General features: G+C 38.5%; 7 protein-coding genes and 1 long non-coding RNA gene across 16 annotated transcripts in view; 2 read left to right on the top strand and 6 right to left on the bottom strand.

Moving 5' to 3' along the window:
* Positions 1-40,778: 40,778 nt before the first annotated feature.
* Positions 40,779-49,703, bottom strand: LOC113040021 (C2 calcium-dependent domain-containing protein 4C). 2 transcript variants are annotated; one of them, XM_026198216.1, is made up of 3 exons: positions 47,951-49,703; positions 45,399-45,607; positions 40,779-43,758 (listed from the first exon to the last, which is right to left on the bottom strand). In XM_026198216.1, exon 3 carries the CDS (start codon positions 43,724-43,726, stop codon positions 42,461-42,463), a length of 1,266 nt encoding a protein of 421 aa, XP_026054001.1. In that variant the 5' UTR covers positions 43,727-43,758; positions 45,399-45,607; positions 47,951-49,703; the 3' UTR covers positions 40,779-42,460. The 2 variants fall into 2 exon arrangements, with proteins under 2 accessions (XP_026054001.1, XP_026054002.1); XM_026198217.1 differs by lacking the exon at positions 47,951-49,703 and having other exon boundaries at positions 45,399-45,644.
* Positions 49,704-49,958: 255 nt separating this feature from the next.
* Positions 49,959-58,560, bottom strand: LOC113040022 (ubiquitin-conjugating enzyme E2 R2). Its single transcript, XM_026198218.1, has 5 exons — positions 58,068-58,560; positions 51,924-52,010; positions 51,473-51,570; positions 50,956-51,090; positions 49,959-50,573 (listed from the first exon to the last, which is right to left on the bottom strand). The coding sequence occupies exons 1-5, from the start codon at positions 58,251-58,253 to the stop codon at positions 50,357-50,359; spliced, it is 723 nt and encodes a 240-aa protein (XP_026054003.1). The 5' UTR covers positions 58,254-58,560; the 3' UTR covers positions 49,959-50,356.
* Positions 58,561-59,575: 1,015 nt separating this feature from the next.
* On the bottom strand, positions 59,576-85,310 carry LOC113040020 (AP-3 complex subunit delta-1-like). Of its 6 annotated transcripts, XM_026198209.1 has the most exons (35): positions 85,092-85,310; positions 80,095-80,190; positions 79,920-80,000; positions 78,856-78,936; positions 78,414-78,521; positions 78,201-78,330; positions 77,863-78,002; positions 77,711-77,784; positions 77,553-77,602; positions 77,411-77,460; positions 76,501-76,549; positions 75,105-75,250; positions 74,858-75,006; positions 74,195-74,425; positions 73,891-74,122; positions 72,869-73,014; positions 72,655-72,796; positions 72,504-72,575; positions 71,962-72,034; positions 71,647-71,843; positions 71,490-71,563; positions 70,653-70,676; positions 69,084-69,246; positions 68,861-68,998; positions 67,895-67,948; positions 67,161-67,256; positions 65,836-65,991; positions 65,696-65,743; positions 65,570-65,590; positions 63,687-63,876; positions 63,519-63,607; positions 63,351-63,436; positions 62,367-62,488; positions 62,199-62,278; positions 59,576-62,111 (listed from the first exon to the last, which is right to left on the bottom strand). In XM_026198209.1, exons 1-35 carry the CDS (start codon positions 85,185-85,187, stop codon positions 62,016-62,018), a joined length of 3,780 nt encoding a protein of 1,259 aa, XP_026053994.1. In that variant the 5' UTR covers positions 85,188-85,310; the 3' UTR covers positions 59,576-62,015. The 6 variants fall into 6 exon arrangements, with proteins under 6 accessions (XP_026053994.1, XP_026053995.1, XP_026053998.1 ...); XM_026198210.1 differs by lacking the exon at positions 65,570-65,590; XM_026198213.1 differs by lacking the exon at positions 67,895-67,948.
* A 1,323-nt stretch (positions 85,311-86,633) lies between these two features.
* Positions 86,634-96,287, bottom strand: LOC113040019 (hepatoma-derived growth factor-related protein 2-like). The gene is made up of 16 exons (XM_026198208.1): positions 96,058-96,287; positions 95,476-95,552; positions 94,825-94,963; positions 94,568-94,738; positions 93,765-93,887; positions 93,591-93,656; positions 93,309-93,498; positions 93,032-93,116; positions 90,640-90,937; positions 90,421-90,551; positions 88,639-88,706; positions 88,467-88,537; positions 88,019-88,120; positions 87,222-87,375; positions 87,018-87,141; positions 86,634-86,932 (listed from the first exon to the last, which is right to left on the bottom strand). Exons 1-16 carry the CDS (start codon positions 96,127-96,129, stop codon positions 86,803-86,805), a joined length of 2,001 nt encoding a protein of 666 aa, XP_026053993.1. The 5' UTR covers positions 96,130-96,287; the 3' UTR covers positions 86,634-86,802.
* A 1,368-nt stretch (positions 96,288-97,655) lies between these two features.
* LOC113040017 (UBX domain-containing protein 6-like) lies at positions 97,656-104,297 on the top strand. Its single transcript, XM_026198205.1, has 11 exons — positions 97,656-97,902; positions 98,691-98,848; positions 98,928-98,992; positions 100,756-100,884; positions 100,955-101,052; positions 101,659-101,734; positions 101,809-101,893; positions 101,982-102,201; positions 102,286-102,416; positions 103,106-103,254; positions 103,345-104,297. The coding sequence occupies exons 1-11, from the start codon at positions 97,820-97,822 to the stop codon at positions 103,468-103,470; spliced, it is 1,320 nt and encodes a 439-aa protein (XP_026053990.1). The 5' UTR covers positions 97,656-97,819; the 3' UTR covers positions 103,471-104,297.
* Positions 104,298-105,084: 787 nt separating this feature from the next.
* Positions 105,085-118,736, bottom strand: LOC113040016 (chromatin assembly factor 1 subunit A-like). The gene is made up of 16 exons (XM_026198204.1): positions 118,397-118,736; positions 117,506-117,553; positions 115,468-116,030; positions 115,333-115,371; positions 114,855-115,099; positions 114,715-114,775; positions 114,556-114,624; positions 114,061-114,275; positions 113,788-113,959; positions 110,076-110,156; positions 109,875-109,976; positions 109,556-109,802; positions 109,029-109,161; positions 106,162-106,459; positions 105,983-106,067; positions 105,085-105,903 (listed from the first exon to the last, which is right to left on the bottom strand). Exons 1-16 carry the CDS (start codon positions 118,449-118,451, stop codon positions 105,779-105,781), a joined length of 2,538 nt encoding a protein of 845 aa, XP_026053989.1. The 5' UTR covers positions 118,452-118,736; the 3' UTR covers positions 105,085-105,778.
* Positions 117,760-125,854, top strand: LOC113040018 (secretory carrier-associated membrane protein 4-like). 2 transcript variants are annotated; one of them, XM_026198207.1, is made up of 7 exons: positions 117,760-117,778; positions 119,795-119,881; positions 120,688-120,816; positions 120,918-121,074; positions 121,151-121,252; positions 124,179-124,296; positions 124,390-125,854. In XM_026198207.1, exons 2-7 carry the CDS (start codon positions 119,875-119,877, stop codon positions 124,570-124,572), a joined length of 696 nt encoding a protein of 231 aa, XP_026053992.1. In that variant the 5' UTR covers positions 117,760-117,778; positions 119,795-119,874; the 3' UTR covers positions 124,573-125,854. The 2 variants fall into 2 exon arrangements, with proteins under 2 accessions (XP_026053992.1, XP_026053991.1); XM_026198206.1 differs by lacking the exon at positions 117,760-117,778 and adding an exon at positions 119,300-119,443.
* An 11,680-nt stretch (positions 125,855-137,534) lies between these two features.
* The window catches only part of LOC113040015 (uncharacterized), a 9,336-nt gene continuing 2,691 nt past the window's right edge, over positions 137,535-144,179 (bottom strand). For both annotated transcript variants that reach the window (XR_003275139.1, XR_003275138.1), the window contains 6 exons: positions 143,791-143,868; positions 142,603-143,561; positions 140,892-141,037; positions 140,714-140,776; positions 140,460-140,603; positions 137,535-140,385 (listed from right to left, as the gene is read on the bottom strand). This is a non-coding gene — a long non-coding RNA (uncharacterized LOC113040015). The remainder of the gene's footprint in view (positions 140,386-140,459; positions 140,604-140,713; positions 140,777-140,891; positions 141,038-142,602; positions 143,562-143,790; positions 143,869-144,179) is intronic.

Here is a 144,179-nt window from a genome sequence, read left to right as displayed (position 1 = left end):
AACGTGAGCTTTTATTGGCTCATTGAAGACAACCCTCGCTGCTGCATTCTGGATCATTTGCAGAGGCTTGGCAGTACATGCAGGAAGGCCCGCCAAGAGAGCATTACAATAGTCCAGTCTAGAGAGAACAAGAGCTTGGACAAGAAGTTGGGTTGCTTGCTCTGACAGGAAGGGTCTAATCTTCCTAATGTTGTATAAGGCAAACCTGCAGGACCGGGTCGTTGTAGCAATGTGGTCAGTGAAGCTTAATTGATGATCCATCACAATTCCTAGGTTTCTGGCTGTCCTCGAAGGAGTTATGGTTGACGAGCCCAGCTGTATAGAGAAGTTGTGATGAATCAATTGGTTAGCTGGAATCACCAGTAGTTCAGTCTTTGTAAGGTTAAGCTGAAGGTGATGGTCATTCATCCAGCTAGAAATGTCACTCAGACAGGCTGAAATGCGAGCAGCTACCGTCGGGTCATCAGGCTGGAATGAGAAGTAGAGTTGGGTGTCATCAGCGTAGCAGTGATAAGAAAAGCCATGCTTCTGAATGACAGATCCTAAAGATGTCATGTAGATGGAGAAGAGAAGTGGTCCAAGTACTGAGCCTTGAGGAACCCCAGTAGCAAGGTGGTGTGACTTTGAAACATCACCCCTCCAAGACACACTGAATGATCTGTCAGAGAGGTAGGACTTAACCCACAGGAGAGCAGTTCCAGAGATGCCCATCTTTCTGAGGGTGGACAGGAGAATCTTGTGATTAACAGTGTCAAAAGCAGCAGACAGGTCCAGTAAGATGAGTACCGAGGATTTTGAAGCTGCTCTTGCTAGTCGCAGAGCTTCAGTAACCGAGAGCAGAGCAGTCTCAGTTGAGTGGCCACTATTGAAGCCAGATTGGTTGCTGTCCAGGAGGTTGTTCTGTACAAGGGACATAGAAAGCTGGTTGAACACAGCTCGCTGAAGTGTCTTTGCAATGAATGGAAGCAGGGATACCGGTCTGTAGTTTTCAAGAAGCGCTGGATTTAGAGATGGTTTCTTGAGCAGTGGGCTTACCCGAGCCTGCTTGAATGCTAAGGGAAATGTTTACACTCGTCGGTCTTCACACGAGGAGGGATCACACGAGGGTTGCCGCGACCGCTGCCGCGGTGAAACCTAGTGCTTAGTATTAGCCTGATTACCTGTGATTGAAGTCAGCTGGACCCGCCTCGCTATTTAGCAGATCGAAACCAGGCAGTCCCGCGATAGGCAAATGCAAAACCAAGCGCCACTTTCAGCACGTATTAACCAGGGTAAGACACACAATTTAAACCCTAAAACTTTCCAAACAGCTAATTAAGTACTTTCACTGGCTTTGGTGCATGACGAAGATCTGTAAAGTTGCAAAGAATAAAGTCTCAAATCCAAAGAGATATTCTTTGTCAAAGTTAAGACTCTGCCACGCCCCCCTAAAACGCCTCGTTTAAACACGCCCCCACATGTCTCTGTCACTATGTGGAAATATTTGCTTATTGCTGCCCAAATGCCACACAAAGAAAGAAGGTATGGTTTCAGTAACCGCACGCAGTTAGAGTTGAAGCAGCCATATCAGGGAGATGCTGTGTATATCTTGGTGAAAGCATGAGCATTTTATTTGGTCTTCTGAAAGTAGATGCATTTAGGAATCTTTAAAATTACTTACAACAGAACAGCAACGCATTTTATGGACGACCATTTCGTGAACCTGAGAGAGGAGGTAATTTTGACTTTGCTGCGACAGTCTGGTGCTTCTGAATCAGCTACTGTCAGTATGTTTTGTTATTAGTTTAAGTATTTGCTGTTGAATGTTCAAATGCAGAGTTTTGCACATCGCAAAAGTGAGTGAGAGAGAGAGAGAGAGAGGGTCACATCACAGTGGAGTCAGCTGTCTTAATCGTCCGTGGCTTGTGTACTGCAAACACATACGAGCTTCATCACTGTCTGTCACGCATCTCTGTTCCACTTTCGGGCTTGAACTGATCATAAAACTAAGGACATTATTAACTGTCTTTACATTTATTTTGAAAGAAGAAGCTCACAATTATGGTAAGGGGCGTTACATTTATGATGAGTGCTTGCAGTGTTCGGCCAATCACAATGCACTGGGTCAGTTGGCCAATCAGAGCAGACTGCTCTTGTCAGAAGGAAGGGCTTTATAGAAAACGACGAGTTTGAGACGCGCGGGGCATAGAGGACCTACAATAATGTACAATATTTCAAAGATAATGTGTATTTTGAACATTAAAGCTGCAGTTGGTAACTTTTGACGCTCTAGCGGTTAATAAACAGAACTGCTTGCGTCTTGCGGAAGAACATCGTAGCCGGAACTACTTCTCTCTGTTTATGTCTATAAAGAATCACAAAGGTACTGGGTTACTCTGCCGTGGTACCCCCGAAGCAATCTAAAATAGTCCGAATATAAACACTTATTATAGGTGCACCCTAGTGATTCAGGACAAGCCAAAAACACGGTTTGGAAAATGGATTCATGGTGTACTCGCTTATTATATACATTTTTCTAAATTTTGAACACAAACAAAGTTACGGACCGCAGCTCTGATTGGTTGTTTATTACCGGGAGCGATGTATTTTCTGCAAATGGCAATAGGACCACTGGAAGGAGCCAGAGGAGCTTGATTTTTTCACAGATTATCTGTCTCATATTCTACTGTCAGGACATAATGACAGTTTTAACAATATGTAAAAAATATATTTTTACAAAAGTTACCTACTGCAGCTTTGAAGCATGTCAACATATTCGATAAAACCTAATACACAAAATAATGATATTTTAAAAACCATCATATGACCCCTTTAATAACAGGGCATGTGGACTCTTTTACTGCAACTGAAAAATTACATCATGCCAAATTTCACCTGTTTTCTCCCTACGCTCTTCTCCCATTCATTTAATGAATGGGTGAAAGTACTTGAACGCACAGACCGGTTTTATGCTCATCACTTTAGAGACCACTTGTCACACTTGTACCAGCTCTTTGTGACCCAAGTGAGAAAAGATCTTCTAATTGCTTATAATTTTAGCATGATGCGGGGCACAACCACTTGCAGACCTTTGAGGAGGTGTTTGAAAACAGCCACTCTCGCTTGAGGTCTACGATAAATGCGCTGTGATTCAGTGTACAATTCTCTGTTCATCCACTGTGAATGTGTAACACACGTCACAGAATAATTTTGTCAATTTCCTAGCGTAATTTCCCGCACATCCCAAATTACATGTTTATAGCACTGTATAGTGGAAATGACGCTGATGGAAATTATGTTTCAAACACTAAAATGGCCGTCTACTTTGTCTACTTTTTGAAAATTTGTCACCCATTGATTGTTGATTTGATCCCAGGTGTGTCTTCTTAATTCCCTAGTTATCCTGAGTTTAAAAGCCCCAGTCTATTGAGTTCATGTTTTTCAGGTCTACTCGTTGTCTACATGTGTCTTCCAAGCGCCTTGTGTGGATGTTTCTCCTGTGATTCTTGGATTAAAACTGTAAATGTAGCCATCGCTAGAGAGAGCGACAGAGCTTAGGATTGCCGCGGAGCAAGAGGCCCCCTCTCCTCTCTCCATTGTCTCTGCTGGTCCTGTCCAGCCCTCCTTCATCCATAGTTCCCTTGCCTGAGGGGGCTTCTGATCCTCCAGTGCTTGCTCTTAGACTGTGCCCTCCAGTGCCTGCTCCTCAGAAATGCCCACCCTTCCACCTGCTCCAGCCTCCTCCACCACTGTCATCTGGCAGCCCCTCTACTTGCCCTCTGCCAATCATCTACGCGGTCGAGCTCCGCAGGACTGCCATCCACTCCCTTGACTCCGCCTCCAGTCTCCGAGGCCTGGAATCCATCTCAGCCCATTGACCCATCGGCTCCACCATGGCTCTTAGCTCGACCTGACTCCCTCATCCCTCCAGCTCCACCTTGGTCTGACGTCAACCATCCTGTGTCTTGGGACTCCAGTCCTCATCCCTCCGGCTCCATCAGGCTCCTTCATCCCCTCGGCTCTACCTCAGTCCTCTGTCACTCCGGTCTACCGCGGCCTCCCAGATCCACATCTCCACGTCTGTCACCGGGGCCATCTGCTCCACCTAGGACCTTCGGATCCTTCCCGTCACCCCTCCATCTCCTCCCTCCTTCGTCACCCTTCTGGCTTCCTCCTGGATATCCATCCTCCTCCGGAACCTCCTCCCAAGTTCCCATCCATGTCTCCCTCTGTTGTTATTATGGTGCGAGGACGCACCTTTTGGGAGGAGGCATTATGTCAGGACTATGGACTTATCTGTGTGTATTTCTGCCCCTGTTACCCAGTTCTGTCTCCCTTTGATTGTTGATTTGATCCCAGGTGTTTCTTCTTAATTCCCTTGTTAGCCTGAATTTAAAAGCCCCAGTCTATTGAGCTCATGTTTGTGGGGTCTACTCGTTGTCTACATGTATCTTCCAAGCTTCTTGTGTGGATTATTCTCCTGTGATCCCTTGATTAAAGACTGTACATGTTTCCATCGTGCTCCTTACTACAGCATAGTGTGACACAAATACTCAGAATTAAAGCATTTTCCCCCTAATTAAAAAAATTAAGCTGCATTCACATTTTCTGTTTCTTTTGCTGACAAATTCAGTCCAGTCATTTTAACAGGAATCACTACTGACAATTATAACGATGGACAATGTACATTTTTGCCCATGGAAATGGGATTTTGGATGAGTTTTAAAAAATTTTTTATAAAAAGTTAATAAAAATGAACCCTCTTGAAATATTAAAGAGCTAGAAGTGTAAGAAACCCCATTATACTACAAGATATGAATAACTGAGCATTGATGGATAAACCTCTATTTAACAAAATTCAACCATATTGACATAAAATAAAAGCAAATTAAATTCAGTATAAAATGAAATAACAATGAGCAATAAAATAAAGAGTGAAAACTGTGAAGATTCCAAACTCCTGCAAGAACTTTTGCTTGGCTTATTTAAAATGGCAAATACAAATCTTGAACCTCAGGTCAATTTAAATTTGTAATTGGTTTGGTCTACTCAGTTTCATCTCCCTGTGGGTTACAATCCCTTTGAGGCCTCAAAAGAAAAAGCTACGGATTCAGATCTCTCAGAGTGTCATTTTTGTAATGAGCCGCCCCATACATTGATTAGCTCATCTGGCTGAAAGCTCAGCCAGGAAAATGCATTCCGTGGCCTGCTGACAATCACCCCGGGCAAGCTGTTCAAGCTCACATCTAGAAACCAGATCTTTCTTAAATCCCCAGACCCATTAAAGATGAAATTAGGTGAGGGAGAGAAGACTGGAGCTGAAAGAAACACGGATGATGTTCATACTGTGAACTCAGATGGGCAGTTTACAGTGGACACAGATGTCCTGGCTGCACTCTTGGGTTTGGCAAAGACCACAGATTGTTTAAAGGGACAGTTCACCCAGAAATGAAAATTCTGTCATTAATTACTCACCCTCATGTCGTTCAAAAACCGTAAGGCCTTCGTTCATCTTCAGAACATGTGTTTAAGGCCGAGAAAGATAGTAAGGACATTGTTAAAACACTAAATGTGACATCAGTGGTTCAACCTTAATGTTATGAAGCTACGAGAATACTTTTTGTTCACAAAGAAAACAAAGAGGGGGAGTTGCTCAGGTACATATCCAGGTGCAACATTACAGTCCATGAAGTCCTAGGTGTAGACAAGACCAGACAATGACTACGTTTACGTCTACGATTATTTACCTTATTCTGAATAAGACAATATTATGATTAAAGTGCATGAGTTACATGAGTTGCTTTTAGAATATTCCTTTCATGTTCCCGTTTTACATGTTATATATTATAGTCACATAGTTGCACGCACCCTGTTACTGTAAACTGGCCTGTCACTCATCTTGTCACAGTAAACACTCCACATTTCATTTAATTTAACTTTCTACCATCCTGGAGAGAAAAGAAGTAACCAGTTGATCTGCCAGTCCCGGGTCTTTCATGCAGAGAACACTGCTCACATTTTGTGCAATTAAAAGTTAACGGCCAAACGGACGTTTATAAAATTTCACATTACTGTTGCAAATGGAATACAACACAGATAGCTTTGAATACATTTTTTTACCATGTTAAATGTTAATAGACCCCTTTTCACATGACGTCATGCAACTTCGCCGTGTTTGAAGTTAATTAATGCATTTTATGTGTGTTTGATGTTCTGAACCGAATCCTTCACCAAAACTCAATGGATTGTTGTTAGAGTGTGCATGGATCCACACTTCAAAAATTGACCTGAAATAGTAGACCATCCTGGGATTTTTAGCATACTTATTTCAACATACTATGCTTAAGGACACACTTACTCTAATCTCACATACTAATATATATATATATTTCATTTTTAATTGGCTTTGGATAAAAGTGTCCGCTAGAAGACTAAATGTAAAAGTATTTAGGATGGATAGTATGAACAGTGGGACACAGAGAAAGACTGGTGATCTTGACAGAATGTTTGTTTACCAACATTCTTCGAAATATTCTCTTGTCCATGGAACATGAAAGATGTTATATTGAAGAATGTTTGGAAACAAATGGTTTTGGAAGCTGTTTGGTTACCAGCATAAATATTCTCCTTTTCCTCTGGAACATGAAAGAAGATATTTTGAAGAAATATCTTTTTATCTTTTCTTTCACAGAAGAAAGAAAGTCATACAGGTTTAAAATTACACAAGACTTAGTAAGCGATTACATAATTTTCATTTCCATGTGCAGGACTATCCATTTATATAGCCTATGTTTGGAGGCTACATGAATTAGTCGACATTAAGTATCTACAAAGAAAAATGTGAAAAACTGTCAAGTAAATGCAAAAAAAAGTCTATACACTGGAAACCTAATTTCTGTTTGTTTCTTGCTCTATTTGTAAGAATTATCTAAAGACTGAGCAACCATAATGATCACATAACAGTGGAGTCCTTGACCCAGTGATTCACAGGGGTATCTGCTATTGCTCAGTGTCATGAAAGATTGCTCTGCCAATTACTCTGCTAATGTACACAAGGAGCAAGTTGGACCAGCCTGAAAATACTTTTTGTTTTTTTGTTTATGAACAATTAAAATTTAATCCGAAGCATTTGTAAAGCCCTCCTGAAATCAGGCTTGACGTCACGCAAGTCAACGCTATAATATTTAAAAGGATTGTTGTAAATTCTAATAATAGGGTTTAAAGTTGACCTGCTGCATAGGCAGACACAGAATTGCAGTCATGACACTAGTTTATCTACCCACGCGCACTAATAGACAGTGAGTCGGAAACGCGCACTGAAGTGCGTCTTGATGTGTGATCCGGCAGCACTGGTGACTGTCATTCTCCATTAGTTGAGCTGACACTCTTCCCACTGGGCACCTCGTGTGTGTGTGTGTGTGTCAACTTCCTACAAGTGACAGCCACGGAGCAGCCAGTCTCACTGCCCTTGTCAGAGAGACAACTGGTTAGATGTGCTTGCCATTCTCTCCAACAAACTCTGCTGCCCTTCTCTATTTGCTGCACTCAGGGTAGATGTGAAACCAGTCTACATTCATCAAGTTCAAGTTTTGTACTTTCAACCTGTACTTTCTTCTATTTTTTTCCATAAAGCATTAAAGATGATGTTTGGCAGAACGTTCAAGCTGTTCTTTTTTTTTTATACAACGAAGATGACAAATATAATAATTACCATAAAATACACCGTGTACAAATGTCTTTCAGAGGCTTAATTTGAGGAACAGATTAAAAAGGGGCAATTTTGTGCTTAACGATTGCTTAAATTGCAATTGTTTTTCCCTCACATATATTAACGATCATTTATTGTGACGATTCGTGTACCAGAGAGACACAGGTAGAGCGAGAGATCCAATTGCGGGTATTTATTAATGAGGGATAATCCGAATCGTAGTCAACAAGCCAGCAAAGGTCAAAACCAAAACACAGTCCAAACAAAACAAACAAATAAACAAAGGAGGGAACAGGAAAGGGAACTCGGAAGACAAGAAGTTAGGGTGAATCTCGGGAGACGCGAAGACGAAGGGGAATCTCGGATGACGAGAATGCTGCATACACGAAGGGTAAGGACTCCATACAAACAACTGGAAAAGACTGGAATGTATAGGGAGGCTAATGACAATAGAGTTCCTGCACCTGGTGCAATTAACAGGAGTGCAATTACTGTGAAGACAGGACCAGACTAGAGGAATTCTAATGCCTACGGTGAAGTGCCTAAGGGGAAGTGAGCCCACTAGTGGACACCCAGAGAAACAGAGACTAGACAGCGTGACATTACCCCCTCCTCCACGGAGCAGCTGCCAGATGCCAAGGGAAAACCAAAGACACAAAGAGACCAGGAGGGAGGTGGAGCAGCGGAGGATCAGGGGGAGGGACGGAGGGCCAGATAAAATGGTAAAACAGAGACAAGAGGACCAGGTAGAATGGGGAAACAGAGACAAGATGACCAGGTAAAATGGGGAAACAGATACAAGAGAAGTGCAACACAAAACAAGGAGTCCAGGAGGGTGGTTGACTGGCGGAGGATCAGGGGGAGGGACGGAGGGCCAGGTTCTTAGAGGGAAACAGAATGAAAGACACAGACAAGAAACCCAGGAGGGAGGTGGACCGGCGGAGCATCAGGGGGAGGGACGGAGGGCCAGGTCCATTGGAGGAAACAGAAAGAAAGACACAGAGAGAAGAATAACAAAAAATAAACACAAAAACAAGTCCAAGAAGGACATCACGTGACGCCCCCAGGGCGGAGCAGAAGACCACCACTACCGTGTGGTCGGAACGGGTGCCCCCCAGTGCGGAGCAGATCACCACTACATCCGTGTGGTCGAGATTGGAGTGGTCACAACAGGAACAGTCGGGTGCTCAGAGAGATCGACTGAGACATGACGAGTCTCTGGAAGTTCTGCAGCGGCGAGGAGAGACTCTGGTAGTTCAGCAGAAACGTGGAATGGTTCTGGTAGTTCATCAGAGACGTGGAGAGTCTCTGGTAGTTCCACAGAGGAGTAACGAGACTCTGGTAATCCCATGGTGTTTATACTGGATTCCAGAAGATCGTTGCTGACTTGACTCTGTTCATGAAGATTATTGGTGACTTGCATTTGTTCATGAAGATCATTGGTGACTTGTATTTGTTCATGAAGAACAATGGTGACTTGCCTTTGTTCATGACGATCACTGGTGACTTGAATTCTCCCATGAAGAACCCCGGTAACTTGACTCTGTCCTTGAAGATCACCAGTGACTTGACTCGGTCCTTGAAGATCACCAGTGACTTGACTCGGTCCTTGAAGATCACCAGTGACTTGACTCGGTCCTTGAAGATCACCAGTGACTTGACTTGACTCTTAAAGGTCTTGGGCGTTGGCGCTGAGCTGGCGGCCATTTTGCACCGTAGCGCTGGGCTGGTGACCACTTTGTGCTGTGGCACTGTGCTAGTGTCCATCTTGCCTCGTGGCGCTGGGCTGACGGCCATCTTGTGCAGTGGTGCTGAGCTGTCGGCCATCTTGTGCTGTGGTGTTGGGCTGGCTTCCATCTTGCCTCGTGGTGCTGGGTTGGCAGCCATCCTGTGCAATGGTGCTGGGTCGGCGGCCATTCTGCATAGCGGCGCTGGGCTGGCGGCCATCTTGTGCAGCGGCGCTGGCTCTGCAGACTGGGGAGGAAATATGAATAGACATAACGCTGGATCTCTTTGGATGGAGTCCTTCTGTGACGATTCGTGTAGCAGAGAGACACAGGGAGAGCGAGAGATCCAATTGCAGGTATTTATTAATGAGGGATAATCTGCATCGTAGTCAACAAGCCAGCAAAGGTCAAAACCAAAAGACAGTCCAAACAAAACAAACAAATACACAAAGGAGGGAACAGGAAAGGGAACTCGGAAGACGAGAAGAAGAAGGGGAATCTCGGATGACGAGAAGAAGGGGAATCTTGGATGACGAGAATGCTGCATACACGAAGGGTAAGTTCTTCATACAAACAACAGGAAAAGACTGGAATATATAGGGAGGCTAATGACAATAGAGTTCCTGCACCTGGTGTAATTAACAGGAGTGCAATTACTGTGAAGACAGGACCAGACTAGAGGAATTCTAGTGCCTACGGTGAAGTGCCTAAGGGGAAGTGAGCCCACTAGTGGACACCCAGGGAAACAGAGACTAGACAGCGTGACATTTATTCTACATAAGAAAAACAAATTATGCTTTGGTAAATCATAATTATGATGTAAAACAATATGATTAAGATTATGAGATACAGTAAATTATTACAAAAGGCCATCATTTTGACCAACATATTATATTTTTGTCAAAAATATTTTTATTATAACATAGTTACGACTTTTTGTCATGATTATGACCTTTTATCTTATAATTTTGACTTATGTCGTCATTTTGAGATATTTAGAATGTTCAACTTTCCATCACATAATTTAGACTTAGTATCCCATAATTTTGATTTGTCATATTTTCGACACAATTGTGACTTTTTATCTCATAATTATGACTTGATATCTCTAAGAATATTCAAACCTGACTTCGGTCATATTTATGATTCACCATAATTTTTATGTATGTATTTATTTATTTATTTATTTATGTGGGACAAATGGGCATCCACAAGCTATAAAATGACTTGGGATGCATATTTTACTGTATTTTTCTAATGCTTTTGTGAAACTTAAATCACCATTTGCTGTCATTGTATGGAAAATAGCAGCTTGGACAGCTTGGACATTCTGCAAAACATCTTTGTTTTAAGAAACAGAGAAAATGTTCGAAACAGAGAAAGTGATGAGAGATGAGTAACAGAATTGAAAAGCTGGGGTAGATTATCCCTTTAAAATTTTGACATTTTTTTTTTCTTAATTACTATTTCAGTTAAATTGTGAATATCTCTGTTGCTTTTTGAATATTTGTGCTGAAAAAATTATATTCCCATGCCAAGTCATTTTGAGATTGCGCTTGTATCAGGTTTTTATTAATCTCAGGGTTACTTCTGTGCCTATTTAAGAATGTCAGACAGTTATTATGTGACATTTAGAAAGATTTATTCATCTTCTCTGTGTGAGCTTGATTATTATGGAAGGTTTGTGTGAACGTGGGTTAGACCGAAGGTATCCGATCGCATGAAAAATTGGTTTAAGCAAAACTTAATTTACTGAGTCAAATATAACATTATAAACTCGGTATGATAGCTCACCGAAAATTGATGTCCACTTCCAGGTTAATAAAATATGTAGCATACTGTGGCCGAGCTGCTGGAGTTCAGGTAGCTTTAGACTCAGACTTTGGAGAGATGCTGGTGGCATTAGCTGCATGGGCAGCCATGATGTCACTGTGGCGCAGACTTCGTTTGCTGATAAGACGCTGCCAAATCCATCCTGCCTCACACAAACACACACACACACACAGGAAGGAACAAGCAATTTAGAAAAGAAATACACTGGCTAAATCCAGTTTTGAAGTTCCTCTATGTATTAACATCTCCTGTGCTTATGTTTGGAAAATGTTCTTTACGTAGCCAAATAGCAACCACCCTGATCACCCTGCAACCGCATAGCAAAGTCCTGCAATTGTGCCAGCGAGTTTTGCATGCAACAAAATTGTAAAAATCTAGTTTCCACCCTTGTTTTTATGAATTTGTCTTCATTTAGGACCCAACTGTCTGTTTCGCTCTTGCTGGAACACATGCATACGCACCTGTTTTGAGGCCATTAATTAGATTTAACCAAAACAGCTCAGGGCTTTTGGTTTATTAATGCTGAGAAACACCAAACACAAAATGTTCCCAATTAAAATGAAGATGAATGGCAGGGCACGTCCCCCCGTTGAGCCGCCGCGTCTAAATTATCACCATGCAGACAAACCATTAAACACGCATCCCTCACCCCGTCCCGACAGACTGCGCCCGAACCACCCACTGCGATCTGTCTTTCTCAGTCTTGTTTTCTATTTATGTCTCTCTCAGTCCCTGTTCTGTCACTGTAGGTGACGAGCCAGGGGACGGCGCATTCAAAACAGCTTAAACAAAATACTCATGTTTTTTTAAATGAGATGCATATGAAAGGACTCCACAGCTAACAAGAGATAAACAGTGTAAATAAATGCCTGTGATCGATAATAAAGTAAAATATCAAAGACTTTGTACACTATTTATCTCAAGATTAAAAGGATATAAGATGAAGGCGCACCTGAAAGTCTTTCGACAAAGAAAAGAAACTTCAAGTCAGTGTTTTAACAACATTACAAGGAATCCAGTCAAAACATAGGCTTTAATTTCCTTGATCTTTTCAGAGCAGCCTATGTTGCTAAACATCCTGTTTGACTCCTTGTGCCACATCCTGAAAGGTGCATGAATAAACTACCAATCCGCAGCTAGTTGTGAAATGGTTGCGGAGAGACTGTTATGACTGTTGACACAAGTGTTGTTGGAAAAGCAAACATGCACAAGAACAAAATGGTGCCACCCGTGACATCCAAACACTCGCTCTGGCACCAGATAGAGCTGGGAGTTTTTTTTTTTTTTTTTTTAGCTTTTTCTCTCGTCTGCCTTGGGGCACAGGTTTTTTTTCTTTTTTCTTTTTGCTACTGTAACTTCTGATGAGAGCAAAGGATAAGACTAATATTGTAAATCTAGGCTTGTGACATAAAACAAAAACAAGTAATCAGGTTATTTAATGCATTGCATACATCTGAAAAAAAACAAAACAGCTTAACAAAGCTTAACAGCTTAACAAAATTTTCCATATCCATTTTCATGTCCACCAGTGCATTGCAAAATAACTAGATAACAATTTCAGGTGTGATGCAAGAATTTATATATTGAAGCAATAAAATGATCATGTCTTTTCCTTGCATCACCATTACTTAAGAAACATTTTGGGAAATGCAGATATGGCTAAATGTTTCAGAGAACACTGATTTTAATTTTTTATCAGAAATTACCAGAACAATTCAGTATAAAATCTTCACTTTCATGTTTTTAGAAAAAAAGTTATATTTATAAATAATTATAATAAAAAATAATAATTGCAATCAGAAATAAATCGGGGTACAGGTACAGTATTTATATATATATATATATATATATATATAATGGTCATAGTTTCATGCATATAATATATATATTAATATAATGGTCATATTTTCATGCATTTTCATAGTGCATGAAATTTGTTTCAAAACAATTTAAATTACACAAGATTTTATTAATAGAATTTATCAAAATTAAAGTTTGGTCTTTACTTTGATTTGTATTTGTTTTCTTTACACATCTCAAGCTCTTTACACACATTATTGTCTCCTTGGCAATTCAAGTGCACTTAAAAAATTATTTGTTGTGATGTAAATAACACAACTGAAGGACTGTGTTAATTTGTGTAAATTGTATATTAGCTAAATCATTAGCAAACAATAAATCTTAAAATAAATGTGAAATTGCATTTACACTTGACTAGTTACCACAGTGTCTGAACAAATCGTTCAGTGACAAAAATCGCACTCTGGAAATCAGTCCTGGTGCATGGACAAACCCGAGACAGTTATGTCTTTGGTTGGAAAGAGCAAGCTCTTGTATCTCCATATTGAATAATAATGAGTGTTTGATTTGAGGGGGTGAACGAGACTGACCTTTCCTGCCACACTACACCAGTGATGGATCCCACACACACACACACACACACACACAGACTAATTGTAATGGATAGACACCCAGCAGAGACACACAAACTAAATCTTGCAATCGATTCCTGCCATGCAAGTTTCAAAATAAACTCAAACACAAACACATGACACTCACAGATCAGCCTCTGCGTCTCAATATTTGAGGACATGAACACATGAACTTCATCTCTAGAGCTGCTCTGAGAGTCACTTCACCAGCTTTACACCATTTCAAGAATTACTGTCAAATACAACAAAACTCAAAGATCTTCACCACAAACCACCAAAATAAGAGTTCAGCTTGACTTGAAGAAATGATGAAAGAAATATATTAATGTGTACTAAAATATAATTCTCAATCTAATCATATTGTTCATATTTTTAAGGAATTTAATACAACCAAGGTGTTTTAAATTATTGTATACAGTTCTGTTGTGCAGCTTGCTTGACAAAAAAAAGCAATGTTTTGTTGTAAATTAATTTCACATGACCATGTTTTGAAAAGATGATCAACCTGGTACAGATTTACTAATAAATTTCATTGGACATTAAACAACACACTTGAATCATAAAAAAAAAAAAAAAAAAAAACATAAAACGTAAAAAAAAGAAATTAGGAATTACAGTGTAATTTTGAATAAACTAATTTATGTTTACTCTTATTCTCAAGGCCCAATTTATTCTCAATTTAATATTATATGAATATCGCTCTAAATATTGATATCGTATTATATGGAAAAAATATTGTGATAATATTTTTGGCCATATCGCCCAGCCTTACTCTCATTTTATTTTAAGTTTTGGCAAACTGGCGGCTATTTTTATAGAAGTTCATACAGTCTACACCTGACTGTCAGATTTAAAGGTGGACCTTCAAACTTAGATTTTTTTTAGTTGAATATATTTTAATACAAATCATAGTACAAATTCACACAAAAATGTAAAATAATACTTAAAAAGAATACATAAAATAGCTGTTTTCTCTTGATATCAGATTTGACTGTGCAGCTGTTGGGGCTGCCAGCTTATAAACCAACTACCATGTTCAAAAAACCAGCCTGACCACTTTAAACTGGTATGACCGAGTTTTCCCATTATGGCTCTGCAAACTAACAATGCAACAGCACAAAATTAGCAAGCTCCTGTCATAATCAACACACTCATTTTCAGTGTAGACCACTTTGTTGATTGCAACAGAAGCATTATAATTCTGTTGCTCGTTTGCTCACTTAGACCCACCACACAAAGAGCGCAAGGGCGCACACCATCACACCTACAGAAATAGAGCAATACGGACAAAAACCACATAAATATGTATTTATACACAGAAATATGAACCCACACAGACTTCAAAGCAGACATTCAACCAAAGAGAGCGTTTGCTAATCTGTACATCGCAAGTAATTTTCTCCTTGATGGAGTTCGGAGGTGAGGTCAATCTGCTATAATGTATTCTGTAATTTCAAGGCTGGTTCAGTTAGCAGATCTATGGGGAGGCTTAAAAGCCTAGTTGACCTTTCCGAAGAGACATTAGCAGCACTTACAGTGATGGGCCGCAAAACCTGAATAGTTTATAGACAGGAAAAGTAGATCTTTGTCAGCCTTGGGGCAGTGAGGATAGCATGAGGCTAATGCTAAATGGCCAGTTCACTGCAGTCAGTGCCATTACTGGAGTTTTTGGGACTCAATATCGCTGTGCAATAAGATTAAGACAAGAGAGTTTGTACCTGTCTGAGTTCACAGAAGTTTCAACCATTTTGTCATTTACAGAAATACACCAAATGCTAATGTTGTGCTATTAATGTTGTTATTCAAGCAGCTAGCTATAAAACTCTGAAAAGTTTAAGTAACTTTGCGTAAACATGACAGCCCTTATATAAAAAGAGGCAAGCTTAACTGTATTAAATGTGCACTTGTAGTGTACAATTTTCAGTTCAATTCAGGTTTATTTGTATAGCGTTTTTTACAATACAAATCATTACAAAGCGGCTTTATAGTAAATTAAGTTTCTACAATATTTAGTAGTAGCTTATATACATATGACAGGGATGTGGAAAATCAATTAAAAATGTAATCAAACAGATGATGAAAACCATTAACAGCAATTACTACATGATGCATTATAGCAAAAATTTGGTAGTTCTGTATGATGTTTCAGGGTTGACATCATCTGAGGTCTTCTGAGGGGTCAGCATCATCTCTTCTCAGGTGTTCTGGATCCAGACTGGAGCTTGTGGAGAAATAATTGGCGTAACTGCTGTTCCAGCCAAGTAAAATTAATTTGTTTAAGCCAAGCTAAAGAATAATAATGCACATTTGATCAGATACAACTGGCGTCCAAAAAGTATGAGTTGCATTATTTAAATGCTTGGTGAAAGATGTGTTTTTAATCTAGATTTAAACAGAGTAAACTGTGACAAACTTATTTACATTATGTGATAGATTTTTTTTTAATGTTGTATACATTATGAGATTAATAAAAACAAAAAAACAATAAGGTTCTATCTACACAGTCGAATGGAATGCAAAAACTTTGAAGCTCAATATCTCAAAACCACTCGGAATGCAGAGAGAACCGTATAATTCCAAGGGGACGAATTTGTAACTATTGTAACTTAATAGTTAGCCAGTGCAGAGACTGTAAAATTGAAATTGAAAGTTACATGACATTCAGTCAAGTAGGGTGACCCATACTCAGAATTCATGCTCTGCATTTAACCCTTCCAAAGTGCACACACACAGAGCAGTGAACACACACACACACACTGTGAACACACACCCGGAGCAGTGGGCAGCCATTTATGCTGCGGCACCCGGGAGCAGTTGGGGGTTCAGTGCCTTGCTCAAGGGCACCAATGTCATGGTACCCACAACCCTAGGGTTAGGAGTCAAACTCTCTAACCACTAGGCCACGACTTCCCTTTATTGGGGTAATATGATCATGTTTTCTTGACTCTAGCCACTGCATTTTGGACTACCTTTAGCTTGTTTATTGACGAAGCAGGACAACCACCTAGAAGTGCATTACAATAGTCCAGTCTAGAGGTCATGAATGCATGAAATAGATTTTCTGCATCAGAAACAGATAACATGTTTCGTAGCTTGGCAATGTTTCTAAGATGGAAGAATCCAGTTTTTGAAACATGGGAAATATGGTTTTCAAAAGACAAGTTGCTGTCTAATATAACACCCAGATTTTTGACTGTAGAGGAAGTAACAGTACATCCGTCTATTTGAAAATTGTAATCTACAAGGTTTTGGGTCAAATAAGTAATATCTCTATCCTATCTGAATTTAATAGGAAAAAATGCTTAAATGATTAGCTTAAATGATTCTGAAGCTTCATATGCTCTCGTTGAGATATATAGTTGAGTATCATCAACATAACAGTGGACACTAACTAACTAACAGTGGAAACAGAATTTCATAATAAAATGCGCTCTAAAGTATGCATTTAAAAATACACTTTTAACAAAAAAGTTGCTAGACACATTGAATCTACTCTTTTGAAACAGTTTGCTACAAGGAGTGGCTAAAAAATGATGCATGTCGAAAGTGCATAGATATTGCATTCAACTCCAACTCCACTCAAATGCTTTGGTGTGGAATTATGCAAGCAAAGACAAAGTTGAGTGATATAAACAATAAAATGTGGTGCCATGTGGTGTAACTAAATTGATCATATATTCTATGAAAATAAAGGTATTTCCATCTGGATTGATTATAGATTGCAAATAGAAGATGATCATCAAATTAAAAGTATATATGTGCATCTAATTAATCCTCAAAATTGATAATGTGATATAATTAGAATGTCCATGAAAATACTGAAACTATAATTTTCCACTCCTGTGGCTGATATTCCCCAGTAGATTTTCCTTTTTTCCTTTCCAGAATGAGGATGCCATATGATAGTGAGATAATGAGCCAAACACACACACACACACACACACAGACACAAAACAGCACTTTCATCTCAAGAAATCTAATTAGTCAAACGCCATTTGAGAGGAGAATTGTGGCAACTTCATCTTCCCCATCCTCACCAACACTCCCACACTGATTTACTCGGGGTGAAGGTTAGCATGGAAAAATGTGAGCAATTACAGCGCGACGCATCTGAAAGATGAACATTTGCGTTTTTAGAAACCAAAACGGTGTAAACAAGGCCATCTAAAGAGCAAACGGAGAAGGAAAACAAGGAGAAAAACACAAAAAGAGCATCCACAAAGGCTCAGACTGCAGGCTGCTACAGAGATAAATAACTACGTGCCTGCTTGGTGTCTGCATCCATCCATCTCTCTCTGATCTTCTCAGCCTGTATGGACACTGTTATGAAGCAGACAGGACCATTTGTACTTCTGACGTCCTTTACTGGTGAACTGCATGAGATGAGACAGAAACATAGAGTGATGATGGGCACAAATAGAATTACAACCCCCACAAAATGTATGTAGGTTCTCGCACATATAGTAACTGCAGTTAATAATATAAATATAAAAACAAACCACCTTAAACCATATAAGACAACATATTATGTTTTAGAGCATGTCAATTGCTTAAAATAAATATATAATAATAATAAATTGAGACATTTACTATTTTTGGTCACAGAAATAAAATGACAAGTTAAAAAAATCTATGTTTTAATAATTAATACATAAAATTGTTGATACAAATAATGTTATATTCATATAATTAATCTAAAATTAATAATAATGTTTTATATTAACCAATTGTAAACAAGTTATCAAACAGGCGTGGTCAACAATAGCAACAATGATGGCAGTGGCGAGGCAAAAGAGTGATCCAAAAAATCATGCTAAGATCTCAACTGTTATCGAAAGCGTCTAAAATTCAAAGTATTGTACAGAGTCCAAGAAGCAGAGGGCAGAATCGAAGTGACTGAAAATACATGCACTGCCAATGAAACCAAGATTCAACACTTGGAAAAACAAATATGTGTTTTGACGCAGCAAGTAGATGACTTGGAAAACCGTGGAAGGAGATGCAATGTACACATTGTCGGCTTACCAGAGGACACGGAGGGATCAAACCCGCTCAGGTTCTTCGAAAAATGGATCACAGACTTCCTTTTTAAAGAGGAAACAAGAAAAAAAGAGAACATTGGTATAGCTCTATTAAAATAAACACATTTAGACATACAGGAACATTCAAAGTTAAAACAAGGGGGATATAATCAAGTATACACCTCATCCTTTACATCAAAGAGTAGAGAGGTATCAGAAAATACATCCCATTGAATGTTGTTAAATTGACAGAAGATTACAGAGGCCATTTTGTTGTTATAAATGGCACCTTATACAGCAAGTCTATTTCTTTGTTTAATATATATTATCCTCTAAGTCATTCCTCTGATTTTCTTATTAAAGCATTTGCTGACTTTCATTGCTGCAGGGGATTTTAACTGTATGTTAAATCCTCTCATTGATCGATTTCCCCATAAAATATTGGCTCCATCTAAGCTAGCTAAACAAATTAAAGTCATTTTTGAGCACCTAGAATGTATAGATGTTTGGAGAGCTCTTGCACCCATCTGGTAAAGAATACAGTTTTTTCTCCTCACCACATCAATGTTATAAAAGGATTGATTTATTTTGAAGTGTTCAGTGCATTTAACCGTCTCATATTGTATTAACAATATTGTAATCACAGATCATGCTATGGTCGCGCTAGATTTAAAGGCGTCAAACGGAGATCATTTTCGACAATGGAGATTAAACACTAATATATTCAAAGATCAGTTATTTAAACCTTTTTTTGGTCACACTTTATTTTAGGGTCCAATTCTCACTATTAACTAACCATTAACTAGGACTTTTGCCTCAATTAACTTCTTATTTGCTGCTTATTAATAGTTTATAAGGTAGTTGTTAAGTTTAGGGTATTGGGTAGGATTATAGATGTTGAATGTACTTTATAAGCACTAATAAACAGCCAATATGTTAATAATAGACATGCTAATAAGCAACTAGTTATTAGTGTGAATTGGACCCTATACTAAAGTGTTACTTTTTTTCTCTATAGAATCTACATCTTTCTATGATATTAATGCTCAAGCCACACAAGACTCTTGTCTTTTATGAGAAACTAGTGAAGCTTATATAAGGGGATTAATTTTGTCCTTTTCTAGTTCTAAGAAACGTAAACATAAAGGTTATTAGAGGAGGCCTTGAAGAGGAAAATTATATTAAGACTGCAGATGTGGCATTACTTAAAGAAATAGCAGCATTGAGGCGCTCTACAGACTCACTGCTGACCCAGGATGTAGAATATAAATTAAAATTTGTGAAACTGAAATTCAATGAGCACGGAGATAAACCAGGTACATTTTTGGCATACCTTCCTAAAAAGAAAAGTGATTCACGTTCAATCATACCAATACCAGACAAAAAGGATAAGTTACATTATAATCGTGTGTCAATTGATAACACATTCAGAGTTTACTATATGAATCTATACAGTACTGAAGTGTCTAGTAGTACATTATTAGAAGCTTTTTTTCTATACAAAATTAGGTTAACAACCATCTCAGTAGAGCAGAAAGCAAAATGAAGTGCTCCTATCTCTAAGGAAGAGTTAATGGAGGCAATTTCAGAGGCAGAATGGAAAAGTGTCAGGCATACGTTGTGAATTCTATAAGGAATGACACAATTTGTTACTTGAACCCATGCTTAATATGTTTAACCATTCATTTAACATTGGGCAGCTCCCTGAATCTCTGAGAGAAGCTAATATTTTTCGGTCACACTTTATTTTAGGGTCCAATTCACACTATTAACTAACCATTAACTATGACTTTTGCCTCGATTAACTCCTTATTTGCTGCTTATTAATGGTTTATAAGGTAGTTGTTAAGTTTAGGGTATTGGGTAGGATTATGGATGTCATGCATTATATGTACTTTATAAGCACTAATAAACAGCCAATATGTTAATAATAGACATGCTAATAAGCAAGTAGTTATTAGTGTGAATTGGACCCTATATACTATAATGAAAAAAGGTAAATCTCCTGAAGCCTGCTCTTCATATAGACCCATATCTTTATTAAATATAGATAGGAAGTTGTTAGCCAAAATCCTGGCTTCTCGTTTGGAGAATATAATAACAGATGTTATTAAAGTAGTGACCAAGTAGGTTTTATAAGAGGCCGCTCATCTTGCAATAATATAGACGTCTTCTTAATGTTATACAAGACTTTAAGCAGCATGTGACTGATGGGTTAGTTCTTTCTCTCTATGCAGAGAAAGCATTTGACCGCATTGAGTGGTCATATTTATTTTTTGTTTTGGAAATTTATTATTTTGATGATACTTTCATCAGATGGGTTAGAGTGTTATATGAAGAACCTAAAGCTTTTGTTCTTAATAACGGTTCTAGTTCAGCAAGTTTTTCATTACATAGAGGGACTAGGCAGGGGTGCCCAATGTCACCCTTGCTTTTTGTGCTTGCTATTGAACCCCTAGCTGAAGCGATCAGATCAGAGCCTTCAATTGAAGGTCTACAGACTGATGAAAAACATCATTAATTGGCCCTTTATGCAGATGATGAGCTCATTTTCATTTCAAATCCCGATTCTTCAGTACCATCTCTTCTTAATATTATTAATACTTTCTCAGGATACAAAATCAATTTAAGTCAGTCAGGGGCTATGCCTGTTGGTTCTATGGAATCAGTTCCAGATATTAGCCCCCTATTTCCATTTAAGTTGTCCCCTGGAGGATTTATATATTTGGGTATTTTTGGGAGCCGTTTTTAAAAATGTATTCAAAGACCCAGTTTACCCAGTTGCTTAGTAAAATTAGAGAAACCTTATACCAATGGGACAACCTATTTCATGGCTGGGTAGAGTGCCTCTTGTAAAATTGACTGTCCTTCCCAAGCTTCTGTACCCAATTCAAATGATCCCTATTCTGTTCCCTAAAAAAGGTTTTTTAAAGGACATGAGTTGCTGGCTTAGCTCCTTTATTTGGAGCAAGCACAAACCAAGGTTGAAGTTTTCTGCACTACAATTACCAGGTTCGAATGGAGGTCTGGACTTACCTAATATTAAGCTATATCAATGCTCTGCTCATTTAAGATACATTTCTGATTGGGTTGTTCTCGATAACTCCTCTACTTGGTGGTACGATTAAATTTGAGTTGAATCAAGGTATTAACCGGCTATGGATGTGTTTGATGAAGAACGCCTAATGTCCATTGGGGATCTGAGATAGAAATATAAATTATTAAAACAAGACTTCTTTTGTTCTTACAGATTAGAAAATATATATTTAAGGATATCTAATTATGTACTAATAGAAATCTGTGTCATATAGAAAAACTACTTTTTCAGACACCTGGATAGAGGTCAGTGAGTTTGTTATATAGGGTTCTTAGTGTTACATTTGAGGGAAAAGTAGTTTTGAAAACTACACTTGCTTGGGAAAGGGAACTTTCTATCTCTATAAGTGAGGAAGAATGGGATAATATTTGGAATTATGCCAAATCCATTTCAGTATGTACTGTAACTAAGGCGATACAATTTAAAATTCTACATAGAATGCATATTTCATCAAACCGTATACATGCATTTAACAATACCCTTTCACCTCTATGCCTCAAGTGCAAAACACAAGTTGGCACTCTCACTCACTGTCTTTAGTCATGTAATCGGTTGCAAATAGTGGACCAAGATTGTACCTGAAATGAGTAATATCTTTGAGAAGGATATGGTTTTGGATCATCTATTGTTGATCCTTGGTTTGCCAGACAAAGCTTTGATTTTATCAAATAAAAAGAGACTTTACACATCTTCTCACATTTGCAACCAGGAAAAACATATTAATGAGATGGATAAGTGATAAGTCTCTGACTATATCTGGATGGCACAAGATTTTAATGGAACTAATCCCACTGGAATATTTAACATGTTTAGTTAATGGTCAGCCAGGTCAGTTTTATAATGTCTGGAAGCCTTATATCAGTAATCTAGGGATTGATTTCTCATTTATCCTGTTGATGAGTATTCCTATTCATGTACCCCAAATGAGTGCATAAGAAGTTGAACTTGTATTGTATTACCACTATATATTTAGCATGGTTATCCACTTAATTTTTGAGTATCTTATATATGACAATCTATATATATATTTTAATGGCCTAGGCTATTCTGATTATGGTCTATATTAATGTGTGTTTTGATTAAATTACTACCATTAACATCCCATCTGGGTAAGAATGATTTTTTTGAGGCTCATTGAGTCCAAAATGGAACAAGTCCTTAAAGTCTTATCATGGAGTGCTCAAAGAAAAGCTGCTGAATCCGGGTATGGCTGGTGATTATGTAATGAGGGAGGCATGACAATGAAGTGTGGATCCAAATGCATGGCTGTAATAAGAGCGTAGTCAAACAGGTGTGGTCAACAATAGCAAACAATGATGGCAGCGGCGAGGCAAAAGAGTAATCCAGAAAATCAGGCAAGGGTCAGGGCAGGCAGCATATTTGGTCAGATGTAACAAAAAAATAAATATTTTAGCAGCAAACGCTCAATATGTGTTTGGTGAATACGGGGATTAAAAAGTACCCCATGTCTACAATTAAATATTTTGCTGTATCTTTAATGTTGTGGGCCTATATTTCAGCTGGAGGTCCTGGATGTCTTGTTTAGATACATGACAGCATTAATTCTATCAAATACCAACAGATAAAAAATCAGGAAGTGACTGACTCTGTTAGAAATCTTATAATGGATCATGTTTGGATCTTCCAACCATACAATAATCCAAACACATACCTCAAAAACAACACTGAAATGGGTCACTGGGCACAAAATCATGGCCATTCCAGTCCTCTGACCTGAACCCTGTAGAAAATGAGAGGAGTGAACTGAAGAGGAGAAGCACCGTCATGGAGCTGGGCATCTGAAGCATCTGGAGAGCTTCTGGATGAAGGAATTGTCTCTGATCTCTTGTCAGGTGTTCTCTAACCATTATAGGAGAAAACTCAGGGCTGTTATTTTGGCAAATGGAGGTTTCAGAGAGTATTGATCAAAATTCTTATTCTCCAATGAAAGGTTCGATTTTTGTGAAGTTTTTGCTGAAATATACATTTTAAACTATACCTTTTGGATCATATTTATATAATTGGATTTTAAATAATATAGAAAAAGGGGAAAGGAATATTCTAGGAAAAATTTTAATGTAAATCTATCTAAGATATCATGAAAAAGAAAAAAGGCTGTATCCAAAATATATTTGCAACACTGTGTCCTCCTTTGACCTGAGCTAGTTTCTCTTTTCTTTGCACATTCTGCCTTCACTGCCGCGCACTAGAGCTGAGGAAAGCATGAAATAGAGCTTCATTAGCCATATTAGATTATAATAAACATATAAAATCACTTCTTGAGCTTATTCAATCACTCATGCAATCCTGCAAGCGTTCAGCATCTAATGCCTCTTGCTTATGTTTCAGAACTTTGTTAAGTCCCAGAAATCCAGCGGGTAGAGTCTGGGAACGGGGGACCGTGGATGGGAGAGAAATAGAGTGGATGGGGAGAAAAGAGAAAGATCGAGAATGTGTTCGAGAGATACCTCATTGAGATTTGCTCTCTTCGCTTTCGAGAAAAGCTGGATTGTGAGATGGGTGAAGCAAATCAGGAATGAAATTAAAGTTGGAGCCGCAGGAGGATGAGTTGAAATGACTGGGAGAGAGAAAGAGGGATGGAGAGAGGACCCCAGGGAATTGAAGAACAACCTGCTGCTTATCAGGGCCAAAGACATGGGCTTTTACAGATATTCCCTTTCTGGTACAACAAGGTGGAACTAAAACTGACCGTTAAAAATCAACATTACGCAAAAAATCCTGCGAATGATCTCTAAATGTATTCTGGAGAGAGTGACAAACTGTAATATAAAATGTGAACTCTCTCTCTCTCTATGTCTTTCTATATATATATATATATATATATATATATATATTACAATTAAAATGAATTGAATATAAAGCATTAATCAATTATTTGTAATGATGAATATATATACAATTTTTATAAGAAAATAAAGTTACATTCATATAATTAATATAAGCTTTATAATAAAAATTAAACATATTGATTTATATTCAGAATTAATACTATTATATTCAAAGGCAATTAAATGTAAACCAATTTAAATCAATGATATGACATGCTGATCTTTATTAATTATCTCGTTAAATAATCTCAAATTATTTAACCAACTGCAAATACAACATTTCCGGGCAAAAAATGAAGGATATAAACACTATGTTCTATTTTTCAATTTATTTTAAACTATACATTTTGGATTATATTTATATAAATGGATTTTAAAATCTACAAAAATGGGTGAAAAAAGAAGTAAAATACACTGAAATATATTTCTATAAATAAAAAAAAGTGATATTATAAACATACTGTTGCTGTTTATCTTAAGAAAATTATTAACAACAAAATAACATTGTTTCACATGTTTTGTTTTGTTTAATTTAATTACTAATTGTATGTAAGTTAATAACAGGTGTCATGATAATATTTGAAATACATATTCATATTAAACATATGATAATAAATAACAATAATGCTGTTTACAGTACGTATCATGTACTGTATGCAATGGACAGTCAGTCATGGATGTTCAAATGAACCTACTATCATCAGGTCATCTATTGTACATAGAATGTCATATGGAATTTTTTATTGATACTTTTTTGGTGTTTTGTGCTTCTTTTTGAAGAAATGAGGATGATAGTTCAACCAAAAATCACAGAACTGTTAACAGTTCCAGGGTGTTTTTAAGGCTTTGTTCCATTTTGTCCCAAAGGAGGCAGAGAAGAAAGGAAGCAAAGATGAAGGAAAATCAAAGAGCACAAGAATGTCAGAGAAGCGCCGAGGGCAGGTGAGAGAAGAGGAAACATCTTCTCAGCACTTACCTTAAAAGCCCAGCTGGGAGAGCTCAAACACACGACGTCATCAGATTTACCCCCCGAGGAATCACTACAAGAAGCAAAGCAAACAGATATTTTCTTTGTGTCGCGCCTGATGCAGAGCCGAGCTGTTATTGGTCACTGGCAGGAAATCACAGAGAGTTTTCCTTTAATGGAACAGAAATCAATACAGCTGCCAGCGGGGATTTCAGTCCGCCAACAGAGGCAATCTGAAATAAAGCTAATCCTCTCGCAGCCATCCTAAAGTTGCTAAAACGGGACGTGAGATTTCAAAGCCAGATTACCATCAACACAAGAGGGGAGCTATGATAAGAGAGAGAGCCAAAAACTGACCGAAAAGTTCACCTTGACTGGTAAAAAAAAAACTCAAATGTGAGGTCAAGAGATAAATGACCAGATCCACACGAGAATAAATGAAGCTAAAAGGCTAAATCATAAGTAGCTGAATATATTAGCTGAATTAGCTAAAATACACCAAAATAAAGCGACACATACAAACATACATACAAAACTATATTCATGATAATAAACGTGATGTGCACAATAGATAAAAAAACATGAATTTAATTAATTATATATATAAATAATTAGGGCCGGGACTCGATTAAAAAAATTAATCTAATTAATTAGAGGCTTTGTAATTAATTAATCGAAATTAATCGCATTTTTATCGCACATAAATATTTGACCTGAGAACAGTGAGAAGTAATTTTTTTTCACATGGATTTATAGTATACCATTGAATAATGACTGAATACATAAGCTTAAGCAACAAAATATTGTTTATTTTTGTTCAACCAAGTCTAGCAGACCAGTGCAATTTTTGCCATGAAGTGTAGCAATGGCATATTTAGAAACAATTTAGAAATAGTACATTTCAGAAATTCAGGAAGCTTATAGGTGCTGGAACCTGGAAGTCTTTTTTAAGTAAAACACAAAACTGTCAAGTTCATTCAGAACATTGGAAACACTGACTATTAGAAAAACATCTCTGTGTTGCTGCAGAGGCCATAACATACTAAGTCCAACTCTCAATAACCTTGGCCAAAACAATAAAGAGTTCAACATAAACTGTTGCACCAACAAAATAATACATAGTTCAACATAAAGTGTAAAGTCCACGCTAGCTGCTATATGTTTTGCGTTGAGGTGATACTTGAGACTCGATGTGCTGCTGCCAAAAGAAATGGACACAGCGACCCCACTGGAACTCAACTGAGACAAGTGAAGCCCATTTTTAGCGTTTTTTAGCACTTCTGTTTCTGACGCGCAGACTCAAACTAAGCTTGATGACGTCAGCAACCTGTCTGACAGATGTACATGTACTAGTATCTGTGCGTGCAAACTGCCATCGTTAATCTTGCAGAGACGGCGAGCTTGAGCGGGGAGTTCTTTGTCGTGAGTGAGCAGGAGTAAGTATTCTGATTAATTATTTTGTATAGTATTTTAAAATGTAATGCCAGTACGCCATATTAAGTTAATTGCCTGCGAGCTTCTCCTCCTGTCTGTACGGTAATGCGACAGAGAGCCGAGTGGTTATGACGCATTCGTTAGCCTATTTTTTACAAAAACTGTTTCTAAGGGGCCATAATGTAACATAGAAGGTAATGGAGCCCTTTATACATTGTCGTGTTTCTTTAGAAATAAATAATGGACAAACGGAGTCTTTAAACGCCTCAGATGTAAAGTTATTCGCTGTCAAAGTGACGCCAAAATGAATGGGAGTCAATGGGAATGCTAACGCAAGTGAAGTTCTGCTACAAGATGGCAGCACGTGGCCGACTTCAACTTCCGGTCGACATCCTTGCCGCCTATGCGAACGCTAGTTGGTGCTCCAGTATAATCGGTCCCGCCGAAACTCATCCAGTGAGAAACGTTCCACGGTGCAAAAATAAGTTATTAAAAATGCGGGAAATTTTTTCTGTAACTAATTCATCTTAATTAACGCGTTATTTTTTGTGTAATTAATTAATCTCAATTAACGCGTTAAAGTCCCGGCCCTATAAATAATTAATAATATATAAATGACACATTAACGTCACAAATAAGGTCTATTGATTTAAACATCTATATTGCAAACACTTAAAAAGATACATTTCATTTGTAAATGGTAAATGGACAATTTGAATATATGTACTGTATATAATTTGAACAGTTAAAAACACATTGATACAATTTTATATATATATATATATATATATATATATATATATATATATATATATATATATATATAAAATAACGATAAAAAAAATAGAAAAAAAAATAGCCCTAATTTTAATATAATATATAAATAAATCTGTAATGACTATCATCAACACAAATAACAATATTAATTATTTAAAAAAAATATATAAATTCTTCAAATTATTAATCAATTTGAAAAATGTTGTTTACAACAGTTATTTTATGTTGTTGACACCTTAACATACACATGGTTAAAAAATGTCTAGAAACTGGAAGGGATCGAATGTAAAATTTTACAAAATGGTCATTGGAAAAAAAAATGAATGACTGGCCATTAAATACTTTTAAAAAAAAATAAAAAACTTATGCTGATTTTGGTGTCAATACACATGAAAGTTATGATTTCTAATGAGTCATGTGACACTGAAGACTGGAGGAATAATGCTGACAATTCAGCTTTGCATCACAAGTTAAATTACATTTTAAAATATATTCAAACAGAACACTTTGGTAAAATAACTTTTTTTTATTTAAAATGATGATTACTTTACAATATTACTGTTTTACTGTATTTATTTTTGATCAAATAAATGCAGCTTTGGTAAACATAGGATTTATTTTATATATATTTATATATATATATAAACTCTATATATATATGAAGATATACACTAAAAACCTCAGTAGAAAACAGCAGAAGAGGAGCACTGACCTCATCTGTGACAGGCACAGTGCTTCAGAATGATCCGGGCCTGTTGCATGCAGGACCATCTGGGAGGCCAGCTTGAGTGACAGTGGGAAATCGAGTGAGCAAATAGTCGGACTGCAGGGATTTAGAGAGAAAGGAAACAGACAGGAAAGCAGAGGTTGATGAGAGGATCTCAGCAGAGAGCTTGAAGCCGACATGTTCCTCTCCCATGAGCGCTTTGAGGTGAAGCCCTCGTGTGGTGTGTGTTGTGATGTTATTACGTGCTATATGAGGCGAGCGCAGATTCCTCTTGTTAGTGAGATGAAAGATGCACCTGTGGCTTCAAGCATTACTCAAACTTTTTTTTTTCCACTGATGTTCTTGGGAAAACCCTGCTCAAGGGAGCGAGCTGACGTTCTAGCAGGATCCGGTTTATTCACCAGCCAAACTCCTGCTAGAGAAAACAAAAGTCTACAAGGAATACATTATACATAAATGTAGTTTAAACACCCACATATCATGAAATGCATGACCTGTTTATGTTGACCTTTCCAAGATTGCCACATTCGGATTAGGCAAATGCAAACAGTCATTCATTTCCATCTGAAGTAAGATGCGGACTAGCTCACCCACAAATGTACTGTAAATTCTGTCATAATTTACTCACTCTCAGGTTGTTTCAAACCAGTGTGATCATCAGTCTTCTGATGAATAAAAAAGAAGATATTTTGAAAAATGTTGGTAACCCAACAATAGCATTTGTAGCCATTGACTTCTATTGGAATAAACATACTATGGAGGTCAATGGCTACCATCAACTGCTCGATTACACATGTTCTTCAGAATATCTTCTTCCATGGTCAACAGAAGAAAGACACACGTACAGGTTTGGAACAACTTGAGAGTGATCAAATAATGAGACATTTTTCATTTTTAGGTGAATTATCTATGGTAAGTCACCACATGTATGATTGCTCACCTGAGAGCATCTCATGCTAACGCCGTCTTTGTTGTGTTAATCACACTCTCGGCATCGAGAACGACCACACTCTTCAGCAAAACACACACACACACACACACACACAGACAACACACACACACACACATTCTTGTATCACAGACAGGCAGAGCAAAAATTAGCCTCAGTACAACAGCAGAATATTGACGTAGGGAAGCAAACATCTCCCATCCTTTCAGCAAATAATGAGCATTTCCCCTCACAGCCACCTTTTCATTTGAATGGACTATTTTTATTCAGATACAGCAGCAATTTAGGCTAAATTATTTTTTCTCTCTCTCTTCTCTTTGCTAAATAACTTGTAGTATTAGCCACTTCACATCAAATCCTCAACCCCATTTGCATTTGCACATCACGATAAGCCGTTTTTGTCAATAGCTAATATGAACTTGTTGAAAGCAGCTTGTTTTCTTTCTATCTTTGGATCGGAGTTATTATATTATTATTGAATGGCTATCGACAGACAGCATGTCGGTGGTTGAGTCATCGCTGACGCTATATAGCATATGCTATTGTTTTCGCGCTATTGAACCTAACAGCTGCAGCGCCTCCAATAAAAACAATTTTCCTGGAACACGGCTGTCGTTGAGGTTGTGGTGCTCAATGTGCACAGCTGTGAGCTACGAGCTGCCCCAGTGTTTTCCGTAGAAGAGGAGACATCAGGGCTTCCTGCTGCTGATGATCATAGCAGTAATAATCAGCGCTCCGTGCTGATTCATTGTATTGCCCCTTCCTGGTGAGTTTCGCAATGTTGTGTGATGGAAAAGAAGACACTTTGCACAAGTATGGTGCAGATTGTTGTCCCATTCGTTTTTAGAGAGTATTAGAAACAACAATTTCCACGTTATTGTTCATCTGACATAAAATGAACCCAACAAAATTACTGTCCAACATTGGAAAGTATTAATGTGTATCTATAGTGATATTCAATTGATTGTAAAACTTAATTATGCATGGTGCAACACTTATGCAACACTTTCTAGCATGGAAGATTAATAAAATAAAATAAAAGTATTAAAATAAATCATCCCTATTTTTTATTACTTTTTTACTTATGTTTTATGATTTATTTAAATATCTAAAAATAATGTAATTATTTACTTTTGAGTAATTTGCTCTTTCATACAAATGACCATAAAGTCATGCTAAAATTAATAACAACAGACATTAATTAATTAATTAAATATTTTAGTTGTTTTAATTAATTTAATGATTTGTATGTTTTATAGCATTAACATACAGTACAACTCTTTTAACTTTTCTATTTAAGAATTTAATTATGTACATGTATATGCACACACACACACTATATAAAATTTATGCATTTAGCAGACACTTTGCACGACTAACAGTGCATTCAGGCTAAAAAATTTTTACCTAATGTGTTTTCCCTGGGAATCAATCCCACAACCTTTTGCGCTGCTAACGCAATGCTCACTGAGCCACAGGAACACTATACATACATATATATATATATATTACATATACATATATATATTAGTATATAACATACAGAGAGAGAGATAGATTGATTGTTTCTTTGTTTTATTATTTAATGTTTACTGCTAAAAACACACACACAAAAATAATAATTAAATAAAAATAATAATAATACTTTGTTTGGTCTCCTATTCATACTAAAACTTTCTAAAGATTAAGCACCACACTCTAGTTTTATATTTTTACATGTGCCAGAAACTTATATTCTTATGTGTAATCCCCAAAAGTGCCAACTAGATAAAGAAAAAAAAAGGATTCAGTTTTAGCCGCATTCATAAAGGGCAAAACTATTTCTCCAATGTTCTCTCAAATGATCTGGCTCAGGGCAGCAGGCAAGTCAAATCAAATGATAGAGCAAAGAAAGGCACCTCAAGATTTCATGTATGAGATAAAAGAAAGTAAAATGCATCGAAGAATAGCTCACTCATGATAAGAGCTCAGAGAAACACCTGTCGCTCTCCCTGGCTGATGCAGTGGAAGTTTTCATCTATATCGTGTGCATGACGTCAAAGCAGCCTGTCGCCCGAGCTACAAATAAATCCCATTCACTGGCTTCCCTTCAACAAACCCTCAGAATCCCAGATGCATTATGGACTGATTCACACAACTGCAGTTCTGTGCTAATTTAGCACATTATGATGGGAATTCTACATATTTCGGTGTTGATTATGTATGTGATATCGGCAATAGACAATCTTGCTACATCCAACCCACCTAGGCAGCTACGTCCTACAGGTGTTGTCACATTAGCAAAGTTTTAGTGTAATTTCAGAGACAAAAAGGTCCATTGTTTATTGTCCATTGTGTAGCGGTGCTTGAAGCACAACTCATATTGAAGTTGCTTTCAAACCAGGTGTGCATAGAGTTGCCAGAGTTAAACTGTTGGCAAATGTATGCACACTTGGTTTGAAAACTGCTTGGTTTAATTTTTACACATTTTTACGACTTCACTCGTATGATTCTGTACAATTTGTCTAGACCCAAGTGACAGGTAGGTTTAGGGGCAGCGTTAGGGGTAGCTCATTCATACAAATTCATATAAAATGAGAAACTAATAAAACATGTACGATTTAGCAAAAATCGTACAAATTAACCACCTCATAAAATATAAACAATTTACCATGAAATCGGGTTGGATTTGCGCTAACGGCAATTCCCTTCACCGTCTGCGTTTTGATTTTGGCAAATCAGTTTGTGACCTGAATGTGACCTCACCTTCTAACCGGAAAGAAATCACAAAAATGATCCATTTCGAACACTACATTGGCAGCAAAATCTAAATAATCCCACTCACATGGCAGACGCTGAACGTGCATTTCAACAGATTTTGGTGTAGCATGTTGCTAATAACGGCGCAATACTCTAATAAACATAAGCATGCACACCACACACAAATATTGAGTAAATTAATTCATTTGAAAACTAATCAACATTTTCTATAAAACTTCTCCGAATTGAATTATTATAATATTTCTCTCACTTCGTCCACCATCTTTGATTATTTTACTGATTTCCTCTCATTGTATTCTGGGATTGCCTTCTCCGAGAAGAATATATGAGTATATAATATATGCTGCTAAGCTAATGTAAATGTCTTGATACTCTACTAAGCATAAAATATATAGCACACGTGCAAATATTAAGTAGTCAATTTTAAATGAAAAGAAATGTGATTAAGAGTTTTTATAATAGACAAACTTTCATCATATTGGAATAAATTTTTGATTGACGCAATGCATTCTGGGACTGTCTTCTTCCCAAAAGACACATGAGATAACAATTCACTCCAATATGACATTTCTGTCACTATTTACTCACATTCGTGTCGAAAACAGGTATTTTTTCAAGCTTTTTGGACCCCAATGTTCTTCCATTCTTTGCATGTTCAACAAAAGAAAGAAACTTATATATGATGGTGAATAAATGATAACACTATTTTCTTATTTAGAAGATTTACTCCTTTAATATATCCCCTTCATATCAGACAGCTGTAGCTCGCTAGATTGGAGCACAGCCATCAGCTTCACACAGACAGGAGTGAAAGAAGAAACAAGATAAGAAATCACCACATCTCAACTCGCTCTTAATAAATCGACTGCAAACAGACACCTGGAATTTAACAGAGATGTTATAACAGTATATTGTGTGAGTATTTAATAACACGAAAGATTAAAAGGATATAGCCTTGGCACTTTGAGGCCATGGACACCTGTTCAATTGTGAGATAATTCTCTTTGATTTTATGGAAGCAGTGCGTTAAAAGGGATGCCAAAATACGTTTTGCCGTTCATTATGCCCCCCTCCCCATACTCTAATTAAAGCTTGGGCTGTTGTTGCTCGCCGGCAGGAGGTTATTAATTCACAGGTGTCCGCGTCGACTGTGTCTCCATGGCAATGCCGAGGTGTCCCATTAATCCCTCCACATTTTATCGATGCTGATTAATCCAGAATCCAAACAATGACTGCAGCCTCACCTCACCCAAAAAAAAAAAATGGGGAAGAGTTAATTGCAATATGAGCGCTTTCATGTGGAAACAGTGGAGGGTTTGAATACAGTTTTGGGCTGGATTTTGATTTGCACCGTTCTCGTTATGACGTGTCAAATGGAAATGCCTTGCAAAGTGTATTTCAGCCAAACCTGATTTGGATACGTGACAGTTCGTTGAGCTCAACAACGCGCCCCATTGAACCTTGTCAAATCAAGTCCAAACATCTCTTTCTTAAAAGGATAGTTACCCAAACATTCTAAATCTGTCATCATTTTCTCACCCTCATGACATTTTTAAAACCGTAAGACCTGTAAATCAATAGGGCATATCTTATAAAAATATCTTAATTTGTGTTCAGAAGTTGAACAAAGGTCTTGCAGGTTTGGAACGACAAGAGGGTGAGTAATTAAAGACAGAATTTTTGTTCACATTTTTGGGTGAACGCTCCCTTTAAATGCCAAATATACATATAGTCTGTCTTAAACTCTCTATATTAGTATTGTTCTTCCACTGGTGGAAAAAAAAGTAACTGTTTTAATGATGCCCTCAGACTGACTGAAAAATGAAGTATTCGGAGACCTTTAAAAAATCCAAAGCAGTCAAGATTCACAAAAAGTTTATAATAGCAGCTTTTACTTTAAGTGATCAGTCAATGAATTTGCCAGGCAAAAGAAAATCCCAGCCATATCTGAGCATGGAAACTTGAGAGTGGACTCTTTTGCCTAGTCAAGACCCTAGCAACCACATAAATAAATATTCACTCGTTTCTCAGCATCATTCTCTCTGGCTGTGCATATGGTGCAATCTTCATTAACCTGAGTGGAGTATTTCACAGAAAGTCCACTCCAGGAATTGCCAATCAGAAAGATGTGCTTTGTTTGCCCCCACAGGCTGTGCAGCTCTGAGTAATTCCTCCGAGAATCTCTTTTATCATGACAGACAATGTTTCCTTTTACTTTTTATACATCTCTGCAGCAAGTGTAAGGTTCCTATGATCTGTACTCTTTAAGTGGTAAATATATAATTCATGACAAAACTGTTAACATACTTCTCAACCCCTCTACTTACAATGATTTTTCATAAACGAAAAAGAAAAAGAAAACACTTTGAACACATAAAAATATGACCGTTGAACATGTATTTGAGTTTGCTGCCACAATGGCTGGTTGCTAAGGTTAAGGTAATGTATTGAGTGATTGCTAGGGCATTCTGGATTGTTGCTAGGCTTGTCTTAATGTTTAGACATTCTGCCTGGTAAATGATAAAAAGCCTGTTAAAAAATTATTGTATCTTACAATTCAGACTTTTTCCTCGCAATTATGAGCTTTTCTTTTTCTCAGAATTCCAAGATGTAAACCCAGAGTTCTGAAAAAACGTCAGAATTGTGATATCTACTCAGAATCATGAGATGTAAAAAAAAAATAAGATTGAAAAAAAAAATAAGAATTCTGGGTTTAGACTTGTTTTTTCACTTGTTGTTTTAATCCTGTTCCAGAAACCCAAGTCATAGCTAAAGACCCTAATATTATAGCAACACCTCCTCCAACCCATACGACCTTATAGTTCCTTTATCATGTAAAAAATGTAAAAAAGGTCCATGTAAAAAAGTCCACTGATGTGGACTTGTGTTTAAATATATCTACATTTTGATCAGTACAGAGTGCACCTGACCTGGGGCAAAAAAACGAAATTGTGCACACAATTTACTAATTCGTTCCCTCATATTACTAAATAATGCGCAGGATTTAGTCATTTGTTTCCTAATTTTACTAAACCATGCGCAAGATTTACTAATTCGTTCCCTTGTTTTACTAAACCGTGCGCACGATTTAATAAATCGTTCCCTTGTTTTACTAATCCGTGCGCACGATTTACTAAATCGTTCCCTTGTTTTACTAAACCGTGCGCACGATTTACTAAATCGTTCCCTTGTTTTACTAAACCGTGCGCACGATTTACTAATTCGTTCCCTTGTTTTACTAATCCGTGCACACGATTAACTAATTTGTTCCCTCGTTTTACTAATCCGTGCGCACGATTTACTAAATCGTTCCCTTGTTTTACTAAACCGTGCGCACGATTTACTAAATCGTTCCCTTGTTTTACTAAACCGTGCGCACGATTTACTAATTCGTTCACTTGTTTTACTAATCCGTGCGCACGATTAACTAATTTGTTCCCTCGTTTTACTAAACCGTGCACACGATTTACTAATTCGTTCACTTGTTTTACTAATCCGTGCGCACGATTAACTAATTTGTTCCCTTGTTTTACTAAACCGTGCGCACGATTTACTAAATCGTTCCCTTGTTTTACTAATCCGTGCGCACGATTAACTAATTTGTTCCCTCATTTTACTAAACCGTGCGCACGATTTACTAATTCGTTCACTTGTTTTACTAATCCGTGCGCACGATTAACTAATTTGTTCCCTCGTTTTACTAAATCATGCGCAGGATTTAGTCATTTTTTTTCCTTAATTTTTACTAAACCGTGCACACGATTTACTAATTCGTTCCCTCGTTTTACTAAATCATGCACAGGATTTAGTAATTTTTTTTTCCTAATTTTTACTAAACCATGCGCACGATTTACTAATTCATACCCTCGTTTTACTAAATCATGCGCAGGATTTAGTAATTTATTTTTCCTAATTTTTACTAAACCGTGTGCACGATTTACTAATTCGTTCCCTTGTTTTACTAAATCATGCACAGGATTTAGTCATTTGTTTCCTAATTTTACTAAATTGTGCGCACAATTTACTAATTTGTTCTCTCATTTTAAGTAAACTGTGTGCTTGAAATAACAATTTGTTCCCTTGTTTTAAGTAAATTGTGCACTCGACAGTCTTTGTTAAATTTTAGGTACAGTCACGTTTAACGTTGTTCAAGCGGTATCCAGTTATTTTAAAAGAATTTGCACAATCAAGAATTTTGCATGATGTCAAACAATTTCCCAATGCAGAGTTCGCAACGCTCTGACCAACAGAAAGCTGGTTGGTTTTAAAGTGGATTCTGCTAAATGTTAGAAAAAATGTTGACTAAGTTATCACCACCTCTTTGGGGTTGGGCTCAGTATGAGAAAAACATTTTGAATGTAAAAACTTTATTTCAACAAGCCAACATGTTTGGATTCAGAAGCCCAGTGTGGAGAAGAGAGACCCAGCATAATCTCCACTGCTGTTAAGATCACATATTCATGTGCTTCCCTTTTCAGGGAGCAAAAGGTAAGGGCTCTTATTGGCTGGGGGATTGCTATGGCAACAACAGAGTCGGGGAACAAGTAAAGGGGCTTCTGCCTGTCCATTATGCATGTGCTGGAATGAAATCAGAGAGAGACGGCCATACAAGACGACGGTCTGACATATCATCCAGGATGAACTGCAACTGGAACAGTTTGTTACATCGTGGAGAAATGTGTAGCTTTTCTTTGATTGTTAACAATGAGTGTGAATCAAGCATCCAAAATCTCACTGTCTCACCACCACTGCCTCTTACCTCTGTTCATACATTCATCTGTAGTTTATAGAAAATTGCAATAAATAATTAATTCCCAAAAAGTACCATGACCTTTTCTTTTCTCTTTTTTACCATCATGATACACAATGATATTCTTAGAAAAACCCTGAGGTATAATTTCCATACAGTGGTTTATGCATATTATAAATGTACAGAATGATAGATAAGTTCATTAAAAGATACTAAAATAGTTTTTCATATATATATATATATATATATATATATATATATATTACATAAAATATATGTTCAATTAAATATTTATTCAATTTAATAATAATATATACATATAAAATATTTATTTTAATAATTTTTACGACATTTTCAGTGTCTAGGTTGTTAAAAGAGATCAATGTTAATCATGAATACTCTTGCAGACGGATCACTCACATAGACAACTGTGATATTTTCACTTTTCTCTCGACAGTTTTGACCTTTTACGATGACCTGTACTGTCTTAGATTGTCTTCTGTCTTTCCATCCAGCGTGAGCAATGAAGCTCACTCCAGCGATCACAGGCCTCCTCTCAGTTCAGCTTTATTGCACCTACAGGCAACAACCGGCCAATCTAAATCAGAATGACATGCGCTCCCATGGAAACCCCAGGAACATCTGCCCCTGATGATAACAGAGGGGAAAAAAACATATGGCAGAGGTTTGATGATCTGATATAAAAATCCAGATTTCTTGTGGACACTTAACCAAAAACATCCTCACTAGCAAGTAAACAGAATAAAGACGAATTCAGAAAAGCACTGATTTCCATTCCCTTTCTATCAGTCTGTTATGAGCAACGTGAAAAACTCATTCCAGCAGATGTCAAAGAGTTCATGCCGCAACATATATTACCCCAGCTTCCAAAATAATACACAAAAAAAATCAATTTCTGAACTGTGTGAGAGGGCATTTTCAAAGAACATCATGTCAGAGGTGGAGAAAGGCTGTGGCGAGTGTAATTCGACACAAAGGCGACTTTAATGTCACGAACAAATCACCGTGCTGATAGGGACTGAAGGGCTTTTAATCACAGCAAATTGTGAGGAAGTAGTTGTTGTTTGGCCCTGAATAATGTGCCATTTCTTGTGATAAATGAAACATTGTCTTCTGAGACGTTTTATCAAGATGTAGATGTAAATAAAGTATCAGTTAGATAAAAAAAAAAACCACATTATTCCACAAAATGCATTTTTGCTACTCTTATCTATCAGATATATTAAAAACAGAAAAAAAGACACTTTACTATGCATGGGGTTTATTGAGCGTTAGGACTAATTGTAGCTACATTATTCGGGTACATAGCTAACTAAACATTAAATTCTGATTTGAGTCGAAATGGTTTTATAGCCTTATCTGTGAAGTATTTTAAAGCGTATTCCACAAAAGGTCCACTACAACGTACAAAATCAACTAGAAAAACAATGCAACAGTATTAGTAATATTTATTTTCTTACTAGCCCTTACGAAAATTAACCACATGGTTTTACTACAAATAATAATAATATTAAAAAAACAACCTGGTTAAGATCTTTCCGCGGTTGAAACAAAATACCTTCTGATGTTCATTCATGTACATCTTACACTTTAAAGGGTTAGTTCAGCTGAGAATGAAAATTCGTCCATCTTCTACTCACCCTCGAAGCATCCTAGATGTATGTGACTTTCCTCTTTCAGAATAATCCAATCGAAGTTATAATAAAAATTGTCCTTGCTCTTCCAAGCCTTTCAATAGGGGCAAGTGGGTCTTTGTTGTCAACAGTTCAGAAGACATGAAATAAAGTGCACGCATCTGTAATAAAACGTACCTCACATGGCTCTGGTGGTTTAATAAATGCCCCCTGTAGTGAATCCATGCATTTTTGTAAGATAAATAACCTGATTTCAAACATAATAAACACTTCACCTCACTTCTGCTGACTGTTGGGAACCAGAAGACGTGCCGGCGGATAATGCAGTTAGTCTGTGCTGCGTGGTTAGTGACGAACGTGGAAGGAGAATTAAACAAAATTAGGATTTGTAAAGAAAAACATTGGGGGATTTCCAAATAAGCAAAGAGGAAACTTGGTTTCCTTTGCTCTTATATTTACACCTGCATGTCTTCCGGTTCCCAACAGTCAGCAGAAGGGAGAAAAAAAGTGTTTATTACGTTTGAAATCTGGAAATTTATCTAAAAAAAAAAAACGGATTTGCTACAGGGGGCCTTTATTCACCCCCCGGAGCCGTGTGAGGTACGTTTTATTACAGATTCGAGCACTTTATTTCACATCTTCTGAACTGTTGACAACAAACACCCACTTACACCATTGAAAGGCTTGGAAGAGCAAGTACAATTTGTATTATAACTTCGATTGGATTATTCTGAAAGAAGGAAGTCATATACATCTAGGATGCTTCGAGGGTGAGTAGAAGATGGATGAATTTTCAAACTTGGGTGAACTAACCCTTTAAGTGAATATGAAAAGATGATAGGTACATGTGGGCCTCTTTAACTGAGGCATTACAGTGATCTGCCACGAGTCATGAGTCACATAAAAAAGCAAAAAATAATAATAATAAAAAGAAAAAAAAAGGTATTATTGTTTGAATTTCTTGAAGAAAAAAAAATTTGGAAGCTGAGACCTTGTCTCAAACCAATACCTGCTCTGTCTTGTCTGTCTGCATGTTGTCAGTTTCCTCTTTGCTCTGTGATGTATTTTTTACTGCATGAGAACATGATGTGTAGTGTGTGAGCGCAGGGACATGCAGTGTTCCTCAGTGCAATGTAAAAAAAACAATAACTATTGATCAAAAGTTTGGAAACATTACTATTTTATATTTTTATAAGAAGTCACTTATGGTCATCAAGCCTGCATTTATTCGATCAAAGTATTAATATACTTTTCAATACATATTTTATGCCATGCTGATTTATTATCAATTTTGGAAACCTGCGATTTTTTTTTTCCAGGATTCTTTGATGGATAAAAAGTTTAAAAAGAACATCATTTATTTAAAATCTAACTTTTGTAACAATATACACTATGGTTTTTTGTTTTTTTTTTGGAAATATATATATTTTTATTTAGGAAGGATTTGCTAAATTGATAGAAACCGTGATAGTATTGATATTGTTAGAAAACATCTCTATTTTGAATAAGTGCTGTTCTCTTTTTACCTTTTTATTTATCTATGAACCCCCCAAAATATGTGTTATTAAATGAATTTTGTCTGGTATCACCAGGTGATTCTCGTCGCATCAAATTTTATTTTGTACAACGTTTTGATCATAAACTTTATTTACATTTCAGAATAAGCCAATTTGCATGTCTCCATTTAACACAACAATTAAATGGGTTATATTTCATACAGAATATTTCTGTTCTGTCTCCTAAAATGTTAATGAAAAATAAGGAAAGTACGGAAAATGCACAATTATATGGGGTGTGGTACAATTATATATATTTTTATTAGTTAAGACCATTAACCATTTTTCACCGACATTCATCTTTAAAACATTTTGAGTTAACATGGAGACACAAAACATTTTAAAGAGAAATCTCACGTTTTTCTTTTTTATATATTTCTATCTTAATATATCAGTTATCTTGATTATTAACATCTGGATTTGAGTTTAACGATAAATTGCTGAAAAGTTATGAAAATCCTATTTTCCTTCCTTCATTATAATAAATTAATTATTCACACATGAAACACTACATCAGATCATGCGTGGTGAATAATAATGAGTCATCAATGCCACTTTCACCCTCACGAGTGATGTAAAAATGCACCACAGTGGAGTTAAAATGAAGTAGGCTATAAAACACAAAAATGGCCACAAATGTGTTTTTATTATTTTACACCAGTTGAACATCCATGCAGAGGTGCAGAAAATTACACTCCATCAAACAGCTCACACATCCAAAAAAAAAATATTACAGGTTGATTACCACAGTGAAAATATTATCCATGCACACAAGTTACAAACACCAGAGCTGACGGGATCCACTATGAACAAATGACGGTAAACGCCAGGTGAACTTCTACATCAAGTACATAGGATTGGCACTTTTTTCATTTCGCAAAATACACCTGTCAAAACAGGAAGACTCCAGCATTCGAGTGGTTTAGGAAATTAGGAAATTATAGACTTAATGAAACACTTGAATATAAACGAAAAGCTTCATATGCTTTTTGCACTCAAATAATTACTGCACAATCCACAGATCATAAATATAAAAATTGTCTTGTCCATTCCCTGCATCGCCTTTGAAACCAACAAGCTATTAGTTAGTTTCAATGGGGCCATTTCTGATGCTTTTTTTTAGCATTTTAATGAGCACTTGCTGCCTCATTACCTCAAAAATGCCTTTTCTGCTCTTTATCTATAAAGCGGAGCCAGAAAGGAAATAAACGTTTACTAAATTTATTTAATTTAGTATGTATCAAAGGAGGGTAGATACTCTTTCCAATAATTTAATAGCTATTTGGTCTTGTGTTATCAGAAAATTACCAATATCTCAAGCCAGAAAGGAAGGATCCATGCATCCATCCATTCATGATCATGTCTGTGTCCAATTGTAACCACTTTTCTATTCATATGGTTTCTGTCTGTTGAAAAAGCAAACTACACATCAGATTAACCATTTGCATAATGACACATGCAGCATATACAGTTTCCTTTCCATATGATTTTACTGAATTTAACCAAATCATTTTTGGCTAGAGGATTGGAATTTAGATCTGGGAAGGTGAGTAGATAGTTTACTTGGTACTTTCCTCTGGATAAATTGAGTGCATGGAAAGACTTTCAAAGAAAGTATTTCTTATGGACCCTGTTTCATAAAAGGCTTTTGACAAAGAGTCCAAGCCAGATGATGTCCAGCAAATAGATATTGATAACGAGGCTCAGTCCAAAAATGTTCCAATCTGAGCAAAACGAAACATACAAAAATCGCTCTTTAGTAAGGCTTCCGGGTTTCACCAAATGACATTCTGCACATTTGCCAGAATACGTCATCGCATTTACAAGTTTACGCCAAAGTCTGACGCCGACACATGCAGTGTGACGCAACATTGTTCAGTCTGGTTATTTGTCCTCCAATTAGCCAGCAGATGCATCCAAGATCAAAGCTAACATTAGCACAGAGGGCCATTGTGAAGGTTCAAAGGACTGCGATCAAAAAGGTAAACGCGAAGGCTAAATGCGTAGACCAATCAAAATACAGAAGGCAACATACGAAAAGAGTTTGTCATAGACTCTTCTATATTTACAGGCAACAGATTTAAAGCTATGCTAATGCCTTGGTCTGAAGCAGGTGGTGGTTGTTGCTTCTGAATCTGTAAATACCAAATTAACCACCGCTACATGAAAGACAACAAAGCAAATATATAGCACAGAAGAACTTATTCCACCTTTGGAGACACGGTCCCATTCTGTAGGCCTAAAATCCAGACAAGAGCTTGCACAAAGGGACCTCCCGTTCACCTAACAGCATGTCTCTTTTCAGGCTAGTGCCTTTATTCACAACCTTGATCTTCAAAGCTAGGCTCTTAACCTGAGCCGAAGCCACCGAATCGAAAAAGAAGTCCTCGTTGAAGACGGGATTGCGGCTGTTCTTGATTATCGTGCTCCTCTGCTTCTGCACCTTGCCCGGATTGAGGTAGAGCGAGACACAACAGTTGATGCTCTTAATATCAAACACGGGATCATACAGGTCCTCGGCCGCCATAATGCGGATTCGCAGACGGGCCGTACCCGCGTCGTAGTCTGCGCAGAGTCGGATGGTGCCTCCTTTGTGCATGTTGATGGTGTGCTCCTTGTATTGACGGTCCGCGCCATGAAGATGGTCCAGAGCTCCACCAGCTTGCAAGGAGGAACAGTGACTCCTTCTAGGAACGTTAGGGCTGGGCTCCGCCGAGCTGCACTCGTCCGTGGATAAGGAACTATGCCTGGCAAATGTCCGCTTGCCTTTGGCCACCCTGGCCTGTGTCTCATGGGTGAAGATCTTCAGTAAAGAGGCGGAACGAGAGAGCAGTGGTGAACTGAAGGGGGACGACTCTGCCGAAGAGCAAGTGTCGCTCTCGCCACCGCTGAAGTATCGGTAGGGGTTTATGTGAGACGTGCTGAAATCCGGAGGGTTGAGGTGGTTTCCCTCATTGCTGCTCTTGCCTTGGGACTTGCGTTGGGTATTCGGGGAGGTAACTGGACTGGTGTGGTCGCAGTGGAACAGGGACTCTTTTCGCCGGGTGTGAGGACTCTCCATCAACGTGGCAAATCCGTAAGAAGTCTGAGTCTTTGGAATGTAAGGAAGGGACATGGCAGTCTGGGATTGAGGGTCGGCGTTGGTGTCGCCCGCTACGACGTCGTCCGCACTCTCGATCTGAATGATGTGCCGGTTAGCCGCCCTGAGCAGGTTCTTGGTGTCTCCTGCTAACTTGCTGACCAGTCGTGGGCTACGAGGGCAGCTGATCTTCTTGTTGCTGATGGTTTGCTCTGAGGTCGAGGGTCTCAGGCTATCTTTGGACTTGACGTCAGAAGCTTCAGTCTCTGGTGGACAGCTTACCAGCTTTGGGGGGATGAAGAAATCTGGAATCTTATCGGGTGTGAGGACGTTGCTATAGACCGGTGCCTTCCCCTTGTCACCCACCTCTCCTTGTCGGAGCACATTTGTTTCGACGGAGTCCCGGATCTTCTCCAGAACCCACATGATCCCTCTGGGCTAAACCCGCTGGGTGATGCCTGTAATCACAAGCAACAGAACGTTCAACAATGAGCAGCAAGCTATTAATAACTTACGATTGACCATTGCAACAACAGTGTACCATTGTCACACATATGTGAAGTTGTAGGGTGAATTGTGCAGTAACCTTCAGGGGTGGACTTTGAGGATTGCAAATTAATGTTACGTAATCCGAATTGTATTTAAACATTTTACTAACAATACACTAACCTTTAGATGCTATATAAGTGGCAAGCAAATTAATAATCAAATGTTTTGTCAAAAAGTTGTCAGTTTTCTTTCGGTCTTATAATGATACTAACGAAAAGTGCTTCAGAAATGCACTGTTGCTATGGTTATCTCTTCAGGCAAATACAAACATTCCGTTTCCGAGCATCTATTTTCCGCTAGGTGAAAACAGATTGAGACTCCTTAACCTTTCTTTTTTTTGAGGTAGGAGGAGGTTTAAGTCTTAAAACTAAGGACAAATCCCCTTGATTTGCATGTGTGCAAATTATTCTAGACTTCAATAAAACTACATACTAGCACATGAAGTTCATGTACAGTTTACAGACTTTGTATGAAATGGCATTTCTTTTAGAATGTTAGAAATATATATATATATATATATTATATATATATATATATATATATATATATATATATAATTGTTTATGGATTAGGAAACTTTGGACTAAATTGCATTTAAAGCTTATTATGCAAAAATAATGCAACACAACTATAAAAAGTGTACATCAACAAATCATATGATATTTAAAACACTTTATGACTGCAAAGAAGGACAAATGCTTTCTCGTTCTGGTCCTAGATTACCCAATCACTGGACATTTTGACCTCATGTAACACACCTGATTAATATCATCAGCTTATTAATATAGGCTCTGAAAAGATCTTTGCTGGGTACTTCAGATAAGGGAGACATCCAAAATATGCAGTTTGGGGTACTCCGGACCGGAACTGAAAACAACTAAATTAGTCTCGCCAAAAATGCTTGATTAAGAAACTGTTCAGATTAACACATAAGTGACTAAATTATTATTATTAATTATTATTATTTATTGTATATCCAAACTGAGACTAAATTCACAGGAATGGCAACAGCTTGCATAGAACTTCTCTGACAACTGACAATAATTAAAATTAAACCTGCCATTTCTTAACAGAATTCATTAGAATTTACACTGTTCTCAGTGGGGTTTTTTTGCAAAAAAAAAAAAAAAAAAAGACACAATCTGAATCAGATTTTTTTTTACATTTAATATGTAACATCCACATCAGCCTTTCATTTACAAAAAATAAAAATAAAAGAAAAAAAGGGTAACCATATAAAGTTGTAACAGTTTCAAATGTGCTTGTAATAAGCCCACACACACACACACACACACACACACACACACACACAAAACGAACAGGGAATGCATGTTAAATGTGTAGACTATTTGAACTTGTTGTCTTTGTCTTGTTTTCCAGTAAACCTAATGTAGTTACAAACATCTTCTTTAAAATATAAAATAATCAGTCATTTCTCATTAATATTCACCGTCAACTATAGCTTACAAAATCTCAATAAATCTCCATCACAAAGAAGTTTAAGGAAAGTAAACTTTTAAACCTGTCGCTTTGAGAGTCATTTACTCACTAGATTCCCAAATGATGTTCCTCTTCTCAGTGAATCCTCCTCACACAGGCACTTCAGTGTTCATTAGGGTGAGCTGTGCTTCTTGTCCCCAGGCTGCGGTGAGAGAGGTTCAGATCTGCAGGTCGCCTGTTGCGCTTATATAGTCCTCCTCAGACGCGCGCGCCTGAACGAGCCAATCAGAGGAAACGAGGCTCGAGATGTATCGACTCCTGGAAACCGAGCACTTTCAACAATCAACATGGGTTTAAAACACACACACACACATAAAGAGTGCCTGTTTGATATAACTACTGTCGTTTCAGGTGTTTTAAACGAGGATATGTCTGTTGCAATACCTAAAAATAAAGTCAAGTCACGGTTTACGAAAGCTAGAAACGGAGAACCGTCTCTTTATTCAAAATCTGCTCTAATTTTCCTAATGTGCACACGTTTCCAAAGTGTTTAAAGTTAATATTCGGTGGGTCTTCAGTGACACAGCTAATAAATTTTCGTCTCTATAACTACAAGTATGTTCAAGTTTGATTCTTTATGGTGAATCAAAAACATTTACAGCGCGACAGGTCCGAACGAATGACTCTTTTGACTCGGTTAGTTTTAGTGAATCAAAAACATAAATTGGAGCTTTTGAAGAATGATCTGACTCTACTCAGTGTTTCTGGTTGCTCCTATGATAACATGAAGTTAAAGATGTACTTAGTGATTTGAAGTCATTGATATTTAACAGTTAATAAAACAATTATAAAATATTCCCTTTCCATACTTTACGTATGTTTTGCATGTTCTATTTTAATGAATAGTCGTTGCCGATTAAAAAAAAAAAAAAAAAAGAATTCCAGATAATACATTTTGAAATGTATTCTATTTATTATTTTCTGAACCTGAAAAGTTCTCATAATTTATAGAAGAAACGAAAACAGATCGTTCAGTTGCCTGATTAATTAATGTATTATTATTGGCCATTGCTGTAATTGTCTTATATAATTAGCTTTAGCTTCAATCAGACAGTAAAGGCTGCAGTTGATTAAATCTGTACTCACAGAAGAGGATGCACGAAATGAGTACTCCATCATCGCTTGTTAGTTGCTCAGTCATTGCTAAAATTGACTGTTCCGAAAAAGTGAAGTCAGTAGAGCACAAAAGCACTCGACTTAATTTATTTTAAATCACTTGCCCATCTTCTGCTGCGATCTGACCATTGGTTTCCCTGGAGACCTTGCCATATCTATGGCAACAAATAGATTTTTACAGGAGTAGAAATAGAACAGGTTCCAAATAGTGACCCGAGAAACCCCGGGGCGATGCCGGGTCTCCAGGAATAGAAGACATTGAATTATAGACATGTGCTCTCAAACTAAAATAAAAATTGTCATTACTTACTCACGTCATTCCAAACCGGTATGACATTTGTTCCATAATATATATATATACATAGGAGCTTTAAGCTTAAAAAAGGATGAAGAACTAAAAATAGAACTCAGTCAATTCATATGGGATGCCATACAATATTTGTGTGAGAAACTAAAAAAAAAAAAAAAGTTTTGTTGTATAAAAATATTGAAATGAGCAGAGCTCTCCTTGGCAAGTTGAGAAAAGTAACGATTTCCGATTCATTCCATGAATCTGAATGATTCATTCAGGAATCAGAGGGATCCGATTCTTCGCTCAACTCACTGATTCAGTCGCAACAGTTAACGGCTTAATTTTGGGTGTCTCTCAGAAAAATATACTTTTACTTCCAAAGACTTGGAGTTATTGCCACATGGATGACATTTGTGACATTTTATGGTGTTTTGTGTCATTTTTTAAGCTTAAATACCAACCGCATCAAGGAAAAAACGATCACCTATACATTCTTCGATAGGAGTAAGTTAGTAGGTCTACGCGTTTAGAACAACATAATGGTGAGTAAACTTGACTGATGTTTTTTGAGTGCTAATTGTGGTATATATATATATATATATATATATATATATATATATATATATATATATATATATATATATATATATATATATGAATAATTATGTCCAGAAAATTTTAACCAGGCACAGAGCTGTGTCGCTGTATTGAAACCCTGCTGAAAAAGACAATAGAAACCATCACAGAAATTCTAATGGTTTCCATTACAAACCATCAACTTTTAACCATTGCAAATGGTTTCCTATCGTGAGTTTTGGGACATATTCTATTAAGATGTAGCACTTATCAAACCACCAATAGGAGGATACTAATTACCCACAGAGCGCAACAGGCACCATTACAATTCCCATTAAAACCAATACAATTCCCATTATAACCAGTAAAACCATTCCAAATTATGTGATGGTGTCTGTTGTTGTATTTTTCCACAAGGAAGCATTTGGTTGGATGGCTCTGACCTTTGGACATATATAAGAATCAGGAATATCTGTTTTTAAAAACATCCTGACCTTGCAAATAAATAAAAAGGTCAAAAGTGAGCAGCCAAAAGGCCCAGGGTACTCCATGTTCCAACAAGTTATGTAGCGCTCACATGGATTCACAAGGTGTGGAAGAGAATAAACACCACTCACTTATTTCACAGTAGGGCTTTTTGGTTACGCTCCATTCCCCGTCATCGGTTTCCTTGGAGACAACACCACATTCATACCCTCCTGGGAGACTTCAAGTTTTTCCTATCACCCTCTTGTCTGAATGGCTCGACCCAGCAATCTGCAACAGTGGAGGAGTGGTTGAGAACAACACTCCTGTCTAGAGGGCAAGGCCTTGTTATAATGGGTTAAGGACGCTTCAGATGCAGTAGTTCTACCTGTAAAGAAGCACAAAGTCTCGGCACAACACAGAATGTGGTTATACCTTGAGTTTATTCACCCTGCAACTGTTTGACCAATGCAGTGATATGGGAATTTTGGCAACGGATCTGGGACGGACCAATCAGAGACTGTAGATCATCAGTGCTTTACGCTGTGGTGCCTCCAATCAAAGAGCTTTCAGTTTAGCTGACCTTCAAGCCAGGTGTGTCGACAACATAATGGAGCAGCAGAACGCCAGACTGCAATGACATCCTTCAAGGACTTTCATGATAGATCCTGGCACACGAGTGCTGTGGCAAACTCCATTCACTCTTCATTCAAATGAAAGGTCAACCACCTATGATCAATGCCCTTTAAATGCAAATTATTCCTTCACATCCATTTTTCCGAGCGGGAGCCTTTTTCTCACTTACACGGTACGATGAAGTAACTTCACGTATACAAGGGAAGTACATCATAGACATGTTGTGATTTTGAAAGTATAACGATCACACTTTATTTTAAGGTCCAGTTCTCACCAATAACAAACCTTTAACTACAACTTTTGGCTCAAACTCCTGATTGGCTGCTTATTAATAGTTAGTAAGGTAGTTGTTAAGTTTAGGTATTGGTAGGGATGTAGAGTATGCTCATGCTGAATATGTGCTTTATAAGCACTAATAAACAGCCAATAAGTTAATTATAGGCACACTAATAAGAAACTTGTTTATAGTGAGAATTGGTCCCTTTACTTAATGTTTCCATTTGGACTGTAGGCCTGTCATGATCCTTTTGGCACACTTTAATATACAAAAGCAAGGAAGGACAATGGCATCACTTGATTTCATGCTTCTTTACTTTGAATAAAATGTGGCAACTTTACTCTAATGTTTATAAAAATAAAGGAGTATAATCTATATGGTTAGCTTAGATTTATCAGCTAACAAAACCATAACACTAAGGAGGAAGTCCACTGCTGCCCTCTTGTGGCAAAATTTGTATTTTGGGAACAGTTGGCACTTAGCAGTCTTAGCTAAATATACAGGAGCTCAATTCATATTATGAATATATACACACACACACTTTGTTATGTCATTGTTTAAAATATTATACTCCGCTACCTTACCGTTTTATTATTCATTATATCGCTGAATTTTATTATTCATCAACAATTGCATTACAGTTATAAAGATCTTTATTCAGACTTTAAATAGATTTACAAAGCATAGCAAAAAGAAGAATAGCAAAAAAAAAAAAAAAAAAAAACAAAAAAAAAAAACACAAGTACAAACAATGAGGGGAAAGTGTCCCAAAATACCCTGTGTGCATGAATTTGCTGAGAGGGTTTAAAAAGTCTGTTCGGGGTCAAGATGTTGGCCACAAACACACCAAAGTCTTGTGTCCATTTTCCTGAGGAGGGTTTTAGGTTAGAGTCACCTCAGAGGCTTAAAATGAAAAAAAAGGATATAACTAAACTAAAATACCAGCAAAATGTCAAAGAGTAGCTAAATATGGTGAAGATTCAAACGCACTACCTCGCAACCCCATAAAATCAAAAACAAGACAAAGAATACCGGTTTGTTGATGGATAAAATGAAATATTAAAGTCCAAAAAGTAGATGAAGCTTAGAATGGTGTGAACTGTGTGTGATGCATCCATTTATTAAACCTCTTGCCCCCTTGCCTTTTATCTGAGAAGCATGTTCAGTCCTTGGCTACAGAAGCAGAATATGATGCATTGTGGTGTAAGAAACAAACAGCCCTGAGAACGTGTATTAGCTACTTTCCCCCCCCCACCAAAGACGCTGACACTGTTGAATCACAGACACTGAAACCTGAGATCAGGTGCCTCTGAAAGGCGAGTTATGGAGAATCAAATAAACATGAGCTGGGCTGTTTCGCACTGATTGGGCGAACCCAACCTGCCCCCCAAAACAACAAGAAACAAAACAAAAAACAAACCCCCCCAAAGCGTCTCGGCTTGGAGTTGACTCCAGCATTTGGTTGCTACTTGAACAGACTTTCAATTAATTCATGGGGATCCATAACCTCTACGTAAATCACCTCTCGCCCTTGGTGATGTCTGGGATCTCAGATCTACAAAAACTGAAAAAGTCCTTTTCGACTTGATTTAAAAGCTACAAAACCAAACTGAAAACCGGAAGCGGAGAGCCCGGCTGCTCCTCATCAAGAGTCCTCAGTCCCAGAGTCGTCTTCATCATAGCAACAGTCCTCATCTTCCTCTTCATCATCCTCTAACTCATCATCATAGTAGTCATCATAGAATAAGGTGGAGCCCTCGTCGGCAGGTGGGGCGCGGGTACGGATGCAGTATTCGGCTAGTGTGGTGGGCACTTTCACCCCGTCCCGCTCTGAGTCGGCTTTGGTGGCTAGAACCTGTTTCCTGTGAAAATGACCAAACCAAGCGGTTGAGTGCAACGCGCAAAATACAACTCAAATGATATTCATGCATACGTCTAGATGCATTTTATAGATGCATCATATTCGCAAAATTAAATCCAATACTTGTTGCGCACAAATTTTTGTGTGCCGATTACAAAAAGAGTTCCCATTTTGCTCTTCAACACAATCACAAAATATGATGCACATTTTTTAGCCTTTTTGCTTTGGAGAACCATTTGTAAGGCGAAGTAGTCTTGTATTATGACTTAATCATCAGCACACAAAAATTAAAAGAAAATTAAAAACGCTTTTTTTTTGGGCAAATCAAATGCAGGGTTGTGTAACAGACGTGAACAAATGGATGAAAAGGTTTTCCCTCACACCTGATGATCTCTGCGTATTCGCGGTCCTTCCCCTTACTGTCCCTCCATTTGCGGTACATGACGGAGGCGTCCACGTTGGCAGGCGAGGAGGTGTTGGGCTCATTCAGCAGCGAGATCACACTCAGTAAGATTGTCCTGAAAGGGAAGCAGATATCAGCTGATTAAATTAAACTAATTGCAACCGTTTGGCTTAATTATTGATCTCAAACTGTCGAGGCGTAACAGAGGAGAAAGGTATCGCGCAAAGGGTAACTGCTATTAGCATTGGGATTAAGAATATGTAGATGATGGCTTAGGCCAAAACGTGTCTTGTGTAAAACATGGTACGAAAAATGTCTAAAGAGATATCTTGAGAGTGCGTTTTTTTTCCTCTTATCTCTAGATAACTTTATTACTCGACATGATTAAACGACTTGGGAGTTGAGCGCGCCCTTTCCACTATAATTACAAATATGTAGAACATTGCAGTCTAAATTTATGAGAGAATGTGTTTTAGTTTTTTTAAATTCTGTTGTACCTCACATTCTGTGTTGGGTTCCACCTCTCCGACGGCAGTTCCCCGCTCTGGGGATCGTCCACTGGGGGGTGCAGTATGGAAATACATACGTCGCCATTCTGAAATAAATGTTAACTTGTTAAACATCCGTCATGATCATCGCCTAAAATAGTTCATACTGTTAGATTTAAATTGCCTGATTTTCAACATGGAAATCTGCATATAAGCATATACATATCCAAAATATAATGCATTCAATTTACTACATTCAGTTCCTCATTTAAGGTAACAATTATGATGGTCGTCAAATTATTATTATTATTTTTTTTTTTTTTAAAGGTAACACTGATAATGAAAACATTGTTATAATATATTTTCATAATTCAATTAATTCTAGTTTAATTCAGTTATTTAAATGTAAGTGTGTTATTTTAAGCCACACAAATGTTGCTCCGGCTTTGTGTAGACCAACCTCATAGATGTTGGGATGCCACATCTTGGTGAGGAATCTGAACGCAGGGGGAGAGTACGGGTAGTCGATGGGGAATTTGATCCGTGCCTGGAAGAAAAAAAACATACATTAGGGAATGGATGCAATATGGATGCAATGGCTCATTGTCTTCCAGTGATACGTGATCAAGCACTGAGCCACTCAATGAAGCAATATAATGCCAATATCCACGATCTCTACCGGTACTGTATAGCTTTGTCAGTCAACTACTGAATACACCTCCATGACACATTTTAATGACATATCCATTGTTTAAGTGGTTAAAACGTGGGTTTATTAAAACAATACCTCATGCACCAACAGACAAGATGAAAAGTCAAGCGGTACATTAGGTATGTTTTTCATTTGAGAATCTGATTGAGCTGAAAGCTACCATCTGCAACACATCCAAACAGCATATAGACTGATTTGTGGCACAGGCCGTTATTTGGACAGAAGACTCTACGCATGTAGAAAAACACATCCTCAACATGTAGAAATACTACTAGTTGAAAGCATGAACTCTACTAGGCTTCATTTGGGTGTTAACGGACAGAATTGGCAACACAAGTATCCAGGTTGTATGCACCATCTACTTTTTCCAGTTCAATATTCACAGGTCCCCTACAGAGCAGGGGTTCCCCAAACTTGTTCCAACTTATTCGTAGTGCTCAAATTTTAAGAAAATGTAAGCAGTGCTTGCCATGCAAAACTTGCTGCCACGATGCCGAAGTGTTTGACTGTTCGGCTGATCAGGTGTTTTTGGTGGTTAAAACAAAAAGAGGGCCAACATTTAAGTCTCTGTAGTATTTTAGTCCCTAGATAAGACTAGACATGGATTAGCATTACCTATTAAGAATGTTTTAATAATTGATTTTTTGAAATAATATATTTGCATTATCTTGAATAATATATGTAATCTAAATTTAAAGGTTTATTATTCTTAATGCAGAATCTCAACAACCCTCTTTTAAACCTTAGAGTAGGCAGCACCAAATTCGAGGTCTGAACCCAAACAATCACACACTGAATCTGTGACATGCACATCCATATACATGTGAGCATAAACAAACCTTTTACACATACATCCACTCAAACCCTTCACAATCTGTAGCAAGCTGAGCCTGGTGCCTTTCAGTACAGTGGGTGGTGGGCACACATGCATACGGACCACTTCACAACCCCCACAGCACACACATTTGCTGATTTGGCACGGTCAGCTGGTGTGTGCTTCAAAGGCCCAGCTCTCGGGAGGGGTACTGGGGGGTTGGGTCAACCAGCAACCAAACAAGCACACAAACACAGGGGCACCTGTACGTATCAAGTGCTACTCAATTCCTGAAACCCAAGTAGTGTAGGGCAACTTTCAAGCAAGCAAGCCTATTAAACCACAAGTAGGGATCCGTGTGAGAAGGTAACGGTGTTAAGTTTCGCCGGGGGCAGCTTACAGGACCCGACACACAAGAGCTCTTGTGACAGCCTGTCTGCATAGCGTCTCGCTTTAGCTACGTTACCCAATAACTAGATGAGCCTCAAACTTTAAGGACAGGGATGTGCAAAGCTACAGATTTTCTTTATGTCCATTTATATAGACTGGTTGAAAACCCATCTAGCTATGTACATTCTAAGTCATATTTTTACATTTAGTGCTTGCACAGCATCAACAGTATATAAAATGGTACGATATACATAACAGCTAAGACTTTGGCACCAACCGACCTGTTAACTGCGGTCATATTCTTACAATCAAATACAACATCAGTCTATCAGACTGTACGATATACAGCATAGCCCAGACATTGGTACCAATCAGTCTGCTGAATGCTGAAATGGCAGTTTACAATTTTTACAACACGTTTGAGCAAGAATCGTCTACCAGAATGTACAATAAGCAACATAGATAAGAATATTGCACCAGTCAAACGTATTGCTCCTAGAACACAACTGTAAGAATTTCTGACGCTGAAAAAACTTCGTTAGAGGCAAAAATTTTGCGAACTGATACTATGAACAACAGATCAAGTTGAACACTTTCAAAGTTGAGAGACAGGGACAGCCAAGCCCACAAGGTTATCATGCCAACAACTACAAAAATTTTTCTCAAATTCTCTCAAACTACTCGCAACTCTTCAAAACACCAAAGTCAATTATTTCAATGTAATTTTTCCCAACCATGACAATACAGAAAAGAAAAACTCAACGTGGCTTCGCATCTGAGAGGTTACATCTCTAATCTAAAATACTTTACATTCAGCGAAAAGGAAGTGGACAGTTAAATATACGATTCATCAGGATTAGTGCTGTATGAAGCATTACTGCTCAATGTTTCTGTACCAGTCGATTCAGCAGATGTCAAACTTCACGAATGAGCCGAGCACAGCATTTGGTTTACATGAGCAACTCGTTCTTGAATACACTCATATCCGCGTTACGTAATGTATTGGTTTAATGTAAAATGCTAATGACAATGTGGGCCACATGGAAAAAGTCGTTTTGGCTTGAAAATCCCCATCTCGGAGTGAAACCTTAAAATAAATCGCTCTCCTACGATCCCATTTGAGAGGAAGAGAATCCCATGGACATTAGGTTGGAAGAAATATACCAGGTCACTGCTGCTCTCCTTGAACAAACGGTCCTGTTCTCCTACACCACCTTTATTCTCCTCATCTTCAAGTGATCTCACTTCCTCCATCCCAGCTGAAACAGAGAGAACTGGGAAATGGTGTCCTTCAGTGTAAACTACATGAGGGAGAGACAGTCCCTGAGGGCCAGAGGTAGTAACTTCTTTTTATTCACACCATTGCTTCATCGGACACCAAAAACTAGTTAAAAATAAACTGGGATCCACCAGACGCAGGAAATTTGCCTAATTAGTGTGCCATAAAGTTCTGTGTGAAGAACTAGAGCACCTGTCGACCGATCCATCAGATACATTTGTTCAGACTGTGTAGTCTTGTATTTTGGTGTAGTGGTGTTTACATCGGTTGCGAACACCTTGCTGATACCAGTGACAGCTGCTGTAACACTGGAGTGATGACTGACAATAGATTGGGAGCCTCCTTCTGGCTCAGTGGGAAAATCAATGAGCCAATAGATCACAGGAAACAGAGACAAATTAAACATGCACTTCTCAATCATAATCTATAACCACCATGCATTTGTCAATTTTTTCAAAGTTATATTTATGGGCTTTTATGCCTTCAATGGACAGGACAGTAGAGAGCAGACAAGGCGGCACTGGGTTGAGCGAGGCGAGCGAGATCAGCAAAGGACCTCGAAACGGGAATCGAACTCTGGTCGCCACAGTAGTTCATTCCATTATTTCCTGAATTCTTAGACAAATCGATTATCAAATTGTGACTTGCACCAATGGACTTCACAGATAAATTCACAATCTGATATTTAAAAAAAGTTGAATAATGAAAAAAAAAAAATCAAGACGATCTGATGGTCAAAAGTTGATTTATAATTTGATGGATGGTTTGATTTAACAGTTAACAGTCTAATTTTGTTTATCAAATTGTGAATTTACCAGCGTTTATAATTGACTTCAATTTGTCTATCCGAGTGTCACATTCAGGGCTACACAATTTCAAACTAAATGGTCGTAAACATAACTTCTAGCTTTGAATTGGACATTTTCCCTATTTTATTCCCCAGGTATTGAACAGGGAGGCTTGATATTTGCTTATAAATAGGAATACAAGACCAACAACAACTACATTTCTTTAACACGCTTGATTCTCACAAAAGTTAATTACCGGTTCTTAGTCATATCAGACATCTTGAAAGAGTTAAACAGAGTTATTATGGGCTGACTCACTCCAAACCCCTTCCAGATACTAAAGGAAGCTAGAACAGGCCTAGTTAGTGTGTCAGTCTGTGGTTTGTGTGACACTTTGGGGTGGGGGGTAACATGACTCAAGCTGCCAGGCTGAATCAAGAACGGCCCAGCCCAGCTCACCTCACCTGCCACAGGGCCTGGGTGTGTGCACGCTTCACCGGAGCGACCTGCTAGCTGTCAGCCCAGCGCCACGTGTAAGAACTTGAAGCCTGCTTACAGAGATCCTACTCATGAGAACTTAACGACTGCACCAAATCTCTCTTAGCTGGAAAATGGAAGCTAGATAAAGAGTGACGCTAGGGGTGGGTGATATGACCAAAATCTGACAAATCACCAGATGAGTAATTTTGTATTACAGGAACATAGTCAAATTTAAATTAAAAAGCCTTATTAAAAAAAAATTTTTATACAATGTAAATATTTAAATTCTTATTAAAATTTAGACACCACAACATAATTATGTAGGCTACGACATGAGAAATTAGAAAAAAATAAAATAAATTAAGATTAAAAAAAAAATATATATATATATTAATATTACCTTTCGATGACAGCAAAGGTAAAATTAAGTCAAATTTTGTGCGCGCGCAAATTGTATAATACCCAAGGTAAACATTTCTACTAATTGTGCAATTAAATCTTCATATTGTATCTTCAGGAAGTTTGGTAATATTTGTCACTACCGAAACTCAGTAATATATACAATTTATTAAAGGCGGCTTATATTGAACTATTAATATATATTGCTGACATCTTCCTTGTGAATATATTTTTCTATTTTATTAAAACATTTTCAGATGTAAATAAATGGCAACTACAATTTGAACAATATTTCAAGTGATTTAAAAGATTTGTTGTTGGTTCCAAATTTTCTTTGTAAAAACGCAAAAAAAAAAAAAGACCACACTGATTTCCAACTTAAAGACTCTTTTGTTTGAATATACATTGAACAAATCACAACATAAAAAAAATAATAAAATAAAAATAAAAATAAATAAAGATACCGGAAAAAGAATGCAGAAGGGAAACCTGTCTGTTTTGGTGAAGTTCAGTAGTGTGCAGGAAGTCATGGTTACTCATCTCTTCCTGTTGGATGAGATGTTGAGAAGTTCCCAGACTGACCTACTTCCTTCCTCACCACTAACAAACAGACACGGTTTTCCACTTCAGTGCAGGAAAACAGCAGCTATGCATTGTTTCTGAAGTTTAAACAATAAGAGAGACTCTACTGGGCCAACAGATCTGTTTTCAACCCAGGCTGTGACTCCGTAGCCAATGTTCCCAGCAAGTCGTGGCCACTTGCTCAAGTCATGATGTGTGGAGGTTGGCTGGCCAGCATGCAAGCCCGTGACACACAGGCAGAGCGAAGAAGCCAGGCTAAATATAACTGCCATTGTTGTGGTCTGACAGGTTGGACACAACAGAAGTTATTTAGCAGCAATAGGTTCAAATAAATTATATGTACGTGTTTGTCTTCAGAAAAGGTGCCACTTGAAGGTCAAACGGGGTTCAAAAGCAAAAATCATTGCTAACTTGATCAAATTTAGACTCCGATGAGACACTGACAGATGGAGCAATACATATGACTGAGGTTTTCCTGTTGACAAGACACGTTTCAACATGTAGAACACCAAGTGATGCAGCTCCAAATATGAAGACATGGCTATTATAATTTAGATTAGTGATAAATAAGGGAGTTAAAAAAAAAACTTGGGTTTATTGTATGGAAAATAAACTCATATTTTGAGTTTGATGTCCAACTTTACAACATTTAGACCCTGTTCCAGTGAGCGGTGTAAAAAGCAACTGATGGTAATTCTAGAGAACAACGAGGAACAATGGAGCAACGCTTTCTCTGAACACAGACCAAATTATGGACTATTGGAACGTTGGCGTTTAAAAATTAGAACGCCGAACGTTCCATTTAAAGAAACAGTACCATGAAAACAAAAATTCTACACGTGTCGCTTTTACATCCAAACCTTTCTTCCGTGGAACACAAAGGGAAATATTTTGTGGCAGCCTAGGTCACATCTTTTCCTCATATTACTAATTTTGTGTTCCACAGAAGATAGACAGTCAAACAGGTTTGGATTGGAACAATATGAATTGCATTCCTTTAAAAGAGAATGACAAATAAACATTCACGACGTTTACAGAGATCATAAAGCATTATAATAAAACCGAGTCACTCGTTTTCGAATGTTGAATTTTACGTTTTTAATTAGTTTGCGCTTAAAACCTCGTCAAATTACATTTAAAGATAAGATTACAGCACTTACCTTAAAATAACCCCCCTCATAGTGCGTATTAGGGGGTCCGAAAATCGCGACTTCCCAGTTGTACAAGTCCGACTCGTCGACTAAAGTTATTTTGAAGCCTTCAACTGGCTCGTCCTGGAGACCTTTCAGCTCCAACATTAAAGCTTTTTGGGAACTCGCGACACGACGGTGTCCATGCTGAGCCATATTCCGAAAACAGACGATCTGGCATCCAAAATAACCCCGTAAACAACTTTAGTTCGGCCGTTTCACGGACGCCGCTCACGCGCAAGCGAACAAACCCGAGATAAGTCACTCGATGACAAATTACGCCCAGCGAGTAACAGCTCCGGCCGAGTTACTGTTCGCGTCGGGCATTTGAAGTCCCACGTTAAGCACCTGCCGTCGATATTAAACGTGTTAGATTAATCAAGCGATCCGAAAGCAGATAAACACGCTAGCAGGGCAGCTTGTTTCAGTCTCTCTCCCTCCCCCAGCGTCACTCTATAGGACACTGTGCCAGCAGCTCAGTGATCACGGCCCGCCCCTTCACCTCCTGCAACCAATGAAGCTCGAGCAGATCAACCCAACCAGGAAAAACAGCATATATTGCCAAGAGTATTGCTGCACAGTTTATATTGCTACGTAGTTTATTTCAGTCTTGTATGGGGTACTATCTATCTATCTATCTATCTATCTGACTATCTATCTATCTATCTATCTATCTATCTATCTATCTATCTATCTATCTATCTGTCTGTCTATCTATCTGTCTGTCTTTTTTATCTATCTATCTCTGTCTTTCTATCTATCTATTTATTTATCTATCTGTCTGTTTTCTGTCTTTCTATCTATCTCTGTCTTTCTATCTATCTATCTACCAGTCTATCTAACTATCTCTGTCTTTCTATCTATCTATCTATCTGTCTGTTTTTCTGTCTTTTTCTGTCTATCTGTCTTTCTATCTATCTATCTATCTATCTACCAGTCTATCTGTCTGTTTTTCTGTCTTTCTATCTATCAGTCTATCTATCTGTCTCTTTTTTATCTATCTCTGTCTTTCTATCTATCTATTTATTTATCTATCTATCTGTCTGTTTTTCTGTCTTTCTATCTATCTGTCAAACTGTCCATCTATCTCTGTCTGTCCGTCTCTATCTATCTGTTCATCTGTCTATGTCTGTCAGTCTATCTGTCCATCTATCTCTATCGGTGTCTGTCTGTCTCTATCTATCTATCTATTACAATTTAAAAGGTTTTTAAGTAGGTCTTTGAAACCAAAACCACTATTTGTTACACTATCCATACACAAGTTTAAAATGATTTATAATTAACAAATACACAAGTATTTTTAACTTTGTTTCAGCTTGTTCACACACGATTGCTAACAGTGAACAGTCGATCAAACAGAGGCAAACATCGGGTCTACATATAGACGTATGAATTTATTTATTGGTGCACACAGAACTATAGCAGTCTTCTCAAACTATTTTGCGTGGACCTCTCAAAAAAGTTGCTTACACATTATCGGTCATTCTTGTAGTTCATTTATTCATCTTAAAACATTATATTACATCATACAGTCAGAAAATACATATGAAGGAGTTGGACAGTACCTATAATGAAGAGCAATGGGTTTATATTTAATGATAAGCCAAATCCAGCAATATCTGCACTACAACTTGCCAGAGGGAAAACCTTATTAGATTAGCTGGGCCACTTCACTTGAATCACATTTAACGGTTAAAGTATTCATAACTAGAGTAGACGGACCCCCTAAATCCCCCCAAACCCCCTCTACTGATATTTATATGTATAATAATTTAATGCAAAATGCTATTTTTTTTTAAAACATTCCAAGACATTTTCTGAAGTTTATGTACTTATAACAAATATAAATACATTATACAATAAAAAAAAAAGTGTAATATTGGTGATGCCAACTTTTATGTAAAAAAAGAAACTAGAAAACAATTGCGACAATCAAGGAATGATAGGAAAGTTTTCTATGCAAGTGTTCATGTATTAGTCAAAAATAAACAAAAAGTAGTTTACATTGCTACCCATGCAAGTTATACATTTCAATGTGACTTGTAGCAGAAAATTCAGACTTGTTAATAATTACAGTCGCTTTTCTCCACATCAGATGACTGGATCCTCACAGGACCTGTAAACCTCTAGAGATGTTGTTTTTCCAGAAACGTTCTTTTAACCTGCTTTTCAAGTCACTTCTTGTTGATGAACTCACTCGTACGATGGAAAACACTTGCTAGGTACGCTCAGGACAACGTCAGGTTTCATGAGCAGAACTCCACTATTTTGGTTGCGTCTTTACAACCGAGCGCTACAGCGTGCTGGATATGACAGTTAAACACAGGAATTACTTACAGCATGTGCCTGAATTAGTCAGTACAAGTTCATTAGTGTGAAAAAGGCATTTAACAGCATAAAAAACAAAAAACAAGATTCGTTGCAATCTGCAAATGTAGAAGACGGCAGTTCTAAGAGCTGAAGAACACATGAAGCATGTCACGGTGGCGTTTGACAGACGTCATATAGACAGAGGAAGTGCACATTTAACTTGTTAGGCTCCCTTTCATAGCAATATATTCTTAAGACAGGTATTAGAAACATACAAGGAGTCATTTTACTATAATACTGTCCAGAAATATGAGATACTGACAGTGTGTTAAATGGCATGTTTAAGCAATTTTCAAGGTTAAAATGTTTACTGATGAATGCAATCAGAAAAGAATTTCGAATAGTACTTTAGTTTGTAAAATAGAATATATAAACCAAATTAATAGCATTAAATCGATTAATCGCATCCAAAATAAGTGTTTACATAATATGTGTGTATGCATTTAGTCATTCAGATATAAATATGAATATATACGCAAGTGTACATTTATATATACACATAAATATACACAGTTAACACACATGTAAATACTTATTTTGGATGTGATTAATCGCGACTAATCGCTTTGACGCGATTAATCTATTTGAGTATCCTCCCCCAACAAACTACAGTACAAATCGAAATTTTTCTGATTGCATCCTCATGGTGTCCATTAGGGTTGTGGAAATTTTAGTAAATATCTGGAAACACCTCTTTGCAACCCTAGCATCCATTTACTCGAACATAAAGTACAAGAATTACTATAGCGGATTTGTGAGATGTAAGATAATCCGATGTTGTTCATTTTGCCACCTTCACTAACCGTCATTATCCTGAGCAAGGTTTGTTAGTGTGCGGTTTAGTTAACTATATGCAACTGTAGTTTCATCTCAGAACATTATGAGGTCGCTAATATCACGCGGGATTGCAAGTATAAACGTAGACTAGAATGCAACCCTGTGTTACCTATACGTCCTACATCCGTGCGACTATTTGTGCAACTGTACTTTATGAGTGAAATTAGTGCTCAGAGGCAGTTAATAGTTTGAGGAGGGGTTGAGCTGTTTCGGGTCCGAAACCAGTCCTGCAAGGACTTGCCTCCGAAAAGAGCAACACATACAAAACTGGTAAGGAACAGACACGCTGATGTTTAATGCAGAGAAAGGCGATGGTGGAGTTCAGGACAGATTAAAAAAAAAAAACGCAACAAACACCACAACGCAAAACATAACAAAAAAAGCAAACAACAAGCATCGACAAGGAAAAACAATCCAGTTCTCAAGATGGAAGTCATGGACCGTTAAGACAATGGAAAGACCGTCAGAGACGAAGAAGCATAGTAAGAAACAAAATGCACGTCGGAGGTCGAGAAGGGGAAACAAAGGCTTGAAATTTGTGATCTTAAAAGAAGAACAGCAGAACGACTGATCCAATAAATAGAAAGGAAGAGGAGGGACCCGAGTCTCAGAGAGCCATATATGATTCTGAGCGTGTGGTTCAGCCGGACAGGCTGCGCTGGGATGGGGGTTCAGGGGGTTTCAGAGTGGTGAGGGGTCTCTCAGACACAATCAACATTTCGAGAAGGTCTGCTTGAGCTCATCCAGCACATTCCCCAGCAGCGATGGCTCGTCGCACTTGGCATCGATGGAGACCGTCTGATCAGACTGGATGAGAGAGAAACGTAGGGTTTTAACGAATCATCTTCCTAATCTGAATCATTTACGATTCAGTTTCGTGTTCCAGATACTCACGGTTTTGACCAGCAAACAGACGTGGTGACCCTGGATCGACCTGCTGTACATGGAGGCGCAGGAGTCAATCCTCTCCACAACTGCAAACACAGATAACAAGAGAAGAACTGATTTAAGGGTGTCCATATTTTGAAAGGCATCACAGGCGTCTTTGTGAAGTGGGCGCACCGGAGAAGTGATGGTGGAAGCAGATCCTGGCCAGCAGGTGGTGGAAGGGCATGTTGATCCCCTCTAGCCGTAGAGAGCTGCCCTTCAGGTCGCCCGACTCCAGCAGCTTTGCGTATGCGTCACTGACAACACAAGATATGAACGTTCAGCTACATCAACAAGCTTTGCCTTAGTTGTAAACAATTAACAACGGCCTTAAAATAAATAAAAACATTTTCATCATCCACAACCAATAAAAAAAAAATAATAATAATATTTAACAGTTAATAACACTTTGTTTTGGGAAATATGGGGTGGAGAAAAATAAATAAATCAGAAACGCATACAATTTTTTATTTATTTATTAAAGAAAAGCTCCAGGTTTGCCCAAAGTTTGAGAATATGTTTTAAAATTCCTATAATAATAATAATAATTAATTATATTAGAATTATTATATAATGTATTATATTATTATTTATATTACTACTAAATAAAAAACTGATTACAAATGCTATTAAATATTATTAGCATTAAAAAATATTTATGTATTTTACAGTACAACTAAATTGCAACACTAATATTTACGGCTGTCTTTACTGATTCATTAAATACTCTATTTGATTTGAGGAAAATGTGGGAAAGGGGAAATTATAATAATAAGATATCTGGGCTGTTACCAAGCAAATTAAATCAGTACTGACAAAATTCATCTTTGCAATGCAGAGGAAACACAGAAGCTGCATCTAAAATGGTATTTAGATGGGTTTACGCAGAATGATGCAGCACAGGAATGCATTTAACCTGCAGTTACAAATGCATTATGTTCTCATATATTAAACATTAAAACATTGAATATATTTGAAATGATTTAACTAATAAAAAGATACTTTCAATGTTTTTTTTTTTTAGTACTGACTGGAACCGAAGTGGCTACTTTAAGTATTTTAATACATAAGCACACTACATCGTTCGATGGGAGAGAGGTCTGGTAATGTGTTGCTCACCTGTAGCAGGGAGTGGTGATCAGGTATGACGTGCATGTAAAGTGCAGTTTGAAGTCCAGTTTCTCATGAGTAGAGGATTCATCTGACTGCATCAGAAAACAATCAATCAATACACAAGACAACACTGGAACCCTACAGAAAAGCATGTGCTGCATGAGAGGTTCTCACCTTAACTATGAAGGTGAGGGTTCCCTTTAGTTTCTGAGGCATGACGATACTCTGCACTGAGAACACGAAGCGGGCCTCGTTCGAAACGCCTGGAAAAAGATGTGAAGACATGAGTGAAATCTGCCTAAGTGGAGTGGATGGCGCTCTCAGGAGCGTGGCGGTCCTGACCTGGTGGCAGTTGGAAGGGGACGGTCAGGCCGTCGTGAGGTCCGGCTCCCTCGGGCCGCTGAAGTTTGGAGTTGAGGGAATCCAGCACATTGAACTCCATCGACTTCAGGAAGCTGTCGCTCTTGTTCTCGAAGATGATCGACACCACAACTTTGCTCTCATCCTGATGGTTGCCCTGGATGTCGTACACCTAGAGAAAAGAACAGAGGTTTTGAATGGAGTAGGAAAGCGTTAGGAGACCAAAACATGCAGATCAGACAACACTTGCATTAAAGCAGGCCTGGAGAAATGGGAATATTACTAGCCCAGGTCAAAACCAGCATCCCAAATGAGGAAAAGATCAGATCAGCTTTAACGACACCAAACAGGTGTATTTAATAACTAATGTTTAGAGTCAGAGCTTGAAGATGATTGGACAGTCTCGCACTCAAAAGACTTTAGTCACAGCAAACACCAGATTTCATTTTACTGAAGTGCATTTCTGTTTATGGTTTATGTTACAAGTTGAATATGTACTGTTTTTGTGTGTATGTACTGTTTTTGTGTCGTTGTGTGTGTGTGGGTGTGTGTGTGTACACACACACACACACACACACACACAAAACACAGAGATACATACATAATGGGTCTCATTCATGAAACATTCGTAAATATACGAGTAAATATGTGAGTGATTTTCGCGTAAAGAGACCTTCCCGAAAACTCTTCTCCTGATTCACAAAAACTTCGTGAACGTCAGATGTGATAGTGAAATGTGTGTGTGTGTTAATGAATTCCAATCAGTCGTAAATGGGACGCGCGTGCACGCTCACTCTCAATTACCATAAATCCCGCATATTAAATCCGACTGACAACTATATATGAGCATCATATTATGACACCAAACGAAGGATTTCAACATGTCTTCTCAAAAGCGACTGAAAAATAAAAAAAATCTCAGCTGCAGAAATTGAAGTTTTATTATCAGAAATTCATTCAAAACGCCACATTTTATTTTCAAGCGTACATAGTGGCGTATCAGGTCCTACAAAAAAGGAAGCTTGGCAGCATATGACAGATGCTGTTAATGGAGTTTCATCTGTTAATCGAACAGTCCCAGAAGTGAAAAGAAAAACCGTATGTAATTACTATATATAATATTTTTTTTTCAAAATGCTGTGTAAATATGTACCCGATTAAGGTGAATTAAAATGCAGCCGTATTAATGAGCAAAACGTTCAGACGTTAAACGCACTATTTACGCGTGGCTGGGAGCAGGTGTAAATTTATTTCGTACTAACTAACATTTGGAAAATACGAACATTTTAATGAATCCGAACATTTACGCCAGAAGCACTTTACACACGATTTACACAAAAATTCGTTCTGCTCGTGTTTTATGAATGAGACCCAATGTGTGTATACACAACACACAAAACCTATAAATTATAAAACTATTATATATACACATTTAATATTAATATTGACAATTATTACACATTTTTATTGTATAGTTTTAGATATTTACTAGCCATTTTAGCTTTTTTTTTTTTTATAAATTAAACATTTTATAAATTGTATATTTAATTTCTAGGAATTTTATGTACTAAAACAACAACATAAAAGATACATAATACTACATTATTAAAACACATATAATTTTATAAATTAAATATTTTTTTATTATATTGACATCACACGCATATAATTGTATATGCATTTATTAGAATGTCTATTGTATCATTTGTATACATTAAAACATTTAATAAATTTTATATTTATGAATGTTATATTTAATACACGTATTATGGGTCTATTTTTGTTCATATTTGGAGTCTGTTGTGACTAAAGTTTGAATCACAGCAAATTAGTAGCAGCAACGGTGGTTGTGATGTCACAGTTACCTGCTCAGCATCTTCTCTCATCTTCAAACATGCACACAGAGACACATGAACAGTTGATCATTCATGAACTACAGAGCAGAGTCACTCAAAGTGTGTGAGGATCCTGAGACCACACGTCACACTCACCATCTTGATGAAGGAGTTCTCCGCCAGCACAGAGTAGTTGGACATGGGCTGAAACGAGACGAGACGGAGGCTGGATTAGTACAAGTGCTTCTACTTCCTGTTTTAGTGACACACAGTGTCCTTCTGTGACAGGGACTGACCGGCAGGGGCTCCTCTTCCTCCACGGTGCCGTTCTGCACCGAATCCTCTCCCCCGGCCTCACCGTGATGGTGATGATGGTGGTGTCGCTTCTTCTTTTTCTTCTCCTTCTCCTCCTTTTCCTTCTTCTGCTTTTTCTTCTTGTGTTTAGAGGATTTCTGAACAGGAAAACAATAGACAGTTGCTGTAATCTGGTTTCAACTGAGCACAACCATTATTTTATATTCTTCTGCTGTCTTTTCAACAAAAATCAGTTCCCAGATGAATAAAAACACCACTATCGTTCCTTGCCTAAACACGCATAAGATCAGGAACAGGTCAAGTGACCTGCTCCTCCCATAAAGCACTCAATCAACTCAAATACATTCAATCAGCAAACCCAGTACTATATAAAACTCACTGAGAGTAAGACGAAATTTATTGCAATACATTTTGATATTTTTGTGTTAAATTAAAAACAAAGGTCTATTTTTGTGCTTTATTTCTAATGTGCATGTACACAAACATACATGCATACACACACACACACACACACACACACACAATATATAATTGTAAAAAAAAGATATCTTTTGTTACTTCGTTAAATACAAATAATTTTAGTTGTTTTGTTTAAATATGTATTTATTTTTACGTTTAATAATGTTAATGTAAACTGAAAAATTTATATATTGTTAATTACTGTTTAATTTAAATTTATATCATGTTTATTAAAATATAAATACATATATAATATTGTTTGTTATTAAACATAAAAAAATATTTAAAATGAATAATTTGTTATTTATGTTTAAAAGATTAAACATTTTGTTAAATTTTTATGAAAATTAAAAAAAAATGTTTTTTAGACAGCATATATTTACAGATGATTAATGTTTAATTTAAAACTACGTCTATTAAACAAAGTATAGCTTTTAAAAAAATATTTATTTATTTTAATACAAATAATGTATTGTTATTCAATGTTTAATGTAATTAAACAGTATAACTGCTTAATGTTTAATTAAATTGTGCTATTTATGTTTCCTTAAAATTCAAATATTTATTGTTGATTAATGTTTAATTTAATTATAAATAAACACAGCGTTTTATCACATATATTTACAAACGTGTTCATTTTAATATATTTATTTATTTAATGTTTAATTTAAATCAGTTTGTTTATTTTAAAAGCAATGTTTTTTAATACAAATATTATTAAATGATCATTGTGTTTATTTTTTAAATATCTGAAGATGAACACAGCACTACCAGTGAAACAAACAGAAAAACGGTTTAAAAACAAAACAAAAAAAGCAAAACTCAAAAGCAGTTGTGTAAGCCTCACCGTGTCCTCTGGCTCGGTGTCTTTAGGCTCATCAGGTTCAGATTCTGGGACGGCCGCAGAGCTCGTTTCCACAGCAGACGAGGGCACCGTCACCTCCTGCAAACAAACACACATTAAAACACAAACTTCTCCCTGCTTTCAAAACCGTCCAGAGACCGAAGAATGACCAGCTACACTATGAAGCATGCAGAATTGAACAACATCATGATCAAGAAGAAGAAAAGCTGATTTGATTTGGGTGAATTGTCACATTGGGAGAAAAGGGTGAAGTAGTGCTGAACCTGCAGTGAGAAAGTGACATTTTGGCTTTTTCGCTTTTGAAGCCTGTGTTCATATTAAGAGGAACCGAGCTAAGATATTCGAGCAGATAAAAAATTAATAAATACATCAAGTCCTTTCGGTCTCAGGTGACCTACATTCGGTTCATGAGGCAAAACCTGAGCTGTTTGACTGGAACCGCAAGAACTGTCCAGAGTCCTGGCTGTTTATGATAAGCATCCCACATCACTGATCGAGACACATTTACACCTCCGCACGTGCACACATGCATCCTGAGCTAAAACAAGGAAACACTAAACACACACAAATGTGCCAGACCTGTGAAAAACAGCCGAAAATAAGACAGGTGCGACAAAGAGATTGGCACGTCAAGAACAGCGAGAGCCCGGAGGAGGGAAAACATGAAACAAAGGCTCAGACCAGAGGGGGAGGAGAGGGAGAGAGAGGGACCGGACCTGTGCGGCGGGGGGGACAGGAGCGCTAGAGAGCCAGAAATCCAGATCCGAGGCCTAGAAGAGAAAAGGCAAGGTGGATGGAAAATGAGTCCAATCCTGTTCGACTTGAACAGAACCAAAAATAACAAAAACAAATGCCCGGACAACCTCAGAGAATCAAAACCAGCACATATTCCATAAACATGTCTGTTACTGCCACTTAAACGTCTTTTCGTTATAACAGAACGCAATTTTTTTCTGATATATTTCAGTTAAATTAATTTATGCATGCATGTACGCGATTGTAAATGTTGATGTCATTTGCGTTTTATTTAAGCAAATATAAATAGCTAGGTTGCTGCGCCCCCTGGTGGTACAGATTTTAAGAAACGGGAATTTTCATTGTCAAATATTAAACACATTGTCACATTAAAATTAAATAATTTATCGTTAAGGTTAAAAATGCAAGACGTAGATGGAAGAAAGCTATTCATATAATTTTTTCATACAACGATTTCAGTTAGTGCGCAAAACCTTAATAATTATATATGCAAGCATACGAGTCCCTCAAAGTCTAATTTCGTCGTACTCGCGTTACACAGCAAAATAATAGCAGCCTACTGAATGCAGTGCGTCACAGTAAAAGTCACCAAGCCACTACAAGATTCCTGACCCTCATTTTGAAATTTGAATATTTTAATATATACAAATATACAGGAAAAAGTACCGTATAAATTTAGGCTGAAAATTACTTTTTATAAAAATTATAAAATAATTTTTTTTTTTTTTTTTTTTTTTCAGTATTTCCCACTTTGTACTACTGTCAAATAATAGCACACATTAGAGCATAACCTATTTATAGTATAACATAATTAATGTAATATTCAAAGTATAAATAAAGCAAATGGCTAGTGTTTGTGAGGGAGAGGCTGTAAGAAGAGCGTTTTTAACGAGAATACTTTAATATCGGTCCAAAACCAATCATACCTCAGCAGATGTGGATGTGGGCGGGGCTGCCGCCTCTTTGGTCTCCTCTGATTGGACAGGCTCTTCTGGCTGGGACTCCAGAAGCTCCTCCTCCACTTCTTTGTGTTTCTTCTTTTTCTTCTTTTCCTCTTTGCTCCTCTGCAAAACACCCAAACCACCTTTTGAATACTAACGAAGCAGAATTACATTAAACACCAATATTCGCTCACGACTGCCTTCTCACCTTCCTGTCCTTCTCCTTGTCTTTCTTCTTCTCTTTCTTCTCTTTACTGCTCTTCTTCTTGGTCTCCGGTGGGACGCTCTCGCTGACTCTGTCCTCAGCAGGGCTCTTCAGCACCTCTGGACGGTGGGTCCTCACCGGAAGCTTCTCGCTGTCTGCAAGCGGCCTGGAAAGAATAAGAGAAACAGAGATTAGATGGACTGAAAGAGGAGGAGAGAGTGAATAGGAGAGAGAACCAGTCACATGGATGCTAAGAAAAGGGGCAAAAGTCTAAAGGCCTGTTCGCAACAAGTTTAACATTTCATCAACAAAAATTTTTTGCTGCACCAAAACTATTCATACCTTTGGTCTTATAACAACCAATCAGTGTTGAGAAATGATAGGTTTGAAGAAGTTTGCTTTGTTCTACTTGAAATCTTGTGGTAGATTTGTTTTGTGTCAGAAACTGAGATTTGGTGTGAAGAGGCCTTCAAAGCAGTACAATATTAACCTGTCCAACAACAAGCAGAGGGGTTTAAAATCTCTGATCAGGAGTATCAAGGGAAAAGTCAAAGCCAGGCAAGGCTGTCAATGCGGACATATACACACACTAACATTAAACATTTTATTACTGGGGTCAGTAAGATTTTTTTATTTACCTTATTTTCTGGACTATAAGTTGCACTTTTTTTCATAGTTTGGCTGGTCCTGCGACTTATAGTCAGGGGCGACTTATCAAAATTAATTTGACATGAACCAAGAGAAATGAACCATGAGAAAACATTACCATCTCCAGCCACGAGAGGGCGCTCTATGATGCTCAGTGCTCCTGTATCTACACTGAAGACATAGTGCGCTCTCTCGTGGCTGGAGACCGTAATGTTTTCTCATGGTTCTTGGTTATAAATAAAATGCGACTTATAGTCCAGTGCGACTTATACATGTTTTTTTTCCTCATGACGTATTTTTGGACTGATGCGACTTATACTCAGGTGCGACTTATAGTCCGAAAAATACGGTATTTATTTTTTCCGGAAAGATTGTGAAACCCTTTTATTTAGCGAGGATGCATTAAATGGATTCAAACTGACAGTAAAGACATTTAAATGTTACAAAATAATTAGATTTCAAACGAATCTTGTTCTTTTGGGGGTAAAAACAAGACTTCAATAAAAGTATTAAGTCGTACAGCGGTTTTCAACATCGTTAATAATAAGAAATGTTTCTTGAGCGGCAAATCAGCATATTAGATTGATTTCTGAAGAATCATGTGACGCTGAAGACTGGAGTAATGATGCTGAAGATTCATCTGTAATAATATTTCACAGTTTTTTCTGTATTTCTTTATCAAATAAATGCAGCCTTGGTAAATAAAGTCTTACCAACCCCAAACTTTATAACCAAAGTGTTCAAGTTGTAGCAATGTGACCACAGCCAAAACCCAACTAGCAGGTGAGCTGATCAGTCATGCACAATGTGTTTTTGACAAATATTATTCGGTCCAACAGTGACATACTGCAACTGCCAGGAAAAACAGGCGTGGTAATTGGGCAGTTGATTCCACCGGGTCACGTGATCGCAGGAAGTACTTACCTTGAGCTAAAACCAGATAGCAGACTGTCAGGAGGGCAGATGCGTGCGTGCGTGAGGGAGAGAGAGACAGAGAGACAGATGGAGAGAGACAGAAGCAGACAGCACCGTGTGTGAGAGAGAGTGGAAAAGATACAGGAGAACTGGAGATAACAGAACATGGAAAACCCAACAGATGCAAAAGACAACTGGATTTATTTTGCATCTGTAACGAACAGAAACTCTAGACTCATAAACCAGCTAAAAGGCGGTTTTAACGAATGACCGTGGCAAGAAGCATGAAACTGAAAACAATATCTGGAGGGAAAACAAGTGGTGATACTGAAAATAAAGTGGTAATTGATGTCCTCAGATCAACAGAGAGTGTCTCAGACCAAACATCAGACACAAAACAACAAGAACGTGGAGAATTTCCTAAACTGGATATCAAGGAATGAGAGTTAACACGTACAGCTAGTGATGCACTGAAATATCAAAAATTGAGAAAAAGAATTTCGGACAAATTTGTTTTGTAAAGCCAAAATCGTTAATTGAAACAGTGCCGTTTTATTTTTACTTCTCTGATTTGACCATATCAACGTCAATTTCAAACACACAACACTTCATGAGCATAAGAGAGTTACATTTCCAGATATTTAAATACTGAAACTAAATACCAGATTCAGTCATTGGCTAATTGGAAAAACATTGTGGATTATTGCTGCAGAACTTCAACTGGTTTAAACTTGTTAGAATAAAGAGACTTAAACATAAATTTCAGTTTTGCTAAAAAATTCATTTCTGCACATCACTATATGTAGCACATGAATGAACTGTAGGTGGTGACAATGTGGCACATACTTGTCCAGATCGATGTCTAGAGCTCTATGAGGGTCGTTAGGATCCTTATCGTCATCGTCACTTGGTAAGGCATTCTGGGAACCAAGACACACCAACATTATTCTTTATGGTTTTATGGAGAACAATTTTAAGTACTTCTGAAATAACAGCTTCCCACCTCTGGCATCTCCTCTGTGACTATGTCCACATGTTGAGCGGGCGTTATGTCTTCCTCACTCTCGGGACCCGAATCCGCCTTCCTCCCTTTTCCTCGCTTCTCACGCTTTTTCTTCTTTTCCTTCTTCTTCCTCTCCGCCTTCTCCTTCTGCTGGCGCTCTTCCTCCAGCTTCAGGTATTGGTCGGACATGGGCATCCCTGGACCAAGCAAAAGACAGTAAGTTCTAATAGTACTGAGTGTGTTTTATTCTATATGAAGATGAAGCAGTTTTTATTCGATGTGGATAAGATGTTAGGGATGGGTAGATTTGCTCACCTGGGACTTTGAGAGGCACACTAAGGTCGATCTGCACCACTGGAATGTGTTCTACACCTGGCGCGTCATACACCTGCAATTGCAGACATGTTCAAGTGAACTGATCTGAATCATTAGAAGCATTTGTTTTATAAAATGGTTCACGGTTTTGAATTGATTATTTTGATGTTTTATCAGCTGTTTGGACTCTCATTCTGACAGCACTGGAACAGAAAACATTTGTATCAACAAATAAAAATAAATGTTGGTATATCTTATACTCTACACATGCCATTAACATTGATACAGATTATAAACAATTTGGGACCTAAGACCGATCCCTGTGGTACACCACAAGTTATGTTTATGTAGATTTCTGTTCATTAATTTCTATAAATTGTAGCCAATTTCTTAAATAACTACGCAAAACCAAGGTTGCTGAACTGAATAACATATGATACAAGTTTAGAACTTCTAATCAAACAAGAGATTAGTAAATGCTGTTTCGAAAGCAGTCATCACTAATTTCGGCTTTAGGATTATGTGATCATTCGACTGAGTACCTTCTGAGATGATGGTGATGCCTTGATGTAGAACGGGTTGTTGGCCTGTTCCTGCTTCCTGACTTCCCTCCTCTGTGTAAAATCGGACAAGTGCATTAAGATGACTGTATTTTCACATTTTCTGAAGGTCTGAAGGACAGCACGGACTTACCCTGGCCAACTCTTTCTCATCAACCTCAGTGTTTCTTGATCTGTAATGCTTGGGTTCTTCTTTAGCGAACACAGCTTTGGGCTTCTCATCCTCAGACTCGCTCTCTGACGGAGGCTCATTGATCCAGGCGTCGAGATCCAGACTAGAGGGGGAAAACAACAGCTAAAACATATATTTCTATTGATACTCTTGAGATAGTCAATAAATGACTCACCCTTCTGGTATAGGCACTTTCTTCTGGGCCTTGGGGGCCACAGGATTGAGTTCGCCGGCGAAGAGAGCTGTTACTTCCTCGGCCACCTCCACGTTCTTCTGCTGCAGCTTCTGGATGTACTTTACCAGCTGGAGGATGCAGGACGCCTGAGGGGAACATCATGGTTAACACTGTCTGATTGAGTGTGTGTGTCTGTTTCAAAGCCTAATAAATCATATTATTCAAATCGCAACTTATGGAAAAAGATTGACATTAGCATACTGCTAAGTTAATGAAGTCAGTTGGCTGGTTTTAGCTGGTTCTTTAGCCTTGTCATAGCTGGTCAGTGGTCAACAGTCTGGTTTTTAGGGCTTTTGACCACTTCTTTAGCTGGTCTCAAAGACTCAACAGACCATATCAGACCCCATTGTAAGGTTTGCTGGTCTTAGTGAGTTTAAGATGGAATTAGTTGGTCTTTTGATCAGCTAAAACCAGTCAACTAGCATTTTAGCACATCGCTAGCTTGCAGCGCATTTTTGATTGTCACAAAACACTAGAAGGATACTTGTGTGACGCCATCGTAGATTTGGCCAAAAATGGGACATTCAAAGTCGCAATGAAACAGAAGTATCAGGAGAGTTTTTCTTTCATGTCGTGAAGGATTTTGAGATTTTGGAATTTAGAATTTAATTTCCATTTCATTTCAAATAATTTTGTGGCCTAGTGTCTGGAATAGCCTTCATTCTAGGAGTCTTCCTATGATGCCAAAAACACTGCCAGCTCACCCCTTACAAAAAAAATTAACCATGGTTTTTCTATAGTAAAAGTGTTGTAACTATGCTTTTTTGGCCTTTTTTATTAACATTTGTACAACCACAGTTTTACCACAAATAGCATGGTTAAAATATGGTCAGTGTAGCCGTGGTTAATATGAGGTTCTGGTAAACCATGTTTTCACTATAGTAACAATGTTTTTTTTTTTGTACTAAAACCATGGTTAATTTTCGTAAGGGACGAGATGTCAGAATAAAGCTTCTCCTCACCCTCTCCTGCACTTCCAGGTTGGCACTCTGGACGAACAGCGGCAGTCTGTCTATGAGCAGCTGGCTGGTCTCTTGCGCAGCCTGGCTGTCTGTCTCGCCTTCGTGCTTCTGCAGCACCGTCGCAAACAGCTTAGCCGCATTTTGTACATACACCGCCTGGATGTGACCGGGCAGGGTGGCCACTTTGGGTCTCAGCATGGCCTCGAGTGTCTGCATTGGGTCTTCCAGATGCCTGTGAGGAATAGGCTGTTAGCACGCGGTTATATGGTTGAACCTTGAAACTTTCCAGATCCTCATCACGTACTCTGAGAACTCGCCGCAGATCCACGCGGCGGCGTAGAGAACCTCGCAGATCCCGTTGCGCTGCGTGTTGCCAGTCAGCAGGTGTGCATTGTCCAGCAAAGTGGCCATCTGAGCCACGGCGAAGCCTCGGATGGCTTTGACTCGGATGGCGACGTCCAGCATCTGAGAGGCGATTAGGTGGCCGTGCCTTGTGCCCTCCAGACGAGTCAGTTCGACCAGGATACTGATGTACCTGGAAGAAAGAGGAGGCTTCTTTCTGACTTCTGTAGCCAATAACGATTAAAATTGTAAAAGTAACTGCTATAACTATGTTTAAGGTCTATTCAAACAGTATGTGTTTCTGCATTAAAAAAGGAGGACAGTAGAACAGGGAAATAAGGTTTGTGAAACTACGTATAAGCGGTGGTTTACACAAAACGTGTTTTTTTACATTTTAAAAATGCAATGGGGTGCAATGGGGGAAAAAAACGAAAGTTCCTAAGACTACGTTTTTTTTCTTTTCAAGCTGAGCTTATTTTAACTTGCGCTGTGTCATGCATGAAAATGCTCAAGATGCACCAGATGGATTTCATTTGACAGTTGCACTCGCATGTTTTACATAGGGGCTATTCACATAGAATCTGTCAATTTTCTAAGTGCGTATTTGGTGGATGTTGAGTCTTACCACTCAAAGTTGGTGATATACTGGTAGTTGCTCTGGCTGCAGATGTCGATGATCTTGGTGAGCAGCTCATCTCGGTAAGTGGTGCCTTCCGCTTTGTCCACATGGAGCATGAGCTTCTTCACGATCTCCATCAGGTTCTTCTTCGAAACCTAGTTGAGCGCATTTTCCACCACGTTTTAGTAACCTCATATATTTGAGCTCCTCACAACTTCAAGACTTCAGAGGAATGTTTAAATGTTGTACACACCATGCCATAGAGCAGATCCAGAGCTCTCAGTCGGATCGACTCATCTTTGTCGTCCAAACACTGCAGGATCAGGTCCTTGTGCGACTGCACAGACTTGGGGTGCGTCTTTAAGATCTTGGACATGGCCAGAAGACCCAAGTACTTCACTGGAAGAAAATCACAGCATCTAAGCGACTCTTGCATTGAAGCGTAGTCTCTCTGTTTGCTAACTTTAGCTATATTGTATTAATGCTAAATTACGTTTTAGTTCAGTTCTTCTATTTAGACAAGTCGGCATGCAACGGAAGTAGCAACATATATTTCTGTCCATATTGCGAAGTACATTATGATTATGAAAAAGAAAATAAATATTGGTTTTCCCCCCAAAAAATTGGGACTTGGTTCTATCCATTGGTAGTTGATTGGATGGAGGCAAATCTGAACGTGAGCTTGCAGACAATTCGGAGTCTGAATGGACAAAATTATTGGAGAAATCATGCATACATCAGCCAAGAGACGCCTAGCATTTTACAAGAGACATTGTTTTACAATTATTAGGTCAAAACAAGTGATATACTGTATAAACAATGTCAACTTCCATTTCGTGCCGACTTTAAAATCTGCTGAATTTAAAGCCTTTAAAATCTAAAATGACTAATTTCTTATTACTGAAAAATCTGCATACATAAATATACATGGAGAAAAAACACACACACACACACACACACACACAAAGACAATGGGAAAACACAAAGACAAAGACAACAAACACACACCCCCACATGAAAACAATTGGACTTTTTGCTTTGTTTTACTCTGCCAGATTTGTAAAAATTAAACGCATATTTGATTTAATGCAGCTGATGGTTTAAATGAACACAAAATTTGATAGACTAAATATAGATGCATGACAATTGGAGACACATTTCTGTGGTCTTGGGCAATTAGGACAGCGCAGGGTCTAGCTTTGTTGATGCAAAAACAAAATGTACAAATACACTGATCTATTTAAGGAACACATGGGGCTTCAGGATTGACAGAATGCCAAAACATTCAGCTGGAAGTAAATATCAAACGGTCCTATGAGGGAACTTTGAGGAACAAAACAAGGCAGTCCAGGATTCACAGAGCTAGTCTACAGCCAGCTTGACTGGGACTCTGATAACTCGAACTCCTGCAAGATAATTCAGATTACTTGATGCATATGTCTTGAAATGCGTTTGATTTTTGGAGGAACCTTTTCCAGTTCCTCAGGCTATAAAGATAGGATTGACTCTCGCCAACTCCCTATTGTAGTACGGAGGTGTCTTCGAGTTATCCGGGATGGAGATCTATCATCTACAGGGCCAGAGGTGGGGCTCAGAAACACACAGACAATGAGAGAATGACACACTGCAGGCATTGACAGAAGGCTCACAGTTCTGGTCCGAGTCTTCAATCAGGATTCGCAGTTTCTGCACACAGAGCTGCGGAAGGGAGATAGAAATGGAAAACAGAAGAGACAAAAGCCATTATAACCCTGTTTAAAACCTTTCCACACCATCTTACATCAATGATCAAAGAGGAAGCCAACTTAAGATGGGTCAAGTGCTTGTTTCAGAACCACGGATTCAGTATTAAAACATTAGGTAAGAGACATAAACAGTGGTTGACTGATGGCTAAATGCTGATCTCTAGAGAATTTATATAATATAAGTCAGACCTATTAACTTATTCATTAATTTAGCAGATGGTTTTACCGTAAGTGACTTTTAGTTATGATAATTGCTCAAATTAAATATTAGAATATTACTGGCTCAACATGTCCAATATTTACTAAATAAAATAACAACAACAATTATATTTCTGCATGTTAGACTAATAAATGAAGTGTAGGAAAATATAGGAAAAAAGACAATAAATAATAAACAATATTAAATAACTTGCATTTAAAATTTATTAAATTGTATACATTTATATGTATTCTTTTAAGCATTTTATAAACTATATTAAAAAACTTCAGGCATTGGCCCAACATATCTAATATTTACCAAGTTCACATAACTACAATTTCAATATTTTATATGTTTGTGCTTTAGATAACCTGCTTCTTTATTTCATTTAATTGAAATCATATGAATGGACGGACACAAAGATAAAACAAAACTATTTTCATCCAAGGACCTGAAGTATCAATGTTACGTAAAGAAACCACTCTAGAAATGTATCAACAAAGCTTAATTATGAATTAACAGACTAAAAATGCAAATATAACGTTTAAATCAAACTGGCATGGAAAGGGTCCACTTTAATATTGAATATAAATCAGTGATTCGATAATGGCCCACCTGTATGCTAGCACTGTGATTGGGCATCCCAGAGGACAGCGAGATCAACACTGAGGTGAAACGGGAGAGAGAACCGACATCAATAACTATTTTAAGAAGTGGGTGCTCTAGTACAACACCGGGTCACGGCACCAATACTGACCTGCTATGACCGTGTTGACACATTCATAGAGAAGCGACATGGCCGAGGTACTGAAAGAGCAAATAAGAGGAAGGACAAGAACATAAAGAAATATTATATTTAATTGTAGTATTTTTGGCCAACTTGAGCGCTGTGGAGCGTTTTAGTATCACTGTTACCTGTGGATGAGATTTGTAAGGGGCTCAATCAACTTCTTTCCCAAACGAGGCTCCAACGGTGTGAGAGCACCAAACTAAAACAGGGAAAGTTCATTAAAGAAACCGACAAAAGAGGAGAATCACTTCCTTTTCCAACCCAACACATATCTCACCAGTTTAATGATCTTGATGAGAACCCAGTTGTTGGTGGAGGAGGTCATGAGTTTGAAGAACAGGGGTGCCAAGGAAAGGTAGTTCTTGGGATTTCTTCTGGCCAGTTCACAGATGACATTCACAGCTGCTGACTGGACACCTGGGAAACACACAATTTAAACTGTTCAAGTGGAAGCCTGAAATATTAGAGTTTAGTAGGGCTGGGCACAAAACAAAAACCTATTTTTCGATTAATCTTTTTTTTTTTTTTTTTTTTTTTTTTTATGACGTTGATTCTATATTTCTTAAAAGCCGCAAATTGATCTTTTCAGGCATTTATTTCAGCAAACATCCATACCAGGATCTGGGTCCTCCAGCTTCTCTTTGAGGCGTGGGAAGGCAGGACGAAGGGACTCAGGGTACTTCAGGAACACTTTGTACATGATCAGCACTGCCTTCTTGCGAATGTACGGCTTAGTGTGGGACATCTGAGATGGATGAAGGTTGAGACTGAATGAATGTCTGCTCAACGTCAATATTTGCCTGAAGTAAACACTGTAAATGGATTTACCAGAGTCATGATGTCATTGGCCAGGTCACGAGCAAGGTCAGGGGTCACGAAGCAGGAAAGGCCAGTCAGAGCCACGCCAGTGTCATACTGGTTGGGACTACTGAGATCCTGTTGAGAGATGACAAAGCATCCCACAGCAATCAGCAGGGTTTTTATAGTTAACTACAACTAAAACTAAAAATAAAACCGTTAAAAACATTTTCATTACAATAAATATTTACTGAAAAAAAAATAATAATAATAATTATATATATATATATATATATATATATATATATATATATATATATATATATATATATATTTCAGCTAGTTGTTAAGTTTCTCATCTTAATTTCGTTTACCTGATGTACTAAATTAACTAAAAACAATAATGGTATCTAACTGATGGCAACCAGCATAATCACAACAAACAGAGGTTAACGGGAAGCTCAAAATGCACCTTGCGGATCTGATTGGTCGTCAGCATGATGACATCAGTGCCCTCGTGAAAGCATTGCGATGCTGCAAGGTAGCCAATTCGCTGAAAACAAGAGACGAAAGAGACATTTATGAACCCCAATAAAAGAAATATCTTTATATAAACAAAAAAAAAGGCTTTGTCTGTTCTCTTTCCATTTAAAATTAGAGGCAACCACTACATTTTAATCATGACCCAAACAAAGATGCTGCATACATGCAACATGAGCAGTTTGTAATCTAAATTAGATGACATTTGAAGCAAAAACAGAATGGTTTGACTTCAGTTTTGTGAAATTATACATAAAAATATCTGCATGAAACAAACAGCAGACGAGCTGAATGAGAGACAGATTCACTCTCTGCCAGCAGGTGGCGCTTAAAGTATTTCCTTGGTTTGCACTGTAAACAAAGCAGCGCTGCACTTATGAACTTTAATATGCATTATACAGAAACAAGATGACAAGAAAAAAATACCATCTAAACTTTTCTAAAGAGAGCAAGTTGCCCTCAGACATGCATTCATATAAACTTATACTTCTAATTGAATCGTTTGGCATCTCAACCGAATCGTCACATATTTCGATTGATTTTCAACCGGCTCACGATTAATCATTAGATGCCTAATTAAGTCTTAGCAGAAATATGTAAAAAAAAAAAAAAAAAAAAAATACATTTCTATGACTTAAATTAAAATGCAATGAGTCATGTGGACCAGTGTTGCAGTAGAAAGAAGTAAAGCTAAAATTTAGTTAAATATTAAAAGTAAAAAAAAAATAATAATAATAAAAATGTGTATATATATATATATATATATATATATATATATATATATATATATATATATAATAAATGAAAGCGGTTCTCAGTCAGTGTAATAATTGGAAATAAAAAATACAATACTAATATTACAGACTTAAAATATAAACATAACTTTGCTATCAGGTCCTAAATAATACTAAAATAGCATATAAATAATACAAATGTTGTGAACCTCTGGATCTGGTCTGACTGTGCACTAATATTATTTTCCACGTCACCTCTCACCTTGAATGTGAATTTGGAGGAGCTCATCACCTCCACGATATTGAACGCAGCCCAACTGACATCATAGCCAAGCATCTGCAACTGTTAGGAGGAGAACACAAAAGAATCAGTGACGGCTTGAGCTCAAAGCATTATGAAGCAGATCAGAAAGGACACAAGCGACAGACGCTCTTACGTAGGTGAGCTTGCAGACTGCATTGGCTTTAACAGCGATGTTGTCCTGTTTGAGTTCTTGTTTGATCTCATCGATGCACGTCGAGATGTACTTGGCCTGTAGAAGGAACAAGAAGTATTGTTAGAAAGAGTGAGACAAAAATACAAAAAGATGGTTTAGCTTCCTGTTGCCAGCAGCATCTACCTGAACTTAACTGAACTTTAACAGAGTGTGCTTTACCATATTTCTAACAGAAAGTATATCTACTTCATCGGATAATTATAGTTCACCAAAATGACATCATCCTTGCATTGTTACAAACCCGTTTTTTTTTTTTTACTCGTAAAAAAAAAGAAAAGAATAGCACAATTGTCCAAGCTGCTCTTTTCCATATAACTAAAGTGAATGGAGGCCAGCAGCACAAAGGACTGAAATCACAGTAAAATAAAATAAAACAAAATTATTTTATATTATATTCTAAAACTCATTTTTAGTTTATCATGTTCATTTAGTGTAACTATGTACTAAAATAACAAACTATAGACATATTTATAAAAATGTAAAAAAAAAAAATAAATACCCATAAGAAAATCACTAAAACTTTTAATAAAATGAAACGAAAACAGAAAAAAATAAACGGCTGATAAACGACAATTTTATAATTCTTGCATTTTTTAAATTACACAGTAGTTTTGTCAAAATATTATTACAGAAATCTGAGGGGGCACTTTGAAAAGGCATGACGCGTCTCTAAATAAAAGTGCTGATAAACCACAATCGCTCAAGGCCAGAGTCATCATTACATTGTGATTTAAAAATAAATTCATTAAAAACACCCAGCATACACACACACACTCTCTTTCTGCATCTCAGAGACACACAGAGTGCTGTTGTACGGGCGAGTGTGCTGGTCATGTGTCTTTAGTCATGAGACAACCAGAGCAATGCCACAACATGTGAACGGGTTAGAGAAGCGTTACATGGGCACAGAGCAAGACGTCTTTACTGGGGTAAAAAGTGTAAATATGTGGTTAACTATTGTTCTAAGAAGATTTTTCAGGAACATCTTTACAAACTCCTTGTGACCCATTATAGGTAATTTAAGCCCAGAGAGACTGAGAACACAAGCTGAACAAAAGTTCTTCAGAAGGTTTTTGATGTATTGTGGGTCATTTCCACCCAGTGAGATTGAGCATTATGGGTGATTTCAACCTAGTAGATACAAAAATATAGGTTCTCCAGAAGATTTTTCAGCCCACATCCCTGGAAAACCCTTGTGAATGAAGCATTATGGGCAAGTTTAACCCCATTTTTCTATAGGGTTTCTATAAGGTTCTTTTCACAGCTTTACAAAATTATCTTAAATGGTGTATCAGGCCTATAACTTCTACCCAGTGAGATTGAAAACATGGGATAAACAAAGATTCTCCAGAAGGTTTTCTTCATGTAGTTCTTACGATTGATGCATTATGGGTAACTCCCACCCAAAGAGACCGAATCAAAAAATGGGTCTTCAGGTTTGATGCATTAATGTTAAAAATGAAACTCCAGAGGTAAACCAGTTGTCAAATCGTCACGAATGATGCATTGTGGGTAATTTCATCGCTGTAAGAACGAAACATGTGGGAATAGATTGTTCTCCAAAAGATGTTCTTGTCCAGTCCTCATTCAGCTCCAATGAATGGTGCATTATGGGTCATTTCAGCCCATTGCTGTGACTGAAATATTTGTCAGTTAGCCAAGAGTTGGATTTGACCAGCTCAGCAAACCGTCACTGAAGTATGAAGATGAACTCAATGTCCTTCCCAAGCAAACAAGAGAGCACAGTCTGGAGAACAAGCTTCATTCCCTCCTTCTTAACAAAAACGAACCAGAAAACAATTGACAACTGAAAAATTAAGCATCTACAATGCACCAAAATGCTTCAACTCCAAAATTGTAGGTTTTAAATTCAACTACGATGTCCAGAAATAGCGTTTAGGTAGGAAGCTCACTAGTTTTGAGCCCCAGCCAGTGCTTTGGAGAAGTACACCCACCTCTTGTGGAAACAAATATAGAGGTCTAACACGAAACCACTGGCAGAGAGCGAACAGAGCACGGTCTGACGGTTCATTCAGGAGGCCATGAATATTTCACAGAACTGTGCGCTGTTGGCCAGGTGACAGACACCATATCTAGGTCCACCGGCACAGGTTACATTGACCAAGCCTGGCTGATACCTGACTCCAGATGTTTGCAGATTAAACCGGCCAGGAGACCAGAACCACGGGAACGTTAAAGCAGAGAATAAAGGAAGTATGAGTTTGTGCGACTTAAACTCAGTTTGATTTTTAACTATAAAGAAAGACGGCGACCAAGCAGAGCAAAACCAGACAAGACCTGAATCAAGATTGTAGTGTGAAGTCACTGTAATGAGAAGCCAAGTACTTCTGCAAAACCAAACACCTGGATTCAACTTTGCGTTTACAAAGTAGAGCTGCCAACTAGTACTCGATTATAAAAGTAGTGCAGAAAATGTCGTTATTGATATGTAGATTTTAGTAATATTTAAATACTATTTAAGTTTTTTTAGATATACTTTCAGATTTTTTGTAATTGTTTGCTTTTCAAAAATAAAACAATTTCTTTTTCTTTATCAGTTCTAGTGTTCTGTTACACTAGTTCCAAAGCCAACATTTCTATATCTTTTGCAACTAATACTTACATTTCAGGTTTATTGGAATTAACACTGTTTTAATAATTCATATTTTAGTTAATAATGTCCAAACCGGCACAGTTATTTACATTGTCCAACACCGATAAACCGATAATGCTTTTCATATTATCTCTGATGTATAAATGGCAAATAGAAAAATTCTATACCAATTCAAAAATAAATAAAGATAAATACATTAATCATTTTAAATGTTCAAAGTGAATTTGGCCACCAAAACTTTTTAAAATGATTCATTTTAGGATTTGTTAATAAATTATTAGTATTTTTAAAGATGAACTTAAAGTAAGCTAAATGTAAAAATAGTGGAAATGAGCTTGAATAGTTCAACAGCCAATATAAAGAGTGATTTTTTTGTAGATGGGATCATGGTGCTGTTTTTTTTTGCCACAGACTCAAGGCCACATCGGACAATGCGGGTCATCCAGGAAGGTCCACCCTGCGTCAAACTGACACGTTCACTGGCTATGGCACATCACAAACACCTGACATCAGTGTTCGGAAGGTTTATTGCATTTCATAACATGTAAATTACTGACCTGCTGTCTGCTAGAAAGGCAAACCGGTGACGAAAACCAATATGAATCTCCTAAAAAGGGAACAGTATTGTGATGCCATAAAAGTGGGGAAACCCTATTTGTGATTGTAAATGCTAATCTTGTATGCTTTTTCAAAGGGAGGGGCGAGGACGGGGCACATTGGAAGAGAAAATTCAGCTTTGTCATTATAGGTAACCAGGCAGCCTGAGGCCTACAATTGATTCCACATTTCATTCATCAAAACGTACATCACAAGAAACCAGCGATTCTCATCCCTGATGCGGTGTTCGAGCTGACAGTTGTGATTTTACTGTGTCCGTAACTTCTTAGCTTTCTACCTAGGCAACATTTCTGTCCATCACAAAAATGTCTATATTTATTTAATGCCATATCAGCATCCAAGGCTATTTTTTAATGGCCAAATGCAAGTATATAAAATACAATGAAAACTAGCAAACAAACAAACGCAAGCTATATTACACAAGATTTTTAACATTAACATCTGATAAAAAACAATTCTACAACTTCTTCTGCCAAAATTTTACTAAATAACTCTTTAAGTGAGTCTCACAGAGATGTCTAAATTCAGCGTTATAAACCAGTTCGAACCACTGAAACAAATGTTTTTTGGGCATCATATGTGCGCTCACATTTTGAGTTAAACGTTTCTGGGAATCATATAGGCCTATGCATTTGAACACTTGAATCAAACATTTTTGGGCATCATAAGTACACCAAAACATCAAATGTTTAGAATTGAACATTTATTGGCATCACAGATGCATTCGAACACTCAAATCTGTTGGCATCATGACTGCATTCAAGCATTCGAATTGAACATTTCTGAAAATTTTTAATGCCTCTTCATAAATTTTTAATAACGTTTTTGGGATTTATATGAATGTTCGAACCTTTTAGACATCACTGATTCATCTAAACATATTTGAATACCCGAACTGAGCATCATAAGCACATCAGAATGTTTCAAACTAATGCAAGTTAAATGTTCGCTTGAGTATTTTGTGTTTTATATAAATAATCGGTTATTTTACCATTGCAGGAGCACTGGAACATTTGAAATACATATTTATTGGGGTTACCGGTGCGGTCGAACAGTCGAATCGAACATCTGTCAACATCGCAGTATTCGAACGTTCGAAAAAAACATTTCCGAGCGTCGCTTGCGTCATCATGCGCGTTCGAATCTTCGAATCGAACATCACACGAGCGTTCGGACATGCCCAGAAAATGCTGTCTAGACAGGCAGCTCACTAGTTGTTAAGACACGGCCAAATCTCATGACACACATAAGTGAGCCCAGTAATTATGAATTGACATCTGTTCTTTAGCAAACCCAGTATGTTTATTACATTTATAATTACACGGTTGATTTGTAGCAAAAACAGGACGGGATCAAATCTTTGCAGAGAGCATTTATATAACGTTAAGTGTCTTAACCGTTAGCGATGCTAACTGTCCTCATGATAAACAAAACGATGACCGACTGTTCTTACAACACAAACAGCTGTCACCTGCCACACAAACACTTAAAAACACTGAAATTATATGTTATTGTATAAAAACCAATTAGTTGTTATCTAGGCAGGTTATATCGGGTTAGCTCACCTGAAATCAGGTGATTTGAGACCACTGACACGAGATCAGCTTGATTCATTTATGCCAGCTGCGTTTAATGTACAAAAACATCCGACTCTGAGGCAGAGTCAAGTAACGTTAAATGGAAATAAAGGGATAGAGTGCCTCACCTCATCTTCCTTATGGTTCCTGATGCCACGTACTAAATCCTGCAGGTTTTTATCGAACATCCGATCGATGCTTCCCTTCACGATCTTCAGAGCCATGATGATCTCCCTCCTGTCCTACCGGACCGAACCGAAACACGGGCTTTCTGTGAGTACTGGCCGGCCCGCTGGAGCGCTAGTCTCTCATTCAGTCCCGAACAGCGGCCTGCACAGGACGGCTCTCGCTCCTTCAGTAAGCGCTGATCTGCAGCGGACCAGTGCAGGAAATGGCTGACAAAAATGGCGAACCGATCACCTGACTGACAAACCCAGCCACACTGCGACGCGACGCACGCGACGCATCCCTGCGTGACGCTTCACAGATTCGTTTCACATTGCATAAATAAAAACTTCTAATAAACTAAACCTTACTTTCTTTAGATATTATGTTGAATCATGGAGTGTTTTCTAACTAAATATTTTCTGAATAAAAAAATAAAAACTTCGTATTTGCTCATTTAATGTACTTATGGATGCACTTGTCACGGAGATTCCCTCTTACTGTCTTTTATTATAATTTATTCTTTTAATAAAATGCATTGGTTAATAAAGCGGTCTACATCGCAACACTAGATGATTGTTTACGCGTCGCTCATTTATGCGTTTATCGTATAATATCAGTATTTTATATATAAGAATAACTAGAAAAGCCAATAATCCTGATCTGATAATTTGCTTAACTCACGCTATTGAAATGCCAATTATTCCTATATACATTATATATATATATATATATATATATATATATATATATATATATATATATATATAGTGTGTGTGTGTGTACCGTAAAAAGCAGTCTATACTATGAAATATGTACTAGGCAGTACGTTATTATCATATTCTGAACAATATAAAACACGGTCCTTCTATGAAAACATTCAAAGTTGTGGCCATCATGCGGAATTTTTTATTTATTCCTTCACGGATACTAAAAAAAAAAAAAAAATCTCAGACCAAGTTACACAGCACTAGAAACAGGTTTATAATAAGAAAGAGAAGCGTGTTTTATGACATACAAATAAAGAATAGCATTATTATGGGTCAACCTATGCAGATGTAAGCTGTTATAATCAGAATACCAAAACAACGGACAACAAACGGTCTACGGTTTGTTAGTTTAGTGAAAGTCCAAAGACACTGAAGGTTATGAAATCCATACCAGACAGATCAGATGTAGATTGTAGATGTAGTAATAATAATAATGATGATGTTGAAGCCTCATGATCTCTTGCTGTATGGCGTAGTGGGTCAAAGAACACAAAACCAGACTGCTCTGCTTTTTTTTTTTTTTTTAAAAGCATTTTCCTTAATTTTTCATTAAAAAGACCCCCCCCCCCCCAAAAAAAAGGTTTTACTCATAAAAAGCAGCTACATAGTACAAGCAAAGTCTTCAAATACAATAGGGCTTGGGTGTTCTTCCTCCAAGACGTCAGCGTGGTTCTGAAATAAAACGCTCGCCCTCGATGGACCAAACGTGGGGAGTGCAGAATCATCCACATCCAACATTTAGATGAAGGCGCTTGTTTCGCCTCATGACGTCCCGGTTCAAAAGTGCTAACGATGTTCATATCACGTTTTATGTACAACACGAAAAACTCATGTAAGTCACAAAGGTGGGCAGACACAAGTAACACGAATGAACGGAGGAAGTTAAAGTGTGTCTGTGAAGCGTTCAGCTCTCAGAAGACATCTGCTCGTCCTGCGCTCTGCTGTCCTCTTTTACATCTGTGTCTTCTGCCGGATCGGCCGCTGGGGAGTCAGCTGGGAGCGTCTGCTGATCTGCTGGCTCATCTGGATTGGGCCTGGAAGACGAATACTAAATTAATTGGCAAGTGGTGTGATTATTTTGCTTAAGGACCAAGAAGGCGAAAGGTGGCCGCTCTTCACCTGATGCCGTTCGGGGATTGGTGCTCATCGCGTTTCTCTTGGTCTGTGGGTTGGGGGTTGTTTTCCGATTCAGAAACGTCTTTTTTCTCATTTTCTGATTCACCGTTCACTGGTTTGGAGTCGTCTGGAAGGAACAAGCATGGTTTAAAACAAAATTTGAATACTGCATGTGAAAACGTATTTTTTTAAAAATGACCCGTTTACCTGTGTTTTGCGCGTCTTGTTCGTTGGCTTCTTGGTTCTTTTCATCTGGTTTTGGTTTAGTGGTCTCAATCTTGCCAATGAACTGGAGCTTTAGTTTATTGTAGACCGCAGTGGCCTTCTCCATAACAGCACTGCTAGCTTTGTATCGCCGAATCTAAAAGACAGAAGACAGTCAGAAGCATCGAGGAACGATGGCTTCGTCTATCGGCCCAACCCTAGTTCAGATCCAAGCGTAAACGACGCATCTGCGTACATAACGTTACGTTGTATACATGCGCTATAGGGTGACTCACAGAAAACATAACTGTTGAATAAAGTCGTTGTTTTTGTTTTCTTTGAGCAACCCATCCGAAATACACACACACAGAGCAGTGAACACACACACACACTGTGAGCACACACTCGGAGCAGTGGGCAGCCATTTATGCTGCGGCGCCCGGGGAGCAGTTGGGGGTTCGATGCCTTGCTCAAGGGCACCTAAGTCGTGGTATTGAAGGTGGAGAGAGAACTGTACATGTACTCCCCCCACCCACAATTCTGTCCGGCCCGAGACTAGAACTCAGAACCTTTCGATTGGGAGTCCAACCCTCTAACCATTAGGCCACGACTTCCCCTAACAATGTCCTTGCTATGTTTCTGCTCTTGTAACTCATTAGAAATATCTAAATTTGTGTTCTGAAGACGAACAAAGGACTTACGGGTTTGGACCGACATGCGGGTGAGTTATTAAATGACAGAATTTTCATTTTTGGGTGAACTATCCCTTTAAACGGATTCTAAATGGCAAATGTTTGTACCTTTTTGAGTGTAGCTATAACATCTGCATTCTTCTGCAAGATTTGAGTGGTTACTTGTACTGAGCTGATGTCGTCCAGGGCCTGCAGACACTTCTCAATGTCCTACAGATCGAAAGGAAGCAGAAGACAAGATGCAGAATGATACCAGGGAATTCACACATCATCTCATTTTCACACGTACAGCCTCTGATATATATATATATATATGACTAAATTCAACAGCATTTTGAAAGTTTAGAGGGTCATGAGTGGTTCATTAAATACCACTGAACCATATGAACAGGTTTGAATCAACTGATTCAATGAATCAACATCCTAGGAGAGTATGACCAAACTCGTTGCTTGTTTGTACACTAGACTTTGCAGTAAAATTGGTAGAATAATGTTTCCAGTCATTTTAATTTTGTGTTTTAAGTGACATGGGTAGGCTGATGATGTCAGTACTTACTGGGTTGTCAACTTTCAGGGCAAACTTGATTTCTGTGTGGAGCTTCTGGAGTTTCTCTTCTGGAGAGGGTTCTGGATTTATACACGGGGCGACAGAAACAAGAGTTAAAGTCTGACGGCCTGTGAAATGACTCGAAAGGACTGAACAGCCATGAGAACATGTTTCAATTGACCTTTTTTCTTCTCGACTTTCTTCTCGGATAGACGCGTTGGCTTCCGTTTCGGCTTCTCGGCCTTAGGCCTTGAGGGAAACAGTGGTGTTATTTTCAGTGTTATTATAGTTAACTAAAAGAAAATTATTATAAAAAAAAAAAACAACAACACATTTTTGTTACTTGAAAAAAATACACATGAAAAAAAAATATATAATATTTTTTTCTTCTGCTTATCTAGAAGCCTATGCAACATTTCTTATTTTAATTTAGTAAACTAATAATAAACTAAAACTGAAAATAACATCATAAAAATGAAACTTATTTTAAAAAGGGAAAAAAAATACAACTAAAACATTAACTAACATTAGGGGGGGGGGGGGGGGGGGGGGGGGTTTGGGTGTTTTTTACACTGTTAAAGAGTTGGATTCCCATGCTAAACATGGACAAAGTTTCAAAAATTAAGTTGTACGTTTGAAGGAGTATTTTTGTTCCAAAAAAACCTCTTCCGGTTTGTCACAAGTTTCGGAAAGTTTTTTTCGAGTATGGCTCTGTGTGACGTTAGATGGAGCGGAATTTCCTTATATGGGTCCTAATATGGGTCTACCGGAAGAGCGCGCGCTCCCGTATAGCAGAGCAGAGAGAGAAAAGAGCGCGCGCTCCAGTATAGCAGAGCACTGAGAGGCTGAGCACAGCCTGATCAGAGCGAGAGCGTCGCGAAAAGTCACAAAAGGAGTGTGTTTTTGGTTGCCAGGGCAAGACAACCCTACACAGATTACCAAAAGAGAAACAGCATTAAGGGACCAGTGGATGGAGTTTATTTTAACAGAGCATCAACGGAGTTATGCAAGTGTTTTTGTTTGTTCCCTGCATTTCGGATTGCACATCGTTTATTTCTTAAGGATAATGCAGTCCCAACGGAAAAGGGTCACGATCGTGTGTTGGAACCGCATGCGGTGAGTAAAACTGCTTCAAATATCTCTGTGTTGTTAACTTAGCTATCAGCGCATAAGCACATCAAGTAAACAACATGTGATGTTGTCATCAAACTGCACTTTCCACATGTACAGCTTAAAAAAAAAAAAGACGACATAAAGTGGAACTTAGTCATTTTCCAAAACCGCTAAGCAAATATATACAGTTTCAGTACATACCACATAGCATAGCGCCTTTGCTGATGCTGCTCTTGTTAAATTTCAGCCTCTGGATCTGTGTCACAGCTTCCACACGCTCTCAACTCAAAAGCCTACTGGCGCTCGTGATTCTTTAGCTCCGCCCACACGTCACGCCTCTAGGCGCTCGTGTTTTTCCGGGAAAAATCGGTACAGACTATCTTTCTCTTATAAATATAATAAAAATAAAGACTTTTTGTAGTTATGAAGGATGCAGTACTACTCTATAGGTACTCAAGATTAACAGGATATTGAGTGAAAACGAGCATTTCACCCCCCCTTTAAACTATTATAGTATCTCAATTATACTGGTTTTTCTTAATTTAAACTACTAAACTAAATTCTTTAAAATAAACGAAAATCTTTTTTTTATGAATTGAAATACAAATAAAACCGTAATAATAAAAATAATATAAAAATATAAGATGTAACACTTTACAAAGAAAAAACTTAAAATAAAAAAACGTTATACATACAAAAATAAGTTGCATTGGCAACTTATTGAAATAAAAGTAAATTAAAAGGTAAAACAAAATACAAAAAATTATAAGTGACAAAAACACACAATCAAATTACCAATGTAAAACTAAAGGCTAATTCAGAACACTAATAAATATTCCCAAATACATGCCTGGTTTTGTCTTTCTCCTCTGATCTCTGATGCTTCTTTTCTTTGATCTTCCTCTCTTTTTTCTCTTTCACCTCCTTCTCCTTCTTCTGCCGCCCTTTCTGGCTGTCTCGACGTTTGGCGGATTTCTTCCCCTGAAGAGGAAACACAACAACCCACAGTGTCAACATTTTGAGCGGCGACACTAGTAGAAAGAGTCTGGGTGAAGTTCTGCTGACTGGCCTCTGCAGGTGCTGGCGAGTCGGAGTCTGAAGGTGCGGGGATGGGGGGAGGCGGAGGCTTCTTGGATTTTTTGAGAGGGTGATCATCCACTTCATCGTCCGAGCTGCTGCTGCCACTGCTGCTTCCTTTCTTGGCCTTGTTCTCCTTCTCCTTTTTTCTTTGCTCTTCCTCCTCTTTCTCTCGCTCCCGGAGCCGACGGAGCTCTTCAGCCTCCTCTTTCTTCCTTCGCTCCTCCAGTTCCTTCCGCCGTTCCTCGTCTCTCTTCTTCCACTCGCTGACACGGTCTGTCTCACTGTCACTTTGAATAAAAAAATTTAAACTCAATCATCCATGTGTTCCTCAGAAATTCACAGAATACTTGTTATAACTATGTTCTTTCAAGTCATAATCATGTGAATTGTATTTTTGACGTCAAATTAAAGGGATAGTTCCCGGACGAGCCCCCAATTTCCAAGCGTGTACCATCAACTTCTTTTGAATTTTATTTGGTAATCCACTTTCAGGAGCTGACAGTGGCAAAATAATAAACAAATTGTGCTAAATATTAAACCCTGTAAATTACCTATCCAAAATAAAGAAGCAAAAAAAAAAAAAAAAAAATTACAATTCTCTTAACCTAACTACCTAATCCAAAAACAGAGATCCAAACATTACAAAAACAAAAGGTGGCGTCTAGCTCCCTACTTTCCCAAAACTATTAACAATATTCACAATAAAGATTTACAAAGAATTCTGTCATTAATTACTCACCCTCATGTCGTTCCAAACCTGTAATGGTGCGTTCACACCAGACGCGAATTAAGCATTAAGCGCGATTTACATCTTGCTTGGAAGAAATAGATTAATTGAATAAAGACCAAAAGACCAAATATTACCTGTTAGATTTACCCAAAACAAATTATATTTAATGTTGAACTACTAAAGAGACATCAGTGTCAGCGGCAAATGTCAGAAGGACTAGCCGAGTCGAGGCTGCTCTTGGCGTATACATGAGCACTGAGCTCCCGTCTTCATAAATAAACAGCAGATTTGACACCATAACAATAATATTTTGAAAATAATCAGAATAAATGGTGGTTGAAATCACATTGTTACGTGAACTCAACTGGCAGAAGCCCCTCCCATAATGCGAATTCACGTCGTTAAGTGAAGTTGCAAAGTTAATTTCATGCAAGAATTAAGCGAATAAACTCAAAACGTTCAAACGTCCAACTACACGCAAATAACGCAATCTATTCACGCAATTCGCGTCTTGTGTGAACGCACAGTTATACACCAAATTAAGATATTTTTGATGAGTTACAAGAGCTCTCTGACCCTGCATTGACAGCAAGGATCCTTACAAGATCAAGGCTCAGAAACATAGCAAGGACATCGTTAAAATAGTGCTTGAGATACAGTTTAGAAGATTTTCTTACACAACCATCAATTCACTTTAGAAGGCCCTTGTTAACCCACTGGAGCTAAGTAGAGCACTTTTTATGATGGATGGATGCACTTTTTTTGGGCTTCAAAATCTCGGCCCCCATTATAAAGTATTATAGAGCCAGGACATTTTAAATATAATTGATTGTATTCCTCTGAAAGAAGAAAGTCATATAGAGCTAGGATGGCTTGAGGGTGAGTAAATCATGAGGTAATTTTCATTTTTGGGTGAACTATCCCTTTAACTGATTTATGACGGAAAGTAAATACTAGGGCTGCACGATATTGGGAAAAAATAACATTGCGATATTTTATTTTTCTGTGATATATATTGCGATATGAAATCTAATCAAATTGTTTTCTTACAAACAAAAATGGGGTGAGCACACTTACATTCTCATTTTAAATTATTTAAACATCAACACCATTGTGTCAATTGAATAATAAGCGCGAGGGAGAGAGCAAGACAGCGCTCGTGTTGTTTAAAGACTGTGAGCGTGTGGCCGCGGCTGGCTGGCTCTCTCTCTCTCTCTCTCTCTGTCTGTCTGTCCCTCTGTCACTCTCTTGCGCTCTCTCTCTCTCTCTCTATCTCTCTCCCTCTGTCTCTCTCATGCGCGCGCTCTCGCCCTCTCTCTCTCTCACTCTCTTTTCTCTCTGTTTCTCTCGCTCTCTCTCTCTCTGCCCTGTTAAACTGACAGGACTTAAAAACACGTGCATAATGTGTTGGATAAACATGATAAAGTTTCACTCTACGATGGTTAAGCTGTGCAATTAATCCGCGAATCACATTCGTCAAGGGCCGGGGAGCTGCTGGCCAGTACAGTTAATGAATAATGGATCAACTACGACAGCCTACATCGCACATCCTGCGATGTGACTATCGTGGATTCGTACATCGCGATATCGATGCTTAAAGGACACACCGTGCAGCCCTAGTGAATACTATATTCATCATATTGAAACTCACCTGTCGCTGTCTGATGAAGAAGAAGGAGCCCTCTCTGGAGCTGGTTTGGATTTCCTTCCTCGTGGCTTTGGTGGAGGTTTCTCCGCTTGGAGAATGACGCAAAAAAAAAAAAGTGTCCTTTAGTATTCTGATGTACTTGTCTAGGATTCCTGATATCCGAGGACAACGGTCTCAGGTAATGTTTCCATCCACTGTGCTGCCATTAAACGCAACTACTCAACCGTTGAAACTAATTATAATATGTGCTGGATTCACCTTGCAAAGCGCATGTTCTCACCTTTCTTACGCCCTTGTGTGCCTTTCCTTGCAGGAGGAGGAGGTGGCTCTGAATCGGAGTCGGATTTGGATCCAGACTGCGATTCGGATCCAGAGACGGCCGGGCGGGGCTTCTCGTCTTCTGAATCGCTCCTGACTGCCCTCTGATCTGACCGGGAGCCCCATTCTGAATCAGAGCCAGATGATGCCTTCTACAATAATACAAAAAAAACAAAAAAACAGTGTAAGATCCAGGAAGCATGTAATTATAGATGGCCACATGAGATCAATGAGGTGGTCTCACCTTCTTCCTGCCTCTGCTTGCTGGCTTTTTGCCGCCTCGACCGCCCGACTCCTGAGGTGTGAAGTCCTGGAGAACACATCAGTAACTCGTTTACATGATTTCAATGGGCATTTTATTAACTACACATCATTTTTTGGTAGTAATGAAGCTATGAGATGTTTGAGGCGGGAATACCTGATCGCTGTTTTTGCCGGAGTCCGAGTCCGAGCTGGGTGATGGTTCAGGTTCTGAGGGAGATCCACTCTCCTCTCCATCTCGATCACTAGATGATGCCCGTGTTCTCTTCACTGGCGGCCGCTGCAAAGTTTTAGATAAAACATGTTTTTTAGGCTAGATAAGACCCTTATTCCTTGGCTGGGATCGTGTAGTGCTCTTTGAAGCTGCGATAAAACTGCAATTTGGACCTTCAACCCACTGATTCCACTAGATGGAGAAAAATCCAGGAATGTTTTCCTCAAACACCTTAATTTCTTGTCGACTGAAGAAAGACAGACATGAACATCTTTGATGACATGGGTGAAAATTGATTACATTTTAATTCTGGATTGAACTAATCCCGTAAGGCCTGTTCACACCTACAACGAAATCTATATTAGCATCCACATCAATGGACAATATGTTTTTTTTTTTATTATTATTATAAGCAAATTGCAGTTTTGTTCTCAGCCACTTTAAATTCTCAAGTTCTTTAAAAAGGATGTGTACAACAGAATGTAAACATAAAAAAAAAACATATACTTTAGGCATAGCTATGAATACATTCATAACACAGAATGACTTCACTGCTTAAATAAATACTACTTCATTTTAACACTAGTGAATGTGTAACTAACTAAAGCCGACATTAAAAGCTTTGAAAAGAGAAATTCAGAGCACCTGAAAGTATAACGCATAAAACTGCAAGAGAAGAGAGAAACAATGACAGATGAGCTGTGGATATACAATCAGTCACGTTGGCTTGTTTCGAGTCTGGATACCTTTGCAGCAGGAGCTTTCCGCTTCACTGCCGTCTTCCTTTGATCCTCACTTCCAGAGTCAGAATCATCACTTCCTGTTTCAGCTTTCCTCGGCACCACTGCTTCCTCGTCATCTTCCGCATCACTTCCCGGCGCAGGCGGGTCGTCCTCGCTCTCCGATGACGACGCAGGCTAAACAAATACAAAGAAGATGTAACAAATCAGCATGTGCGGTCATGAAACAACAGACGATTACAGCCAGAGAAATGAAGTCTCACTGCAGGTGTGCTATAGGAGGCGTGAGGGTTGTTCTGGATTTCCCACAAGCCTTCATTGAACCCTTTCCTCTTGTTGGGCTTCCCATACTGGTCTTGGTACTTTTCATACGCAAAAAGGTCCTTGGGTGCAAGGAAGGCTCTGAAAGGAGAGTTAAAATCAGGACTATAAAAGTTGAGATGAAACAGAAGTGGCAACAGATAAACAAAAAATGTAGGGTGTAAATTTGGTTCTATGCATTTTTGTAAAATTGTCAACATCACGCTCATTTTTATGTCATTTTAATTAAACATCATGAATTTAAAACTCTCTTTTACCAAATGAAACTGTACGGATGAAGTGTTTATGATCAGATCTGCAACATGCATTTACATTTAATCATTTAGCAGACGCTTTTATCCAAACGGAAACTTACAATTGAGAACAATACATTGGGTGGTTTTTCATTTCATGCCGACTTTAATATACGAAGGTGTCTACAAAGCTCTCCGATTGAAAAAAGAGAAAACAAATCTGGTCTTAAAAGGTTCTTCATACTTTTAAAAACACTGAGAAGACATTAAGGCAATGCACACAGCTCATAACAAATAATATGCATCCATTTATCAACATTAATAACCTGTTGCTCATTCAAATCCAGGAAATATACGTACGTTTCATGAGTCCCAAAGAAAAAAATTGGGACTTTATTAGGAGGAGGTTTGACAGCCCCTTCTGCAACATCTTCAATCTGGAGGAGAAATATTAAAAGGAGATGATCAGATGTTCTTCAGACCTTCAGTAGTGGAAGTTTATAGAATTAAGTACACATTAATGTACGAGTTTTCTCCTTTGCACCGATTAAGTCACGTGCAAGAAAGTCTTTTCATGTGTAAACATAACAACTCAACCCCCTCACTGCATTTTACATGTTTTTAAACCAAAGGAATATAAAAGCCCCAAGTCTAAATTTAGTAGTTATTCAGATTTTACCTCATCAGGCATCTAAAGATGGTTCCTAATATATAAAACACACAAATAAACAGCACTTTGAGGACACGCGACCTTTGCTGCTGCTCCTGTGAGCCTCATACATTCATAACTAGAGGTAATATGAAATAAACACATGATTCAGATGTTTAGACTCTTAATTAATATATAATTGGAGTTGGTTTGCAGAAGCTGTACATGTATACATATGCTGCGTGAATGGCTGGGCACTGAGGTGAGGCTGGTGGGGGTGTGTGATCTCTCACCCGGGCCGGCCAGTGGGGGTAGCCCTTCATTTTAGCAAAGACAAGATCCCCGGGCCGGAAGTTGTGAGGCATCTTGTCGTCCCTCTGTGCACCTGCTCCTCGTCCTGCTCGTTTGTGTTCGTCCGCGGTCCGTTTCTCAGGCCGACAGACACTGAAACCTGCTCCAGATACAGCACGCGAGGAAAGGCGGTTGGTTTTCTGCAGCGGTTTCCGCTCATTCCATGTTTTGTCAACGGAAGTCCCGCCTCTCTGTAGATCGATGATTGGAGGAATGGACTGTCACTCTAAGCGTCCACCAATAGGAATGTACAATGTGTACGCCGATAAAGACTTCAATTTATTATTATATTTACATTCGCTCCGACTTCATTATGAAACGACGGGGGTGAAAATGAAACGGAGAACATAAAAATAAATTCATAAGTGTGTATTAAAATATCTACTCAAATGCATTCACTGGAATGTAAATGCACTTTTATGAATGTATTTTTCATCTAAAAAATAATATCTACATTAATTCCCGAACGATTATTTTAGTAGTTTTGAGGAATAAATATTTGGCATATACTCAGTCTTAAGATTTTGGAATGAAACCGTAAATATTAAACATATGTATTTATTTCTTAAAAAGCGTTTGTTTCACAGACTGTATATAATTAGATATATCATCAAAAAGTTGATTTATTTCACTAATTCCATTCAAAAAGTGAAACTTGTATATTATATTCATTCTTTATATACAGACCGATATATTTCAAATGTTTATTTCTTTTAATTTTGATGATTATAACTGACAACTAAGGAAAATCCAAAATTCAGTATCTCAGGAAATTAGAATAGAATATTGGAATGATGATATTCTAATTATATGACCAGCACACACACACACACACACACACACACACACACACACAAACACACACACACACACACACACACATATATATATATATATATAAAGTTAATAGGGAATGGAGCGAAATATTGTATGATTTATTTATTTAATTTTTTTTTATTTTTACCTCTTCCCCACTTGTATCATCTGTAGAATTTAGATGTCATTTTTTTAAAGATAATTTTTCTATAAAAAGTATAGTAAACAAATAAAGTGAATGAACTGGAGAGTATATTCTTAACTATTTAGGAAATATGAGGAATTATTTTTATTTGTTATATTATTATTTTTTTTTTACAATTTGACAGCATAAGAACCTTCTCGAACCTTCCACTACATACTTCAAAATGTATATAAAAAAAATGGAGAACAGAACATTATTTTATTTTTTTATTAATGAAACAGAAATAACACTACATTCAGAAGATCAGAAAGCCAAAAAGATTCCCATGTAACAAAGAAGAAAAACATGCATACAAAAAAGGTAACCAGAAGCAAAGTAAACAAATGAATGAATAAAATAAACGAAAATAAAATAAATACGTTAAATATGATTTTACATAAAATTAGACAGATAGACATACAATGAGAGAAAAGAACCTTATAATAATAATATTAATAATCATCACTAAATTCTCGTAATAATTGTTTTTAGGATCTGTCACTCCCCTCCGCTTGACGTCGCTAAAACCCAAGATCTGCGTCACGATCGATGCGCGTGCTTCCGGTGGAGAATATCTGTCTTCTTCCAGTTGTAAACAAATCGTTTGAGTGGTGGCGTCTCTGACAGTCACAACAAATTCAAAACAACTCTTCTTTCTTTTTTGAAAAAACTTTTTTTCCCCCGCGCACAGCGTATCGATAAGAATGAAGAAGTTTTTCGACGACATTAAGAAGGATATAAAATTCAAGTCCGCAGGGCCAGGAAATAAACTGACAGAAGACAGCAGGTAACCGTTAAAAAACGTAGATCAGATGTTCTCGAGACATCAACCTCAACCTTAATTAAAAACATTTTTTATCATCAGATCACGAGGTTTTCTTATTATATATGGCTGCGCATTTGAAACTGTTAAAAGTGAAAGTTAGATATTATATTTCACATGAAATCTGTTGTGATTATGTTACAGAAATCTGAACAGAGTCCATCTAAACTAGTCTAACTGCATTTCTAACATAATCATATCTGCAGATGACATATAGAAACGTGTAGTGTGTGCTAAATGCATCAGTGCATCAGACTTTATCGCTATAGTCACTGAGAGGGTAAAGGTCTCGAGCTAGTCACGTGGGAGTGGTTTAGACACGGCTGCTTCAGTCATGTTATTGGTTACAACAACAGATTTAAGCTTTTAATATATGAGTGGGATATTTATGACCACAAAACAAGTCATAATGGTCAGTTTAAATTTTTTTTTTTTTTTTTTTGATTTATACAATCTGAAAGCTGAATGAATATGCTTTCTATTGATGTGTGGGTTTGTTAGGATAGGCTGAGATACAACTATGTGAAAATCTGGAATCTGAGGGGGCAAAAGGTTGTCTAAATGCATTCTTAGCAATGCATTTTACTAATAACAAAAAATTGGATTTGATATTTATGGTAGGAAATCTACAAAATATCTTCATGGAATATGATCTGTTTAATATCCTTAAGATTTTTGGCATAAAATAAAAATTGATCATTTTGACCCATACTGTGTATTGATGGGTCACATGTCTGGTCTCTCTCCTGCAGCTCTAAACCTCAAGCCCCACAGGTTCCTCGTGGAGCACCCAGAAAAGCGCCCACTGATGGCGCGCACAGAGCCGGGGCTGCGGCCCTCGCCAGGATCGAGCAACAGCAACAGCACCGGCCGAAGGTGCAGACGTCCCAGGATGCCATAAGGAATCAGGGTAGATCATTAGATTTCTCTGAACTCAGAAATCAGAAAATATTAGTGGATTTTGGTCACATCTTGTGGTTGTGTTTCAGTGAAGCGAGAACTTGAAGCAGAGGCGGCTGCCACAGCGGCCAGTCTGAAGAACACCGATGTAGAGGCAAGTCCGGCCGATTTGACTTTACTCTGATCCAGAATCACACTAAACCAAATGTTTTTGCTGATATGTGGACTGAAAGATGTTGATGTTGGTCATGCAATCTAAACATGGTAGCCACCTTGAGAGAAGAATGCTTCGTTAAAACTCTTTTGCACTTGACTACTTTGTTTTCCCTGTATTTGGGGTCAAGTGTTCAAGTGAGGGTGAAGACCACAAGTGTGTGTAGAACTTTTCACACTCCTATAGTGTTTACATAGCTTTGATTTGAAATACGTTGCATTTTAAAGTCAACTTCTGAATGTCTGTTCGGTAGTCCCTATAACAGGGCACATTTTAATTTGTGGTGTTTTTAATTAAGTGATAAAAAGCAGTTGAAAAATGTTATACAAAATAAATATCTACTCATCTAAATAGTTACTCATCTTTGCACCAGTAAAATGCTCAATACTTTGTTTTACTTCCAAATTATATGTAATATCTAATTATTATATTAATATTTAACTTACACTGGAAAGGTTTCTGTGATCTCTCACGAGATCTCATCAAAAATAAAACATTTTTATTTCAAAACATTATGCATGATGGGATTTACTAAGGCCATTTAAAGGCTTTTGCAGGTGTTTTGAGTTAATTAGCTGATTAGAGTGTGGCACCAGGTGTCTTCAATATTGAACCTTTTCACAATATTCACATTTTCTGAGATACTGAATTTGGGACTTTCCTTAGTTGTCAGTTATAATCATCAAAATTAAAATAAATATTTGAAATATATCAGTCTGTATGTAATGAATGAATATAATATACAAGTTTCACTTTTTGAATGGAATTCGTGAAATCAACTTTTTGATGATATTCTAATTATATGACCACCACATGTAATCTAATATAAGATGCATTGGGATATTGACTTTAACATGCATATTACCAACGTTTAGTTTCATGCTCAAATGCAATGCCTGATATTGACAGGAGTTATTTGAGACGGTCATATTGCTTTAAGATGTTTCTTAATACTGATGTTATAATGCAATAGTGCCTTTTTCGTGATATTTGTTCAACAGCAGGCATACTTCAATCAAAATAGTTTGTATGGCTTCGAAAACATGCAGGCGATTTCAGGGATCACTTGATAATGTAGATGAAAATATAGTACAAATCTGCCATAAACAGCATTACAATGAGAACGTTATAAAATGTGAAATTCTGTCTTCTTTCCTTGCCGCTGTTCCATAAGCGCCACCTGCTGGCAGAGAGTGAATTTGTTTCTTGCAGATATGTTTTGTGTGTCACACAATTCTGACTTTGCTTCATATATCAATCTAATTTAGGTTAAAAACATGTATGCACATCTTTGTGTGGATCACGATGAAATTGCAGGGGTTGCCTCTAATTTTAAATGCAAAGCCTTAGTTTGATTATAGAGATTTGTTATTTTTGTTATTTGATTTGGGGTTTGTTTTAAAATTGAATATTTCAATCTCACAAAGTGTGTAGGATTTGATCAAATATGTTATAAAATCAATATCATGAATCATAACAGCCCTAATAAGAGCCTTTTTGGAGGCCACTGCATCCTTCAAAATGGTTCTCTTTGTGTTCCTTGGGGAAATTAAAGTAATATGGGGTTGGAATGAACTGTAAACAAATGATATGATTGTAAGTTTTGAGTGACCTGTCCCTTTGAGATTTCAGATCCAGTACAAGCTCATTTGAACAGCAGCATAACTCTTTTAACCAACTGTATTTATTTGTACCTTTTCAAGGGGGCCTGTGTTCCACAAAAGGATCCATCCTGTTTCTCAGTGCCGGGTGTTTTCTTCATCTGTCCTCTCACTGGAAAAACCTTAACAAAGACTGAAAAAGAGATGCACATAAAGGAAGCCATTCTAATGGTGAGCTGATTACAGACAAAATCTGGGAACAGATTCCATTTGGAAGTTACTGAACATTCTTTTTTCACAGAGGTTCTCAGAGGATGCGATTGAGGCCTCCATTATGATGATTCACACCTTTAATAAAGACAAAGAGAGAGTAAAGGCTGCCGTTGACATCATTAGCAAGTGAGGACTATTTTCTTCAAATTTTACACAACAGTATCTCAGAGAGTTTGTATGATGTTCAACTGAGGTTACGTTTACATGACAACGGTGTAATAAAAACTGAAAAGTTTTCCCTTGCGTTTTTAAAAAGTCACGTATACACAACGTTTTCAAATCGATCTGTGAAAACGTCCAAAAAGGCTGTATTACTTATACCAGGCCAGCAGTTGGCGCTGTCACCTTGTTAGTAATCAGTACCTGTTGTACAGTACACTGTCGTTTTTTGAGAAAATTAAAGGCTTTTAAGTGCGCCTCATAGTTTGGAAAATACGGTAGTATTGCTGAAGTAAATCCACACTTTGCTGAAAAAGCGTTAATCAACAACACTACCATGTATTCCACCATATGTTTGTCAACATGTACTGTGCATGTCTACATACCTAACACATACTATGTATGCATGACATCACAGTTTAAAAAAATGACCGTATTTGATGGTTGCACGGAAACGGTGACCTTGACGTTTGTGTCTGTGTAAACAAACAGACAAAACCCATAATATTTACGTTTTTTTGGCTGAAAACGTTGTCGCGTAAACAGCCCCTGAATTTCAATGTGTGGACACAGGTACATCGAAAACATCTGTAAGAATCCGACTGAAGAAAAGTACAGGAAGATCAAGCTTAGCAACAAAGTGTTTCAGGTATGAGCATTTTCAATGTCAGGATTGAGAGAGAAAAGCAAATTCACTCGTACGTTGATGTTTTACTCAAAAAGGAGAAGGTCAGTGGGATTGAAGGATCTCGCGAGTATCTTCAGGCGTTGGGATTTGAACGCACCACGCTGCCGGTGGACGGCGAAGGTAGTATATGAATAGCATTATATTTAAATGTAAAATGTGCAATATCTTTTGACGCCAAGTCCTCACATGGATGAATGATGTCTCTCAGACAGGACTGAGGAGTTCCTGGTGCTGCCGGCGCAGGAATCAGAGACTCTGGAGCAGATGAAGGCTCATGTGGAGCAGCTGCAGAAGGGCGAGCCGCTCAGAGCGAAGCTAGACCGTCAGCCGCAGGTCTTCAGACCCTCACAGCATGCCACAGACTTCCAGCTTCCTCCAGACTTCTACAATCTGACCGCGGAGGAACTGAAAAGAGAACAGCAACAGAAGTAAAGAATCAACAACAAGTAGCGGTCATGCTGTCTAAGACAATAAAAGTCTTACCGTGTTTTTCTGATCTTCCTTCATGGCAGGAGTGAAGTCGTGGAGAGAAATGCAATGCTGCGAACGAAAGCCATGCGTGAGAAAGATGAGGAGAGGGAGAGAAGAAAGCACAACTATGCGCTCCTGAGAGTGCGCTTACCGGATGGAAATATACTCCAGGGTTAGTAGTTTAAGTGTATATTAGGGCTGTCAAAATGAACGCGTAAAAACGCATTGACACAAGTACATTTTAAGTGCACTCATTTTATTAACGCAGCACAAATTTCCTGTTTGAACCGTGGCCAAGCCCGTAGTTGGAGAAATGGAGATGCACAGTGTTGCTAAATAGATTTAGCGAATTTTTAGTTGAAAATTTAGCGTTTTCAGTTAAAACAGATATTATGTTGCTTCTCTTATTTTATATGCAAGTATAGCCAAAATCACAGCACAGCTATTGTCTTTATCTTATGTGTAGTCTGTTTGATTTTATCAGACGACGGATCGATTATAAGTCAGGAAGGGAGAGCTGGATTTGTAGTCTTAATGGGTCGCGTTTCAGTCACTATTTCATATGCATTCCATTGTATGAGAACAGAAACAGTCAAATATATCAATAAAAACATTTTATTGAGAATTGGGGGGCATCAAAAATACAGTTTGTGGGCACAGAGAGGCAAACAAATGTAATAATAAATAATAAATGTATAGCGTGTTCCTGAGCTGCCCTGTCGTGTGAAAATGTAAACAGACTTGTAAATTGATCAGTCAAAGTGAGAGAAGTAATGGGAACTTGGCATTTCTATATGTTTATGTGTCTAATAGACCTGAAACTTGTCCTTCAGCTTACCTTCAATTTGAAATACTCTGCAGGCACTTTCCTTGCATGGGAGAGGGTGGCAGCGTTGTACCAGTTTGTGCGCGATTCTCTGGAGAACGGCTGGCAACCCTTTGAGCTGATGGCACCCGGAGGACAAAAACTAAAGGATGAGGAGGAATTGGCTCTGAATGAGTGCAACCTGGTAAGTCCAGTTTAAACAAAACAGTCCACAATGTTTGATTCAACACAAAATGATCAATACTTGAATCAAACATTTGTTTTCACCTTCCAGGCCCCAGCAGCTCTGCTGACCTTCTCATGGGACGCCGCAGTGCAGGCAGACATCGCTGCCGCTGGAGGAAAGACTGCTGTTCTGCTTAAATCTGCACTGTTCGAGAACATCAAGACCCTGAGCTGAACATGTAGTGTCCCCCAGTCACTGCTGTCCCCGCCTGCGCTCTCTCATGAGTTACTCTCCCATCGTCCACCACCAGAGTCCCACACGGTTTCACAGGATGAGCCTGATGCATTGATTGTGTCCTCAGCTTGTGTGCTAGGGGGGATCATATGGTGCTAAACGCAGGAGTTTTTCCTGTCAGTGATGTTGTGAGAAGCGTTAGCACCTTATGGGCCAATTTCCAAGCAGTCCTATTATAATGCATTGTTGTTTGAGGTAGCATGACCAGTCATTATATGATGAGGGAAGACGCTCCGTTCGTTTGGAAATGGTCTGTGAGAGGATCTGTTGTAATATAAAGCACTTTTTAGCTACCGCTGAAAGAGAGGAATCTTGATGTACCATGAAATCTCACTGTGGCAACTGATCTAACATGAGCTCTACCAAGTTGTCTTTTGTTGTATTAATGTTTTGTTTCCTGCTTAACATAAATGAATCTATGCTACTTAAATTAGACAAAAAGCTCTGGTCTCCAGCAACAATCTACCTCCTAATGCAGATAAATGTCCACTTGTTACCATGTCAGTTTATTGACTTGTATGATTAAGCCCAAAGTATACTTAAGTTTTTATGCATAAAGCACATGCAGCATAAATTTCATCCAGATTTTCCCTCTAAAACTAAATTTTTTGCACTAATTATTTACTCTGACCCGGCCTATTGGTTCATAGTTAAAAAGAAACTCATAGCATGGAACGTTTTGCAGTTCTAAAGCCGTTTTCTGTAAATGTGTGTAAACTAGAATAACAACAAAGTGCAGTAAAAGGTAAAACTATTTGCGCTACAAACCAGTGTGTTTTATGGTTAATATTACAATAATATGATTTGGAATAGTTTGAAATATTAAGCAGCATAATGCTGCTTTTTGTACAGGTAAAATAACTGTTAGTGATTGACATTGAAAGTCTTGCATATTTACAAATGTCCTTGCACACATGCACTTACATTAAAAATAAGATGGATAACTTCTGGAGAGGACACTAGGTAAGTTTTAGTCTTTCTAGTCTGTGTTCACACACACTAACAAACGCTAATAAATTAAATGTACCATAAAAGGCTACGTGATGGCGTAGCCATCCACCTTATTTTTAAATGCAAAAACCATTTACTATGAATGTGCAAGACTTCTGCTTCATTATCAACTGTTGGTAAATAGCTGTAATATAGTGCAGTAAAAAAAAAGCTACAAACCAGTATTTAAAATAACGACAATAAAATGTAACAATATTATAACAAATACCCATTTGCAATATTTTTTTTAAAGTGGCTGACACCGGAAACCTTGCAGAAGTTTAAAATGCACCAAATTTTAAGTTAAAAACAAGGTGAACACTTTGGGTATTAGTTTGATTTAGATGCAGAAGATCATGGTCACATGCTTGTTTCTTTATTAAATCATGCTATTAAAAAAATGATCAGTGCTTTTATTTGACACTATTTTTGTAAAGTATTAAAATTTCTGTTGCATGTGATGTATGAAATAAAATGCGTTGTCAGATGAGATGTGTGTATGTGCAAGAAACCAAATGTCATGTGATCACTTGGAAGGAAAATGTTTGTTAACATTAAAAGTTGTTCATTTTTAAATAATGCTTTATTTAAACAAGCTTTGTAAGAAACCCATTACAACTGCAAACTACGGCGCAGTTTGAGACAATTAAGAAAACACGTCGCAAAAAGAAACGTCAATGCTGCTGTTTTTTCCCCATATTGGACGGCCATCTACTATTTCAGTTTCTACACCATTTTTCAAAAAACCACAAATAGTATTTACACCGCACATGGCAGCCTGGTCAATGCAAAGCTGTTTTTATACAAAGCCTCTTGGAAAAGAATACAAGGGAAAGACATCAGGTGGGCTAAACAAGTTACGATGGGGGTAGAAGAAAGAAAGAAAGACAGAAATGGAATATAAAAGTGCAATATATTTCAATTGTCATTATTTTTTAAAGACATACACCAGTTCAAGTATTCTGAATGGAAAAAAAATAATAATAAAGGATTTAAAACAAGGTGCCGAGCACTGAGCCCAGCAGAGAGCATCAACCTCCTAAATGGTGTCAGTCTTGAAGAATGTACCAGCAGAGCTTTCAAAAACTGGGACCTCACCTAGGAAGAATGGTACACCATCTAACAGTCCTCCACTTAGAGAAGAGGAGACAATTGATTCATTCTGGGGACCTTTAATACGGTGTGATCCATCAAACTGTAGATCAGATTGGGAGCGTCTGGTTCACGGTTCACGTGCCCAACAGGAAGGGGTCAGATCTCAGGCGGTGGCAGGGGTGAGGCAGGGTAGGGCAAGAGCAGCAGTTTCGGATGCATTCGTGTCCATGGGCTCTGTTTCTCTCTCGGTTTGTTGCAAGGATGTGTTGGCATCCTGTTCAGAGGATCCTGAGAGAAAAAACACCTTTATCAAGCTTATTCTGGCAGATTTGTTTGTTGTCGAGCTTTATTAGCAACATATACCAACCAGATTGTTCCCCGATGATGATACAATCATCGTCTTCATCATCTTCAGTGTCCGCTTGGAAGCCATCGGTCTCCATGGCCTCAGTCTGGATTTGTGGTGTAAAAAAAAAAAACATCAAAGTTAGCAGAAGACAAGTAAACGGAGCAAAAAAAAAACCCAACAGGTTTTTGACACTGCACCTGTTCGGAGTCGCCACATTTCTTCATGTACTTCGTGATGGAGTGGCTGCTGGCGCTCTTCCTCTTGTTGGAGGGTGTGGTGGAGCTGGACGCGGTGGGCGAGTTGCCCTGTGAGCCGGCGTGCTCGTCGCGGGTGATCTGAGCGCCGGAGGTGAGGTAGGTCCACTGGCAGGGAACGGGCAAGGCCTCCTGAGAATGACGGGCCAGAACTTCTGGATGCACGTACCAGCAGCATCTTCTGTAAGTGGAGCGCTTTTCGTACACGGCGTGCTCCTTTATGATACGCCTGATGTGGATCCTTTTGGCAAACCAAGAAAACATGCTTAGAAATCTGCTTTTTGTTGCTTTGTTATATTCTGACATTGTCAAATGTCAAAACTGGAAGCCAATGACATGTTTTCCAGGCATTAGGCAAACGACTCGTTGATTTACACAGAAATATGCACCAAAATAGCCATTTATTTCCATAGCCCCTTTCACACTGCCATTCCGGCAAATACAGGGGTAAAGTGTTCCTGTAATTGTTCCCTGGTCGCTAGATTTGGCACTTTCACACTGCCAGTGATGACCCGGTATATGTGCGTGCTTTCACACACAACCCTTGAAGATCCCGTAACGACACGTGACATCAGCGCGTGACGTGTAATGTACGAGTCGACAAAGCTTGGCACGTTATACTTTAACCGAAGCAAGCAAACGATCTCTGCATCAGCGCGGAAAGTGAGGAACTAACTGATCTCTGCTTCATTACAGTTTGCACATATGTTTTCGTCGCGAATGTTGATCTTCCTTCAAAACAGCCGGTAAAAAAGTCGCGCGATAACGCGCGTCATCACTTCGATACCGAATTAGATCTGGCTTTTGTTCACACAGCGCTCGTTCCGGATCGATTACCGCAATGTTACTATGTCCCCGACCCGGGTTCGATTCGGTAATCAATTCCGGGACGTGGTTGCTTTCACACAGAAGGCGACCAGGCAATGTTACGGGAATATTGCGGGTCCGACGTGCAGTGTGAAAGGGGCTCATGTATAATACCTGTGTTTGCAGGAATGATGAAAACTGAACCCCAGTTTTGCATCAGTAATACCCAACTGTTTTTTTTTAAGCCTGTATATGCCTTTCAACGGGCGGTTGCTAACTAGTGACTAAAGGGGACTGCTGATGTTAGGGGAACATTAAACATCACACAAAACAGGAAAACTTGTCTACTCACTTTTACATAGTCTAGTCCATTTTTACAGCTTCATTGTTTACAATCACACTCTTGCAAACTACTCAAACTTTCCAACTTGTCTTTAAATAAAGGCTGAAAGTGTCAGAAGCTTAAAGGATCAGTTCACTTCCAGAATCAAATTTCCTGATAATTAGTGATGGCCAAGGGGTTGAAGGTCCAAATAGATGAGCTTTTGTGGTTAAGAGTATATTATTATTTTTTGTTTTTCCCCTATTTTTTATTTTGTTTTTCTAGATAAGACCCTTATTCTTAGCCCTGTGAATCTGCACTGATACCGCAATTTGGACCTTCAACCCACGACTCGTCGACAGCAACATAACTGATATTGGTGAACATGGTAAGCAAGCTCTGCTTTGTTTACGTTTCTTATATGCGTATATCCTTGTTTCAGTTTCTCCTTTTGAATGACGAATAATTATAATACGAACACCGATAAATCATATTGTCATAGCCCTGTGTTTATTATCTACGTTGAATCTATGAAAGCAGTTAAATCTTCGGTTTATTCAGCTGCAGTGATGGGTATTTCCTGGGTTTCTTTGGGGTGTATTTGGAGTTTCAGCACAAGAGCGCCTTCTGGCCTTCAGATGGAGATTTACTGCTGATCAAAGAACTGTGCTTCACTGAAAGATACGCATGAAAATTGCAGCTTCTCCCTTATCATGATTGCGATTTCATTTCGATTTATTGTGCAGCCCTTACAAATTTACATTATTGATAGCTGCCGATATAGACGGCTAACTCCTCTCACACAGGCGCAGAATGCACATGTTTGTTTGTAGTCGGCTGCAGTGTGTTCAAGTGCAGCTTTTTGTCCAGACTCTGCTGACGCGAGGTGACAACACTGAAGGCTTTCTTCGCTGCTAGTTCTTTGAAGTCAGCTTGGTGTATCCCAGCCTTTACAATGCGGTTCAATGTGTTAACAACAGTTAACTACATTTGTTAAACTAATAATGAAAAATTGTTCCAAAGCATTTATTAATCTTAGCTGATGTTGATTCCAACACTTACTAATACATTATTTAAAATCAAAAGTTAATGTTATTAAATTGAACTTGAGCAAACAGACCAACAATAAACAGTTGTATTTTTAATGATAAAGATTAATACAGTAACAAATGTATTGCTCATTGTTAGTTAAGAGCCCCTTTCACACAGTAATACCAGTAAATTGCTGTAAAATTTCTGCCCCATTCACACATCAGTTTCAAAATACCGTGATGTAACTGGAATTAACCTCTTAACTTCTGTATTAGATGACTTCAGAAGGAACTACACAGCATGGTGTAAATGTGTCATCTGCGTCAGATTGTTATGATTGGCCCACAGTATAGACGCCTTATGTCAGCGTGCTCATACCAGTAATCTCATTTTGTTCACACAGAGCACATTAACGGTGATGGTACAACTTTTCTTACTGGTAAATTGGCAGAATGAATTTACCGATATTTTTGAAAAGGACCAGTTAACACATGATCACTTAATGGTAATTAACTGGTAACTTTTCAGCAAAGACTGTATATGTGAAAGGGACTAATGTTAGTGTATGAAATAAAGTTGGATCCAGGCTTTTTGTCAAGTGAATCATTCAGATGCTAACTTTCAGTATGGCACTGCAAGGCTGGGTTACCTGGCTGGGACGTTGTCAGTAAAACTTCCTGTGGGTGAGGATGCTTGCTGGCGACAGAACTCCAGGAACTCATTGATTATGACCTTACTGCTGTTCACATTCCCATGCAGCAAGGGCAGCAGCTGTGACAGCACTGAAGAGATGTGAAAATGCATTATCAGCACAGCAAAACATGTAAGAGGTTTTGCGGTGCGACTATTTAAAGCATATAGTGAAAACAGTTCCAGATTTGTGCAAACATGAAAATATTCATGTGTGCCCATTTTTGGGTGTGAATTTTTGCTGGTGATTCACACGAACTCTGTTGCACCACTCAAGGTGTGTGTGAATAGGCTGAAAACGGCCTATAATACAGTGTGCACTTTTCATCACAAAGCAAATTCCATCCTTGTATGATCTTTTGCAAGGCTAATTGTAACAATAGAGTTTCATAAAGCAAAACAGACTGCAGATAAGAAAACTTTAGCTTCTAAACATGTCTATAATCTACCAAGCATATAACAGACAAGCTCACTAGCTGTACTCACATTTCTCATTCCTCTGTTGGCGTGAGAGGTCCTGTTCAGGGGTGCGTGGCTCGTCTCTGGGTAAAGGCTCAAGCATGCAGATAGCGTACGGTTGAAGGAGGTCCAGCGCAGGCTCTTCCCCGTCCCACAGGCAGCCGCGGACCACCGCCTCCAACACCCTCACCTTCCCTTTAGACATCAGCTCATTCTCCCATTCACGCGCCTTCATCCTCTGACGCACCTTCTGCTTCTCTGGATCTCCACCCTCCTGCAAGAGCAGCCCGTTAGCATCATGACATGACTGAATGGGGCGACTGAAGAAGCAGGGCGTCTAAAATACCTCATCTTCCTCAAGTGCTCCTTCCCCTTCAGACAGATAACCGTGGGGCACAAAGAACCCATCATCGTCATCGTCATCATCTCCTCCTTCATCGTCATCATCCTGGATGGAAAAGCCCGGTTGAAGTCAACATCATATTCTCACATACAGGCAATAGTGGCTAATCTGTCACTACAGAAACAGTGAGGTCATGTGACTCACCCCCTCACTGTGTGACAGAGACTCTCCTGGCTCCTCTTCCTCCCACTCTTCATCACTGTCCACCTCATAATCCAGCAACTCCTGACAAGACAAAAACGTTAAAGTTAAACGTTAAAAGTTTAGGTCAATAATAGTTACATTTCGTCACAGTGAGATAGATAATTGACGGTTCGCAAAGACCTGCCCCTCCTTAGTTACAGCTGTCATCCCTGACAAACAATGCAGCTCTCACAATACACGTTCTCACGCTAGTGTTTTCAAATCGTCATATCGTCAGCCCGTGAGATCGACGATACACGATATTATCGTGGGTGGGTGGAGCAAGAGAGAGACTCTTTGTTCTTGTCAAATAATAGCTGGGCAGTTTGATAGCTGAATTATAATAGGCCGACAAATAAAAATAATAATTATTATTATAATTTAATAGGAGAATGAGCCTAATATTGTCTTGACTATCGACAGAGAAATCTATTATCGATATAAAATATTATCGTACATCGGCAGAACCCTATCTCACGATGCGCAAAATACATTGCAGAGCAGAGGAAACTGAAAACGTGCCGACAGACAATACAGAGCAGGTTACTTCTGGTAAGAAACAAGGTCTCAGGACTCTTTTAAATTTGGTCATTTTTAAAGATATTTAAAACGATATACCATTTTGCGGCTCTGTAATGTGTTGTGACAGAACAAGTTAAGTTAAGTTAAGTTAAAACACATGAACAGATTGTCTTTTCATATTTATGTAAAGCACACATCATTTTTTAGGTTTAAGTGCACCAAAGTTAATCTAATCTCCTGTCTGGTTAAGGCTAGAAGGGATACAGCTGCAGCTACTGGGCATGCGCATTTAGATATTTTCAGAGTATACAAATCACATGGGGCCATAGTTTCATAGTTTCAGTGTCACAATGTCGGTCTTTTTGCAGTAAAGCAGTCCCTCCAGGATTTCGCTGAACTGACTTTTGAGCCCTAAAATAACTGATTTTGCTGCGGCTTTTCTCAAATTTTGTGGTGATATTTGCGGCATGTCTTATTGTTTCGCAGTGAAAATATACCACAGAGTAGGAGTGGGACGATACAGGTACCTCACGATTCAATTCTGTGGCGATATGTGGTCCACGATATGATAATATCACGATTCGCGATATCTACGATATTGAATATATTGGAAGAAATTTCATCAACGATATATGTGACAGAAAAGAAAAAGAAGGAATAAGGACATTTTATGCATTTATTAATGGCAACATTTCCAACATTGTGCAAAGAAATATGCATTGGCATAATAACTCACTGCCTCCTAGTCTTAAATGTAAACACTGTACATCTAGACAGATAGAAGTGCATGAACATTACAAAACAACATTAACATGTGTAAACCATAATACTGAAACGTCAGTAGTAAGTTACTGTAAACAGTGGACACATCAAGGCATATTCTTCTTGAGGAACAAAGATGAAGAGATCAGCTGATCAGCATGCTCAGATGTAAGAGCACACCTCTGAGCAGAGATTATGTCAAATAAATTCGGCGATGGACTAAAGCTTTGCTTTAAACGCAGTAGTGATTGTCGGCTGACTTGGTTTGCCCTCATTATCACCTGAGAGTAGCTCACAGTGATAGCGAACGAGGTGCATTTGCAGATTGGTAGTGTTGCTGTTATATTTGATCTTTGCAAAGCAGTTCTTGCAGATTGCATAGTCTTTATCCAGTGCCTTTCCCTCGACTGTCTCGTAAAACCCGAAGTGTCTCCACACTTTAGAGTGGAAACTAGCGGGTGGGTCTTTGATTCGTTTTTTATTGTATTCCGCCATTCTTCTCGCTTCTCTTTTTTTCTGCAATTCTCTGTTGTTGTTAGTTAACTTGTGTTCTTCATCGGCCGCTGTTTGCGCCACTTTACCCCTATTTACTCGAACAGCGCCCCCCGCAAACAGAATGGTAGATATTGGGTAGTGACAGTGACACTGACAAAGGGGTAAATTAATCATTTTGTGTTGTAATAAAATATCGATATTGGGCGTTAGTGTATCGATTATTTATTGGGACAGAGAGCACAACAATATATTGCAATATCGATTTTTTTTTCCCACTCCTACCACAGAGAACATTCTTCAAACAATTATGTCTTTTCTGACTTGGAGAACCACTGTAGGGCTCCAGACTAGCATTTGAGGCCACCAGCTCTAGAGCCATTTAGTTCTAGAGGAGGCTCCAGCACCTGACAGGAAAGCACTCACCCTTATCACACATGTACATCTCAGAGACAGCTCATGTCTGTATTTACATATGCAAGATGTATTTTTAAGCGTGCTTGATCATCTGTAGTACTTCTCTAAGATGTTTCCTGTCAGATAGACATTTATTAGAATGCATGTAAAACTGCTTCTGAGACGTTTATCAGAGTAGCTACACAGCAGATGATTCCCGGATCTTTAGCAGACGTCTTACACATGTAATACATATATTACGTCTGATAAAATGTTTCATAGGGTCACGCCATGCCGCATCCAGTGTAGACAGCATCACTGATTATACTGAGTTCTATTGACTGCTCTATATATAATGAATCTCTATTATAGATTTTTTATGTTTTTTTTTTTGTATTTTGTCACATTGCACCGTGCCACTCGCATACAGTGTAGACACGGTGTTAGGAACCACTAGTTGTTCTCCCTTATAAGGAACACTCGGGCCCTTGACAGTGACCAATGAACTTCTGTGAATGCTAAAAAACTGACAGCCCACTTTCCTGATCAGATCTCATTCCAAACTTTTCCTAAGTAAACAAAGCCACAGACCTTATCCTTGGATTATCTTATAAGAAATCACATTTTCCTTGATATTTAAAAAAAAATTACCTCTTTCAAGAAGCACAGAAACAACTCAAGTCTATTTAGACAGTAATCACAAGCACAACACTGTTGCCACAACAACAGTAAAGTTTAAAGGGTTAGTTCGCCCAAAAAATGAAAATTATGTCATTAATAACTCACCCTTATGCTGTTCCAAACATGTAAGACCTCTGTTCATCTTCGGAACACAGTTTAAGATATTTTAGATTTAGTCCGAGAGCTCTCAGTCCCTCCATTGAATCTGTGTGTACGGTATACTGTCCATTTCCAGAAAGGTAAGAAAAACATCATAAAAGTAGTCCATGTGACATCAGAGGGTCCGTTGGAATTTTTTGAAGCATCGAAAATACATTTTGGTCTAAAAATAGCAAAAACTATGACTTCTTAAGTCATTTGCGGATTAATGCGTATTAGAGATGCGAACCGTTTAAAACGATTCAGTTTGATTTGGTGAACTGAATGATTTGTTCGCAAACCGGAAATCCAGCTGCTTTGTTTTGAACTCTCTCTCACAACAGACACGGAAGAGAAGACAATGCTGAATAAAGTCGTCGTTTTTGCTATTTTTGGACCAAAATGTATTTTTGATGCTTCAAAAAATTCCAACGGACCCTCTGATGTCACATGGACTACTTTGATGATGTTTTTCTTACCTTTCTGGAAATGGACAGTATACCGTACACACAGATTCAATGGAGGGACTGAGAGCTCTCGGACTAAATCTAAAATATCTTAAACTGTGTTCCGAAGAAAAAAGGAGGTCTTACATGTTTGGAACAGCATAAGGGTGAGTTATTAATGACATAATTTTCATTTTTGGGGCGAACTAACCCTTTAAGGTGGCTCTGTTTTTTACCTTGTCCTGTCTAAGTGGGCAGCGTGGAGAGATGTGAGTGCTCTTTTTGCAGCAGGTCCCCCAGTAAGCTGGACGATAGTTGTCATGGAACTGCAGGAGTTTCATGCGCCCATAACGGTGACGGTCTGGGACGTCATCTGCCTTTTGGCTGTCAGTTATGACCATGCAATCTCTAATAACAGAGAACAAACAAAGAATAAGCCTTCTCCTCTCATAAATTGCAGCTGGTGTTTCCCGCACAATATCTCAGCAACAGGTTCAATGTGGCTTTACCTTACTGCACTGTGACTGGGCCTGGTTGGACCTGAACTGCGAGGTTTGTGCCCAGTCCAGTCCTTCAGTCCATTAAGAGTGCTGTCAGGTTGGGCAAGATAATGGTCCAGTTCCTCTAGAACAGCGTCTTCACATTGCACTCGAGTCAGTGGAGCTAGAGACATGTTCGTTTTAATCTCAAAGGGAGCAAACTTCCCACAAGCAGACGCCAGAGTCTGAAACACAGAACAATAGTGACAAAACATGAATGGAGAAGAAAAGCAAGACATCTCATCGGTTTGTCCAACAAGGCCTCATTCTCGATTTATGTCATCGGTAAATGATTTGAAAGGAAAGTTTGACAAGCTAGGCTTATTTCAGTTAGTCTGACTTATTGTCAGTTGATTTGATTTTAAATAAGTCAGGCTAACTGAAATAAGCCTGGCTTGTTGGGTAAACTTACTTTATGAAACAGGCCTCAGGTCTTTATTCCACACTGTGTAATGTGAATCTTACCTTTGGTGCCAACTGGGTCTTGGGCTTCTGTAGAAACCGTGTTATCTCAGCCTTCTCAGCTTTGATTCGCTGAACAGATGCACAAACACAATGAGGACCTGAACCATTTGCAAATTAGATCTGAAGCTCTCAGGAAAAAAGGCTGATAAAACCACTCACTTCCTTCTCTTCCTTCAACCGTTTTTCCTCGTCTTTCTTCCTCTTCTCTTCCAGTTTGGCTCTAAATAGGATTTACACCAGATTTTAAAACTCAAATCCTTTATGAAATTAATACAAACATCAGTACTACTAACACTCACTCGATTTTCATTTGCCGCTGCTCTTCTTTAGCTTTTAGTTTCTCTGCCTTTTCTTTCTCCTCTCTCTCCTTTTTCTCCCGCCGCTCTTTTTCATCTTTTTCCTTCTTTTCCCTCTTCTCCTTCTCCTTCTCTTCTTTTAGTTTGCGGGCCTCCTCTCTCTTCCTCTCCTTGGCAGCTTTGGCCTCCTCTTTCTGGCGCTCTTTCTCTTCCTTTCGTTGCCGCTTCTCTTCCTGCTCTTGGACACTCTGAAGGACAAGAAGACAAAGAGCTATTCAAATGAAGTGCAGAATTCCACAGTGACAAGACTTTAAAACGAAACAATCAATCCTTCTTGAACCCTTAAAGCGCAAACATTCCCATTGTGATAAAACTTGGTTTGAGACTTTAGGAAGAGAAATAACCCACAAAAACCTAACTCAAAACCTGATTAACACTACACTAAAAGTGTTGGTTGATAAATAGAAATATGTGATTTTACCTTAAGGGATCTTCTCTTCATTTTACTATCTGCATCAATCTATGACGTTGGCAGAAAGAAAAGAGACCGATCAATAGGACAAACTTTTTAGCAACAGAAGAGAAAACGATAAAGAATTAATTCATGACTACTCACAGAGGCCGGGGTGGTGGGTGCACTCTTGCTGGGCTCTGGTGAGCTCTCTACCGCTGAGAGTGAGCTGGTAGACTCGGTCGACAGCACAGACTCATTCCCGTGACTCACTTCAGCCTCCTTCTGCTCCTCTTCCTCAGTGTCAGAATCCTGAGTGATGTCCAGCAGCGGAAGGGCATCTTCATCCTCCTCCATCTCGTTGTTTTTCAGTGGCACTGTTGGTTCTGTGGCATTATTTGTTGTTTCTTCACTAAGGGGGCAGGTGGTAGCAACTGGAGGAGCAGGCTGCTGTGTGACAGCATCGTTTGAGTCTTCAGTGAGGTCGACTGTGGCTTCAGGGCCAGAGCGGACCGGGGAATGCTTCTGTCTGCTCATGAAGCAATCAAGTGGTCCGCGGCCATTAACCAGCGCTGGGCCATGATGCAGTGGGGTGGAGGATCTGTCCGTTTCATTTTCTCCATCTGACACACTGGGTTCAGAAGACTTGGGGGCAACTGGTACTTTGGTTCTTTTGGGCTCATTGCATTCCTTGGGTTCTGGGTTGAGCCTTTTGAAAGGTAAACGTGCTGTAGGGAGGCAAAACTATTAGCTAATCTGTGCCTGTGCTCAATGAATCTCTTATTTACATTATGTCTACACTTTCTTTGTTTTAGTGAATGTTCCCAGTGTCTTGTCACAACTCTGCATTAATGAAATCATCAGATATGTCTGTGATTGGCTATATTGCTCAACACTGCAAAACCACGATGAAAAGTCCAGAACCTACGGGATGTTTTGCCGCTGATCGTACATGTAGCGCTCCAGTCTATCTGTACAGCATGTCGACATGTTACTTAAAAAACTAGACCGGTTGAACACTGAGCTAGGCCTGCTTTATTTTATTTTTCGGGAAGAACAAGACCAGTACCATCCTTCAAAGCACACAGAAGTATTCAGTGCATGTTTTAGTTTTTTCATGCTATTACGAGAATTATTTAATTTCATATGGATGTATATTAAGGCTGCACGATTATGAAAAAAAATTATGATTGTCGATTATTCCCTTGAAATTGTAATTGGGATTATAAATTACGATACCATAGTTCGATGCAACTACATGCAGTATTTTTATATGAAAATAAGCTAAAAACCAAACTATTTAAACCTCAAATGTCAACTATACATCCGATTGGCTTTTTTAAATTATAAAAAAGTAAAAATATGAATGGTATTATGTTATACTAAAACTACAAATGAAAATAATGAGAAACACCCATAAGATAACATGTAGAAAGAAAAAAACGTAAAATCTTAAGTGTGCAGAATAACAAGTGGACTTTGAACGATTACGTAATCGTTCAATCACGTTTATAAATGTGATTAATTGTGCAGCCCTAATGTATACATGTATATAAGTGTAGGTTAGGCCTATTTATTTTATTCAGAAGTTCTCTGCTCTCAGAAGCTCTGCTGGTGTGTGATCATTTGAGGATGTGAGAATGCAGATTTTGTTGTGGCTCTGTATGCTGCTGTTTGCATGTTAAAATATTTGTTTGTATTTTTTTATATGCATCACGGATGCTTGTCCAATCCATTTTTATCTAATACTAATATATTATTCCAATCTTCTCAATTAACAGTTAATATTCGGATAACGAGCAGTGGTTCTCGGTCATTAACTGAAATAAATCACACATCCCTTCTGAATGGATCTACCTGTTTAATCACCATCATCCAACAGTACAGTTATATAAACAATCAACATGAGAAAATAAAACTATAAATAAATAAATGTGAAAATCCTTCAGTCAATAAGTGTTTAAAAAAAGCTAATAAAAGACAGTGACACTATAAGAATAACTTTGTAAAACATATTTGGAAATGGTTTAGTGTTTTTATTCTTCTCTTCAGCAGTAATGGTCATTGATAGCTCATGAAAAAGTTTGCTTACATCTCATTACAATAATTTCCTACCTTATTTAACAAATATATATATAAGTTTGTAAGTGTAATATGTAAGTTACACGTATACCAATATCATGTGTTTCTGGTTGGTACTTACCTTGAACAAGCTTCTTGTTGGCATTAGCTTTACCCACACAGTTCATGCCTGAAATACCAGAAGAGTTTGTTAAGGTCAAATCTTTTATCAGAAATACATATACAGGCAATACACAAAAAATAAATAAAAAGGCACTAGGTAACGCAAAACAATACTCGTTGTCATAGTAACGTTACGTCTCGTCAAAACAAAGGTAACGTAACTGAACTGCTACCACTGCACGCTAACTATTAGTTGACAGTCACATCGAGCCCAAAGATGTGATTTTCGAGGGTAAGTAGTAACTTTAAACTATTTAAATTTCAAAAAGTCCCAACATGAAACGCAGAGCGCGCACAAACTCCCAAAGAAAAACTGCAGGTCGAATGTAAGTTATATGTTTAGTTCTGATCTCCCGCCATTCGGTGAATGATGGTCTGTAGAGGCCTGTGGCCACTGAACCTGTGTCTAGGAGCCATAGTTCATCAATTAACATAAGTCTGAGCAACAAAGACCTCGACTGAGCTCAGAACAACACAAACGGGGCTTATTTCGAGAAACCCGCTCGAATACAGAAAAAAAAAAATCAACATTACAAGTAATGAAGTCACTTTTTGAGCGAGTAGAAATCAAGATTGTCAACAACAAATCTGAGCTCACCTGCTAACATGCTATTGGTGATCCCAAAACCCTCGACAACCCCAAATGCTGCTTTGAAAGCCATTGAAGTTACATTTTTATAATCTCTCCGAAATACTAAACCCGTTTCAGAAGTATTATCCGGTAAAATAGGGAGTTTTTCCACTCTTTTCTGTTGTTAGCCACCTAAATGAGTTTTATTTACTGTATTATTCTATATACATCGAGTTTAATCATGCATTAAAGCGGTTTTATTTCACATTAAGCACAGACCTCTTCGTGGTGTGGAGGCCAGAGGCTCTTCGGCCGCGAGCATCACGACCACCATCCGCGCTCGCGCTGGAAACGTTAAACGGAAACGAGGAGCGCTGGTTTTGACTCCGTTCGCAGCTCCTTAAGGCTAGTCATCGACTCCACGTCTTTTCCAGGTGTGACATTAACGTGTCAACGGCAAACTCGCTGGATTTCTGTTAGTTTTGCAGTTGTAGGTTGTGTTTTTTTCGCGTGTAATCCCGGTCCCGTCGATCCCGTCTCTTCCCCGGTCAGACTCCCTCGCGTTCCCCGCTCAGAATTGGCGGGAGCATGTTGCGGGACTGGATCGCAGGCTGCGATTGGTCAGCGGCGTTTTGCGTAACATCAACGAAGAGTAACGTTATTGGATGTCACGGTTGGTTCTGCCTCGCAACACGTGCCTTTTGCGCTTACGAAGCCTGTGATTGGACAGTGATATGATTCTCGAATAGGATTGGTTAAATAAAAATAATAAGTCGAAAAGTTATTCTGTGTAACTAATTTGACTTGGAAATTTGGTTTAGGGGTTCAGTTAACCGAAAAGTTGAAAAGTTGAAAAGTTTTTTTTTTTCTAAATAAAACTTCAAATTAGTTCGTGTTTTTTTTTTTTTCAAGATGGTTTTTAGAAGCTTGACACATTTCAAGATTTATATTTTTATAGCAAATGTACATACGTCATTAATTCTGCAAATGTCATTGAAAGATCCATAAGATACACTTAAATCCAAAAGCAGGAAAATGTTCACAAGCTTCTGCCAAAAACAACAGAAAGGTGTCGTATTCAAACATTGCCTCAAGGCAGGGAAACTGATAAATTATCTAGTCACAAGCACCGAGACCACACCTTTGATCATCTTGTAGTGGGTCTTGTAGTCTTCAACAGTTGCAACTTCCGTCCGCTACACGCAAAACAGGCCACTTTAGAACTACAATTCCCATAATGCACCCGAATGCTTGTCCACCACGGGATTTCTAGGATTCAATGCGGATTGCAGTCGCATCTACATCAAGCTATTTAGCGGTTCACAGGTATCGTATGATTAAGAATATAGACTTGAGCTTTTATTGTATTGTTAAAGCAGTTGTTTTTCTCTTAAGCATATGAAATAGTATTTCTGATTGTATAGTTTGGCTATCGCTCTTCAGTTGTGTTGGACGTGGTTAGCTGTTGGCCTGTACTATGTTTTCAAATGCCACTAATACTGTGAAATATCGATAATATAGATATATTAAATACAAAATAAGCATTTATGTTATTTAAAGACAACTTTTCTGTTCATATTTGGCTTGTAGTGTTCAACAGTTATGTATCATTTTGCTAAATGTGATCACAAGTGTGATCATTTTTGCCTGTTTTTACGATTTTTGTTTTTCTTTTAGCACTGGAAACTTCAAATCGTCAGTCCAGAGAGGGAAAAGTTCACTAGCACAAGAAACAAACATTTTTCTCAAAATTGAGAATGACAGGTGGGTGAATGAATGTCACTGTTTTCATTTTCATTTTAATGGAAGACGCCATGGAATAAAAAAAAAAAGTATAAAGTTTTAATTAAACGCGCATCTATTCTGAGTTTTTAACTTGAAATTCTGACTTTTTTCCTTGAATTCTGAATTTACATCTCACAATAATTTTTTTTTCTGTTTTTGCCACAAAATACAAAATGAAAAAGTAACTGGGACTTTTTCTTGCAATTGCGAGTTAAATCACAACTTTTCTTTTTAGAATTGTGAGTTTCCCATGTTTCTCTTAGAATTTCTCGCAATTCCATGTTTATATCTTGCAATTCCATGTTTATATCTCTGATTATATCTCACAATTCCATTTTTATCTCTTTCCATGTTTATATCTCGCAGTTTCATGTTTATATCTCGCAGTTTCATGTTTATATCTCGCAGTTTCATGTTTATATCTCGCAGTTCCATGTTTATATCTCACAATTCCATGTTTTTATCACACAATTCCATGTTTATATCTCGCAGTTCCATTTTTTATCTCACAATTACATTTTTATATCTCGCAGTTCCATGTTGTTATCTCACAATTCCATGTTTATATCTCACAGTTCCATGTTGTTATCTCACAATTCCATTCTCGCAGTTCCATGTTGTTATCTCACAATTCCATTTTTATATCTCGCAGTTCTAAGGAAAAAAAGTTCAGAATTGTGAGATATTAAAAAAAAAAAAAATTCTGTTGAAGACAATAGTTCATACTTTTCGGAATCCTGTTATTGCTTTGATTAAAATGAATAATTTCCATTTCTGCCTGACAGATCGAGCAAACAACTTCCCCCCTCTGCCAAAGTTTTTTCGCATAAAGCCATGTTTTTACCAGAACGTGGCTGAGGAAATTCCACAACCCCACCAGCAGCTTGTGCGTCGTGTTTACAATCTTTGGATGTGTGAGTAAAGAAATGTAGCCTAATCTTTACTGTGAATAGTTCGATTTCAGATTTCCAAAGTTTGACTGAAGCATCTACTGACTGACTTTTCTGTTTTTCAGTGTACTGTATCACACTGTGTGTCAATGTGGTGGCCTGCATTGCTTGGTGGGCCGGTGGGGGTGGAGCGATCAACTTTGGGTTTGCGCTCCTCTGGCTGCTGCTTTTCAGCCCATGTAGCTACACCTGCTGGTTCAGGCCACTCTATAAAGCATTTCGGTAAGGAGACCATTTTGGGAAAGAACAAATGATTCTGAGGTTTTCACTTCGATTTAACTGGTTTTGTCTTTTTTAGGGCTGATAGTTCCTTCAACTTCATGGCATTCTTCTTCATTTTCTTTTTGCAATGTGTTCTTGCCTTCATCCAGAGTCTTGGAATATCAGGTTGGGGTGCTTGGTGAGTAACATTTCATTGTTAGGATATTCAGTATTTGAAGAGATAGTCCACCAAAAAATGAAAATTCTGTCATTAAAGGGTTAGTTCACCCAAAAATGAAAATTCTGTCATTAATAACTTTACCCTCATGTCGTTCCAAACCAGTAAGACAACCGTTCATCTTCAGAACACAGTTTAAGATATTTTAGATTTAGTCCAAGAGCTCTCAGTCCCTCCAATGAAACTGTGTGTACGGTATACTGTCCATTTCCAGAAAGGTAAGAAAAACATCATCAAAGTAGTCCATGGGACATCAGAGGGTCAGTTAGAATTTGTTGAAGCATCGAAAATACATTTTGGTCCAAAAATGACAACTTTATTCAGCATTGTCTTCTCTTCCGTGTCTGTTGTGAGCGCGTTCACAGCGAAGCTGACGTGTTTTCTGGTGCACCCAATAACAAAGATAACATGTCAGCAGCGTCGTACGTCAACAGACCCGGAAGAGAAGACAATGCTGAATAAAGTTGTCATTTTTGGACCAAAATGTATTTTCGATGCTTCAACAAACTTAACCGACCCTCTGATGTCACATGGACTACTTTGAAGATGTTTTTCTTACCTTTCTGGACATGGATAGTATACCGTACACACAGCTTCAATGGAGGGACTGAGAGCTTTCGGACTAACTCTAAAATATCTTAAACTGTGTTCTGAAGATGAACGGTTGTCTTACTGGTTTGGAACGACATGAGGGTGAGTCATTAATGACATAATTTAGATTTTTGGGTGAACTATCCCTTTAATTACTCACCCACATGTCGTTCTAAAGCACTAAGACTTTCTTTCATCTTCAGAACACAAATTAAGATATTTTTGATGAAATCTCAGAGCTTTCTGACTCTGCATAGACAGCAACGCAACTGAAACGTTTCCAGATCCAGAAACATTGTAGGTACATTGAAAAAAAAAATGCCCATGGTACATCAGTGGTTCAACCATAATTTTACAAAGCTACGAGAATACTTTGTCTTAAATTTTGTTTATTTGGATGTTACAGTTCGGTCAAAAATTAAAATTCTGTCTTAACAGTTACCGTTAGCCATTGATTTCCATAGTATGAAAAAAAAAATACTATGGAACTCAGTGGCTACCGTCAACCATTTGGTTATCAACATTCTTCAAAATATCTTCTTCTGTGCTCAACAGAAGAAATTCATACAGATTGTCCTTATTTTTCAATTTGTGCCGTTTCAAAACTTTTCAGCGCACAATTTTTTACATTTATTTTTAAGGTGAATTTTTGTCTGTATGGTGACTAGATGTTGGTCCGTCGCCTTGAATTTGAGAATAGAACATGTCTGGTTTGCCACATACAGTGGCATGCGAAAAGTTTGGGAAACCCTTGTAGAATCTGTGAAAATGAAAATATTTTAACAAAATAAGAGAGATCATACTAAATGCCTGTTATTTTTTTTATTTAGTACTGTCCTGAGTAAGATATTGTACATGAAAGATGTTTACATTTAGTTCACAACACAAAAAATTGCTGAAATTATTAAAATAACCCCCTCAAAAGTTTGGGAACCCTTGGTTCTTAATACTGTGTGCTGTTACCTGGATGATTCACGACTGTCTTTCTGTTTTGTGATGGTTGTTCATGAGTCTCTTGTTTGTTCTGAACAGTTAAACTGAGCAGCGCTCTTCAGAAAAATCTTTAAGGTCCTACAGATTCTTCAGTTTTTGAAATACATCTTTTCACACTGAGGACATTTGAGGGACTCAAACACAACTATTAAAAAGGTTCAAATGTTCACTGATGCTCCAGAAGGAAAAAAAGATACATTAAGAGCTGGGGGGTGAAAACTTTTGAACACGATTGAAGATGTCCAAATTTTTCTTATTTTGTAGAAAATAGTATTTTTCCATTTAGTTCTGCCCTTCGTAAGCAACAGAAGATACATGTATGTTTCCCGGAATACAAATTAAGTACAATTGACCTTTATCTTCAAATTCCAAAAGTTTTCACCCCCTAGCTCTTAGTGCATCTTCTTTTCTTCTGGAGCATCAGTGAACGTTTGAACCTTTTTTAATAGTTGTGTTTGAGTCCCTCAATTGTCCTCAGTGTGAAAACAAAAAAGATCTCAAAATCATACAGTCACTGCTGGAAAGGGTTCAAAAATGCAAAGATGCTGGGAAACTGAAGAATCTGCAGGACCTTAAAGATTTTTCTGAAGAACAGTTCTCAGTTTAACTGTTCAGAACAAACAAGGGACTCATGCACAAACATCACAAAACAAAGACAGTCGTGGATCATCCAGGTAACAGCACACAGTATTAAGAACCAAGGGTTCCCAAACTTTTGAATGGCGTTATTTTTTATCATTTCAGGGTTTTTTTTATTTTGTTTGTGGACTATATGCAAACATGTTTTATGTACAATATCTTACTTAGGACAGTACTAAAAAAATAAAAATAACATGCATTTAGTATGATCTCTCTTATTTTTTGAAAATTATTCACATTTTCACAGATTCTGCAAGGGGTTCCCAAACTTTCGCATGCCACTGTATTGTCCATAGCCTATTTGAAGTGAGTGGGTTACCATCAGGTTTAGGTTTCCTGAACAATGAAAGCTAAGTCACTGTGTAAGTTAACTTTAGACCTTTTGTCCAATACAGTTACAGTTAACCACATTAGAAAGTGACCGTATCTTTCCAAATTGTCGTAAGTATAGTACAGTGTAGGAATGTTCAGCGAATGTGCCATGTTAAAGAGCTTATGGTTAGGTGATTCATCACTTCTATCTCTTATCACCAATCATTGGATTCATAGTCTTAATTCATAATCTTGTTAATTGAGCTTAATTGATTCAATGATTTCAATCTTTGCGTGGGAATATCAGTTGCTTCCATTGATGTTAACTCACCATATTTTTCTCTTTTTACAGTGGTTGGATTGCCACAGTGATGTTTTTCGGCACAAATGTAGTCTCGGCTATATTCATGCTCATCTGTACTCTGCTCTTTACCATAGATACAGTTCTAATGGTGTTCATTCTTATCAAGGTATGATTTGCGCATATATATACACACACCCCACCCTTAATGAGTAAACCCTTAAACCAAAATGAAAGTGACAACAGTTTTGTTTCCTAAAAGGTTCATCGACTGTATCGCGGTGGAGGAGGCAGTTTTCAGCAGGCTCAGGAAGAATGGAGCACTGGGGTGTGGAAAAGCGCCCCTGTGAGGCAAGCTGGATTCAATGCCATCTCTGAAACCGGCCCCAGCCTGCCCCAGTATCCAGCCGCAGTGCCCAGTTACCCAGAGAGCGGGCCCTGGTGATACCTCTTCTGAACTACAGATGGGGCCAGAGCACAAATGCTTGTCTTAACATTAAAGGGCACATTGAAGTGGGACCCCAAGAAAACACTTCGGCCAGATCACAAACTTGTGAATATTTCCATTGTTTTTGAACAATGTAGCAAAAAGATCTTATGTTAAATCACTCCTTAAAGAATGAGCATAAACCTAATTATTTTTTATTTTTTTTTGCCTTAAAATAATCAATTTTATGTGAATGAGGATCTAAAATGTGTCAAACCACTTTCCTGGGTGCAAATTCTGCTAAAACGCTAATAACCAAGCCAAATCAGCAAACAGCTCCTTTAAAAACTCTCTCAACACATACTACTCTCAAACAGATGGCAAAATGGTGGACCGTAAACAGCAAAAAAATTACGCTTTACATTTACGAATTCATCTCATTTCATCTTAGCCTTGATTTTTCTTAGCATTGTTTGAGAAAGAAATCAAAATATTTGCATATCAAATCACTGAACTGTGTAGAATACAAATGCAGATTGCATCACGTACAATCACATTAGTGTTTCAGGGAAAGTGAATTTTAAAAGAGTAAAAAGCATGTCAGAATTTCTTTTCTCAAACATGGCAGCTTTTCTATTTACTTCATGAAATTAGCTCTCACATTTCCACATCAATTCACTTCAAACTTTGGTTAATTATTCCCTCACTTTTAAGACTCACAAGCATGTCTTTGTAAATAGTATGATTTGCATGACACCTTTTGTATATTGCTACTAAGCATTGCAGATTTTATAAGATCTATGACAGAGAATGTTTCTTGCAAACATATTGTGCCTGCTTTCTTTTCTGTTCAAAGCTTTCCACATCTTCTAAATGAAGACTGCCTTAATTGTTCATGCAAATGAAGCATGTGTGAACCAATATCTTTCGAGTTTCCCTTAAGTGCTACAACTTAATTGGTCGATGTGGCTACATCCTCTGCTATTTTTAATACTGGCTTCTGAGTATGTATTACTTTGCAATTATTTCTGGTTTTACTACAGTAATCATTGTGCTTCGTATTGGAGCATTGTGATTACAAATGCGTTGGGAAGGGGGCACTCATTATGAACATGTGACTTAATCTTTTTTACTTCTCATTTAAAATCTCCCTCTACCGAGCCAAAGGAGGCTGAGTTTAAAATGTTCCATGACTGGCCTTGTGTAGCCAAAGTATTTAACAGTCCTGTATCTAAACTGTGACCACAATGGCTCTCTAACTAACTTTATTTCAATAAAAACATTCCTTTTCAGACTGAAAGTTGCCTTTATTGTTGTCACTCCCTGGTGTCAATCCTACATACAGCACCTTTAAATGTTAATCAAATGATATAACATCTCGGTTACGTATGTAACCACGGTTCCCTGAATAGGGAACGAGATGCTGCGGTGACGTCACCGGCTATGGGAACACCCCTCGGTGTGACGAATGTCTGAAGCCCTATAGAGCCTTTTACAGTTGGTAAACAAGGTGACGTATTTGTGTGGGCGGGGCTTAGCTGGAGGCAGAAAGATTCCCCTCAACACTTGAACAAACGGTAGTTAGCGAGTTTTCTTAGCTTGTTTTTTTTAACAATGGCTGGAGAAAATCTGAATATATCTGCTTTATCTGAATATTTAAGGTCACTCACTGTCCGGGACCGCGATAGTTATTTGAAGAAATTAACTTTAACGGACGGAACCAGATTGGTCGACCCGTACACAATCACTCATTGGATGGACGATCTGACAGGATTAACGTTACCTCCGATTGAGTGGCCTGACATCTACACTTACCTGATAGAGAAACCGAGCGTATAAAACCTTAGACGCGTATAACTACGTACTGAATGGTCACGTACAAGACTTAAAATACAAAGATATAACAGACGAGTTTTGTGTTGTACGATCCGAAGTTCTGCCTAGCCAGCGCCAAGGACAGAAGACGACCATGTAACGTTATCAGGCTTGGGTCATTGTAAACAGAGAAAACAACTACATCTTGACGGCGAACTGCACTTGCATGGCTGGTTGTGTAGCTAATATCAGATTAGAAAGATCACATTTCATATTTAATTAAAATGGAAAAAGCACTTTTGTTGTTAACAGTTATGCTATCTAACATGATGTTGTGTTAGTGATGTTGTTGTGTTAGCTATGATATGAGATAAGCAACAAGATATCAATTAGTTTCATTTTTAAATTTCAAATTGCCTGTTCTCCATCGATTCTGGCAACCAACAACACAACAAGACGACATTTTAAGCTCCTTGTGTAGCCGAGCCTGTGTTGGTTTGTATTAGGCGCCTCCAGTTTTCCGTTTGTTTTGCCTCCAGCTAGCGCCATGACGTACCTGTGACGTCCGCGCAAAAGGGGTCTATACCATCCCGCCAATCCTATTGGCCAAATAGCGCTTGGCCCCGCCCTACGCATGCGTATGCATCGTATACCTGAGTGCCGTGCTATTTTGCTCAGATTTCATGAACTGAAGAAATGCTATCAAGGTACGTAACGGCCGGGACCGCAGCATCTCATTCCCTATTCAGGGAACCGTGGTTACATACGTAACCGAGATGTTCCTGTCATGACATACATTTGTTTTTTATTCGCTAGGACCATCTTGTGGCAGTTTGGTGTTATTACAAAGAAACTGATTATGGTAAACCATTTTCTTAGTGGTTGGTTTAGGTCATGTGACTCTTGGGTTAGAGGTTAACAAGGAAATAGCCGCTGTGTTCCAGTTTCTTTCTGTGCAGTGGGCCAACAAGTCATCTCTCTGTTTTCTTTACGTTTTTGTGCCTCAGAAAGGCTTTGCCTGTAAGTTTGTTATCTTTTTTCAGTGTTTGCATTAACGTGTATATAAATATTTGTAATTCATTAGTTTGAGTTTAAAAACGAACTATTCAACATTGATGGCAATTTGTTTATAATTACACTAAGAAGAACTGATTGTAGCCTTTTAATATGTGCTCAGAGAATATTTGTCAACAGCGGAAATTAATTTGTGTTTATTTAGAGAATATTTTGTAACAAGACATTTGTAATCTTTGTATATTTCAGTTTAACAAAAAAGAGAAAGAAGAGGAAAGAACACAACAGTAAAACTTTCAACTTTACTACTGCATCTGCGCTTTTCTGACTCCTGTTAGATATCTGTCAATGTTGCGTAGATGGAACACGCATCTAGGACAGAATAGTAAAAAGGCAACCGCTCAGTAGGTACTGAAGTTCAAGGAAAGCAAGCTTCAACTCCATCATTCCTCGTTCATCATCACGCCCTGTACTCCTAGACAGTATTAGCAATTCATGATGGCGGAGAAATCTACGGAGGCTGAGAAAGCTACGGAAGCTGAGAAAGCTATGGAGGCTGGGGAAGCTACAGAGCGAAGTCAAGCATTTGAAACCAGATCTATAGCTTCTGCTTCAACTAATAGATCTAGAAGCTCATCGGCTAGCACAGCTGCTTCCAGGGCTCGCGCTTAACTGGAAGTTGCACGGGCCAGGACTGAATTCCTTAAAAAAATAATCAGAAATCTTGATTGAGAAAGCTCAACTGAAAGTTACAGAGGCATGCATGGAAGCGTCTCTGGCAGCTATAAAGCATGAAAGTGAGGTGGCAGCAGCAATTGCTGAGATGAAGGTTTTGGAGGCAGCAGCAGATAGTGAACTTGGAGAAAGGATTTCTGATGTGAGAGAAGTTTCTGATCGCACTCGTGATTACGTCATGAATCAGTCTCAACTGAGGTTATTGTCTCCAGCTGGAGATGAGCCATGTCAACTACCTCTAAAGCCCATTGTCCATGTGGTGAGGCCTGAGACACCTCCAAGGCATCATCGCTTAGCATCTTGGGATGTCAGAGATTCTTACAATAAACCTGATACTGAGAGTATAATGCAGCATCCTCAGAAGTCAGTGCAAACAACTAGTAAAAAATACCAAATTCCACCGTTCACATCTTCTCCATATAAGACAACACCACAACCATCGTTCAACAACGACACTAATGTGAGTGAGGTCGCCAGGTACTTAGCACGCCGAGAGCTTGTTAATTCAGGTCTCTTTAAGTTTGATGATCGTCCTGAGAACTATTGGGCGTGGAAGTCCTCTTTCATCAACGCAATTGAAGGTTTGCACCTGTCAGCTGCTGAGCAGTTATACCTTCTGTCTAAATGGTTGGTCTTCACATCATGTGCGAAGGATCAGAGCTGTGCACACAGGTTATCCAAACACAGGCTTGGGAAAAGCATGGGAGCGCTTGGAAGATTGCTATGGCTCTCCAGAGATTATTGAGAAATCCCTCTTTGACAGGATAGATAGCTTTCCAAAAATCAGCAACAAAGATGCGAAAAAGCTTAGAGAACTTGGAGATCTTCTACAGGAAGTGGAATCTGCGAAACATGAAGGCTACCTACCCGGACTTACTTATCTTGACACCGCACGTGGTGTTGCTCCCATCGTAGATAAGTTACCTTACAGTCTTCAGGAGAGGTGGATGGCTCAAGGTTCTCAGTACAAATCAGCACATCAAGTCGCCTTTCCTCCATTCTCATTCTTCTGTGATTTCATCTGCAGAGAGGCTCGAACACGCAACGATCCAAGTTTTGCTCTGTCTTCAGGAATCCATAGTGTGTTGAAACCAGAGCAGCAATTCAAGAGACCAATGAAAAGCTCAGTCTATACTCACAAGAAGGAAGTGTCAGCAGTGACTGTGAGTCAGACACACAGCTCAAACTATGAGTTGGATGATGTGGACAAGATCTGCCCGATTCATAAAAAGCCCCACCCTCTCAATCGTTGCAGAGGTTTTAGGATCAAACCTCTGGATGAGCGCAAGACTTTTCTAAAGGAGAAAGGTGTTTGCTACAGGTGCTGTGCAACAACCACTCATCTGGCCAGGGACTGTAAGGCAGCTATTAAATGTAAGGAATGTGGCAGTGATGCTCATATCGCAGAACTTCATCCAGGACCACCGCCTTCAAACTTATTTGATCATGGCGGGGAGGGAGAGATAGACACGCCTCAACCTGCTATAACTTCCAAGTGTACAGAAGTCTGTGGTTACGGTGAATGTTCACGGTCATGCTCTAAGATTTGCCTGGCTAAGGTTTACCCAGAAGGCCACCCAGAAGGAGCAATCAAGCTTCATGTGATCCTGGATGACCAGAGCAATAGATCGCTCGCTAGAACCAAGTTCTTCGACTTGCTGCATGTCAAAAGAGAGAAGTCAACATATACTCTACGTACCTGTGCAGGTGTGACAGAGACTGTGGGAAGAAGAGCTACTTGTTTCATTATAGAGTCTTTAGATGGAGTAATGAAGGAGAAATTGCCAACGTTGATCGAATGCAACAATATGCCAGACGACAGAGCCGAGATACCAACACCTGATGCAGCACGTTGGCACACTCACCTAAAGCCCATCGCTCATTGCATTCCTCCTTTGGATCCAGAAGCCCAAATTCTTCTCCTTTTGGGTCGTGACATCCTTCAGTTTCATAAAGTACGGGAGCAACATAATGGTCCTAATAACGCACCCTACGCGCAAAGACTAGACCTAGGATGGGTCGTAGTCGGAGACATCTACTTAGGATCTGTCCACAGGTCTGCAGCACTTAGTGCTTACCGTACCCATGTACTTGATAATGGACATCCTTCTCTACTTCTTCCATGTCCCAACAAACTCAGCGTCAGGGAGAAGTTTGACATCAAGCCTCCACCTGAGATATCTCTGGCGCACGGCACCTTCATCTTTGATGACTAAGCCATAGGAGATACCATCTTTGAGAGGACAAAGGAGGATAATAAAGTTGGATTGTCTATTGAAGACAGGCGTTTTTTTGGACATCATGGATAAAGAGATGTTCATGGACGAGAGCAATAGTTGGGTCGCACCACTCCCATTCAGAACACCTCGCCAACGACTCCCTATTAATAGAGAACAGGTATTTTCGACTCCAGCGCGCAAAAACAGGGCATCTGCTTGAACGATGTTCTTCTCTCTGGTCCTGACTTAAATAATAGCCTCTTGGGAGTCTTACTACATTTTAGAAGGGAGCTGGTAGCTGTAACTACAGACATCGAACAGATGTTTCACAGCTTCATTGTGAAAGAGGAAGATAGAGACTTCCTTCGTTTTCTCTGGTTCAAGGATAATGACACCAGCAAAGGGATTATTGAATACCGCATGAGGGTGCACGTGTTTGGTAATAGTCCATCCCCTGCTGTAGCCATTTATGGTCTTCGACGAGCAGCGGCTTATGGTGAGGAGGAATATGGTTCAGACGCCAGACACTTTGTAGAGAGAGAATTCTACGTCGATGATGGACTTTTGTCAACACCCACAGCTGCGGGAACAATCGATCTGTTGACACAAACAAAGAAAATGCTGGCCACTTCAAATTTAAAAATGCACAAGTTTGCTTCTAATAGCAAGGGAATAATGAATGCATTTCCGACCAAAGATCATGCGAAGGGACTCAAAGATAATAATAATAATAATAATAATATATTTTTATTTGTAAAGCACTTTTCATAGTTAAAAACAATCCCAAAGTACTACACATAAAGAAAATTAAAAACCGGAAAGAACACTTAAAAAATTAGCAAAAAGTAAAAAAAATTTGTAGACTTTTGCTAGGAATCCCAAAAAGGAGAGCGTTGCTGCATCTGACAGACCAAGTGTGGGACGGAGTTTAGCAATGTTCCTGAGATGATAGAAGGAGATCTTACACAGATGTTGTATGTGGGCGACAAATGTGAGTTGAGCATCAAATCTTACTCCAAGATTGGTGACTGTCGATGATAGTGGAATGTTTTGACCAGAGAAGGTGATGTGCGTTATAGGTGATGACTTGAGCTGGTGTGGTGTACCAACTAAAATAGCTTGTTTTGGAGCTATTTAGCTGTAGGAAGTTTGCCTTCATCCATGCCTCAATCTCCTCAAGACAGGAGCTCAGAGATGACAGAGTGGCTGTAGATGAAGTGAGGTTGGTTTTTATATATAGCTGAGTGTCATCGGCATAGCAATGCAATGATATTCCATGCCTGTTGATTATGTGGCCAAGGGGAAGAGTATAAATGGTGAACAGAATCGGGCCGAGAACCGACCCTTGTGGGACACCACAAGTGACTGTATGCTTCTGAGACTTTACACCTCCCAAGGAAACATACTCTGTTCTTCCAGACAGGTAGGACTGGAACCAGCTCAAAGCAGTGTCAGAGAGTCGGATAGAATGATGGAGACGCTGAAGGAGGATATTGTGATCAACCGTGTCAAAAGCTGGAGATAGATCCAGTAGGATGAGGAGCGATGGTGTGCCGGTATCAGCCGCCATCAACAGGTCATTTGTGACTCTGATCAGGGCTGTTTCAGAACTGTGAGCGGAACGGAAACCAGACTGAAATTTTTCAAAAAGGGAGTTTGAATTTAGATGATCCTGAAGATGGGCAGCAACAACTTTTTCTAGAACTTTGGACAAGAATGGAAGGTTGGAAATAGGCCTGTAGTTTGCAAGAACTTCAGGGTCTGAAGTGGGTTTTTTTTAGAAGGGGTTTGCAGACTGCAGACTGGAACTTGACCAGTGTGTAGAGAATGGTTATTAAGGGACTAAGAGAACTGATGTGTGTTTTCCCCAAAGCTGTAGGAAAAGGGCCCAGCGTACAGGTGGAAGCTTTCATCCGGTTGATGATGTCCTCAACTTGTTGCTTAGAGATTTCAGGAAAACAACAGAGAGGTTGGATGGTCCCAGGCTGTGGGTCGGCGGTGGGGACAGACAGAGCAGGAGTGCTGGAAAGGAGAGAGCGGATTGTCTCAACTTTTTTCCTGAAAAAGGTGATGAAGCTGTTGCATTTCTCTTCTGATGTGTCATTGTGTGAAGTAGTTTGTGGCTTGATGAGATGATTTATTGTGGAGAAAAGCTGCTTGGAGTTTCCCTGATTTTCACTAATGATGTTTGAGTAGAACTGTGTCCATGCTTTTTTTAGTGACATTGAGTAGGCCTTCTGATGTTCTTGATAGGATATTTTGTGAACAGTAAGTCCAGTTTTTGAAACACGCCGCTCAAGTACACGCCCCGCTGTTTTCATTTTCCATAGTTCTAAAGTGAACCAGGGGGATGTACGAGAGAAAGTGACTATTCGTGTTTTTTCAGGTGCATGGAGGTCCAAAATACTGCTCAGAGTGCTATTATAAAAGTCCACTGATTCATTTACAGATGTGAAATTTGCTGATGGGATTTTCAGGAGGTCCAAAGCCAAAGTGTCTGGGTTGATATTTTTTATGTTTCTGAAATGGATTTGACATTTTGGTTTGATGTAATGAGAAAAGTTCACCTCCATTGAGATGACTTTGTGATCGGACACTCCAAGATCATATACCAGTAGATTTTCAATGGGGGCAGAGTCAGTAATGACCAGGTCAAGTGTATGTCCTCTGTTGTGTGTTGGGACATCAACATGCTGTTTGAGATTTAGACCATCCAATAGCTGTAAAAAATCAACTGCTGGATGACAGGAGGTGGTGTCAACGTGAATGTTCAAATCTCCAAGTATAACAATGTTAGCAGATGTGGTACAAAATGAAGTGAGAAATTCATTTATCTCTGACATAAAAGCTGGATTTTGCTTAGGAGGCCGGTAAATGAGAAGAATAGTCACAGTGAGAGGTGGTTTACATCTGAAGGCAAGGCATTCAAAAGTGGACTGTTCAGGCAGAGACAGCGGGGTGAGTTTTAAGTCACTGCGATGTAGTACTGCTAGGCCACCACCGTGACCCGAGTGGCGGTCTTTCTCCAAGTATTGATAACCAGGAGGACATGCTTCATTTAATGCAAAATATCCCTCTGGCTGATGCCAGGTCTCAGTAAGACACATGATATCAATATTCCTGTCCAATATGTGGCTGTGTATAAGACAAGATATATTTGTGAGAGACTGTGTGTTAAACAGTTCTATTTTGATGTTTGATGAGTAGTGTACTGTAGAGAACCAAGTAGACTGAAATCCACTCCACGTTTTACGTTCCGCTCCGTAGTGACGGGTCTTATGCAAGTAGACTTCCCAACTCTATTTGTTCCAGGTAGAGAGGCGTTCTGATGACGTAGATGCCATGCGACAATGCGCTCGCTTGACCAAAGTGATGGAATGGAGTCACCAGATTGAGAGAAAACAAACTTTCTACGGCAGCTTCTATGGATGTAGCTGGTGTTGGCTTTGAAGTTGAAGCTGTTTAATGGCTGGAATATATATTGGACTGATGTTATTCCTTAACCTTAAGCAGTTGTGGGATGGAGTACTTTAGCGTCATGTCGCTTTAAAGAGAAGATCCGAAGATTATCCAGCCGGTCGGCAAGTGGCTGCTCGCTAAGCCGGGGAGATGTTACCTTATCCAGCGAGGGCTAACTTGGCAGTGAAGTGTTGTCCGTTTAGACGCTATTGATGCTGGAGTCGATGAGTGATATCAAGACCACAGGGCCAGTAAGCAGTAATAAAAACTCTGATGCAACGGCTCAGGTACAGGCAGCACGAAAAAGATTGCCAGCAACAACAGGTATGATGCAAAAATCCATACATCCATATAATCCGAAAAAAAAACTACCTGGTAGATAGCAGATAGTGACTTTGTAGAAAGTAGGTTCTAGAGTGCAAAAAATGATACACAAAGATGTTTTCTTAAGGGAGAAGCGGCAACAGACAGTGCCAGCGTCCTCTCGCCTCCTATAATCTAAACTTGGAAGTTGACCCTACTCCCATCCAACGTAGTCTCTGACTTAGCTGGGATGTGAAGGGGGACACATTCACCTTTCATGTAACCGACATTAAGAAGCCCTTTGCTCGAAGAGGGATACTGGCTACTGTCAACAGTCTCTTCGACCCACTTTGATTCGTTGCCCCTGTCATCATTGAAGGGAAATTCCTGCTACGAGAACTCTCAGATGAGACTTGTGCCTGGGATTCTCCCCTCCCTGAAGACAAGGAAGAAGCATGGAATGCATGGAGGAGATCCCTACAAGATCTCAAACAGCTGGAGATTCCTAGAACATATGTTTATACTACTCTCTCTACAGCTCTGAGGAAGGAACTCCACATTTTCTCTGATGCTTCTGTCAAAGCGATTGCAGCAGTGGCATATCTTCGTGTCATCAATGGTGAAGGTGCATGCCACACTGGGTTCGTATTGGGGAAGGCCAAATTAGCTCCGCAAGCTGCTCATACCATTCCCAGGCTGAAACTAGGAGCTGCGGTTTTAGCTGCAGAGATAGCAGAGATAATCACATACGAGCTGGACTTCACTTTAGATGCTGTGGAGTTTTACACGGATAGTAAAGTCATCCTGGGGTACATCTATAACCAGACAAGACGGTTCTATGTATACGTAGCCAACAGAGTGCAGCGTATCCATAGAGTGTAAAACCAAATGCAATGGCACTATGTGTCTACTAAGCATTACCCTGCAGATCATGCCACCCGCTCCGTTCCTGCAGCTCTGTTGGGCTCCACCACCTGGTTTACAGGACCTGCCTTCCTGTCGCAAATGAATCAGAATCTGTCTCTGGAGGAGAGGGAATTTGACCTCCTCGGGCCAGAGTTGGACACAGAAGTTCGTCCTCTTGCTACAACTGTATCCGATGATTTTCATCTTGAATGTCAATGATTCGAGCGATTCTCTTCTTGGAAGTCATTAGTCAGAGCCATAGCTTTTCTCATACATGTCGCCCAGACTTACAAGTCGTCTGATGATAGAGAAAGAGCCTGCAGCTCATGGCACTACTGTGCTAAGCTCGTACAGTGAAAGAGTTGTTACAAGCAGAGGAAGTTGTAATCAAGAGCGTTCAGAGGGAAGCTTACCAAGAAGAGCTCACCTGCATCGCCAAAAAAGATGACATCCCGAGGCACAGTGCTCTGAAAAAACTGAACCCTTACGTAGATAGTAGAGGTCTTCTCAGGATAGGAGATCGGCTTAAAAATGCAACTTTGGATCTCCAAGAGAAGTTTCCTTTGATTGTTCCAGGACGCAGTCATGCTGCGAAGCTACTTGTGGAGTATCACCATGATCGAGTCGAGCATCAGGGTCGTGTGTTTACTGAATCAGCTATCCGCAATGCAGGGTATTGGATTGTTGGTGTTAGGAAGCTTATCAACAGCATTGTACACAAGTGCATCGTATGCAACAAGCTTCGTGGGAAGGTAACTGAGCAGAAGATGGCGGACTTGCCCATCGATCGCCTGAGCACTGAACCTCCCTTCACGCACGTCTGTCTTGATGTTTTTGGACCTTGGACAGTTGTCGCAAGGCGCACGCGAGGAGGACAAGCTAAGAACAAAAGATGGGCTGTTCTTTTCACTTGTATGAGTATTTGTGCCATTCATATTGAGCTGATTGACAATATGGATTCATCCACCTTTATAAACGCCTTGAGAAGGTTTTTTGCTCTACAAGGTCCTGTCAAACAAATCCGGTCTGATTGAGGGACCAATTTTGTAGGAGCCTGTAAAGAGCTGGAAATTGTGGTAAATTATCCTCAAGAGCCTAGTGTGAGGAAGTACCTGGGTGGAGAGGGTTGTTCATGGGTCTTCAATCCACCTCACGCATCCCACATGGGAGGAGCCTGGGAGCGGATGATAGAAGTCTCCAGGCGCATACTAGATTCCATGCTCCAACAGATCAGTCCTTCCCGCTTGACACATGAAGTGTTGTCTACCTTGATTACAGAGGTTACTGGAATTGTCAATGCAAGACCCCTTGTTCATATTTCAACAGACCCAGAATCATCTTTCTTGTTAACTCCAGTCATGCTCCTAACTCAAAAGGGTCATACGCTCCTCCCACCTCCAGGTGACTTCAAGGAAACCAATCTCCATAGACAGCAATGGAGAAGGGTGCAACATCTTGCTAATACTTTCTGGAATAGATGGAGGCTTGAATACCTCTCAACGCTTCAAAGCCGAAGCAAATTGCAAGAGGAACGACGAAATCTAAGAGAGGGCGATGTTGTCCTTCGGATGCTCAAAGTAAGCGCAATGAATGGCCTATGGCTCTTGTGACCAAGATTTTTCCTAGCAGTGACAAAAGAGTCAGAACGGTTTAACTAAGAGTTGCAAGGAATGGGACAATCAAGACATTCCTCAGACCTATATCGGAAACAGTTCTGCTCATGCCATCGGAGGACTGATATTTGTGAGGTCTTATGTGAACATTCTCAGGTTATATGGTGGTATCTAAACAATACCAGACGGGGAGTGTCATGACATACATTTGTTTTTTATTTGCTATCACCATCTTGTGGCAGTTGGTGTTATAACAAAGAAATTGATTATTATAAACCATTTTCTTAGTGGTTTTCTTAGTGGTTGGTTTAGGTCATGTGACTCTTGGGTTAGAGGTTAACCAGGAAATAGCCGCTGTGTTCCAATTTCTTTCTGTGCAGTGGGCCAACAAGTCATCTCTCTGTTTTCTTTACGTTTTTGTGCCTCAGAAAGGCTTTGCCGTTTTTGCTGTAAGTTTGTTATCATTTTTCAGTGTTTGCATGAACGTGTATATAAATATTTGTAATTCAGTAGTTTGAGTTTAACCTGTTAACTGTCACCCCGTCCTGTATACGGGACGCCTATGTTGACTATACTATATTACAATCAAATCTAATCTAATCTTGACAAACTATATATCGTTGGAAAGGTCTAAGACTCCCAAATATATATTTTACCAATATTTTTTGTTAAAAATTATGTAGGAAAAGTAATAGATTAATTTATGACAAGAGTGCACCCTCAGAAATCTACATTACAAAAGGAGCTTTGACCTTTGTTTAAAAAAAATACTTCCTTGTTGCTTTTTTCTCTATCACATTTTAGAAATCATCAGAAGCTATATATCACTTGAAAACATAAAATCTCAAAATTCATCCTTTAAAACCCATTTTAAAATCAGACATTGCATTACCATGTAAATGGTACATCAAAATCATGTTACAAAATGTTTTCAGTCATGAATTATAAAAATTTAGGTTTGTATCATGCACATTCAAGTCTTCAAAAACGTGAGTGACAGTTAACAGGTTAAAAACGAACTATTCAACAGTGATGGCAATTTGTTTATAATTACACTAAGAAGAACTGATTGTAGCCTTTTAATATGTGCTCAGAGAATATTTGTAAACAGCGGAAATTCATTTGTATTTATTTTGAGAATATTTTGTAACAAGACATTTGTAATCTTTGTATATTTCAGTTTTAAAAAAAAGCACAAAAACAACTTTCAACTTTACTACTGCGTCTGCCCTTTTCTGACTCCTGTTAGCTATCTGTCAATGTTGCGTAGATGGAACACGCATCTAGGACAGAATAGTTCCCTTTCATAGGTCACTTCGATGCTGCGGTGACGTCACCGGCTATGGGAACGCTATACCATAACACCTGACGTACCTGATAGTTGGAATCCAAGGAAAGCATCTGCTAAAGCAGACAGAACCCGGGAACAAGGAGCCATCCTCACATCCAGACTGTAAATCTTGACAAAAGTGCTCGGTGAAGAACGTCCTGCCGCAGCACAGACATCATATAGAAGAACCACTGAGAAAGCTTGTGATGAAGCCACTGCTCTCGTGGAATAAGCTCTAATTCCTAAGGGCGAAGCGAGTCCGTGCGCCTCATAGGCTAAAGATATAGTCTCCATCAGCCAATGTGACATGCGCTGCTTTGTGACAGCATGACCTCTATTTTGTGTCCTAACAGACAAAGCTGGTTGGACTCACGCCATGGAGCTGTTCGATCAACATAAGTCTTCAGCGCTCTGACAGAGCAAAGACTCAGATCTCCTGACCCCACCTCTGCAGGGGGTAAAGCCTCCAAGACCACTTGTTGAAAGTGAAAGGGTTCGAAGCGACCTAGGGACATAATTAGGCCTCGGTCGCAGCAATGCTTCCACAGAGCCTGGTGAAAATCCATGCACGAGGGCGAAACAGAAAAAGCCTGTAAATCCCCAACTTTCTTGAGGGAGGATAAAGCCACAAGAAGAACTGTCTTTTAGTCAGGATTTTATCTGGTATAGTTTCAAAGGGCTAACGAATGCCCTGATAAACCTTGCAACACAATGGATAAATCCCATGAAGGAACTCGCACAGGGCGGAAAGGCCTCAGCCGTCACGCACCTTGTATAAAACGAGAGACCAGCGGATGACGGCCCACTGAAGCACCATCTATATATATATATATATATACACGTGGTTAGCTGAAATGGCTGCCACATAAACTTTCAGAGTGGCTGGCGTTACTCTATAGAGAAACGGTCTTGAAGGAACTCAGTACTGAAGCCACTGGGCAGTAAACCAGATCCAATTACGAATTCCACACCAGGTCGTAAACAGTTTCCATTGGAAAGCATATAAGCGTCTCGTAGAAGCTGCCCTAGAATTCATTATAGTCTCGGTGATTTCAACAGAAAGACCGGGACATATTAACTCACTCCGCTCAGAGGCCACGCCCACAGCTTCCATAGATCTGGCCATGGTGCCAAATCATTCCCTGTGGTCGCGAAGGTAAGTCCTGTCTGAGGGGAATCTCCTTTGAGAGCCCGCTAACAGACTGACCACGTCCTCAAACCATGGCTGTGTGGGCCACCACGGAGCTACCAGCAGCAGCTGCTCCACTCTGTCCAGCCGAATCCTTTTGGATAACACCACTGGAATTAACGAATCGGAAAAAAGCATACAAGCTGGTTCTGGGCCAATTGTGAGCTCACACTGTTACCAATTGTGAGCTTCTCGCCAGCCTGCACAAGGGGCGAGAGCGTAATCCTCCTTGATAATACAGATACGACACAACCGCTATGTTGTCTGATCTGAGTAGTACATGACGGCCGATCAGCAGATTCGAGAAAAACTGGAGAGCTAGAAAAACCGCCAGTAATTCCAACCTGTTTATATGCCAACTGCGTTGTGTCGCCATCCAAATTCCGTGAGCTGAGCGCCCTTGACAAACAGCTCCCCAACTGGTCAAAGACGCGTCCGTCGTGACAGTCTCTGGGGAAGCACAAATCCCCAGCCGAACTCCAGCTAGAAGGAATTCGGTTGACATCCATTGTCTTATTGACATAACACACCTCCGTGTCACCGAAATCGTCTGATGCGGAAGACAACGGGGTGAAATGTTCTGGCTTGTCTTCCACCACTGAAAGGGTGCATATGAAGTAAGCCCAGACGGATTACAGGGGATGCCGATACCATTAGACCTAAAAGTCTGAGGCACAAACTCACCGTCACTGTGTGACCAACTTTGAAGTGACGTACGCATGACGCGAGAGACTGAGTGCGCGAGAGAGATAGTCTTGCTGTCATCGCGCGAGAGTCAAGTTTATTCCAGAAGGTTATCCGCTGAGAGGGAATTAAAACACTCTTCTAGAAATTTGTGCATGAGCCCAGGCTGTTTAGATGATTCAGCACAAGATCCCGATGGGAGTGTGCTTGAGTCTGCGATTGTGCTTAACACCAGCCAATCGTCCAGGCAATTCAATACTCGAACGCCCTGGAGCCGCAACAGGGCCAGAATTGCGTCCATGCATTTCGAAAATACTCGACGAGTCAAGGCTAAGCCGAAAGAAGAAAAAACCGTTGAGAACGCGAGATGGTTTCCATAGGGCACAGATGATTCGCTTCCCTGAAGGAATGAAATCTGAGCGAAGATGACGTTTGTCGTAACATCTGACATACCATTGAGCCAAGAGCTCTTAAACACTGTCCGCAGTGAAATGGGAGAGGTGCGGAGAATGACCTGCTCCGAACCCAGGAAGTTTAAGGACGTGGCAGCAGACAAGTCTTGATCTGTGTCAAATATAAATCAGAATAAATTAATACAAATTATTTTATATACAATGTGTAAATATATAAATACATACCAGCCATGACGGAAGAGCAGTTTCAGCTGCCCGTCACCAAACGTCTGTTCAAACACAATGAAAACTAAAAGTATTTGTCCCACACATGTACATCACGCTGTCGTTCATCTGATGCAGCATCCGCACATAGTTTCGACAGTCGATCTGAAAAGATAATCAATCAGATGCATCAAATTTTTGGCCATTTTTCAGAGTATTGGCATGTGTTTGTGTGTCAGTGAGCATGGTTGGGAGTTACACAGATATTTACTCACGTCAGGATGTTTTCCTTTAGAGGTGCATTCCTTTTGTTTCTCCTCTGTAACTTTCCAAAGCACCTGATGGGTGGAGAAAAATCAATAGACACTATACAGATGTGCCGTTTTGAAACAGGGTCAAAGAATTGTGTTATATTGTTGCCAAGAGATAAAGGAAAGGAAACCAAACCGGCACCTCAGACTTGGCAATGCTGATATATTTTATGTCAAGGGCATAGACAGCCTCTCTCGCCCCCACTACCAGCAAGCCCAGATCCTCCCTAATCAGCATTGTAGAGTAATTCCAAACACCTTCCCCTTTAAACGTGATCTCATTGTTATCTAAGGACAAAAACATACATGCACGTTGAATAACAATGACTTATCTACTTGTTCAATTTAATTCAAGTTTATTTGTATAGCGCTTTTTACAATACAAATTGTTGCAAAGTAACTTTACAGAAAATGATGACTGTCAGTTTGAACATGATGAACATTATTAACACCAGTTATTATATGATGCAATCAAACTTGTAGCAAAATTTGGTAGTTCTTCAATTTGTCATTGAAGTATCATAACCAGGAATTACACTGACATTGAACAATTTAAATTGTTTTATTTTGTAAACAATATGAGAGTAATTTTATTTCCATTCATTTTCTATGAGGATTGAAATTGTTCAACACTGTTACCAACAATTGGGAATTCAAATATCTAAATAATTAAATATTTGTGAATTTTTTCTTAAATTTTTTAGCAACAAACATGATTATTAAAAATAAATTTATACAATTTATCAATCAATCAATAAACTAAAATGTGTTGTAAGTAACACGATTGGAAATTAAGCAGTTACATGAAAACTAAATATTTTTCATAAAGCAAAATATTTGTTTGATGACATTCTTACACGAACTGGATGCATGCACTCAACACTACAATTTGTGTAAACATTTAAGAAAACTGAATTACATTTTTTAAATTGTCTTCCTATTATGGTGTACAAAGTGACTAAAAGATGTTATTTCCTGGGTGTCAAAATTATAGGATGTTTATATTTTTGGTAAAAGGGGAAAATCATTTGGTAACGGGGTTGCAAATTGTGCACAATATTATCAGACATGTTTAAATATTGTTAGTAGGTTTTTGGCCATTACGTTTAAACAACAATGACTGTTTTATATATATAATTTTGATAGTTTATGCCAAAACTGTTATTTACATTATCATATTATAATTATTATTTTAACTGTTAGAAACAGTCAAAAAGTTAAAGAGGGTTAATGTCCAAGTCACCCTAATACAGACGTCCTGTGTTAAAAAGTAGCTATTTTCATGTTAAGCAACTTTATATAACTGTTTAAAACATATCAAATGAAGAAACACATGATTTGTGTAATATTTCAACATATGCTAATGCTAACACTTAGCTCATAGTTGTACATAGTTATATTTAGCCTAAGATGAATCTGACCTTCATATTAAAAGTGGCAAGTAACAGGGTTGCAAATTAAGCAAATACGGTACTAGTTTGATACAACATTTTCTAAGTAAACCAGCAGTTATATAAAAATTAAATATTTTCAATAAAGCAAATATTTTTTTGATCATTCATGCTTACAATAACATAGGTAACAGGGTTGAAGACTGAACTAGATGCTAATATTTATCTCACAGTTATAATCTCAACGAAGAATTAATCTTGCCTTCATTTTGAAAGTTGCAGGTAACAGAGTTGAAAATTAAACTACCGGTAATACCTAAATATTCTTGATAAACTAGCAGTTGTATAAAAACTACATATTTCACATACAGCAAAGTACTTGCTTGGCCATAGCGTAGGTAACAGGGTTGAAGACAAGATGCTTATAATTAGCTTTATAAACTCAATGAAAATTAACCTTACCCTCATACTGAATGGTTTTTCGTGGGATACTTTGACTGCTCCATGCATTGGAGGCACACACAAGGAAGATGCCATGGAGGACGATGAAGAACAGAGGAGAATACATGGCTCAAAATAACTACAAAATTGATACTTCAGGAAAAAGAAGAAGAAGAAAAACGCTTTTAAATCACTTTTTCCATAGTTGACTGCATCTATGTAGGCGTCCGTATCCAACATATATGTTTATCGCTTGAGTTTTTTCGTTGCTGGAGGTTATAGTCCATGATTCAGGATGCTAAAGTGCTCTCTCTTAGAAGAAAAGGTTCAAAAATGAACCTTTTGAGGTTCCTGGAGATTGCAACTGTGGGGGAACCTTAAAGGTTCATTTTTGAACCTTTTTGAAAAGGTTCTAATTGGAACCTTCATTTAAAGGTGCATTAATGACCCTCATCAGTTCCTTTATGAACCCTTTTCTAGATAGCAATAACATTATTGTTGTTGTTGTTATTATTATTATTATACATTACTAATCCAATTTCACTATAAACACAGAACACCATGATTCTCCATAAACTGTTTAATACATAAATATGTATTACAAACAAACCAACAAACACAAATAAATAAACAATCATCCATAAATATGTATTACTAAACAAACTACCAAACACATACATAAACAAATATAAATATCATGCATTTATATACATACACATTAATTTAATAAAACAAATAATAATAATTGGCCATTGTGGGTGGCATATTGGTTTTTGTTGATACATTAAACAGTTTTCAGTAAAAGTCAGGGTATCTCTCAAATTTGAAGCATATTCAGTGTTGAAGTTGAAGAGTAGAGCTGTGTTCACATCGTCTACTTCACAGACCTCCTCCTTCACTTCCATCATTATTTCTTAAAGAGACTCTGCATCCAAGGCATGTCCCTTTATAAACAGCACAGGGTTGGGTGTATCTGGTTCCTAAACAAGGAGAAAATAATGTTATACTATAACAATATTTAGTAGTTAACTTGAAATTTATTTTATATATATATATATATATATATATATATATATATATATATATATATATATATCCATAGAATAATTCTATTCTAAAAACAAATGTTTAGAAGAAATCATAACCAAGAGACGGGGTTGAAAAAGAACAAATTATAGATTTAGATATTATGGACACAAATACACTCACCTCACTGATGACATAAAGAGATCTCAGACTCTCCTTTAACAGAAGTGGAAACAGCAGGACAGCAGCAACCACTGACACCTTTAATAGAAACTTTGTTTAATTGAATATGGCATACTATGTGCGGCGAGTGGGGCGGGGCCGAGGGACATGAGAACAAGGAGTGAGGCCGGCGGAATGATTGGGAAATCAGCGACACCTGCGCCCCACCGCCGGTCTCGAGTCCCACGTAGGAGATGGAAGGATATAAAACTGGAGCGACGATAGTGAAGACGAGAGAGGACCAGGCCTGGGCCTTATTTTATGTTTTGGTTTTTATTTGAGCGCACCAGTCGTCCGTGAGGGGCTGGTGCGCTGTTTTGTGTTTATTTTGAATTATTAAAATGTTATTT

This window comes from Carassius auratus, chromosome 22, assembly GCF_003368295.1.
Source record: "Carassius auratus strain Wakin chromosome 22, ASM336829v1, whole genome shotgun sequence".
Taxonomy (NCBI): Eukaryota; Metazoa; Chordata; class Actinopteri; order Cypriniformes; family Cyprinidae; genus Carassius; species Carassius auratus.
The sequence above is the reverse complement of the archived record's forward strand: the minus strand, read 5'-3'. Positions and strand labels throughout refer to the sequence as shown.

Excerpts from the sequence above, each read along its gene's own strand:
- LOC113040021 (XM_026198216.1), bottom strand. The coding sequence starts at position 43,726 with ATGTGGGTTCTGGAGAAGATCCGGGACTCCGTCGAAACAAATGTGCTC.
- LOC113040022 (XM_026198218.1), bottom strand. The coding sequence starts at position 58,253 with ATGGCTCAGCATGGACACCGTCGTGTCGCGAGTTCCCAAAAAGCTTTA. Across the intron at positions 52,011-58,067 it reads ATGAGGGGGGTTATTTTAAG|GCACGGATCAAATTCCCCAT; the intron begins GTAAGTGCTGTA and ends TTTTTCTTCCAG. Across the intron at positions 51,571-51,923 it reads GGCATCCCAACATCTATGAG|AATGGCGACGTATGTATTTC; the intron begins GTTGGTCTACAC and ends CATTTATTTCAG.
- LOC113040020 (XM_026198209.1), bottom strand. The coding sequence starts at position 85,187 with ATGGCTCTGAAGATCGTGAAGGGAAGCATCGATCGGATGTTCGATAAA. Across the intron at positions 76,550-77,410 it reads ATCACAGTGCTAGCATACAG|CTCTGTGTGCAGAAACTGCG; the intron begins GTGGGCCATTAT and ends TCCCTTCCGCAG. Across the intron at positions 72,035-72,503 it reads CATCACCATCATCTCAGAAG|GTGTATGACGCGCCAGGTGT; the intron begins GTACTCAGTCGA and ends CTGCAATTGCAG.
- LOC113040019 (XM_026198208.1), bottom strand. The coding sequence starts at position 96,129 with ATGCCTCACAACTTCCGGCCCGGGGATCTTGTCTTTGCTAAAATGAAG. Across the intron at positions 93,888-94,567 it reads GGAAAGCTCCTGCTGCAAAG|CGGCCGCCAGTGAAGAGAAC; the intron begins GTATCCAGACTC and ends AAAACTTTGCAG. Across the intron at positions 93,117-93,308 it reads CACACAAGGGCGTAAGAAAG|CGGAGAAACCTCCACCAAAG; the intron begins GTGAGAACATGC and ends TCATTCTCCAAG.
- LOC113040017 (XM_026198205.1), top strand. The coding sequence starts at position 97,820 with ATGAAGAAGTTTTTCGACGACATTAAGAAGGATATAAAATTCAAGTCC. Across the intron at positions 97,903-98,690 it reads AAACTGACAGAAGACAGCAG|CTCTAAACCTCAAGCCCCAC; the intron begins GTAACCGTTAAA and ends TCTCTCCTGCAG. Across the intron at positions 103,255-103,344 it reads CTCTGAATGAGTGCAACCTG|GCCCCAGCAGCTCTGCTGAC; the intron begins GTAAGTCCAGTT and ends TTCACCTTCCAG.
- LOC113040016 (XM_026198204.1), bottom strand. The coding sequence starts at position 118,451 with ATGGTGGTCGTGATGCTCGCGGCCGAAGAGCCTCTGGCCTCCACACCA. Across the intron at positions 114,625-114,714 it reads GGTTGAAGGAAGAGAAGGAA|CGAATCAAAGCTGAGAAGGC; the intron begins GTGAGTGGTTTT and ends GCATCTGTTCAG. Across the intron at positions 109,162-109,555 it reads CCAACAGAGGAATGAGAAAT|TGCTGTCACAGCTGCTGCCC; the intron begins GTGAGTACAGCT and ends ACATCTCTTCAG.
- LOC113040018 (XM_026198207.1), top strand. Across the intron at positions 121,075-121,150 it reads CCACTCTATAAAGCATTTCG|GGCTGATAGTTCCTTCAACT; the intron begins GTAAGGAGACCA and ends TGTCTTTTTTAG. Across the intron at positions 121,253-124,178 it reads ATATCAGGTTGGGGTGCTTG|TGGTTGGATTGCCACAGTGA; the intron begins GTGAGTAACATT and ends CTCTTTTTACAG.